General features: G+C 52.0%; 16 protein-coding genes across 17 annotated transcripts; 5 read left to right on the forward strand and 11 right to left on the reverse strand.

Annotated features, from left to right (window-relative positions):
• Window positions 1-7,558: 7,558 nt before the first annotated feature.
• On the reverse strand, window positions 7,559-20,661 carry RND2 (Rho family GTPase 2; the record flags this gene model as incomplete). The annotated part of the gene is made up of 5 exons (XM_079547078.1): window positions 7,559-7,807; window positions 8,224-8,358; window positions 10,358-10,467; window positions 20,391-20,478; window positions 20,560-20,661. The coding sequence occupies 5 exons, from the start codon at window positions 20,659-20,661 to the stop codon at window positions 7,559-7,561; spliced, it is 684 nt and encodes a 227-aa protein (XP_079403204.1).
• Window positions 20,662-26,501: 5,840 nt separating this feature from the next.
• Window positions 26,502-30,831, forward strand: VAT1 (vesicle amine transport 1; the record flags this gene model as incomplete). Its single annotated transcript, XM_079547068.1, has 6 exons — window positions 26,502-26,828; window positions 27,716-27,923; window positions 28,150-28,320; window positions 28,404-28,493; window positions 29,296-29,537; window positions 30,730-30,831. 6 exons carry the CDS (start codon window positions 26,502-26,504, stop codon window positions 30,829-30,831), a joined length of 1,140 nt encoding a protein of 379 aa, XP_079403194.1.
• A 10,888-nt stretch (window positions 30,832-41,719) lies between these two features.
• On the reverse strand, window positions 41,720-44,759 carry IFI35 (interferon induced protein 35; the record flags this gene model as incomplete). Its single annotated transcript, XM_079547062.1, has 9 exons — window positions 41,720-41,911; window positions 42,095-42,201; window positions 42,417-42,606; window positions 42,757-42,890; window positions 43,103-43,247; window positions 43,553-43,666; window positions 43,962-44,114; window positions 44,557-44,652; window positions 44,745-44,759. The coding sequence occupies 9 exons, from the start codon at window positions 44,757-44,759 to the stop codon at window positions 41,720-41,722; spliced, it is 1,146 nt and encodes a 381-aa protein (XP_079403188.1).
• A 652-nt stretch (window positions 44,760-45,411) lies between these two features.
• RPL27 (ribosomal protein L27) lies at window positions 45,412-47,603 on the reverse strand. Its single transcript, XM_079547253.1, has 4 exons — window positions 47,437-47,603; window positions 47,032-47,201; window positions 46,336-46,446; window positions 45,412-45,500 (listed from the first exon to the last, which is right to left on the reverse strand). Exons 1-4 carry the CDS (start codon window positions 47,515-47,517, stop codon window positions 45,452-45,454), a joined length of 411 nt encoding a protein of 136 aa, XP_079403379.1. The 5' UTR covers window positions 47,518-47,603; the 3' UTR covers window positions 45,412-45,451.
• A 1,177-nt stretch (window positions 47,604-48,780) lies between these two features.
• Window positions 48,781-51,793, reverse strand: RUNDC1 (RUN domain containing 1; the record flags this gene model as incomplete). The annotated part of the gene is made up of 5 exons (XM_079547246.1): window positions 51,417-51,793; window positions 50,614-50,772; window positions 50,206-50,404; window positions 49,891-49,998; window positions 48,781-49,646 (listed from the first exon to the last, which is right to left on the reverse strand). Exons 1-5 carry the CDS (start codon window positions 51,762-51,764, stop codon window positions 48,781-48,783), a joined length of 1,680 nt encoding a protein of 559 aa, XP_079403372.1. The 5' UTR covers window positions 51,765-51,793.
• A 176-nt stretch (window positions 51,794-51,969) lies between these two features.
• Window positions 51,970-53,866, forward strand: PTGES3L (prostaglandin E synthase 3 like; the record flags this gene model as incomplete). Its single annotated transcript, XM_079547164.1, has 7 exons — window positions 51,970-51,977; window positions 52,297-52,446; window positions 52,557-52,623; window positions 52,945-53,043; window positions 53,386-53,475; window positions 53,564-53,617; window positions 53,795-53,866. 7 exons carry the CDS (start codon window positions 51,970-51,972, stop codon window positions 53,804-53,806), a joined length of 480 nt encoding a protein of 159 aa, XP_079403290.1. The 3' UTR covers window positions 53,807-53,866.
• Window positions 53,867-54,175: 309 nt separating this feature from the next.
• Window positions 54,176-58,057, forward strand: LOC306955795 (alanyl-tRNA editing protein Aarsd1-like; the record flags this gene model as incomplete). The annotated part of the gene is made up of 12 exons (XM_079547163.1): window positions 54,176-54,220; window positions 54,297-54,419; window positions 54,490-54,649; window positions 54,998-55,055; window positions 55,392-55,548; window positions 55,645-55,761; window positions 55,953-56,083; window positions 56,222-56,288; window positions 56,448-56,539; window positions 57,161-57,215; window positions 57,666-57,760; window positions 57,922-58,057. The coding sequence occupies exons 1-12, from the start codon at window positions 54,182-54,184 to the stop codon at window positions 58,055-58,057; spliced, it is 1,230 nt and encodes a 409-aa protein (XP_079403289.1). The 5' UTR covers window positions 54,176-54,181.
• Window positions 58,058-59,916: 1,859 nt separating this feature from the next.
• G6PC1 (glucose-6-phosphatase catalytic subunit 1) lies at window positions 59,917-62,558 on the reverse strand (the record flags this gene model as incomplete). Its single annotated transcript, XM_079547226.1, has 5 exons — window positions 59,917-60,428; window positions 60,711-60,826; window positions 60,976-61,084; window positions 61,836-61,945; window positions 62,329-62,558. The coding sequence occupies 5 exons, from the start codon at window positions 62,556-62,558 to the stop codon at window positions 59,917-59,919; spliced, it is 1,077 nt and encodes a 358-aa protein (XP_079403352.1).
• Window positions 62,559-65,720: 3,162 nt separating this feature from the next.
• LOC306955797 (uncharacterized protein) lies at window positions 65,721-74,861 on the reverse strand (the record flags this gene model as incomplete). The annotated part of the gene is made up of 8 exons (XM_079547165.1): window positions 65,721-66,020; window positions 66,150-66,279; window positions 66,860-67,145; window positions 67,324-69,048; window positions 69,608-69,881; window positions 70,110-70,239; window positions 70,458-70,743; window positions 73,295-74,861. 8 exons carry the CDS (start codon window positions 74,859-74,861, stop codon window positions 65,721-65,723), a joined length of 4,698 nt encoding a protein of 1,565 aa, XP_079403291.1.
• A 6,156-nt stretch (window positions 74,862-81,017) lies between these two features.
• On the reverse strand, window positions 81,018-85,898 carry PSME3 (proteasome activator subunit 3; the record flags this gene model as incomplete). 2 transcript variants are annotated; one of them, XM_079547315.1, is made up of 11 exons in its annotated part: window positions 81,018-81,098; window positions 81,576-81,662; window positions 81,917-81,971; window positions 82,113-82,180; window positions 82,635-82,703; window positions 83,228-83,340; window positions 83,959-84,007; window positions 84,309-84,413; window positions 84,915-84,977; window positions 85,279-85,311; window positions 85,857-85,898. In XM_079547315.1, the coding sequence occupies 11 exons, from the start codon at window positions 85,896-85,898 to the stop codon at window positions 81,018-81,020; spliced, it is 765 nt and encodes a 254-aa protein (XP_079403441.1). The 2 variants fall into 2 exon arrangements, with proteins under 2 accessions (XP_079403441.1, XP_079403440.1); XM_079547314.1 differs by having other exon boundaries at window positions 82,635-82,720; window positions 83,224-83,340.
• Window positions 85,899-86,204: 306 nt separating this feature from the next.
• BECN1 (beclin 1) lies at window positions 86,205-90,396 on the forward strand (the record flags this gene model as incomplete). The annotated part of the gene is made up of 11 exons (XM_079547000.1): window positions 86,205-86,331; window positions 86,404-86,468; window positions 86,538-86,596; window positions 86,983-87,073; window positions 87,401-87,537; window positions 87,967-88,161; window positions 88,369-88,515; window positions 88,981-89,130; window positions 89,223-89,283; window positions 89,746-89,888; window positions 90,228-90,396. 11 exons carry the CDS (start codon window positions 86,205-86,207, stop codon window positions 90,394-90,396), a joined length of 1,344 nt encoding a protein of 447 aa, XP_079403126.1.
• A 1,257-nt stretch (window positions 90,397-91,653) lies between these two features.
• CNTD1 (cyclin N-terminal domain containing 1) lies at window positions 91,654-94,874 on the reverse strand (the record flags this gene model as incomplete). Its single annotated transcript, XM_079547166.1, has 7 exons — window positions 91,654-91,826; window positions 92,331-92,511; window positions 92,891-93,035; window positions 93,508-93,670; window positions 94,138-94,306; window positions 94,504-94,579; window positions 94,703-94,874. 7 exons carry the CDS (start codon window positions 94,872-94,874, stop codon window positions 91,707-91,709), a joined length of 1,026 nt encoding a protein of 341 aa, XP_079403292.1. The 3' UTR covers window positions 91,654-91,706.
• A 400-nt stretch (window positions 94,875-95,274) lies between these two features.
• On the forward strand, window positions 95,275-95,809 carry COA3 (cytochrome c oxidase assembly factor 3; the record flags this gene model as incomplete). The annotated part of the gene is made up of 2 exons (XM_079547046.1): window positions 95,275-95,476; window positions 95,547-95,809. 2 exons carry the CDS (start codon window positions 95,275-95,277, stop codon window positions 95,657-95,659), a joined length of 315 nt encoding a protein of 104 aa, XP_079403172.1. The 3' UTR covers window positions 95,660-95,809.
• A 305-nt stretch (window positions 95,810-96,114) lies between these two features.
• Window positions 96,115-107,285, reverse strand: WNK4 (WNK lysine deficient protein kinase 4; the record flags this gene model as incomplete). Its single annotated transcript, XM_079547167.1, has 20 exons — window positions 96,115-96,189; window positions 96,739-96,839; window positions 96,946-97,148; window positions 97,287-97,692; window positions 97,779-97,875; window positions 98,088-98,626; window positions 98,766-98,885; window positions 98,984-99,038; window positions 99,293-99,448; window positions 99,522-99,638; window positions 99,708-99,849; window positions 99,936-100,003; window positions 100,077-100,207; window positions 100,366-100,690; window positions 100,764-100,983; window positions 101,137-101,225; window positions 101,636-101,793; window positions 101,870-102,090; window positions 102,434-102,606; window positions 106,863-107,285. 20 exons carry the CDS (start codon window positions 107,283-107,285, stop codon window positions 96,115-96,117), a joined length of 3,819 nt encoding a protein of 1,272 aa, XP_079403293.1.
• Window positions 107,286-112,096: 4,811 nt separating this feature from the next.
• On the reverse strand, window positions 112,097-114,383 carry VPS25 (vacuolar protein sorting 25 homolog; the record flags this gene model as incomplete). Its single annotated transcript, XM_079547147.1, has 6 exons — window positions 112,097-112,546; window positions 113,094-113,169; window positions 113,661-113,749; window positions 113,900-113,953; window positions 114,040-114,185; window positions 114,337-114,383. 6 exons carry the CDS (start codon window positions 114,381-114,383, stop codon window positions 112,434-112,436), a joined length of 525 nt encoding a protein of 174 aa, XP_079403273.1. The 3' UTR covers window positions 112,097-112,433.
• Window positions 114,384-114,841: 458 nt separating this feature from the next.
• RAMP2 (receptor activity modifying protein 2) lies at window positions 114,842-116,234 on the reverse strand (the record flags this gene model as incomplete). The annotated part of the gene is made up of 4 exons (XM_079547120.1): window positions 114,842-115,097; window positions 115,164-115,266; window positions 115,349-115,459; window positions 116,174-116,234. The coding sequence occupies 4 exons, from the start codon at window positions 116,232-116,234 to the stop codon at window positions 114,842-114,844; spliced, it is 531 nt and encodes a 176-aa protein (XP_079403246.1).
• Window positions 116,235-119,195: the final 2,961 nt, after the last annotated feature.

The raw sequence follows: 119,195 nt of genomic DNA on the forward strand, positions 1-119,195 counted from the left end.
GGCTCCCCGTGGAGACTCCTTAGTGGGACGTAAGTGCTAGCTAGAGGGTGGGAACAGGTTGCACATCACCTTGCCCTTCAGGCAAAAGGAGCCTCATTAGCCTCAGCTCCACTGTCAAAGCCCCGTGCTGGGCTAGCCTGTGTGCTGTCCTCCTGTTCTACATATTAACACACTCAGAAGGAGGAAATTCTTGTCTGCATCTCTCACGTTATCTTTCTTGTCTGACTGCCTCTGTGCCTCTCCCTCCCCCCTTTCTGCAGAAATAAATCAAAGGCCAAGATGTCTTCATGCAGCACAGGCATCACAGCAAGGCTTGGTTTGTGCAGCCTCCCAGGGCCAGTGCCTGGCATGCTGCTGCTTGCCAGAATAAACGAATGTAATTACCTGTGTTAATATTCAGCCCATGAAGTCATCGGCATTTGTATTTATTCATTTATATCAATGAAACAAGCTTCCCAGGGCACTGCTGCCATTGTGTTCCTTCCTCAGGTACCCATTTGCCTTTGCCCATTTAGCATGCATACACTTCACTTAATTATGATAGGCTAATTGATTAAAGGAAATAACATGGTTAATTGACAGTTGTAGATATCACTTGGATTCAGAGTATGCACGTAAAAATGACAAGTGATTCACTTGTAATTCAATTTTTACATCGGAAAAAGGGTTCATTTACTAAATGTGGGGGTTTTGAGCACTTTATTGGAACAGTTCAATGGAAAAACAAAACAACAAAAAAGAAACGGGGAAAGAGCTTCATAAATCAATGAGAGGCACTGAAAATCAAAGCAACAGCACTGACTGAACTACAGTATCTTCTGTGTGCACTTCTCTTGGCCTCTGATGCACACCCTGAACTAGGCAGTTCCTTCTCAACTGATCCGTTAGCTTTGACTGCGAAAGATTTATAGTTCTGGTCAGAGAGAGTTGAGAATACTGTCAGATTCTTGCATCAGCTCTTCCCATCCATATACACACCCACATTGCAACCCTGTGCTGCAACGCTCAGGTTGCAGTAGCGCTCAGCAACCTGGAAAAAGGTGTAGGGCAAGAAAGCAGAGCACCAGGACTCCTGCAAGGTTCTAACAAACACCAGGTGATCCTTGAGCCACACAAGCTGTGAGTGAGGCAGGTAAAGTCCTTCCAGGGTGGACTCAACATTTAATGGGACCTGAGAGTTCAGACAGGGCTCTGAGTACTGTTAGGATGCAAGAAACATGAAGCTGTTCTTTCCCCTTCAGTCCCTGAAGTTATGCACTAGATTTGAAGGTCCTTCATGAGGAAATAATGACTCTTGGAAGACATTCATAGAAGATCTCAGAGGACTGGGTCACTGTGTTGAAACTCAAAAGCAGAATTTGGTTACCCTAGTGCCAGATGTTGTTGATCAGCCCTGCTGCAATGTCCAGTACTAAAAATATACAGTGCTTGATGCCCAGAGTTGACCTGAGTATGACAGTGTAGCTGAGTCTGCACAGCCAAAGCCAGGACTAGAAAACATGTTCAAGGAGCTACTTCGGTGGAAGGAGCAGCTAGAGCCACTACATTTCATGTTTTCCATCTCCCAGAGGATCCAGATCTTACTGGGTAAGTGGAACAAAACCCAAGCAAGTTAGAAGTCTTTGTATATAGAATTATATACATTTATTTTTCCATGTTCCATTGGGAGCTTCCAGAGCAGCTAGCCATCTCACCTTCCACTCATGCAACCATGGTGACACCAATGCTTCCACTGATTGCATTTGAATCATTTACTGGCTGGATTCTTGTCCCCAGCTCTTCAGTAGCTCGAGGATAATAAACTCTTCTGTGGCTCCAGCTTCTGAATGAATGCTTCTTCAATATGGGGAACAAAACAGCAAATGCACAAACATCTTGGCAGGGGGTGGGATTCAAGCCTATTCTGCACAACCTGTCCTTCTCACCCTAACAGATAACTGGCTGATCCCTGAGCCCTGCTGTTCCCCTGGAGAGCAGCTGGCTTTTTATTTCCCTACTTGGCATCTTCTGGCAGTGGAAAACATTGGCTGTCACAGGTACTGGTTGTGGAAGCCCCTAGCATCAAAAGTGAGTGCGAAGAGTGGGAGCTCCTGCAGTTCCCATCTCCTGAGAACTCCAAGAACTGTGGTGATGTGGTACAGAGGAACATGGTTTAGTGGGCATGATAGGGATGAGCTGGAGTTGAACTTTGTGATCTTAGAGGTCTTTTCAAGCCTTAATGATTCTAAGACTCTTCCTGGAGAACCTTCCTACTGCCAGATGGAATAGAAACATTTTATTTCCAAAAGTGATTTTGACATTTCTAACATGAGTATTAAATTGCTACTGGTCAGTTAGAGACTTAAACCCAGCTGGGCTATGGTGGGAAGGTTAAGGTCCAGCTCTAACAGCTGCATGGTAAGCATTCATCTGGCACAAAACTGGAGGAAGCAGAGAGCATCATGAGAGTATCTGATAATCTCACAGATAAATACATGAATAGACACATATGTAGTGTGTAGTCAAATGCTGCTCTGCTCAGTGTACTTAGTAATTATCTCAATGATCAATAATCTATGTCAGAATTCTCTTTGATTTAGCACAGTTTCCAGCTACTGTGTAACAACAAGCAGCACCCTATTCCTGGCAGATACCAGCTCCATTCTCATTTGTAAGGCATGAAAAGCAACATTTCCTGAACTTGCAAGCGCTTTGTAAGGATAAATTCATAGTTTTGTGATAGACCACAGGAAACCTGTGACAATACCTGTGATTTGGATGAATACAGGAGGAAGCTGCCTACTTAGCAGGGGAGTTTTGGGTCTCTCCATGTTCCCCTTGCTCCAGGAGCTTCTCTCTTCAGAATAAGAAAAAAGACTTTTCTTCCTGTTTTCATTTTATCTAGGAAGTAGAAAGGGGGCATGCAGATGTGCTTTTCTGGTGATCTTGCCAATAAGAAGCCTGTGCAGGTAATAGGCAGCTTTATCAAAGCTTTGGGATCTCTTTATCCCTAAATAAGCAGAATGCAGCTAGGGTAAAAGAGAAAGATGTTTGGGCAGGCTCCAGCAGCCTGAATAACTTGGTTGTCAGCTGTACTGTGTGATGGGGAAAAGAAGGGCTAGAGGCTCCCTGATGGCTTTGCTTGCTGTGGGCCGAGGACTTAGCACAGCTCTGCCACGTCCCAGGTGCTGCAGCAACTCTCCCTGACGCGCTTGCTGTCAGCATGCAGGAGTTCCTGTGTTCTGCTGTGGATGTAAATCCACAAAGCCCTGCACAAAAGCAGAGAGAAGAGTCCTCCCTCTGGCACAGAGGCGCAGCTCTGGGAAGCTGCTTGGCAGGCTGTCCTTTTTCCCTGGTGACACCAGGGGTGCAGCAAGAATGCTGATTTCTTCATGCTAATTAGCTGGGGCAGCCTGGGCTTAGTGGCTGCAGACAATGGTGTTGTTGTGAATGAGGCCAGTGCACACAAATGCACTTTTCTCAGCACATGAGATAACTCAGCAGCCTTTGTAAAGCAAGAGTCAAGTGCTCCTCCTGGGCTGGAAGCCTGTTACCAGAACCAAGGGGCTAAGGGGGGACCAGCAGCTTCCTTTCTAGGCTTGGCGTCATTTGGAAGAATTGGAAGGGTTTTTGTTTTTCTTGGTGGTGTTAAGAACCTTTGACTTACCTGTCCATCAGTACCTCTAGGAGCAAGGTAACAGATCTGTCTGTGCTGATTCAGAATGATGTTAATTGGAAGAGACCATTCACCCTGTCCCACCAGGCAGGAGCAGACCATCAGGGTTCAGCTAAAGCAGCCTAAAAGTTCCAATCCTATGTACAGATGTAAAAGAGGATTATTTATGGGGAAAGTACCTATTGACGGATGCCCAAAGGAAAAAAACAGAAAACACATTCATCCTCTTTTTTTCCATCTACTCCCATACATATATATATAAGAAGTCTCCCTAATTGCTCACAGGCAGGCTGCTGGTTGAGTGAGGAGCAGGGACCCAGTAGCAGCTTTGTTTGGGCTCTTCTGTGTCTGTGGGTCTTCTTTCCTCCTATCTATCTATCTATCTATCTATCTATCTATCTATCTATCTATCTCCTCTCTACTTCTTTTGATTTTGCTTCCTGTTTCAGCATGCTTATTCCTCTTTAGAGATGGAGAGGGAGGGAGAGAGGCTCCTTTGAGAAGTCTGTTTAAATGAACCACTGTGGGAGGCCAACTATTCTTTATAGTCCATCAAGCCTGAGGAGAAGCAACTGCCAGAATATTAAGCTGCGTGCTGAACGGTGACTGCAAAAAGCAGCCCTCTCAGGAGGGGATGAGGACACTCTTGTCCAGAATTTGATCCCACTCTGAAGTCAGAAGCCTAAACTTTCAAAGATGACTTCAAACAGTTGATGTGGGCCGTATAAAGGCATAACAGATGCATGCTTCATGTTTGCTTAGGCTGTGGTGCAGCATCGACGTTTGAATTTGCATTAGATTTTAGCAAGCTGCAAGTGCATTTCCATGTTTAGCTCAGCTCTGGCAAGAGTTGCAGCTGAACTCTGGTCCTGTTCACTCTGGCAGAATGCATACATCATGGCTGCTTCATGCTTTTTCATTGTAGTCTTTTTTGTGGGTTTGTGGTTGTTTTTTTGTTTTTTTGTTTTTTGGTTTGGTTTTTTTTTTTTTTTTGGTCTGTTCTAGAAGCAGCTGGTCACCAATTACTTTCATTCCAATATTATTTTCGTACCACTTGTTTCCAGCTAGTTGGATCTATGCTGAACAGCATAGCAAAAATGGTATTTCCCTTCAGTATGGAAATTAAATGAATCCACAAAACAAAAGTTTTCAACAAAAGGTTCTACCATGTTTCTGGAACTCCTTCTATACATAGAATCACAGCATGGTTGGATTAGAAGGGACCTCACAGCCCACCTCAGCCTCAACCCCTACTGTAGGTTGCCTGTTGCCCACCAGATCAGGCTGCAAAAGCAAGCATCAGTATAAATATATTCACAGTCGCTTGCCTGGTGACTTTTGCAGTGCTCCAGAAAGAAGGTGTCTACAGACAGCAGCAGTACTGCAGGAGTTAAGCAGTTCAGGCTCCTGGAAAATGCTCCGTAAACCCCATAAATGCTCTCTTTTCTGATTGCTGCTCTGCTACCACTTGCATTTTCTCTTCCTTGCTGACTCATGGTGTCAGGCCCTTTGTTGCTGCCTGCTTTTCACCTCTTTAGCCCTGCCTGCTGGCAGGCAGCTCAGCACATCTCCAGTTCACCTGGGGATCCCCTCCTAAATGCCAGTTTGTGTTCAGTCCTGTCCCTGTGAGCCCTGACATCAGCCCTGGGGTGAGATGTGGCTGCTGCCATCAGAGCCTCCAGAGCACCAGGCTGTTTCACAGGAGTGAGGACAGCCCTTGTACCCCACCACGATGCTTCTGGCACCAAGTGGCAGATGCCCCAAGCATGTGGAGATACCTTGGTTATTGTGCCAAGGAAGGTAGATTCAGTGAATGCTGACAACAGTTCCATTCTCCTGGAAACCACTTCCTTAAAGGTCAGCCATCCAAAATACCTTTGGCTGTCTTGATTTCTGCATCTGAGCCACTCGCAGCAGCAGCATTGGTCACATGCCTGTAAGAAAGGAGCCTGATGATGGAAAATGAGGCTGTAAGGTTTTATCCCCACAGGCTTTAATGTCTCTGCTTTGCCTCACCCGTGGATCCAGCTCAGCTACTTTATGATAAATGTTCTTGGAGGCTATTTCAGTTGCCTCAGTCTCCTGAGAGGCATTCGCTGGCATTAATTCTGATGGATTCTTGCAAACTAATGCTGGGACATGTTTTTACACTGCCACAATCCATCCCCAAAGGCCTTCTTTAGCAGCCATAGCCTGGGAAGTACAGTGCACAGGAAGAAAATCACCTGCAGCAGCAAGTGAAACAGCTGTGGCTGCAGCAAAGTAAACAAAGCCACTGGGCCAAGCTGAGTTCCACACAGCAGCCCAGAAACACTGAGAGCTCCACAGTTTCGTAGGGAGCCACCAGGCAGCTTAGCTGTTCCAGTTTCCTAAGAAGTCTTTGTGATGCAGATGAAGCCTGAGCTCTGTACAGGACAGGAGATAAAAAATATTAGGTGAAAGCCATCTTCACTTGAAGCTAGCAATACAGTGAGCGTGAGGACATCTCATATCAGCTCAGATTGGTGGATCAGGCACAGACAATCTGCAAGTGCTGCCTGTTATTGAATGAGTCAGGATGGAATGAGAGGTTATTCAAGGAAGATGTTTCGACTCCAAAATGAATACATGCAGCTAAGGCCTCTCTGTTTTCTGCTCAAGTGTGCATGAATGTATGTCAGGAGTTAGAGTGAGCCATGAGGACACAAATAGAAACTAGGTGGTAAGGTATTTTGAAAGGATGACTATTAAAAATGAACAGAGTCAAGCACTGTGCTTTTTCCAACAATGTTTATTTCTTTTCTGTAGCTCATCGACACAGCTGGATCTGGCAATGGAACAGACTTTTTTTTCCATAAAGTGTCTACGTGTCATTAGATCAAGGCTAACACCGTTGTTAAAGGCATTTAGAGAGGGTAGCAGCAGAAGCAATGAGAGGTGTCAGCAGCAGGCTGTACCGCCATACAAAATGGGCAGGGAGCACCTTTCTTCCCACTGCTGCAGTGGAGTCAGGGTGCAGAGACACATTTAATCCTTTTTGTGTCTTGTACCAGACAAACACAGCATCATGGAACACAATCTGCAGTTCAACATGGGTGGAGGAGAGGACATGGAGAGTGATTGCAGTCTGCTTTTCAGGACACTGCGTGCCTGGAGGTGCAGCTGCCTGTGGCAGTGAGCAGCCTGATGAGGATCCAGGCTAGCAGAAGCGAGGCACAAGCTCTTGAGTGACATTTGCTTGCTGAAGGGAACCACAATTTTCAAGATGCATCTATGGGGACAGACCTTGCAGCCAGATCTGCTCTGTTGGTTTTGGAATAGAATTCAAGTATCTGAAGTACTGTGAGAAAAGCTACCTATCTATAGTCTCCCAGGAGGTGATCAGCATGGTGCTTGTCAGGTTATACTTCCTCCCCAGGGTGCTTTCTTGGTGGCTTGCCATCCAGTCCAACCACAGATAGCAAACAGTTCAAATAATGCTTTTCTTCTAAAGGCAGATTGGAAGAGGACTTTCTCCCAGTCATTCTGCTGCTTGCAGTTCCCCCCTCTCCCAGCCTCCAGCCCAGGTCCCACCACCATACGTCACCCAGAGGCTGGGCCATGGGGACAGGAGAATGGCATGCATGCAGCATCACTCTCTCGTGCTTTGTTTCATCCAACTGTAGACCTTCCAGCGACTGAATGCTTCTCTGTCAAGTGGTTCCTTTCTCCCAAGCAATCAGCACCGCAGCAGCTGACCCAGAGATCTTGGCAGTACAGGGTGCCTCCTGCACCCCAGTTTGCAGCTGGGACCTTTGCTCAGCCCTACGGACTAAGAAAGGCTTCAGAAAGGCAAGCTGGCTCCTACAGCCAGCACCATGCCCTGGTCTTGGCCAGTTACTGTACAAAATGGACAACACACATATGTTATTTACAGACTGTTTTTCACATGATGGAACAGCTCTTGGCTCGGTCTTTCCTGATCTCCGTGTCATTCAGTAAGTTCGTCCTGCTGGGCATCTGTGATGCCCGCTTCAGTCCCCGTTTGGAGTTGGAGCGCTTCAGGTTCTTGTGTATCCTGTTGACCGAGGCAAGGGTGGTAACATGGAAGACATCCCGCACGCTGTCCTCCGACACCTTGGAGGAGCACTCAGCGTAGGCCACTGCCCCAATCTGCCGTGCCAGAGCACTGCCCTGAGACCCAGAGATTGGGGAAGGAAGGAGGAATGAGGTTAGGACAGAGCAACTGCAGCTGCATCAGAGTCTGCGACCCTGTGCTGGTGACTGCAGCAGCTCCCAGCAGTTCCCAGCCTGTGTCTTTGTCCCCACCCCAGCTATGCCCAACAAGGAGGTGCAGAAACACACTCATTCTACTTTAGTCAGTCCAAGTTATTAAGCTGGGCATCTCCAGTAGCTTTAGCGAAAGGCTTCCTGGCTGCAAACCAGGAGGTGGTTCAGCAGAGCACTGCCAATGTGCCCAGGGCAGGGGAGAAGAGTGCTGCAAGCTCAGAGTACCTGAGCCAAGATCTGGTCAGCTTCAGACCAAGACCAGTGCTGCTGAGCTAACTTATCTGAGGAGGTGCAGGAGGAAAGCAGCTACCAAAACCCACCTGCTCATGTGTCACTGGGATGAGGCGCTGCTTGGAAAGCTCCCGCAGCGTGTTCAGGTCTGTCCGCATGTCCAGCTTGCAGCCCACCAACACGATCTTCGCATTGGGGCAGAACTCCTGAGTCTCCCCTTGCCACTGCAGCGAAGACAAGAGAGAGAAGGTGCACAGCCGTGCCAGAAGCTGTGTGACAATGGACAGCCTACAAAAGGGTCAAGGTTGGAGCTACAAAGCTCAGCTGGGGTTCACCAGAGCTGCTCCCTGGAACCATAACAATACGTTGCCTTTGCCTTGGAAGCCTTCCATGGGAGGATTTTCCAAACTGGAGTCACAGCTGTTTGGAAGCCAATTAGCTCTTCCTTAACAACTGCCACAGGCAATGATAAAAATGGTTGGAGTGCCTCTCAGATTAACTTTTTGCTCACTTGGTCCAGATATGCCCTGCAAACGTGCTGCATTCAAGTTGCTGTCGCCTGCAAGACTGAAGGAAGGAAAGAAGGCCAGGTCAAGCATGCACTTTCTTCACTAATTGTACCTTTCAGAGCTTCAAAAAAGCTTCAATATGCAGTGAGGTGTCTGCAATGGTAAGTAAACCCATTGACCGGGGCTGGAGAGACCTGCACAGCCCTAGCAGTGTGCCAGCACCCTGAGCACCCATTTAGTGCTTCTGGAGCAGCAAGCAGATGACAAATAGAGATTCCCACTGGCTGAAGATGTCTCTTGGTACAAGCAGTTCCTGCTATACTGGCTGACAGTTAGGCATACACCCCAGGCAATTAGAAGGGGAAGAAAACCCAACCCACAGCCCAGTTTCCAGAACCTAGTGGGGAAAGGAAGCGCCAGCAATGACACAAGTTTCATTGAATATCAGAACAAAAACAACTGCAAATTATGAGGAAAAAATGGTGTTTTCCAGCTGGAGACATACTCCACTCTGTGTCCTACAGATCCCTTTCCTGCTGCGGAATTTATCTACCAGGACCCCCTCTGCCACCAGAAACAGCCATAAAAGGAGGATGCTGCAGTTCATTTGGAGCAGAAATCCAAACACCCAAATTTATCCAAAGGATGGAAATCCCTGCCAAGATGGTGCTACTGGGCCAGTTTTCTGCACTATGACCCACTTCTCCCATGCCTGACAATATGTGGGGAGCTCAAGGTTTGCAGAACCATCAAGCTTTGTCAGAACAGAGGTGCCATCTTGTGAAAACCCACTTTGTGGAAAATTAAAAGCTGCATCCATCCTTTTGAGTGGCTCCTTCCTCTCAATTGTACATGCTGTGAAGACAAGCCAGGTAGCAGAAGGGCAGCAATAATAAAGATTTCCTCTGCTGAATTAGCATCTTTGCCTACAGCTTGAATAGAGAATGTTATTCTCCTTACTTGCCTGGTATCAGAAGAAGCTAAATCCTATTTCAACTCCATGGTATCTTAGGAATGTGACTTACCTCCGTAGGCTGTAAGCCTGCACCAGAGGAAACAAGGCATCTGCTCAGAGGCACTTAAGAAATGCCATGTGACGCAGGGATTAAAAGTTGCTTTATCAAACAGACACCGCTAACAGCATTGGAAGTATCAGTGTAGCCAGGCAGGAAAGATCTTGCAGTGAGCAAAGCAGGCTCACACGAGGAGCAGACAGACACTGATAAAGCCCAACCCCAGCTAATTATTGATGGGCTTGCATCTCATTAAGGTACAAGAGATTTGCTTGTGTTATTACCCTGTTATCATGAGCAGCAGATGCTTCCAATCCCCATGAAAGACTTCTGGCCCCTGAGCTGGGTGCTGGGAGCTGTCTTGGAGTTCAACTAAGCCCTGGACTGAGCTACCTGGAGGGCTTTTGTCCCCTTGCCAAAACACTGGAGCCCCCTGCTGACATGAGAAACATAACAGATGCCTTACATCTCTCCGTTCCCATGTTTGCACGTGTGCAAAAAGGCAGACCAACAGAAGCACTGCATACTGCAGTGAGCTGCATCACTCATGGTACTCCTTGCAGTCAAAGAAATATCTTGCTTTCTGCTAAAGATCAAGGCCAACTGCAGCAGGCAAACTCTAGCCAAGGGAGCTTTTGGCCCTGATGGCAGCAGTAGGGGATGCAGGGCTCCATCCCAGCCCAAACACCCTGGGCACTCACCTTCTTGAGCACACTGTCCAAGGTTTCTGGGCGGCTGATATCAAAGCAGATGAGCACGGCATCTGAGTCCGGGTATGCCAATGGACGAACATTATCATAATAGGCTGAGCCTGCAGAGAGAAAATCAGTCAGCAGAAATTCTCATCCATGGGCTGCTTGACGCCTGTTGGGGCAGGTGAGGAGCGTCAGCTGTCTCTATAAGTCCATAGTTCCAGCAAGAATTGGGACATGGCCACATGTGAGCATCTAGCAAGCAAGAGGTGGTAAACTGTGCTGTTGGGCATGCTGGATATCTACAGGATGGGGAGCTTGGAAGGGTTGCCATGCTTGCACATGAATCCATCACTTGTCATACAGTTGCTGTGCTCCTAACAGTTGGAAGGTGTAGTTGAGAGAAGGCAGGCCATGAGCAGGGCTACTGCTGTGTTTGAATTTTCTCGGTATCTTTTTACAGAGGAGCTTGCTCAAAACAATTGTGAGAATTTAAGATAGGTAAAAAAAAGAACTTTCTGCTCTGTATTTATGCTGGGAAAAGTCAGATTCTTTTTGTTTGCTTGTGCATAAAAGATGTGCAAGGATTTGGTGAACAAGTTCTGAATTGGAGGAAATGATGCTGCATTCTGCAGGATTTCCCAGGGAGTAGAATATAGCCCGGGTGAAATCCTGCACAGCTCTGCCATGTACACATATCCATGTCTGTATGTACAACCCCTCAGTGTGAATTTCAGATGTTAAAGCCATCATCCCATAATGTTTTTGTTTGAAGTGTATTCTGTATGAAACGCCCCACTAAGCAGTAATGGAACAATCAGTTTGTTGCTGCTTAAAAAACATTTGTTTCAGTTTTGTATTTGGCTTCACAATGGCTTAAACTTCCTGGAGGGGTGAGAAGCAGCTGTTTATGTATGAAAAAGGGAAGCAGAGATGCCATCCATTGTTCAGACTGCCTCCTTGGAAGCAGGATGCGGGCACAGGGGATGCTCCACACCACTCACAGAGCAGGCATGCCAGCACCCCATGTGCCTTTGGGTTCGCAGCAAAGCCAGCTCCAGGGACATTCTGCTGCTGCAGTCCCCACAGACACGAGTGAGAAAAAATACAGCACAGTTTTTTGTCCCTGTAAAGTCAGTGGAATGAGAAATAGCTGGCATCCAGCATGGCTGAAACAGACTGTGACCTCTGCAGAGTCCAGCCCTCTTTGTAGAGGGAAAGTCATGCTTTGTGCGTGGAGTCAGTGCCTGGGGTGCCTGGACCAGCGTGGGGACAGGGGATGCAGGCTGGGGCACAGCAAACCCTGGAGATCTCTGACCCTGCTTCAAGCTAAGAATGCTTCATCTTCTGCTGGACAGAGCTGGCCCCATGAGCAGTCCCATCTTACGAGTGACTCAGTGCTTTTGTTGGCAGCACCCAGCTCTGCAGCACCAAGCTGCCCTTCAGACCAAGCTTACATTCTCGTTCCAGATGCAGGTTTGCCTGAAGGGATTCAAGACTCAGCACTGATCTGCATGCTCAGATGTGTCAGACCCTTTATCAGAACTGTGCCCTTCCCATGCACAGCTGCCCCAGGCAGGTGGGAGGGAAGCACTTCCATGCACATCCTCTCCCAGTTGCTCCTCCACTTCACATAAACACCGCAGATAAATCTGACCTCCTCCCAGCCCGGGAATGCTCCTTTTGTAGAGATTGGTTTTGGCTCCTTTCAGCTCAGACATTGCTACAGCAAGCTGTATCGTAGCAACCTGCTGCTTTCTCCAGCACGTCACAGACTGCACTGGCAGAGCACACAGTGCAGCAGAGTGCAGCCAGCACGGTTGGTCACCACCCATCCCACAAACCCCTAGCCTGGTGTCAGGACAGAGTTGGGCAGCTGCTGAGATGGTGAAAGGAAGGGAAGGATTATCTGCCCCAGGTCAAGAGCATCATTTTGTTAATGAGATCGAAATTGCCTCTGTATGCTCTCACTTTCTGCTCCTAGCTCCAAGGGACAGGAATGGTCCCGACCCCATCGGTAGCTCTGCTCACTGACAGCTGATCAACACCAATGTCTTCCTGAAGTTCCTTCCCCAGTCTAAGAGACCAACAGTCAGAGCGCCCAGCAGTGCTGTGCGCCAGACTTGCATCATCCCCAGCTTTCTCTCTGATGAATCAGGATATTCTCTTTGGTTGATCATTCTAATTTTTGAATCTGTTATTTTTTGATGAGGACAAAACACAAACATCCCAATTCCCTCAGCTCCAGATCTCTGGATTTGTGGGTTCTGAGTGCTCAGTACCTTTCAGCCATTCCTGCAAGGCACCCTAGAGCCCCACACACTGGCACCTCCAAGCACACATGCACTTAAGACTTGCACTACTGTAGATCCAGCCTTCCTGTTCTGCGTGAATTGTTCTCCAACTTGGCACTCAGGTCTGCAAGAAACAGGACCTAGTACATTTGTTTGTGATTGAAGAGAGAAAACTGGAGCAAGCCAAATACCAAAAACAAATAAAAATAAAATCCACATTGTTGTTATCTGAAATTCAGAGGTTGGTACAGCAGCCTGGCACTGGGACAGTGATGCTGCTCTCAGGCAGAGGATCAAGCTCTGGCCCAAACTCCTGACCCATCACCACATGCTTTCCCCACGGCAGTGCTCCAGGCGTGTTAGTACTTCATAGAGTGACAGTGAATGTGATGGCTTTTGTGATTAGTAGCTCCTCTGCTAGGACAGGCGATCATGAAAGTGTTAATAATATATTTTATTTATATCAGGCCTTTAAGACTGAAAAAAAGGTGCAGGAAGCCGTCACCATCGATGGGGACAGCAATGGACAGAGGGCATGGTAGGCTCCCCTACCCTGGTGCAAGCAACACATCTGCATGAGAAAGGGCCTGTCCCATTGAACAGTTCAGCTACTGTCTCCTCACTGGAGCAAAGCAGAAAAACGCTGGATTGAAAACCTGATGGTGAATGGGAGAGACAGAAGTGACAGCTGTCCTGGACACCCTGGGCAAGGAAAGAGCCCAGTCCCCATGATGAGCCCACAAAAATCTCAGCTGCTTCTCCAAGACAGCAAGGATGCTTCAGAGCTAGCATTTCCTCTGCAGATGTAATGTGGGGGCATAGAGTCACCCAAACCACTAGTGAAGGGGAAATAAGCCCAAAGGAATAGTGACAGTTTGCAGTAGAGGGCAAAAAAGGAATTCAGCTTCAGGGAACATTTGAGAGCAGCAGTTAAATAGCCCCAAGGGTCAAGACGCATCCCTTTGTCCTCCTGCTGGCAGACTATGAAATGAATTGATATTCTGTGGTCCCCATACTCAGCTTGAGCATAGGGAACTTGTGGAAGCAGGCAGGACATGGGCTTGTCACAGTAGCTCCCTGGTGGAAGATAGAACAGGATGCAGCTTCATGAAGTGACCAAGCACAGAACATGGACCCTGTGTGGGGCAGCCAAATCCCCACCGCCGTCTCCTCACACGCGACAAACCCTCCAGGACACCTGCAGCAAGTGGACTGCCCCAGTAAGGTGTTTTTCGGGGCCCATCACTTGCTTACGAGGACCCACCAGTACAGTTTCTTTCCTTGGGACATCTGGAGTGCCTTTGCAAAAGCAGCATTTGAAGAGCAATGGCTCTGTGTGCCTGATGTACAACAGACAAGGATATACAAACACTCTTCTTGTTCCCTGTATCGTTAATGCTGTTGGGCTTTATAAACAGGAGGCCTGGAAATTAAATGGACTTGGCTTCCCAGGCTAAAACTGTGCACACTGAGGAGACAACATGAATTCAGTGACTAACTTCATCCTCCCAGTGTGAAATTGGGCAAATTGGACCCTTTCTCCTGAAAGCAAGACAGTGGCTGGTTCTGTTTGGGAAGGACGAAGTACAGCATGGTTCCTGAGCTGCCCACAGGTCCCCAAGAAGCGGGGCTCAATGGCCAAGGGTCCCTGAGGATAATGCAGATCCCACTGATATTAAAAAAAGAACACATTTCTGACACTAACACTGTGCTTGTTAGAGTCCAGTGCAGTGCAATGACAAGTGAGACAGGAATTTAAGCACTGGAGACAAAAGCCAAGATATAATGACAGCACTGACAGCACCATGATCTGAAGCCAGGCTTCGACCACCTGGAGGTCAAGGATCTGAATGCAGCAGCAATTAGTGACAATAGAGACTGAAGAGAGAGCAAAGCAGACCGAGAGACAAACAGCTACGATCAGCTAAAGGTGGCATGGCAGGCTGATAAAGTGCCCTGCTGTCCCTGATCAGAACCGAGGTCTCCCAAGTTGCAGCAGTAATACAGCAAGGCGAGGCCAATGGTGGTTTCCTTCCTGAAGCATCCATTTCCATTACAGCCAGAGTTTTCACTGCTGCATCCCCTTCAGATTTCAGAAACCCCTTTAAAGGCAGAAACAGAGATTATGACCTCCTCACAATCTGGAGTATGGCCAAGCCTCACAATGGGGGTTCCACAAGCAGCAGGATTGGGGTCAACAGGTGAGCTTGCCCTGGAACAAAGCCCTTCCTGCCAGAGGAAGGTGGCCCAAAGAGGAGATGAGGCATCCAACCCAAGCTGGAATCCTAGAACGGTTTGGGTTGGAAAGGAGCTTTAAGATCATCTAGTTCCAACCCCCTGCTACAGGCAGGGATACCTCCCTCTAGACCAGGTTGCTCCAACCCCCATCCAGCCTGGCCTTGAATGCTTCCAGGGAGAGGGCATCCACAACCTCACTGGGCAACCTTTTCCAGTGTCTCACCACCCTCACAGTGAAGAATTTCTTATAAAATGTTCCTCCACAGCTTTCCTGTAGGCCCCTTCCAGGCAATGGAAGGCCACTGTAAGGTCTCCTTGGAGCCTTCTCTTCTCCAGGCTGAAGAGCCCCAGCTTTCTCAGCCTGTCCCTCCGAGCTCTCCAATCATTTTTGTGTCCCTCCTCTGGACCTGCTCCAACAACTCCATGTCTGTCTTGTGCTGGGGGCTCCAGAACTGGATACAAAACTCCAGGAAGAGGGAGATAAAAAGCAGCAGAGGGAATTCCATAGTGTAGTCCTCTGAGCCCCAGCACTCTGACACAGCATTTCTGATACTGAATTGTGACCTGTCTATTACATGTGCAACATGACTGCAAAGCCCAGCAGTTCAGGAAAGGAGCAAACTATTTCATGACACAGAGCAAGCAATCATCTGGAAAGTGCATGACTGAAACAACAGCTAATCAGCTTGGACAATTAACCTCTGCTCCTAGTTCTTGTGATGTGCATTAAAAAACACCACTAAACTGCTAAGCAGCCTAGCTGCCATGTCTCTGAATGGACATGATCAAGATGAAGGGAATGGTGTTTGCAGGGGCTGAGGTGGCATCCTGGGCTCCTCTCGCCAGTGACAGGGAGGCAGCTCTCTGAAGAAGCCCCTAATAGCAACCCTAGGGTAGCATCACTGAGCCCTTGAGGCGGGAGCACAGCCTTAGTGCCTGGTGGGGCTCTACTCAAGGGTGCTAACAATCACACCCATGGCAGCTGACAAAGGAGGCAAACAGGAACCAGAAGTCCCTTCCAGGCACTTTTGCCACATCACAAGGGCAGTTGGCATTGCCTCAACCTGTTTGTCATCATTTTATTGGGTGTAAAAAGGACTAGGAGTGGCAACCAATTCCCACAGACCTCTGACTTTGAGGAACATATCTGTGGGTTGAGTGAGCACAAATTATCTTTATGCAATGCTACACATTTCCAGTTTGCTGTGCACAAGCAGCAGCTTTCTCCTTGGCTGCTTGCCCACCAGACAAGGTTTCTCCCCACAGGGAAAGCTGGATCTGCACGCCCATGAAGTTTAATTGCATACTGGTCTAATACATAGGATCTAGGGCAAGAGGAAAGCTGTACCCGGGTCTCTTCTGTAGGGCTGGTGGCATGGCACCAACCAGCTCCTCTGGACATCTTCCTGCCACAAAGTACTGCAGGACAACCCTGAGGCACAGTGAGGGGCACCTAGGTGCCAGGTGGGCAGAAAGGCAAAGCCATCATGCTCAGAGGATGGGGTGAGAGTCCCCTCCTACAGGGATTTTCAGCAGTTGCATTACATGATTGCCTGGCTAAGGAGCTGCTGCTTGATGGGTGTCTGGGGCACAAGGGACACCCCCAAGACATACAGGGAGAGCAGCAGCTTCTGTACCATGCAGCGCCTACATCATGTCCAGTCTGACATACCCCAGGGACTCTGGTGTCCCATCCACTCCTCTCACATCATGTCAGGTCTCTCCAGACCCAATCTCCACCCAGTCCAGGATATGCATTTCTGCAGCAGATCTTTCAACTTCTGTCTGACTGGTTCCTGACCTGCCTAAGAATGTGACCCAGCTACACATATTTTCAGGCTTAACTATGTCTTTGTGCCGAGGCAGAAGACAAGTATGCCAGTTCGAGGCTCCCAGCCTCAACAGGGAGCATGGGAGGCGCTATTTTGGTATGGAAAGGGTAGCTCCACATTCTTCTCTGCTTCAAAGCACATGGGAAGAGGCAGCCATTGCAATCCCAGAGCTGCGTGCTGGGAATCCCCAGCCCCAGCATCAATGGAGATGCCATTGCTAAACTCAGCCCCTTTCAGCTCCCTAATCTCATCAACATTCCTGGGTAGTTCCCCTAATGAAGAGACAGTTATCAGAGCCTGTTGGTTCCCACACAGCCATACTGTTTGCTGAGCACGGTCAAAGAGGGAGGCAGGGAGGGATTTGCACTTTACAATGTTATTCTTGTTTTGAAAGCGAATCTGCTTATCAGACACAAGTCCCTGCAAAAGGCTGGCAGCCACACAACTCCCCTGCTGCGAGCTGCAGTGCAGAGCAGACAGCAGTGCAGAGCCAAGGACCAGCTTGGGTTCTGTGTGGGCAGAAAAGTCCTCTCCAGCAACTTTGGAAGATGGCAATGAGCACACACACAGTGCAGTGCCATTCCTGGGCATTCCCGTAAGCCACAAGTACAGACATCCCATAGCCGGCAGCTCTGCTCTACACCAGGGAAACAAAAGGTTAGACCAGCTCACAAGGGGAATTAACCTGCTGCATTACTGAGAAGCCAGATTGCCCATTATGACTACATACCCTTCCCACCATTGAAGCACGGGAATCCAACTCGGTCTGCACTGTGCAAAGCATGATGAATGGTCACAACATCAGCCAGCAGGCTGTACAGAATGGAAACTCTTTCATGTGGGTGCCATGCAGCAGCACTGGTTGTCCAGGAGGCATCCAGCCCTTTGGGAGCAGCCCTGACCAGCCAGCAGGCATTCCATCAGGCTGGTGTTTCCCCACACCGCTGCCCTGCAGAGAAGTTGTTTCTGTGCCAAGGACATTTGACCAAAGGGGGAACTGGCCAAAATGAGAATAGAAAGAGCAGCAAACAGGACATCCTCCACTAAGGAGCAGAGCACAGCAGCTGCCCCATCTCCTCTGCACCTTGCTCTCATACACAAAGATATCAAATGTTCTTTAATGGAGGCTTTAGGAAATAGCGCATAGTGGAAATGGAAGGATGGGACATTCCTATTGCACTGTAAAATGGCACCTGGAGCAATTTCAGCTTTGCTCTGTGCATGGAGGTGGGACTGAGTTAAATAGAGACAAATCCAAAATGCAGGCAGTACTGAGGGACCAGGCTCATACATGGCTCCCTTTTTTCCTTAACAGGCATCTGGATCAAAGGCATTTCAGTGAGCACAGAGGGCCTGTATTTGCCCTGTCTGAAGGACACAGTACTGCTAAGCCTCCAGCTGTCTTTCAGCCTAGGAAAAACTAATCAAGGGTTACAAGATACTTAAAGGAAATCCAAGGTCCCATTACAGTGTGGGAGCAATTCAGCTCCCCATCATCCCTGCCCACAGTATGGCAGTGTTTCTCTAACTACATTTACTGCCTGCCCACCATCTGCTAATACCAGAGGAGGGGCCAATTCACACCTAAAGGCTGTATTTCCCAAGTTCCCCACAGCAGCTAGTGCTACATATCCAGGGAGCAGACAACACCCCAACATGGGCAGGGATTACTGAGAAGAGCTAGCAGCAGCCAGGCAGGCTGGGATCCCTGCAGCAGGTTTTCCAGGGCAGCTGCCCTTCACTGGTGCCCATAGAAGGATGATGCTATGAGCATCTGTGGAGGCACTCACCACTCTCACAGCTGACTTGAGTCCCTGTCCAGGTTTGTCTGCTGATTTTTGGAGACCTTCAGCTTCAATCACTTAACTAAGAGATGGAAAGCATTTAAGACATAAAAGAGGGAAGCAGATTTCCAGCATCTCCCTTCCTGCTCCTGCTAGGATAAGTTCAACACTAACAACAAGTCCCTGCCCACAAAGCTGCTTAAAAGAGGTGGCAGGTAATGCAGAGACAAGGGGAAGTGCACGCAGCACCTGTCATATGCAATAGGAGGGCAATCAGGCACTCAACCCCTTCAGCTCAGTTAGTTCTATTTGCTATTGCACAAAACTTTCTACCAAAAGCTGTTCACAAGTGTCTCTGAAGTGGAAATACAGCAGCAGCTTGCAGTCTGTAGCTCAAAATGTCAGTCTGATTACTAGAAAAAATTGCTACATATTGCTTTGCAGGACTGTTTACTGACATACAGCTTTTGGGTATTTCAAGTGAAAGCTGCAAAAGGAGGCAATTTATCTGGAAAACTATCCACTGAACTCTACAACGAAGTTCTTAAAAAGGGAGAAAAAAAATCAAAGTCCATTTCCTCTTGGCTGTAAAGATAAGCACTAGACAGACTCATATCTTTTGTTGAAAATGATAAAAATGAATGTATGACAACATCAGATGCAGGTACCAGGTGCATATACACAGATTTAAAGCCATTTTATCATGTTATTTTCTTTTAACATTTGTAAGATCAAAGCCAAATATTCCAGAGAGTTCCTAAAAAAAGCCCCACACAGTGCACTAAGCGTGCTTCCACACACTCCAAAGGTGAAGTTTTTCTCATCAAATGCAGACACTCAGAGCAAAGCTGCTGAGCATCAAACAAAAACAACACAACCGGTCCTTTCCAATCAGCTGCAGAAGTTCTCAGTTTGGAAACCCCCGAGGCTCACAACTCAGCAGGTAAAAGACCCCTGTTTGTTTCAGGACATAAAAATTTCCAAAAGCAAAGTCTGCCAGGTTGGGAAGCCTCCAGTAGAAGCTCAGTAAACATTTTACAACTTAAAGGTCGTCCAAAAATCAGTAAAGTCACTGCTCAAAATAGAGCTCTGCTGATCCTACAGCTGTAATCTGATGGATGTAAAATTATAGTGAGGAATTTGAGTGCACAAGACCTAAAACTGTCTAATCATGTTTTAATTTACTTTTACTCTTGAGCACTAAGAGTCAAAAAATTATGGGGAAAGACCATCAGCAAGTCCATTACATATGTACACCACCAGAGCCCAGCATTCAGCTCTGCTATGAATACGCAGCAGTCCAAAAAGGTTGTCAGAGGTAAATTAAAGGATGCACATAACCTTTGCTAGATGCCAATATTTTTATTAGCTCTGCATCAAGCAGTTCACTTACAGCTCATGTCTTCTCAGAGAGGCAGCATGAAGTTTGAAAAGGGTTTCGGAGGGCTGAGATGTGCCCAGGGTTCCCTGCAGCATCACAACTGAGAATGCAGATGAAAAGGCAAAACCAAACCAAAACATAAAAAAAAAAAAAACAACTGAAGCAGCCCAGAAACTCTCCTGGAGTGAGTGATGAAAGGACAGCATATTCCCACAGCACATTCCTCTCCAAGGTGAGGTCTCCCATCTCGGCTTGCTTCCCCATTCCTTCCCAGCCTCATCTCAAGCCCCAGAACTGGTTTTGTTGGTGCTCTGCTGCATCTCATACGTGGTCAAGGCTGAGATGCACCGACATGCAGTCAGCACCAAAACGATGTGCAGAGCCCCAAGGCCGGGGGAGAGAAAGCCGCAAAATCCAGCGCAAAGATACCGAGAAGGGATTTCAGCGTTTGATGCCCGCTGCGGATCCCATAGAGGCCGCATCGAGACCCACCGCGTCCCTCCCCGAGCCCACCTGAGGTGTCCCACATGTTGAGCTCAGTGCGCTGCTTGTCGATCTCGAAGCTGGCCGTGTAGTTCTCGAAAACGGTGGGCACGTAGCTCTGGGTAGGGAGAAGGGAGGTGAGCCGAGCCGAGCCGAGCCGCGCCGCGCCTCCGGCCGCCCCCCGCCGCCCCCCGCACACCTCCGGGTAGCAGTCCTTGGCGAAGACGTGGAGCAGTGCCGTCTTGCCGCACTGCGTGTCCCCCACCACCACGATCTTGCAACGAGCCAGGTGTCCCTCCATGGTGCGGGGCCGCGCCAGCAGCGCCGCCGCTTTACCGGGACCAGCGCTCGCAATGGCCGCGCCCCCGGCCCTGACGGCACCAACCGGAGCTGGAGCTGGGCAGGGCCACCCGGCCACCTCCGCCCCCGGCCGCCTCCCGGCTTCGGGAACGGCTGCCCGCCCCTCGCCAGGCTGCCTTCGTCCGTTGATCTCCGCGATGCAGCGCAGGAAGAGGCTCTGGCGTTACCGAGAAGCCCACTTCAGGCTCCGTCACCTCTTTCTTCTGATCCAGACTCCTGCTGCTGCACATCCTGTCCGTCTGTCCCCCCACCACTCCCTCTAGCTTTCAGCAACAATAAAAATGTGTGGTTTTTTTCCTACCCATAAAATCTGGCAGGCAAAGGGGGACCAATCCATGCCCCAGCTGGTGCTGAACATCGCAGATGTCAAAGATCACACTGCCAAGGAGGTGAAGATAGGGCATCACTTCAGGCCAGGTGGGTGAGGAGCAAGAACGGCCAGCGGTTTATCATGCCTCTTGCAGCAACAGTGTCCAGCTTCCCACCTGGGCCTTCTAGCTCTGGCACCAGTAAAGAACTGTGACTTTTTCCTGTGCAGAATATCAGCAAAAATGGGAGCACACAGCATTTTAGCTGGCTCTGCACAAGTCTTAAAAATCACGTCTGTCTGATGCACACAGCCATGTTACGTGGGCAGAGACAGGAAGCTTGTCATCTGCCCAAGAGCACTGGCTGCACAGCAGCAACCAGTTCTGTGTTCCATTTCTCCCTGGTTATGAACAATGCAAATTGCAGGCAGTGTTTTTAATTAGCAAAATCATGAAAAAGGAAAGGTTCCTTTCCTGCTGATACATGCCATCCTGCAGAAAGATTTACCATAAGTGCAAATCTTCATTTGTCAGAGACAAACCATCTGTCACAAAATATGGTAAAAATAGAGACAACGAAGACAAAGCAAGTCTGGGGAAGTGGAAATTAAAATATTTTGGCAGGAAAAGCAGATTTATTAATGGACTGATGCAGCAGTTTGTTTTTGAGGAAATTGCAGCCATTTCTCATATAAATATCAGCGCTGTGCGTGGGAATGAGCACAGCCCAGAGGCACAGAGTGAGGTACACTGCCACACCAGCACCCAGCGCTCATGAGCACTACTCTGCACTCTGCTGTTCCTCAGTAGGAATATATCTCAGTAGGAATTCATCTTTTTGCTTCCAAGAGTTTATTGGGATCCTGCATTGGATGAAGAAAATCTTCCTCTGCATTGAATACTTGAGACTTTGCAACTCAGCACAACTGCATTTGCCTTCCTCTGCGGAGGGCGTGCAGCTGAGGGCACCTTTTGCTCTGAGCCACATGGGGCAGTGTCACTGCTGTCCTATTTGGTGCAACTGCACCTTTTGGCAAGCAACACTTGCAAAATATATAATAGGCACTTTTCAGAGTGGGCTACAGGGAGAGATGCGCTGTGACTGTCACCACTGCTGGGGAGGCAGCAGATGGCTCCAGCACATTTGTTCCTGAAAATGCTCTTCCAGTGGCTGCGTTCTGTCTTGCCTATCCATGCTCTCCTTGTTTCACACCATGACTTTCTGTAATACTGTAATACAAAATACTTTCTGTATTTTGATGGTATGTGTTGTTACTTCATACACATCTTTCCTGTGCCATTTGTCTCAGCCTGCAACATCTTATTTCCGCTGTGGAATTTTCCCTAGTGAGACTCTAAACGGGAGCAGAAAGAAGGGACTTAAATTTTTCATCAGCTCTATTTTTGAGTAGTTTTCTTGGTTTGGTTTGGTTTGGTTTGGTTTGGTTTTTTTTGCCTTGACAAACATGTCATGTTTTTTTGACTTGACACAAAACTTGCCAGGCAAAACTGCCGAATATCTCTCGCTGTTGACAGTCAGCATCTAAACCAGTCAGTCCAGAATGGTGGTGTGTCATACGACAGTTTCTCCTGGAAGTTGAAGAGGTGGAGAAGCACAGAGTTTGAACACACAGAGCAAAAGACACAAATCAACAGCAATTAGAAAGGTTAAGAGAAAGGGGGAAAAAATGCCAACCAAAGCTCTTTCATGTGTCCAGTCTGTTTATATTCCTAACTAGAATAATGCTAATCTGAGTCACTGTTGGCATTAATGAAGTTTGCACCTCTGGGTGAGCGATTTAATTTATCTCAGCAAGCCAGAACTCATTATAGCAGTTCATAAATGCTATCAGATGAAAGCATCCTTCAGCAACCTCAGGGATTAAAGCAAGAAGGCATTCAACCAACAACTTTCTGTTGGAAAGACTGCAGTTGGAGCATGTGTGCTATAGTTGGAGGAGACGTAATGCCTCGATGATTGCTGCAAATTTCCCTGTACTGAGGAGTTGACCGGGGCTCCCTTCACACTCTTGTGGAAGTGAGCAGCCTGGTTCCCAGCACATTGGCCAAATAATGGTACACTGGTGGGAACACAGCATGTGGATGCACTATGCCTTGTAATTTTAACGCTGTAAATGTTGGTATTGGTACAGCTGCAAGGTTGAAGTATGGAAGGATCCCCATGCTGCTGGCTGTCTGCAGGGCCCACAGCAGAGGACACAGCGGGGTGTTTCTCTGTGCACTCATGGGAAGGCACCTTGCATGGAGTTGGTGCTTCTCCAGCCTCTGCAATGTGTGGAGCAGACACAGCTCGGTGCAGGAAGCGATACCGCTGTGCTGTGAACATTCTCTCAGCCTGCTGTCACTCTGCAGATTGAAGTGATATTCACCCAGCCTTGGTTAGTGCTTGACAATTGCCTCCATTGACTCTGTGATCAAAACAGCAGGATGGGGGTGGTGGCTGTGAGTGGCAGGTTTGTCTGGGGGGGTGGACAGAAATAGTGGAATAGATCTATTCCACCTGCTGTGCCGCTGTCACATCTCCATGTCCCTGGGATGAAGGTGTGAATGCAATCCAGCAGGCACAGCACTGCCAACAAGAACAATGAGGCTAAGAGATCTCATCTGTGGCTGCTGTTTTGTGCATCCCAATGCACAGCAGGCACCAGTGGAAGGAAGGCAGAACAGAGGCAGGAGGAGCCTCTGGTTGTCCCTACACACTCAGATAAATGCATAGTGTCAGCAGTTCCAGGATGGCAAAACATACAGTTCAGAAGATGTCACCTTGGGTTCCAGAATCCTATTGGGTCTGCTTGCAGCCTCCAGCTCCCTTCCAGACCAGGGGATGTGGAGAAACATGGGGAGATGATATGCACTGGTCAGGATCCTGGCAGAAACAGAAAACCTCTGCTCTAAGCTCTTCGCCTATGGCTGGGCTTGGAGATTATTTCCATGGGGTCTGCTTGCATTATCTCCTGTGTGGATCCTGCATCTGTGAGAGCAAAGGAGATGGATTTTTAGAGCCCTGTGTGAAAAAAAAGGGAGGTAGAACAAAGAGGCATTCCTGCCCTTCTCACCTGCGGCCAGGGGCGAGGGGAGGCAGGGGGAGGCTGTTGGAAAGTTCAGGCTGATGTGCAGGACTACTGAAACACTCATAATTTGGCAGGAATGTGAAGGGGAACAGCTTCCTACATGCCCAGTGCCTGTCTCCAGCTGTAAACTGCAAATCAGTGCCATACAGAAGCACCTGTATTTGAAGAGCTTGCTGAAAAAAAAAAAAAAAAAAAAAAAAAAAAAAAAAAAAAAGAATGGAGGAGGGAACACCAATTCCACCAGGAAAAATTGCTAATTCCAGCTAATGCATCCCTTCAGCAAACCATACAAGTATCCTATCCCATGGCAGCCAGTGCCACGCCATGCTTGGACCACAACTCTGCAAGTGCAGAGCTTTACAGACAGCTCCTGCAAACAGAACAGTGAATGCCCAGAGCCCCCCGACTGCATTTGCAGCTTACATTACACACAGTGTTTAGGCTACTGCAGCTGAACACAAAAATAGCTAAGATTTGCAGAGAAAACATGATTGAACCAATCTGATAAAAGAAAGATTGACTCAGAAGCACTGAAGAGACAAAGACAGCAAAGCCCACACCAAGCAGATGTGCCCTTATGCAAAAATGTCTTTATCTGCTTTACAACTGCACACAACTTAGCAGAAGAGGATCCTATCTCCCAAACCCCACTGACTTCATCCAGCACTGAGTTTCTTGGAAGCTTCCCCTTATCTCATGCACCTCTGTAGGTCCATAAGAGCTTTCTCCTGGACAGTGTTTTTCATCCACTATGGGTGTCCTGACAACAGCAAAAATAAATTACTGGGAGGACATGGTATGAAAGCTTCTGAGAAGAACACAGCAAGAACAGTAAGAAGCAGGATTGTGCTTTGATCCCTTCTTCCTCACTTTGAGCACAAGAGATGCTCAGCCATTACAAAGTCACATCTGTATTCCTCAGAGCCAAGAAATAGCAAACAAGAATGTAAATGTCCAAGCTGCTCTGAGGTCCTGGTGTGCAAACAGGCCACAAGCTTCTTCCTTGCTGTCACTGCAGCCATCCAAACACCTGTAAATATGCCATACAGCAGAACCAGATGATTTGCAGCCTGCTCCAGACCTGATCGTTTTCCTGCCTTTGTGCTCTGCTTCCTGAGGAGCCCCATCCTGCTGCCCCCCAGCCATATGCATGCAGAACTGCTGCTGGCTTTTGTCAGCAGCTGCCTGAGGAGCTGGATGGCTGTTACAAACAAAGCGCCTGGAACTGCTGGGGTTTGTTCATCTGCCATCACACCAAAACCTTACATCAAATGCTGTCAGCAAGGTCGGGAGTGCCCTGCTCCAAGCAGGCCTTGTGCTTGACTTTGCTTGGCTAGCAAATTCCAGATGGTGCTGGAGCAACACAGAAACTTCTAACGTGCATGTTTCTGTCATCCTTGAGATGGATTTTGTTTTCCTCTTTTTGGGGTAGATGTTTCTCTTTGTCAGCAGCTGCTTGACTTGCAGGTCTGAACCTTTACCCTTGAGCTGCAGTGTTGGGAGCATGAGGATGTTCTTCCCTGACTATTGTGGAGAGGCTCTGACTGTGCACAGCGCAATCCTGCACTGCAGCAGCAAGCTGGGGAGCTGGGCAAGGATCTGAACAGCATTTCACAGAATTGGTTGCTGCCTGCTGACAGATGCTCCACGAGCAGGAGGAGGGGTCAGATAGATGGATCCATCCATGCATGCAGTCGCATTTATTTGTCTGCAGTTAGGGACTGGAGGAGGACTCCTCCCTCTTGTCTGGGAGGCAGCCCGTTCCTCCTGCACAACGCTCGAAGCCATTTCAGGGCTATGAGTAGAGAGCTGTTTACAGAACCATCCTGGAAGTGACCTCGGTTATTTATGTTAAATTGTAGCAGTACTCATCGAGGCCACTACCCACCAAAGCAGCCATTCCATACGCGGCTCCAGAAAGTCGCACTTAGTTTGCTTGAAAGGAAACGTTTAGCAGAAAGGAAGGGAAAAATAAGGTCGAGGCAGAGGAGGCAGGCAGGGAGCTGAGCTGCGGCTGCCGCAGCTCGAGGACGCAATTAGGATTTAATCTCCGCAACGCAGCGGCTATACGGGCGTGGCTGGGACTTTGCAGTCGACCCCGCGCGCCACACCGAGAGCGGCCGGGGTTGCGGCAGCAGCAGCGGCGGCAGCAGCAGCAAAGGGCGGGGGGAGTGAATCGGGACTGCAATAGCGGGCTGCGAGAGAGCGGCTGGCACCGGAACCGGCAACGGGACTGCGGGGACCACCTCACCATCCCAGCCGCAGCTCCGCCCCCGCTCCCGGCCCACCCCCCCCGGCCTCGCCCCGTTCTCTGCCTTTTCCCCGCCCGCCGCCGCCGCTGCCCCTTCCTCGCAGTCGTCGTCGTTTCGTTTCGCTTAGCCATGTCCTCCGAACCGGCCCCGGTTGCCGCAGCAATCCCCCCCGAGCAATCCCCAGTTAAGGCGGCGAGCAGCGGGGAGGCCCCGGAGCATCGGGCGCTGGTGCTGACGGGTTTCGGTGGCTACGAGAAGGTGAAGGTGCAGACGCGGCGGGGAGGCAACCCCGGGCCCGGGGAGCTCTCAGTGCGCGTCCGTGCGTGCGGCCTCAACTTCGCCGACGTGATGATGCGGCAGGGGCTGTACGACCGCTTGCCGTCTCTGCCTTTCTGCCCAGGGATGGAGTGCGCCGGTACCGTAAGCGCCGTGGGCGAGGAGGTCCGCGACCGCCAGGTGAGCGGTGCCCCGGTTCGGTTCGCATCCGGTGCCCGCTGCGCTGTCGCCGCCCCTCCCCAGTTCCGGCGAGGGGCGCTCCGGGCCCACGGGAATGGGGTGGGAACTCCCGTTTCATGGTCCCGTCCCGTTCCGGGCCGCGAGCTCGAGCTGGGGCTGTGCTTGGCTCCATTCTGACTGCTTTCGAACCCAACCCTCTCCCTATCAAAATCCTGTTCGGGGCGGCGATAGCGTCCCTGCTGGTCTGTCCTCTTGGGGAAAAAGCTGGAGGAGATTCTTTGCATCTATAAAATGTTCTTACCACTTGGTAGGACAAAGGGCCGAAGCATGACCATGTTGTTTCTGCTTGCTTGTGATTCCATCTGGGCTATGGGAACTATGGGAATGGTCAGAGAAACGGCTCCAGCTTTCATGAGGGTGCTGAGCTGTGGGTAGCAGCAGGGTGGGTGCTGGGGGTGCTGGGGGACCTGGGAGCCTCTGGCTGCTGCATTTCTAGCAAGCCCCAGCACAGAACAGCTGTGAGTGTCCCATAGCTTTGGCTCCCATGGCTGTCAAGGTAGACAACTAGTGAAACAGTGTCTCCTAAAACCTTCTTTGTTAGGGATTATTCCCTCCCTTCCAGGAAAACGACTTGGTTTATTCAATTGTAAATGTCCAGCCTGTAAAATGAGGAGCATTTCTTCCTGCTACCTCTCATCTGTCATCTGCTCTCTGATAGGTCTGTTTGGTGGTTTTCTTGCTATTGCACATGGAGCAGCTGCTTCTTGATGCCCCATGCACTGGGCGTAGCCCCCACTATGGGTTGCATAGTCCTGTTGTGCCAAAAGCAAAGAATTCTGCGCATCTTAAGCTCATTTCACACCTCCTTGTTGTCCATTGGGTTTTAGGTTGGTGATAAGGTGATGATCCTGGCCAGAACTGGGCTCTGGCAAGAAGTTGTGAATGTGCCTGCTGTGCAGACGTTCCTGATGCCTGAGGGAATGAGCTTTGAGGAAGCAGCCGCTCTTCCTGTCAACTACATCACTGCCTACATGATCCTGTTTGACTTTGGCAACCTGAGACCCAACCAGAGTGTCCTCATCCATATGGCTGCAGGTAAGGTAATTCTTGCTGAGGTTTCTTATTTCAATGTGCAGCTTCTTTGCCGGGGCATGGGTAAGGCAGCATGGAGAGGTGCTGAACCAGCAAAATGTCACCTGCAAACCCATTTCCCAGTAGCCCCGGTCAATCTCCCCTAGCATGTACTCAGCCTACCCCAGACAAAACCTGTGTCCCAAACTCCCATGTTTGCTTTTAACTCATTCTTCCTTCTGGGTTCCAGGTGGTGTGGGAACTGCTGCCATCCAACTGTGCAAGACTGTAGAAAATGTCACCATTTTTGGCACTGCATCTGCCTCCAAGCATGATTCACTCAGGGAGAGTGGAGTCGCTCACCCCATTGACTACAGAACTATGGATTATGCAGAGGAGGTCCGGAAAATCTCTCCCAAAGGTATGGTGTTGTTGAAGACTTGTATAGTGACCCTGTTCTTCTTTCACGTGCAAGGACTTGTAGCTGCTCTCCATTCCCTCTAGGTGTTGACATTGTCATGGACCCGCTGGGCGGATCTGACACATCCAAAGCATTTCACCTGCTGAAGCCAATGGGTAAAGTCATCACTTATGGTGAGTGTGGGCACCAAATCCCACCCCCAGCTTAGGTGTGGATTGATGCAAGTGTATATTGTTCTGCGCCTGGGTATGTGGCCAGGAGGAAGCACTGTGGTTGTTAGCTGCTGCTTGTGTTATAGTTCTGCAACTTTTGTGAAGATTTTAGGATGCTTTGCCTGGATAAGGCACTGAGGGGAGTGAGATGTGTACCTTGCCCCCAGAGCTGTGGTCACAGGTTCCAGTGCTCTTCCTTCCCACGGTGACATTTCTCCTCAGGCCCTAGAGCCTGCATGGGAAACTGTAATGTCCCCATGGCGGAACCCTGGCATGGCTACTTTGTCCAGTCTGCCTTAATGCGTAGCGCTAATAGAGCCTTGCTTTTTTTCTAGAGGATGTGTGGGTGATGAGCGTTGAGGTTGCTGAATACTTCTCTTTCCATTCTCCAGCTCTAAAACACTGCGATTTTGTCCCTGGAGACAAAGCCCTCACACAGCCTCCAGTGGGATTCCAGACACTTGCAGCAGAGTACTGCTTCTGTCCCAGCCATTGCAAGCAGCGTTTGGCTTCCCTGGCAAAGGTTGTCTGTAGGAGAGGGGGAGTGCTGCTGTCCCAGCAGCCCTGCTGGCTGTGACTTGCAACTCCCTTCTTGCCTCTGCTAGGGCTTCAGCTCAGCTGCAACCACTACTGTCTTCCTAAGAAGGAGGAGTTCTATGTTTTTGCAATATATTCATGCTGATGCTCCAGATCCTGTTGCATGGGGTGCTCACTACCTCTCTGTGCTGATCCCAGCTCATCCAAGGCTTTGTCTTCTTCTTAGGGGTATCAAACCTGATCACTGGGCAGAAGAAGAACCTTGTGGCCATGGCTAAAACTTGGTGGAACCAGTTCAGCATCAATGCCATACAGCTTCTGCACCATAATAAGGCTGTGTGTGGGTACGATCTTGGAAATATGGATGAAGAATACAAACTTATCACAGATGTTCTACTCAAGCTGATTAACCTGTACAATCAAGGAAAGATCAAGCCCAAAATAGACTCTGTATGGTCTTTCGATCAGGTGAGTCTGAGCTAGCATGAAGGCAGACAGAAAGCCCTAAGAGATTTCTGCACAGGGAGCTCTGTTTCAGAGTGAGCACTTTGTTCACAGTGTCTGGACAATTCTAAGAGCCATCTGTTCTCAAAGAGTTAGTGCACTTTTTTCTTTTAAGACATTGAAGTGGATGGGCTCTCATGCTCCAGTGCACAGCGCTGCACAATGCCAAACTACGTCCCTTTGGGATGGGGCAAGTGCTCAGCTGCATAGTGTGTACCTGTGGAGGGACTGGGCTGTGCATCAGGCTGGAAGTGGCAAAAAAAAAAAAAAAACGAACAAAGTAGAACTTGTGGGTTGAGATAGAAACAATATAATACAGAAGAGGAGAACAGCAATAGTGATGATCATGTAGTAATGTACTTACGAAACAAGTGATGCACAAAACAGCTGCTTCCCACCTGCCAACAGATGCCCACCAGTCCTTGAGTGGGTCTCCTCCCCTTGACCAAGTCCTCTCAGTTTTATGTTTTGTTTTGTTGTTGTTGTTGGTTTTGGTTGTTTTTGCATGATGGCATATGGTTTGGAATATCCCTTTGGCCAGCTGGGGTAAGCTGTCCTGGTTCTGTACCCTCCTGGCTCCTTATGCTTCCCACAGCCCCTTGCTGCCAGGACAGTACAAGAAGCTGAAATGTCCTTGGCTCTGTACGGCACTGCTCTGCAACAACTAAACCATTGCTGTGTTATCAACATTGTTTTTCTCCCAAAGCCAAAACACAGTATCATGCCATGCACTATGAGGAAAAAAACAGCTGTCCCAGCTGAAACCAGGACAGTGGCCTCCAGGACAGAAGGGGGCTGAGACATCGAAGCAGAATGTTGGAAGAGAAGCTGCAGCTCTCCCAGCAGCTCTGCCATGCTCCATGTTGTCCAAGCAGAGTCAGTTTATTATATTATTACTTGCTGGGGTAGGAGTTATTGCAGAAGAGGAAAGAGCTTGAGAATCAGTTGGTATTAGTACCTGAGAACTGTTCAGATATAAATGCGTAAGGGTTCTGCAAATGCTAGCTCTGTCCAAAATGCATCTGTGCAGAGTTGCTACAGGGAGAGCTGCCTTCTGCATGTCCCCGTCTTTGGGTGGACCAAGGAGGTCTGGGGGGGTCCTGGCTGCACTGTGGGGTGGCTGTAGGTAGTTTCACGAGATTCCCACTGTTTCCAGGTGGCAGATGCCATGAAACACATGCAAGAGAAGAAGAATGTTGGAAAGGTCATCCTGGTTCCTGAGGCACCCAAGGAAGAATCCAAAAAGGCAGAGAACTAAGGAGGAGAGAGATGCGTGCAGATTGTGAATTCATGGTTTAACTTGCTGCTCTCTTTGGGGCCTGGAAATGGACAGATCGGTAGCTTGCATTATTACCAGTATAAGAACATTGTGGTTAAAGCTCAGATGAAGTTTGCATGCTCTTGCTGTGACTGACCCTTTGCAGATACGCCTTCTGCCCTCGCTCTCTGTTTTGAAACCTGGTTATTTTGTACATTTTTCTAATCCCTTGTTTCCATACCGGAGTTCTCAACTAATGTTATTTTTTTTTTCTGGCAGCATAGCTGCAGCTTTGAAGCAGTTGATGCTTAACAGCTGCATAGATTGTCACCATGAGGATGTAAAATGCTGTACTGCCAAGCATCTCCACAGACACCCAGCCCATGCTGGAATGCTTGCACTGTCACCTTTGAGAAGCATGTTCAGCAGGAGAAGAGGCCAGGCTGAGAATGCTTCTTAATAGCCAGAGGAACAGCATGGCTGCCTCAGTTTAGTTGCTGCCCTGGCTGATCCTCTGTTCATACTAACCGTGCTTTCTTCCCTCAGCTTTCACAGGCCCCTAACACCAGTGAGATAATAGCAGATCATGTTGTCTTTGCCTTATAAATAACCATCCTGGCATTTTGGAGTCCGTAGGGTATTGCATTTAGTGTGTAGTCACTTCTCTGTGCGGTGTATAAGGAACCTGGCAGGCTGTGCTGCTCTGTGAGTACAGAAGAAAAGTTTCAGTTGAGTAATTTGATGTTGTTCAGTTATTGATTTCAAACTTTAAAAGGAGATCTAAACTGTGTCTGATTGTTAGAGAACATAAGGATTGAACTTTGTCTCAGATGACTGGAAAGTTTGATGCTTTATTAATGTTGGTCTTCAAGGTGATATTGTTAAGACTAAACTTCACCCTTGTCTTCGTATTTCCAAGAGCTGCAGTGTTGAATCAGACTTCAGCAAGATGGGACCAAATAAGCCTGTGTTTTTGCTTGCTTTGTGCTGTGTCCTTGTGCTGAGGAGACATTGCAAAGCAGCCTGCAAGAACAATCCTGCCAGCCTGCTTCGTGGGGCTCTGGGTTCCATGTGTAACAAATCACCTGGTGTTACCTGTCACTGAATTATCAGTTTAGGTGGCAAAATGTCCAGCTCTGCTGAGCCTTTTGGCATGGGTACCTGGAACAGTTCCAGTCAGGCTTTCTGTTCCTTTCTAGTGAGCTCTCAGGCTAGGCTCTCTCACCTCATGGTCAGTAGGGCTTCACACCTCTTCTCCTGGAGCTGCAAGCATTGGGTCTCTGCCAGCTCCCTTCCAGCACTGAGGCTTTAAGAAATGCCTAGGATGCTCTTCCTGGGCTAGAAGTTAGTTTCTCTTCCTCTTTTCGGTCTTCACTGTGTTTGGAAACAGAACTGTGCAGACACCCAAACCTAGTTCTGTGAGGACTTCCTCTTCTTGCTCCACCTGGCTTCCAGGCCTGGGTGACCACAGTGTGATGTGTGCTTGCTTTAGCAGTTTGAGGCTTTGTCATGGATTGTAGATGCTGCAGTGCTTTAGGCTCCATTTGGGTTTTTAAAAGGTAGACTGATGGCATCAAGGAGCACTGCATGTTGTGGGTGAGGTCAGGCTGCAGAAACAAATATTGACCGCTTGGAGTCTTGACTGTCCTGACTCCAAAGAGGGAAGGGGATGCATGGGCAAGTGGACCCAACGGTGAAGCCCTTCATCTGCTGGAGAACAAACACTGTCGGAGGGGGGGGCAGTCCTAGGCAGATTAAGTGTGTGAGTTCTTCCTCTCTGTTCCCAGACCAGTGCTGCAAGCATCAGTTCAGCTTGAATTTCAGGTGCTTAGCTCTGGTGCCTATTAAAATACATGGGCAGATACTCCAGAGGACTTATTCTGCCTAGCTTTAACACAGCCCATTACCTGTGGCCCTAAAGAAGGGCTGGAGTCCAGGCACAGACACCCATTGTTCCATCTGTTGCACATGGAACACCACCACCACCAGTATGGCCACATGAAATTCAGAAGCACAACTTCTGACGTATCTGAATCCAAAATCTTGCTGTTTCTCCTTTCAACCTGCCCCCATCATGCTAATTTGGATTAAATCCAACAGTGTCTAATGCAACTTTACCAAATCTGACAACAGAATGACCGTCTAAGTTGCTGCAATGGAAAGTCTCCTTTGTGGAACCTGACTTCACCTTGATGAAAGAGCAGCATGCTAAAAATGACATACCACGCCACTCATCTTCAGTTCTGCAGTTGTAAAAGGGAAATCTATGCAACTGTTTTACCATAACATCCTTTCCTTGCTTTACTGTCAGCCAAGAGCATGCTCAGTGCCTTACTCGGATGGCTTTGGATTACTTGGATTAGGCAGCACAGCAAGGTTTTCACTGCCTAGGCCCTCCTCATGGAATGTAGAAGAGGAGTGGGAGTTCTGCAGTGTGCTGCAGGGCCCCTCTGCCTTGCTGCCTTATGATATACACCATAGCGTAGCATCTTGGTGCTTTCTTTTGCATGTCTGTAAGGACTAGGAAGTCACCCTCCTCCATTCTGGCCTTTCAAAGTACTGCCAAAAAAAGGTTATCGTTCTTGCTCTAGTTTGTGAACACCGTTGTAGTTTGACTTAGCGTGAATATGAGTTTCTCTTTGCAGGTGTCATGGGCTGTGTGTGGCTCTCCTGGACATCTGCACTCCTGCAGCCTAAAGAGCTGCCTTATAGCTGCCACTATTGCGGCTCTTCTTCCCAAGGTGAAAGTTTAGCTCAGAGCTGGTCCTCAAGTGAGGCTTTATCAGCTGTTCTACCTTGGCTCCTTGGAAATAATCAGGCTCTCTGTGCTCTAAGGGGGGCTGCTCATGTGTTTGCTACCTGCATGTGCGTGAAGGCCTTATCAGGGTGTGAGTACTAATCAATTGCTATAGCTTTCTGTTAGAGCTGAGCACTGTTTTTATGTCCCTCAGTATCAATCGTGTTTTCTACAGACAGGCCAGGGTTAATGCTCTGTTCTAGATTTGTTTTAGTAGTCCTTATTTTTACTTTTTTAATGGATAAACATTTTGTGGATCAATAACATGTGTAAAACAATTTCAAGTGTCTTAATGAATTAAAGTTAACCAGCACGTTTGTACACCTAAGGACCAAAGCAAAACAAACAAAAGAATCATTCCATTCAGTGTTGCTTAACTTTTTAGGGCAAAGTCATACTATCAAGGAAATGGGAAACGCCTGCTCTTAAATTGTGTGTGCCATTACTGCCATCAGAAGTGCAATTCAGTGTTGATTTACATTGTCTGATCCAAAGGTTATGCTACGAGGAGAAATAGCCAGGTGAAAAGCATGAGTAATTCAAAGAATCCCCCTGGCAGGAATGCCTGTCCTAGTGCTACTCCAATGTCATTGCTATAGTTGCATTCCCAGACTGATACTTTTAGACCTGGGCAAAATGCAACCCTTTGCTATCATCGAGCAACTTCCGTCACCTCTGACTCTTCAGTTTCTCTCTTGTTCATTTGTGTTGCATGCCAAGTGCAGGCGTAGGAAGGAAAGCAGCCTCACTTTGCTCAAAGGAACATGACCCCCTAAGTGCTTTGGGCTGGCGAGGAGTTTAGCTGTGTATTTTTTTTCCCACCTGTATTAAACTAAAATTGAGTGATCAGTGACAAGAAAAAGGCAGTGTGAGCCGCAGGCTTTAATCAGCACAGAATGCTGGCCGCTTGCAGCTGCTATCAGGCAAAGTGTGAAAGCACTACTGTTGCCTAATGAAGTCTCTTCTGTATGAAACCCTGTTGATGGCAAAGTGACTGGCAAGTAGTACATGAGCATGATGTGAAATGCATTAGACTGAGCCTCTTACAGCATATGGTCTGATCTGCACTGTCTGAGCTATGTTGATGTGCAAATGTGTGATATGAATGATGCTCACCCTACAGGCACTTGGAAAATCTTTGTTTAAAAAATGTATTCTGCTTTGTATAACCAAGTGAGACAGAAAGCAAATGTGCCAATGCTGTTTACATGATTATAATGTGTAATGCTCCTCCATCTAATGTTTCCATATGCCTTATGTGTTTAAAATGTTAATTAAAGCATAACAAAACCCTCAGTGGTGTGCTGGTCAATATTCTGCCAGTCTCTGGGGCCCCTGTATTGCTTCAAAAGGCAGTCAGAGGTTGGATGTACTCAGTTTACAAATCCCAACAACTCTCCAAAGCTGAAAAGCTGCCTCTGCTCTCAAGTATAACTGTTAATCTCTGTCTCAAGCATTGCATCATTCTTACAGTAGTCTATTTTGGAGGGCAGTTATAGTGATTATTTTTGTTTGCAAAGCACTTAGCTGGTCTCTGCACTCTAGTTTGTGTTGGGGTGTCCCTGTAGACAGCTGAGAATGAAATGGGGTTCCAGAGTGGCAGACAGAATGTGAGCAACCACTACAAAGAATGTGGAGATAAATCTTGTTTATTTGTGTTTCTGCACCTGCACCCTATCTGTGCCTGATATTCTCAGGAGGCAGCTGTTCAGAGCTGAAACTCATTGCTGCTGCCTCCAACCAAGCATAAACTTTCCTGCTGTCCCCAGAGCAGGTGTTGGGGAGGGGCTGTAGTTCATGGCTGTCAGCTCGAGGACTGAAATGGCTACTTAAGCATCTGAAATTAATGATAGCTTAGCTCTCGCACAGGCTCTGGAGGTGGCTGAGCTGGAGCCTGCCTGTAGTGGCCAAAGGGAACAGACTTCCAGAAGTCTGGGGTTGAACTACAAGCAAGCTCCTGCTTGCTTGGCTTGGTTAAATGGCACTCTGTTGAAAATCGTGCCAGGGCTCAGCCTGAATCTGATGGTGAAACAAGCTGTTACTTAACTGGCTGGTGAGAAGATGAGCAACTAGTAAGAGCTAGAGGCTTGGGGACGCTCAGCTCCAAGCTGGGAGATAGAGGGGCTGCTGTTGCTAATGTGTAGACTTCTGGCTGTCTCAGGGCACAATTCACTCCTTGGGCAGGCACCTGCTTTTTTCCTGAGCTGTGCTGGGTTGTAGTTTTGTCAGCAGGGAAGGAAGGTGAAGTGAAGTCACTGGATATGAATGCTCAGGCGCAGTCTCAGTCAATGCCCAATTTCTTCAGGACAGTACAAACCTCATGGAGATACTGGGCATCTGGATAGCCATTCCTGTAGGGCAGAGAGTGAAGCAATGTAAATCCTGTTGACAGTGCTAAAAGCCATTGAGGGGCAGCAGCTTATTTTTGTCCTAACCCTTCAGCAGAGGGTGAAGACCTGTTCCCTGGGAGCTGCAGGGAGCTGTCAGCTGCTGCTGCCTAACGTAATGCAGAGTTGACTGCAGAGCTGGCATGGGAAAAGCCAGGAAAGTTCTAAGTGAAGAGGGATCAGAATACGTGGCCACAGAGAGAGCTTGAAGATGGGGGTGAGTAAGGCTTTATCCCACTTGAAATGCATCATGGCTGGTTGTGGCTGCCATGTGAAAGGAAGCAAAGGGCACCAACTATGTTGCTGTGGCAGTCTGCAGTAGCACCCAAGGTCTGTTGTGCTAAGATCAGTGTTTCTCTCTCTACAATTGCTATGAAAAACCTGAAGGTGTGGTACTAACTGAATCATACCTGGCTTTGCCTCCATGCCAGGAGGTTTTGTGTGGGATAGGGCCCCATGTCACTCTTTCTTCTCCATTGTAGGACTTGACTTGAAATGTCAGCCCTTCCTCAAATGCTTTCTTCAGCAGAATTGCTGTCTTCTGCCCTTCCCTGTTGTCAGGCAGGAACGCTAAGAAATATCCCCCTTTGTAAGGCTCTCCTGGATGAGGATGACCGACCTTAGAAAAGAAGAAAGCATATTAAACAATCACCTGAGTGCATAATCTCAGTTCTGGCTTCTGAGATGCTGTCCAGCTTGAAAACAGACCGCTGTGGTGCCCATGAGCTGCTAGATGCTTTGAACTAACAGTGGAGCTCACACACTCTTCAAAAGCAGCAAGTAGCTCCTAAGCCTGGTGTGGAGTGCTATTGCACGGGGCAAAACCTCTGCTGCTTTGTGTATGGGGCATGGAGCTGTATCTGCCCTCTTTCACCTGTCCCACCATAGCCCCAGTAACACCCACAGAATCCACTGCCCAGCTTCCAGCAGGATAGGCAGTTCCTTTTGGTGGGATACCTACCCCTTGAATGCCATTGGGGATGGTGTAGGTAATTTGGAGCGTCAGGTCTCGGAAGTAGCCAGGCAAGCTCTGTGACAAAGAGGATATCTTGAAAGTCCCTGAGATCTTGCAGCTGGGGGCAACCAAGGAGGAACTGCAGCAAGCTGGCTGGTTTGCAAAACATGACCTGCACAAGGCATGACCAGAGGGGGTCTGGCATGTGACGCATAAGTCCTGGCAAGCATCACACTGGCTCAGAGGAGTCTTGCAGCTTTCCTGTTCAAGGCTGGTGTCTTTTGTTTGCAGTGCTGGGAGGTTGGGCTCCTTCTGAATGCTGTCCCTGCCTGAACTGTTACTTTCCTGGGACCTGGGCTCAGCTGCAGGTGACTGTTCAGCTGCAGCCTGGAATGAATCAGGAGCCGTACTCTTGTACAGCCAGGGGGGCACGGAGTGAGGAGCATCATCAGCTGTAAGGACTGGTGACTGCAGTTGTCCCATGGCATCATCGTGGCCTACTCTGCTCTTGTCTTTCACAAACTGGAACCTGTCTGGCAAAACCTGCTTTAGCCGTGCAATATCAGGTTCCCCCAGCATCACTTTGGTCTTCAGCTGTTCCTTGGACTCCCTAGGAGCTGCAGGACTGAAATTTTCCATTATGCTAGGGCTGAGAAGGCTGCTTCTTCCCTGCACAGCCCCAGGATCTATGTGGTCACTGGCCTCACGTCCCAGTGCTTGTGGGAACCTCCAAAGACTGGGGGATCTGTTTTCATCAGCCTCCAGCTGCTGGAAAGCATTTAGAACCTCTGGGTGCACTGTTTTATTGCTAATGTCCAGGGGCTGCAGGTCCATCTGCAGGGACTCCAGGCTGTTGGGAAGGGCTGCATCCAGCATGGTGTCCTGGCTTGGCTGGACAGCACTTGGGTGCCCTGCACTTAAAGCTCTCCCTGGTTCTGGAGACAAGGATGAAGACTTCAGGGCATGGAGCCTCCTGGAAGAGAACAGATGGAAGGCCTCAGTCACTCCTGGCAGCATGTCTTCGGGACAGGCAAGATAGAGCTTGTACTTGTCTTTGCTGAGCCCAACCTGGAGGGAACCCCCTTGCAAGCGGCTGCATAGTTCGCAGAGAGCATCATCATCTGGCCCATCTACAGCAAGCTCTGAGTAGCTCATACTCTGACACACAAGGTCAGGACACTTCTGCACAAGATCTTCTACCTTCCATTTAGCTTGGAGAAGCTTGCTCCTGTCTGCTGCCTGCAATGTGAGCACAGTGCAGTCCCCAGTGGAATGCTCTGAGATGTCCACAACTCTGCCCCTGCACAGTTCATCAATAGCAGAGCGACAGGCATACTTCAGATAAGACCACTGCAGAGAGTTCAGGCTCATTTCTTCACTCACTCTATTGTCTCCACTGGCTGCCCTGCCAGTGCCTTGGGGCTTGTTGCCTTCCTTTGACTTTGGCAAGGAAAAGCTGCTGGAGCGTCGCAGCATAGACCTGGATTCAGAGGGTTTGGAGTCCAAAGAGGTTCTTGTTGTGTCAAAGAGACTCAGAGACTGAAAGATACTAGATGTGCCAGCAAGGGAATGGTGTTTGCTGGGATCTGAGTCTGTCAAGTCCTCAGCATGCTTCAAAGTGCCCTTTTCTTTGTTTCCAAAAGGAGACAGACTCTTCTCTCTTGTAAGCCTAGCCCCTCCTTTCACATGGCCCCATTCTTTGGGGTCCTGCTGAGACTCTGCTGCTGACTTTGAAATGACATCCACTGTAGAGATATGAGGCTGGCATGGCTGTGCCAGTGTTGTTGGGTCACTGGGATCCAGAGCACGTGTCTCTGAGAAATGCTTTCCAGAAAGCTGTGCCTGCCCCATCAGAGGGGAGTCCTGATTTTCCAGAAGGCATTGAGACCTGCTAATTTTTGGAGCACTGAAGTTGGCAGCCAACTTGTGTTCAGCTTTCAGCTCTGGCTTGCCTGTGCTCAGCTTTAGAGGCAAGGTGTCCACAGGAACTTTGGGCTTTTCCAGTGTAGTCTCTGTAGTGTAGGAAGTTGCTGGCTGTGAGGGTGGGGAGCTACTGAACATGCCAGCCATCTGTGAGGCACCACTTCTGGTGCCGAAATGTTGAACATACTGCTTGGCCTGGGAGACATCAACAAGATTTCCAATAAGGTCAAGCTGTTTCCCATCTTCATGGCAGAGCAACTGCGGATACAGCTCCTGCAGTTCCTGTGTCAGAGCCCTGAGTTCCTGGTTGTTCAGTCCTCCCTTGGAGAGCTTCTCTTTGCGCAAGCTCACTTCCAGCTGCTGGTAGAGGTGCTGTAGTGCCAGGCGGGACTGTTGCAAAGTGTCCATGTCCCCAGATGTACCTGGAGATGGTTGGAGGTACAGTATGGTTACGTCATTGCTGCTAACGTCCACCACATCTACATGATGCTGGCGAAGTATACCTTGGTACTCAGAAGCACAAAACCTTTGTATGTACAAGTAAATGTCTGAGTCCATGACCAGGGAAAAGTCCTCCAGCTGTTCCACAGCTTCCCGATCCACGTGGCTTCGAGGTGATGGGCCATCAGCTGCCTTATCACACACCTGGTCCCAGTGTGGCAGCTTTACTGTCTTTGATGCTGATACAGCAGAGTCAGGCTCTTGCTGGTAATCATACATTCCAGTGTTTTTGGCCAAATGGCTGGATCCTGAAGGCAGGCTCTCTCCAGTGGGCTGGCTTTTGAGGTTCAGGCTGGCCAGCAGGTCTCTGCTGAAGGCCTGCAGCTCAGTAAATGTTCCTTTGACTCTGCAAAGTGTGCTCCTGTAGTCAAAGTCAAACTGCACACTGCTGTAGCCCTTCTGCAAGTTCTTCAAGAGCGTTTCACCAATAGGAAGCTTACCATAGTCAACCACCATGAAAACACGTACAAAGATCTGCAGGTAGAGACCAAAGGAGTGAGAAAGTACCACCAAAAATACCAAAACACCAAAAGACCAAAAATAAGGCCCCTCCAAGGCACAGGGTGGAAGTGAATACACATGACTCTTACCACAGCCCCCTGTGATACTGTGACAGAAAAGTAACCTGCTTTCACAATGCTCAATGGGAGAACAACACAGGCATGACTGAAAGATCCAGTCAGCCTAAGTGACCTTTTGACCTTATATCCATAGTCAGAGGCTTTGTGCAAACAAGGATTGCAAAGGGCAAACCGCACAGATGCAGACCCACTTCTACAAGCAGGGAGTTCTGCAAATAGCCCAGAGCTACTCTCCTTTCTGCAGCTGAAATGCAGTTACCCTCTTGTTCTCTCAGTGCTCCTTCTGGCAACAAAGATTTCTGGCAAGGTCTCTAGTACCCGGTCAACTGCTATGCCCTCATTTTCAGTGCTCAGATGTGAAGATAAGACAAATGGAAGAAGATACATGAAATCTCCTGTGCCTCCTAGACAATAGCACGTCTATCTCTTAAGCTCTCCTGGAAGAAAGAAAGCAAAAATACACTGCATGTCCAGCTAATGACATAGCGTCCAGCTAATGGCAGGGCCAAGGCATTAGAAGAATCGCCTCTGTACCACCAGATGGAAAGGGGACAAGCACCCCTCCCTTGAGTCTGATTATTCTTCCTTGCTTTGACAGGTATAAATACCAAATGACTGACTGCAAAGTCTGCTTCGCTGTTGCTGTATTATTAGTGTGAAAAAAATATACGTATCCTCATTTGAATACGAATAAAAATGAAATCTAATTAAAATTAAAAGGAGGAGCAAGCTCTCCTTCCTGAATGCATCAGCCAAGAACAAAGTCTGTCTGGGAGCCAGCTGAGGCTGTCACGGTGATGTGCGTCACCTGGGTGGGCAGTTCTGCCCTGCTCTACCTCATCAGGGCTCAGCTTCACTATATGCGCCTTCACCTCCAGGGGGTATTTCTTCCCACCGATGCACAGCACATGGTTCTTCGCCTTCAGGATACGCTGGGCCACTGTGTGGGGAAAAACAACAGGCACCAGCACGGCCCCGGCAGGCCGAGAAACGGCACTCCCATGTGACCGGGGCTGAGGATAACGGGGTGACACTCGGGCAGCGCCCCAGGGTCCAGTCATTACCTGCCAGTGCCTCAAAGGTGATGAGGGCGTAGGCCGGGGATCCGGGCAGCACCTGCACATCGCTGATCTCCCCGCCACCGTTGCGGGAACGCAGGAAGTGGATAGTCAGCTTGTCGGCCACCCTGTCGGGGGGCAGGTCGCTGGGGATGCCCCACACCTGTACCGTGCAGCCGGCCATGCCTGCGGGGACGGGGCGGCAAACGGGCCGAGGTGACAGGGCCTTACAGCGGCCTACCCGCGGCCCGCGCCTGCTCAGACCTCCCCGGTCTCAGCGGGCTGGGCCGCCCCACACCGGGCCCGTTTCCCCGCTGCTTCTACGACCCGGTTCTGCCCGCCCCCGGCCCCAGCACCGCGCAGTGCCGCGGCCTCGCCTCGCTACCTGCGGCCCCGAGGCCCCGCCGCTACGTCGGGAAACGAAAGCGAAAGCAGGCGGCCCTCCCCGCCCGGCCGGCACCGCCCCCTGGGCCCGCTCGGTGCGGCGGAACGGCCCGGGCCGGCCTTGTGATTCTTCTGTCCCCTTGCCCGGGCTGGGACGCGGCTTTCCCCGTGGCTCTCCCTCCATTCGTCGTTCCGGCCCTCTCCCAGGCAGTCCCGAGCACGACAGACACAGAGCTCCGTGCAGGCCTCTTTAATTCACACACTGAATTCCCGATGAGCCAGGCTTACAGTGCTGGTCAGGGCTAGCCCACATCCTCCCTGAACACAGCCACTGCCCGGCGCCCAGCTGGGACATAGCCGAGGACGTCCACCTCTCCACCACCACGGCTGTCCTTCTGGAAATGGATCTCCAGCGCATCCCTCATGGGCTCCTCAGCCAGCACATCTGGGATCCCCGAGAGCAGAACGGTCCTGGTGCAGCGGGAGGGCTGCAGCTGGGCATAGAGGAGAGAGCTGCAGACCCCATACTGCATGGCCAGCATGGACTCATGGTCCCCCAGCAGCAGAGGGGACCAGGGGACCAGAAACACACCCCTCAGGCTTTCAGGAGCCCCCAGCCCATGCTGGCTCTCTTGGGGCTGGTGGGTGCTACTCTGCACCAGAGTGCGTACCCTTACCTGCAAGTTGGTGACATTTCCTCTCATATAGGGTGATATTTTGAGTTTGTATTTTGTTTTCCCAATAGGCACCTGGACCTGCCGTCTAGTGATTAGCTGCTCAGCCACTGGAGATGAAGAAGAAAGCCGTGAGCTCCACAGACCCCTGCTGAACTCATGGTTATGTTTCTGGCATGATCACCAACACTGCTCAGCTCCAGCACAGTCTCCCATCCCCATTCCTCACAACTCCACCTGCTCTTGGGAGACAACCAGTGCTTCCCAGAGCTGGCTGGGCTGCTTTCCTCCTCCAACAGCCCTGTGCTCAGTGTGTCCCACACACCTCCATCCTGCGTGAAGGTCAGCACCACCTGGCCACAGTCATCCAGGAACTCCCTGCTCTCCACCTCACTGCCTCCATTCTTTGTCTTGCTGAAGAAGAGCTCCAGCTTGTCCAGTAGAATGTCCTCAGGGATGCCCAGGCTGGGCAGTCCGGACACCAGGATACTCCTGCTGCCTCGAGCGAGCCCAATCTGGGGATGGTAGAGGCTAGTTAGTGCTGCAGCAGGGCAAAGCCTGAGGAGATCAGATCTGCAGTACTGGTGTGCTGGGCTGAGCTGCTACCAGTGACACAGTCCAGGCAGCAGTGGAGAAGAACACGGCCCTGAGCCCTTGGAACATACCTCCAGAGCAGATGGCAGCAGTATGTCCACTGGACCTGCCTGCACTCGCACTTGGCACCGGTCAAGGTCTTCTGGGTCCTCCCCATGGCTCAGCTCCACCACATGCTCTTTCATCTCTATCACCCGCTGGGCCACTGCAAAAGGAAAAGCCCTCAGCCCAGGCAATCAGTAGGACAGGGCATGGGAGAGCGAAAGCTTTGGGAAAGGGGAACAGCCTTGCACAATGATGGCTTGGCCAGGACAAGCAGTGCTTGTGAGTGCTGTGGCTGTAGCACTGCTGCCAGTGATGCTTGGCAAGCCCAAATGACTCGGACACTTTCCCATAGCAGTGCTCTTTCACTCTTACCCTCTGCCTTCTCAAAGGTGATGAGAGCTGAGCCCCCTGTCAGAGGATAGTGGATCAGAGGGGTGAGCACCAGCTTGTTCATGTCCTCCTTATCTGTTGCAAGTCCCTTAAACACTACCTTCCTCTCTGGTAAGGCATGCAGCATCTAGGTTAGAGAACACAGCAGCTGGAAGAGACTGCACCCTGCACAAGACCTGTCCTTGCCAACCCAGATGAGAAATAAGCTCATGGCTCAAACCAAACAGCTGGCTAGACTTAGCAGAGTTTCTCCTATGGTCCAGCAGTGCCCAGAGTCCCAAAGCCACCGTTTCTGGCCCTGGCAAAGGAGCCCAAGGCTGAGAAGAGCCAGGCCTAATAACACACAGTGCCCAGCTGCATTCACCAGCAGCCTCTCCACCCTGGCTCACACCCTTTACCTGTGGCCATCAGTGCCTACACATGCTCTGTTACCATCATTGGGTCCTCCCTGAGGATCCTCTTTCTCATTTCTTCCAATTTGTTTTCCAACATCTGCTTCTCCTGTGTCAATCTGCTCTTCTCATCCTGTGCTATAGAGATATCCACCTGGAAGAAAAGAAATAGCAAGCAGTAGGGGAATCAAGACAAAGTTTGGGATTACAGCTGCTCTCTGATCTAAGCAACTCCACCCTGCACCATTTTTCTGCTCGCCATCCTGCACCCTGGCTTTCCACTGCAGCCTTCCTCCACAGCACAAGCTCACTTCCCAACAGAGGCCCCTTGTACAGTTCCATGTAACCACTGCTGCATCCCATCAAAGTTTTCTCAAAGCATTGAGCTGAGCAGCACAGCCAGACTTTCCACTGCTGCCTTGCCTAAGACAACTCCTTCAAGCACGCACTTGGAGGGATACCTTGTCATAATTTGGAGGCTTTTGCTTGAGATTTTTCTGAAGAAGTTCTCTCTCTTTCTTTACACGTTGTAACATTTGCTCTACAGCTTCCTTGTCCTTTTGCAGCATCGCGTTGTCTTGATCCAGAGCACTACAAAGATCCTGTGAGAGGAACAGTTAGTGCCTCTGTTAACAATGCAGCGCCCCCACAGCGTGTCCAACCCCAGTACACACTTGTGAGGGCGGGCAGCAGGCTGCTCCCTATGCACAGCCCAGGAACCCAGTCCTGGTACTTCATGACTGCGAGTATCCCCTCTTTACTGTTTCTGGCTTGCACTCAGCAGTTTGGTGCCACACATATGAGAGAAAAATACAAAACTCAAGAAATCTGCTGGCATCCCAGTGCAGAGAGCTTGCAAGGAGACAGGTTAGCACGTGAAAAACTGCTACCAAAAAGCTGCAAGCACGATGGCTGCAGACTCAGAAGAGCGGCAGCTGCAGCCCTGGAAGCTGTGGGGCTTCTGTGCCAGCTACGATAAAGGCCTCAGAGGACCGGGATCCGACTCGACTCATCTCTCGGGGACGCGGCCGGAGCAGGACACACCTTGCACTGCTCGATCTCCTGCCGGGCTCGCTCGGGGCTCATCTTCAGGCTGCAGTCCTCCCGGTGCTGGGGGCTGGCTTGCCGCACCAAGTAGTCCTACAGAGCGCGGGGTCAGAGCCGAAGCCTCCGAGCTTCGGCCCTTCCTCTCCTCTCCCCTCCCACCCCGGAGCCCCGCGTGAAGCCGTCACCTCCTCCGAGTCCATGGCAGCAGCTCCGACAGCGAAGAGCGACGGTGCGGCCGGACCCCGCGGCAGCCCGAGCACCAACCAGCCGCAGCTCCTCGAGGCCTGACGCTTTCGCTTTTCCTTCCGCAGCGCGGCCCGGCCCCGCCTCCGTCCCCGCTTGGAGGACGGAGCTCCGTCTCCGCGCAGGCCCAACCTGGGCCTCCCCCAGGTGGGGCAGAGCTGAATAACCGAGCTTTTAGCCCAGCTCCCAGAGAAGACATGGTTACAATTGCTGCTTAGCCAGTAAGTAATGTAAAACGATAATCAAAAACATAGCATCCTGGCAGGGGCTCAGTCACTGCAATTCTCAGCCAGCTTATCTGGAATTACCTCTCCCATCTGCATTCACCGGTGGGGATTTACCCCAAGACATCTCCAACATACGGGCTGAAATAAAACAAATGACTTCAGCAGCAGTCAGTTGAAAGTGCACCGTGAGGCAATGACGCGCCCAGCAGCGATGCAGACACAGCTCCGTTCACCCACACCTCAGGCTTGCACATCATTCCAGATTTTTCAAAAGCTTATCGGTTTACTTTTTCCCTTTTCCAACTCTTTTATGAACATCCAAAGAAAATCTATACCCCAGTGAAAGGGCTACCAACACAATTTTACATAACATAGCAAGATGGTTTTTAATAAACATTTATTGAAACAGTCCTATTTTAAATTTAGAATCGCAGCTTCTGGAAGAACCACTTATTCTTGCCAGTCTTGTATCTGAAAGAAGAGGAACACAAATTTTAGAGTTTACTTTGTATGAACAGGAAACAGCATAAAACATTCACCCAATCCCTCCATATCCACCTATACAGGCAAAAAGCAGCACTGTTTACCTACAGGTAATGCACCTGGTTTCTTCCCCCCCAGTCTGCCAACTAAACTTTCTAAAAGTTCGAAGTCCCCATGGAAGTGATTACCAGCTTGCAGATTTTCCTCATAAAGTCATATCATAAGGGAGACCCACACTGCAGCAGTTTACACACATGGCAGCTTCAGATGATGTAGAATGCACACATTAGCTGCACATAAAGAACTGCCAACATTTAAGTGCAGAGGATATGCATTATATACATGCTTGTACCAGTTGTTTGAGCTGTCAGCAGGACATCCCTGCTTCTTTGCTGCCGCTGCACAGCTCCTTCCATGGAAGGTACTTCTGAAGTAAGCACTGAAATAAAGTGTTGTCAACAAGGAAACCTTCTGGGCAAGGTGAGCACTGCCCTGTCATGCTAAGCTCAGTGACACAAATCCAGTGGACACAAGATGGTAAGATGCCAAGTTATCATCATGTCACCTGAACACCTCGCTTGTTTCTGTATGAGGCAGCAGCAAAGTAACTGTTAACGTGAATCTACTGGAATTTGTAAACAGGAACATGGACAAACTCAACCTACCACACTACTTGGTTGTGGGAAAAAGCACAGCAAGAGAGAAATAATCATTCCAAAAACGTACTTAAAGCAATTTAAGGCAATCAACTAGGGCAACACCATTATCGCACTGAATCCTCCAGAAAGTGAGATACCATCAAGATTACGAGCTTCCAACTCACCTCTCCTCAAACTTCACCTTAGCTTCACGTCTTGCTTTGCGTTTCAGAGCAGGGTCCCTGAACACATCCTTATTGACAACAGTTTTGTCCAGGGGAATATCAACAGAATACCTGAGCAGAAAGGTGTGAGACAGTCACTGTATCTGGCATAATGTCATATGTACGTATTGGTACCAGGCTAAAGAACTAAAGTACTTAAATCATTTAATTCCAGAAATCACCAGATCAAAGTAATTTAATTCAGCAAATTAAGGAAAAAGGTTCACTTGTGAGAACAGACAAGCAACTCCGTACTGCATTTTGTATCTGGCAGCCTGTAAAAGCAGCACTTACAACTGGAAAAGAAAAACATTCCTGGGTGGCAACAGCCGCCAGGAGCACCAAATTATCATAATACTTTCAGAAGTTCAGCCACTGATATTCCACAATTAACTGAAATTGAACATGACTGAAATTAAAATCCAGCTGCATCATCTAAGCAGTACGTTGATATTTCACATCAGCTTTACAAACCCTAAGTCACTATTTTCACACAGTGAACACTGCATACACTCAGCCACACAATGGAGAACCTCTACGATTTACAGCACTTACCAAAGAGAACGTTCAAGAATTACAAACACTGAACGCACACAACGTGTTTCCTTTGGCCTTCCTACCATCACACTTTAGTCCTGCTGAAATAACTACACTCACCGGGTGGGCATCAGGTGGTTGTAGTTGTAAACTTTCACAAAAGACTTGATCTTAGACCTCTTTGCTATCTTCTTCTTGCCCATCGCCGCTGTCACCTTCCGCGGGTAGCGATCGATGCCTGCCACCAAGGCATGGCTGTAGGGCCGGTCGGATGTGCCATCGTCGATGTTCTGAAACGCATCCCACACCCCTGCTGAGCCAACCCGTCACAACCGCCCCGAGCTGCGCTGCGTCCAGCCGGGCAACCGAGCACAAACACGGCCCGCGCAGACATCTCTAAACACACCGCCGCCGGCTGCGCTGAGGGCTCCCGGCCTTTCTCCAGGAGCGGCCAGGGCAGCGGCGGGGCCGCCCAGGGCCAACAGCGAGGGCAGCACTGCAGGAACCCCCCAGCCCCGCACTCACCTTCACGATGACAGCCTTACGCCCCGAGTAGCGGCCGGCGAGCACCAGCACCACCTTCCCCGGCTTCATAAACTTGCCCATCTCTGCAGACACGGCAGACGGCGGTCAACAGCGGGCTCCGGCCGTTCTCAGCCCCGCCGTTCCCGCGGATGGAAGCAGATCCCGCAGCCGCCCCAACTCACCAGCACAGCCACCCCAATGGCGCCGCGGCGGAAAAGGAAGCCCCTCCCCCTCCGCCGACCCTTCACCCCGCGCCCTGACGTCACTTCCGCCCCATCCGCACGCGCGCGGCCATCCCGCAGTCGCCGAGCAGCTGCCCGCCGTCCCGCGGCCGCTCCCCCCGCATCGTCCCCGGCAGCGGCCCGGCGCAGCGCCTTCGATGTCTCCACACGGCAGACGGTTGTGCCCGGGTCGTCAGTGCAGTGTCGACTAACGCTGCATTGTAAGGCAGCGCTCTTGTCCCAATTTCGTTTCAGGATCCCTTGCAGCAGCGCAGTCCACGCCCAGCAGGGGAGGTGCTGTTACAGCAGACACAAAAATCCTAACGCCATCAGCAACTGCAGATACGTTACAATGATATTATAAATATTACAAAGCCAAGTGAGCCACTACACCTGCATCACAAGGGCTAATAACCAACGCAAATTAAAACACAGTCACTGGAAATGGATTTTCCCCACACAGACACTAATTAGAGCAGTTTAATACATCCACTGTGGAATACCACAGCCCTGGTGCTCTGATCTCTGCACAGAAGTTTCAGAAAAACAGATGCTTGCAAAGTAATTTGAATGTCAGCTCCCTCATCCAGCAGCCTGAATATTGCTGGTTCAGTGCATACCCAGTTCCTCAGCAGGATTTGCCCCCAGTTCTCTTACATTCACACTGGGAAAAACAAATCCCTCACCCCTGCGCAGCCACATCAAACATAAGCAACCAAACTCCCACTCCCAAGCAGATAACAGACTGTGTCACTTCTCCTGAGAGGTATCTCATACTGGCACCATTTAGACCACAGATTTTGAAATAAGCGTGCAGATGCAGCACAACAGCTCAGATGCACTGTGCTCCCGTGGACAGGCTCCATGGTCAGGACCCTCCTGCACCCATCCAGCACGGCATTAATCTGCTCACCAATTTTGCCATTCAGAACTGCATAAGAAGGGCAGGATAAAGTGCCATACCGCACCCAGCCACCAGCATCAAGATTTTCCTAAAAGCAAGTATTGATTTCAAAGAGCAGAATTCAGTCTTAAGGAAAAAAAAAAAAAAAAAAAAAGCTAGGCTTCTGGAGATCAACAGCTGCTCACTTGTGAAAAGTGGATGATCTACAATAAAAATACATCAGAAAGCATCTTTGATGTTCTTCAGCTGCCGGACAGCCAGGTCAACCGGGAGGTTGAACTTCAAGTTGCTCAGACGACTGAGGATATTAAGTGCACTCTCAAAGCCTGTGTTTACCATGTAGCTCCACGGGTGGTAGTGAGATTGCACCAAAGCTCCAGATTTGCAGATCAGGTTTACCCAGGAGACCAAGCGCTGCTCGTTTAGCGCCATACACACTAGAGCTTTCAGTTCAGAGTCTGCACTGCGCTTGAAGGGGTTATGCTCAGTGAGAACTGTATGAACTGCTGTCAGCAGGCTCTGTTTGGGTGTGATGGTGACTCCTCCTGTCACAGGCAAGGCAAAGGACTGGGAGAGCTTGCGAGCTGGAGACTCCACAAAGGCCTGTCCATTTTTAGTTTTATAATACTCCACAAAGAGTTCCCAGGGGTGCATGGTCTGTGGTGAGGAGGTGAATGCAGGAATTAAGCATGCAATGGGTGCCAACACCAGGCTCATCCCTTGAGAAGAAGCACAGAGCCCATGAGCCATCAGATCTCGCAAAGCAATGGTCAGCTCCTTCCGCACAGCCAGAGTCAGTTCATCTCTCCCTCCTAATGAAACATCCTGCAGATCGGAAGAACTGATAACGTGGTCACCCTGCTGGTGTTTCAAAGCTAGCTGCCTCACCCGATCTACCGACAGCTCCAGTTTCTTAATTAAGGGAGAATAGTCCTTGTTGGCTTGGTCCTTCTGCCAGAGGCTGCGAGGAATTTGACCAGTGGCACAACCAAACTGACTAACAGCAAATATCTGTAGCACAGCAAGCATGCGACGCATGAGGTGCAGGCCTGTTTCTCGCAACTTTTTGGCATCTTCTGGGTTCACTGCTCAGGTTAGAAAAGAAAGTAAAAAAACCACATGTTTTCTCATTAAGGAATCAACATGCTTTTAAGAAGGGCAAAAGAATTGTACACAGACCTTCTGTCAATACAATTTATAAATAATAGAAATAAAAAAAACACTTTAAAAACATGCTAATATACCTGGATGCTAGTTCATGCTCCATGAACATCAAATGAGTGACAGCAATAAAGAGACAAACAAACCTTCATGCCAAGCAGTGCCTACCTCTGTTTCCAGAAGACCAGATATTTGGTTTGTAGGAACCACCACCATCTTTTCTGCCTGCACACTCACAGTGTCCATCTTCCGCCTTACCAGAACCTCCAACTTCATCTAGAACAAGAATTTCACACTTGTGAATTTAGACTGTATATCCCACATATAAAGGTCAGTACTCCCTTAAACCACTCTGCTCCTTGCTTGGCAGTTTGTATCCACCACCAGCTCTGAACATCCTTTGACATCTGCAGACTCCCTCTTCATAACTATGTCAGAATTATATATCAATTCAATCTACTTGTTTAAAAACTGAGCACTGACCTTGAATGAAGTTGATAAACATTTCAAGGTCCCTTATTTGTGTCTTTAGTTGTTCCACCAACTGTTCCTTCACCCGAGCTGGATTAACAATCTGTGCTATGGCAGTATCCACACGCTGCCGCAATTCTTCTGGAGAGAGTGTTGCAATATCTTCACTCAAGTTCATGTCCAGCTTCTTGATCAATTCATCTATAATCATCTGCAAAACATCAGTCAGTTGTATCACTTCAGTATGTGGCACCAGTGTCCACAACCTCCAAGATACTCCACTCACTACCTTGGAAATAGGCTTCTTTGTCACACGACGACAATCACAATAGACAACAAGACTGCACACATGCATGCAGACTAACTATTGATACTGTATTACTAATGACTGTGAGCAATACAGAACCTCTGGAGCCTTACCCGTTGCCTTTCCATAACCACAGACTGTGGAAGAGAGTCATAGCTGCCCTCCTGGTATGCAAATGTTTCTAGGTCATCCAGCTGTGTCTTAAGCTGCAAGATCAGCTCTCTTTGCTTTTTCTTCTGGACCTCAATTCGCTCCTGCTTCTCTTGCTCACTCTGAAGAAAAAGTTGTCAGTAAATAAAATTAAACATTCACCATTGCAGGCCAGCCCCACAGTACAGGTCTGTGATATGAGAAATGTTTCCAGTTCAAGCAATCATTACAAGTCATTTGAAAAAAAAAAAAGCGTGCCTGCACATCAAGGAAAGGTACTGGTCACATCAACTCACATAACAAACAAGAACCTCTGCAGACAAGCTCCATCACACACACATCTGGTGTGGTACAACACCGCTGGTCAGAGCAGTGCTGGGCAGCTGTAACAACACTCCTTACCTCAGATGCCCGTCGCAGCAGGAGGAAGGCGAACAGCTGTTGCTAACTGGATTTTAAACAAGTCAGAGAATCACAGCGCTGTCAAGGCTGGAAGACCATCCAGCTCCACCCTCTGCCACAGGAGGGACATCTGACACTGCAGGTTGCCCAAAGCCCAATTCAACCTGGCCTCAAACAATCCCGAGGACGGGGCACCCCTAGATCCCCTGAGCAGCCTCTGCTAGGCCACTATCCTACAGCCACTACCCTCTGTCCTGGCACCGTCACGCCACAGCTTTCCTACAGGCCTCTTAGGAGAGCCCGGCACACGAGACGCCATCCGCCCCATCAGGGCGCCCGGCCCCACCGCACCCCGCGCACTCACTGGGCCATCCCCAAGCCCGTGGGCCAGCGGCGCGGGGCAGCCACGGAAGGCGAAGTCCTCAAGGTCGCGGAGCAGGCGCTGCTGCTCAGCCGGGCCGGCCCTGGCCACCTGCCGCAGCCGGAACTGCACCTGCGCGAAGTGCGAGGCCAGCGCCAGCAGCGCCCCGTGCAGGCGGCGCCGCTCAGCCCGCAACCGCGGCACCGACCGCGGCGACCCAACCGCCGTCTCTTCTTCTTCTTCTTCTTCTTCTTCTTCTTCTTCTTCTTCTTCTTCCTGCTGCTCCACCGTCACAGCGCCCACCGGCGCCCAACGCTCCCCTGGGCCCAGCAGGCTGCTTTCCGGTTCCATTATGGCCGCCACCTGCGCCGCACAGCCGCCGCCATCTTCTCGCCGCGGCGCGGGTGGGGCGGGGCAGCGCGGAACCAGGACGCGGCACGAGGGCGCGGCCCCTGCCGCGAGCTGCCAGAGCGCCCCCTTGAGGCTCGGAGGGACCGGGAGGAAAACGACCGGCCCCGTTCCCGGAGGTCGGAAATAGTGCGGGGAGAGCACCGACATGGCGAGGTGAGCGGGCCCGTTCTGCGGGACTGCGCGTGGCGGGGTCCCGGGACAGCGCCCGGTCGAGTCCCAAACACACTGGGGCAACACCCAAAAAAAAGCCTGAGGCAACTCCCAAACCAGGCCCCGGGCAGGGCCCCAGGACAGCCGCTGCTGGTAACAGACACGGCAGGGGTGGCCGATTGCGGCCTGCTGCAGCCCGCGGGTGCTGTGCACTTGGGTGTGCTTGCTGCCACCCGCTGAGTAACCGGCGAGGGGTCCAACTAGGCTTTGGCCCAAATCTCTGCTCGTGCCTGATGCTCAGTCTGTCTTTGCTGCACTGAAGGTTCTATGGAAGTACCCACAGCCCGTGTTTTCCCAGGCAACACGCAAAGACATTGTGGTATGACCGCCCGCGGTATGTTTTTCTGGAGTTCTGCGTGGAGGACAGCACAGATGTTCAGGTCATCATCGAGGATCACCGATTGGTGTTCAGGTGGGCTATAGGTCTGGAGCTATGGGGATCTTGGGGGCAGGAGGACCCTGTGTGAGCCAGTGAAGCGTATGGTCAGCTCTGTCCTAAACCAGGTATCTGTATTTTGGCAGTTGCAGAAACGCAGATGGAGTAGAATTCTACAATGAGATCAATTTGTATGCCAGAGTGAACTCCAAGGTGAGACTTCTCCCCAGCAGGCCATTCCCTGACAGCCTGCATCATGCTCAGAATCGAACAGAGCCTGTGCTGTCCTGAGCAGTGCAGCTTAGAGTTGGATTCTGTTCATTTTCTGAGAACCTGAGTGGGTTGAGCACAAGCCTGGAAAACCTGATCCTGAGTCTGTCACATGCAGCACAGTGCTGGGCTGCAAACAACTCTTCTCCATGGTTCTGTGTACCACAGCCCAAGTGTGGCTGAGCTTTGATCCTCTGTGTATCTGCTGTGGATTAGAGAGGAACACAGCAGACAATGAGGGGAAACATCCTCATCTCTTGGCAGGACTCACGAGAGAAACGCTCTGACCGCTCCATCACGTGCTTTATGAGGAAGTGGAAGGAGAAAGTGGCCTGGCCCCGCATCACCAAGGAAAACATCAAGGTGCATATGGTGCTGGACAGTAAGGAGAGCCTTTGCGGCTGACTGTACCCAGTACAGTGGCTTTCTGGGTTCCACGTGCCCCCAGGGCAGACACCCTGATCCTGATACAGCCACCCCAAAATAGAGCTCTCAGTAAGCAGACACAGGAATGCCTCCTGCTCCCTATCAGCTCACTTAAGTGCTTTGAGGAAGATGTGGCATTCCCATCCTCGACGTGGGTAGGGTCAGGACTGGCCCCTGCAGCCACAGGGACATTCTCCTATGCAGGAGTAGCCCATGCTTGCTCTGTGTGAGGTCAGGGCCACACTGCTTCCTTCCTCAGGGGATACTCTCTGCCCACAGCCAGCCTGGCTCTCCGTTGACTTTGACAACTGGCGAGACTGGGAAGGGGACGAGGAGGTGGAGAGGGCCATGGTGGAGGAGTATGCAGAGGTGAGCCTGGTTTTGTGTGCACAGGTTGCTTGGCACGTTGGGGGACAGCCAGCCGTGTCGTTCCCACAGACCTTTGTTCCTTATCCAGCTCCTGCAGAAGGTGACAGACAAAGCCCCTCCTCCGACCATGGATGACCTGGATGTGAGTAGAGCCTCGGAGTTCTATTCCCCAGGCACTCCAGAAGTCCCTGGCACTCTTCTTGCTCCAGCTGCTGCCCCCTGGGTTGCAGTGTGCTGTGGGGATGCACCCAGGGGCTCCCGGATAGCACCAGGTGGTTGCCGCTGGCCTCCTCCCATCACACTCCTCATCCCTCCGCAGGACGACCTCTGAAGCACGGCTCCACAAAGCAGCGCACAGCAACGAGCCGGGACACGGGCGAAGAAAGCGGAGCACCGAGTGATGACGCCGGTTTGCGGATGGGAGCGGCGGAGCCCAGTGCACGGCGGCGAGAGCTGCAGGCTCTCCGGGGCCGAGTACGCGCGAGTCAATAAACGCGAAGTGCTGCCGCGATGCGCCACGGCGTGCCGTGAGCTCGGGGATCCGCGGGACGGGAGGGCAGCGCCTTGAGAGGCGGAGCTCCGCCCATCGGCAGCGCGCTCCGAGCCGGATCCGCCGCTCTGCCAGCCCCGCCCGCCAGCCGCAAGTTCCTCCCTCGGCCATCCGGCCGCCGTCGCTCGCCCTCTCTACGCAGCCCGGGCCGCCGCTATGGTGTTCCATTGCCAGCGGGACAGCTGGGCCCGGCAGGTAGCAGCGGGGCTGGCGGCGCCGCGCGGCCCGGTCCAGCCCGGCCCCTCACGGTGCCGCCGTCTCTGCGTTGCAGTTCGCCACGAGGGTGGTGTCGTGCCGGGAGGCCGAGCTGCGGCCCGAGGGCGGCGGGGAGCCGACGCGCGGCTTCCAGGTGGTGCTGGAGGACACGATCCTCTTCCCCGAGGGCGGCGGGCAGGTACGGCCGGGGCCGGGCGAGGAGCGGGGCGGCGCGGCCGGGCCCGGACGACGGCTCTCTGTCTCCGCAGCCCGATGACCGCGGCCTCATCGGCGCCGTCCCGGTGCTGCGCGTCACCCGGCGCGGCGCCCAGGCCGTACACTTCGTGGAGACGGCGCTGGAGCCGGGCAGCGCCGTGCTGCTGTCGTTGGACTGGGAGCGCCGCTTCGATCACATGCAGCAGCACTCGGGTGCGGGGCCGGGCGGGTGAGGAGGGCGGCGCGCGCTTCGTCCCTTCCCGGTTCGCCCGCCAGTTCCCTCCCGCCCCCCCCGTTGTCCCCACCGTGTTCGTAAGGCGGCTTCGCGGGGCTGGAGGCGACGCCCGGTGCGCCGGAGACGCTCGAAGTGCACCGTGGTGCCCCGGGGTTTCCGCAGGGCCACCCGGTGACAGCTGCCCCCCCACCTGCCGCCGGCAGCCTCCCAGCGCCTGGGCCGCGCCCAAACACCGCGGGGAACGTCGGCAGAATAACTGTGCGGTTTGGTGGAGGACCCTTTCCTGCATCCCGAGCTCAAAGCCACTGCTTGCACATCTCTTCCAGGACAGCACCTCATCACTGCCATGGCAGAGCGGATGTTTGGATTCAAAACAACTTCATGGTGAGCTGGAAAAGCAGCCATTAACCTTAGCCTCACCTGGTGTGTGTGCCACCAGGCCAGGAGGGGGTGCACGTTGGTAATGGAAAGCAGCATATGCTGCGATATTTCGCCTAAGCTCAGATGGCCTGGGCTGAAATAAGACAAGCTGTGTAAACTGCTTGCTTTCTCTTGTCCTGTTGCATGGGCCTGATTGCATCTGATGCCCTTTAAATAGCAGGGAGAGAAGCATTTGGTTTCAGTCACATTCCCAGCAGCTCCTCTGAGGTGGCACTCGGTGCTGCCTGGAGGGATCTTCCATCTGCTCTTCACAGCAGCAGATGTTCTTCATCTGTGCAGGGAGCTGGGCCGGCAGCAGAGTGTCATTGAGCTGGACACCCCCTCCATGACCACAGAGCAAATGGCAGCGCTGGAGCAGAGCGTGAATGAGAAGATCCGAGAGAGGATACCTGTGACAGTGCGGGAGTTGGCTGCAGATGACTCTGAGGTTGAAACAGTAAGTGATGGGAGTGAAGGAAGCTGGCAGTACCCATGGGACCAAAGCACTTGCAGCATGGATATTGGTTTGTCTGCCATTCTCCTGCTCTGCTAGGTGAGAAGCCGTGGCTTACCAGGTGACCACACGGGGCCAGTTCGAGTTGTAGACATTGAAGGCATAGACTCCAACATGTGCTGTGGGACTCATGTCTCCAACCTGAGTGACTTGCAGGTAGGGGGCTGCAGCCACATTACCTCCAGGAGCCTTCAGCACACACATACAGCTCAAGGACAGCAGAAATCCTGGAGGTACAGGGTCTGCTTGAAATTGTCCTGGAGGGAAAATGGGCAGAGGTGACCACCTATGAGGATAAAAGCAAAATACCATTCTCCTTTTCTAACCAGGGTATTTTTCTGTTTAAGGTTATTAAACTTCTTTGCACAGAGAAAGGGAAAAAGAACAAAACCAACTTGGTTTTCCTGGCAGGAAATAGAGTGCTGAAGTCAGTTGAACAAAGTCACCGTACTGAGAAGGCCCTGACCTCACTGCTGAAGTAATACCCTTTTCACTTTGGTTCTTTCATCTTTATTTTTCCTTCTGACAAATGTAGCATAAGTCTCAGGTGCTTCTACATGATGTTTTTTATTATATATTACCCATTTGAGAGCACTGATCCAAATTTTTCTTTCAGAAATGGACCAGGTGAGCATGTAGAGGCCGTGAAGAGATTGCAGAGTTCTGTGAAACTGCTTCAGAAGGTATGAGGTTGGCTGAGGAAAGCAGACTGTCTGCTTCCTGTAGAGCTGGCCTGAAATTGAGGCGTCTGTTTTTATCAAAACTGCTTCCAATTCTGCGAGCACAAATCAGTTCACGCTGGCTTAACCATCTGTGGTGCTGCTTTTTCACTTTTCTTTCAGAATAATTTGAACCTGCTAAGAGACATTGCTGTTTTGATAGCCCGGGATTTCAAAAGCAAACCTGTTCAGAGTCCACTGTTTGTGTTACACAGGTATGGAGGAGTTCAGGAAAAAAGGATAAGAACCCATGGTATATGATTTGTGAGAGCTGCATTTCCTTGACACCTATTCAGGCCTGTTTATGACAATTATATTTTTAAAAGTCAAAAATTTCTCAAGGACAGCTACAAACAAGGTGGAAAGAACTGTCTGGGCCTGCTGAAAGGTTGTATAGTTAAAGAAATGTGTTAGTAATTCAGTTACTGAATTCCTCTGATGCTATAGCTAAGAAGTGATTGTCTGTCTCATGTCTTTTTGCTCACAGTATTTTCAAATAAAACTGAGGAGCCTGATTTCTCAAACACTTAAATAATTCCTAATATACCCACAAGAAATTATAAAAAGGATTTATATGTATAGAAAGAAAATAATCTGCAGCCTGATTGCAAGAGACCAAAACCTCAGGCACAGTCATAGGTTGTGCTTGCAGATCTTACCTTTCAACTTCTCTGATGTTAGTGGAAATTTTATTCTTAAGCAAACAAAATGGAAAACTGAGAAAAGCTAAGCTTGGAGAATCATTGCCTACAGTTTGTTATTAGTGTTTTGGACTCTGGTGTGGATATGTATACTTTTTTTTTTTCTCTGAAGTGGCTTTTTACCTGTCTATGCAGGAAAGAGGGTGACTCTGAGTTTATGAACATCATTGCTAATGAGATTGGGAAAGAGGTGAGTCGTTGATGCAGACTAACCTGCCACCAGTGGTGTTGTCATTCAACTTTGTAGCAAGGCTGGATAGGCTTCCATTTGCACCACAGTCGCAAGCTACAAGTCTCTTTCCTTGCAGAAGAGGTTGTGGTTCCCAGCAGCCTCAGGGTGCTGGGAATCCTCAATAGTCAAAAAATGCAGTAGTGAAAATTCAGAGCAGTGTGGAAGAGCTTATCTCCCAAAAAGCCATGCAGATCCTCTTTGGACATGCTAACTTTGGACATCCTAACTCCGGTACCTGCTCGGTCTCCCACAATGTACAATTCAGTCTGAAAGCTTCAAAAGCTCCCTCTCCTTTTACTCCAAATTGAGTTTCAGTAATGAGCACAAACTTACTTCTTGTTTTAATGTCTTAATGGGAAAAGGAGGGCACTGGCCCTTTGGGAGCATCATCCCTCTCTCCGTCTACAGGAAATCCTGCTGTTCCTGACTGTGGGAGATGAAAAAGAAGCAGGACTCTTTCTTCTAGCTGGCCCTGTTGAAGCAGTTGAGAATTTAGGTCCCAGGTACTGTGTTCTATGTTTTCTTTAAAATTAGTGAGACTTCTGCCCAAGCAGCTGAGCAGTGTAATTAGGGCATGGAGCCTTCTATGCTCACTGAGCATGTAAGGGCAAGCTACTTTCCTCTGCAAGTGAGTGGCCTTCAGCATGTCCTGACGTTTCTGCAGGGTGGCAGAGCTGCTGGAAGGCAAAGGAGCTGGGAAGCGAGGCCGCTACCAGGGCAAGGCAACCAAGATGAGTCGTCGAGGAGAAGTGCAAGCTCTGCTCCAGGAATTCATCAGTCAACAGAGAGATGAAGCATAAAGAAAGAATTTTAAAAGTAGGGCTGTCATCCCTGCTTTGTATGATCTCCACTAAGTTCTCTCCCAGAAAATAAAGACAAAAAAAATCTCACGTAAAATCCCATGTAGTTAGGAAGGACTACTACTCCATGTCTCTCCAGCTTGCCATTTCTGCCAGCAGTCCCCAAGGCTGCTATAACTTCAGCTGCAGAAGCAAAAGGGGCACTGAAGAGCCATGGTCAAAAAACACCTGATATGGGTCTAGGTATTGTTGTTTTTTTTCCCTCTTAGAACCAGCACGGCAGGTTTAGTCCAGATGTTCATAATAAACAGAAAAACAGAGACAGACAAATCTCCATCTTAAAGATGTTTATCATGAGTGTATAGGATAGCAGCAGCCTCACATGGTTTCCTCGCTTGCGTATGTTGCGCTGTCACTCAACGAACAGCAGAGCCCTCTGCCAGCTATTGAGCTGTTTGTGAGTAGCAGGATCAGGCTAAGGGACAAGGCTGTGCAGGCCATCAGCTCCTGTTGTGACACTTTACTGCAGGAGGAGGGGAAGCAGCAGTCCTTTTTCCTGACACGCAGGGTGCCCAGAGGTGCTGGCTGCATCCTTGCCCAGCTAGACTGACAACTTGGTCAACACTGTCCTTTCCCAGTCAGTGGAAACCTGGGAGTTACTAATCCAGGTAAGCTTCCTATTGAAGCTTTTCCTGTAAAAAAACAAGCTTCACAGCTGAACTCTATCTTTAGATGTTTACAGCCCATTTTGCTTTGGATGGGATTTTAACATGGGACTCGAATGATTTGCTGTTTGGTCTTTATCACCCTGTGCATGCAGCATTAGACACCATATCTGGGCTGCATGCACCTTGTACGTGCACTGTCTCTGACAGTTGCCAGCATGCGCTGATTGCTGTCATGAGCTTTAACCGTGCTTTGTGGGTTTACATACTGGAGTCACTCCTATCACAGTCAGCTGTTCTGCTAATGGGGCAGGGTACAGGGGGTGTGGGATTGCCAAGCAGCACTGCACCGGCCCCACACAGACCTGCTGGGTCTTGAAGCTCTACTTGCTGCCCTCAGTAGTGAGGTGGTTTTCATTGCTGGCATGTGGTGCATACAGGGTCCCTGAACAAAGAGCACAAAAGCAGCTTTGCCTCCCTGCCCTCTGTGCAGTCACTGCTGAACTTCAGTCAGGACACCTCCATGCACCTTCCCAAGGAGAACTCCTGAGTTCTCCTTTACATGCCTGTATGTTCTAGGCAGCAGGAAGACTTGGAGAAGCCTGGTTCTACCTCTCCTTGTGCTTCCAGCCATGTCTTGCAGCAGGCAGGAGCAGGACCTGAGAAGGAATATCCTTCTCAGCACCAACAGCTTCCCTGTCCCTGGGGATGGCACTTGGGCACCATCCCCACACCCACAAGACAGCTGAACTCGCCAATAAAATACATCTTCATCTTTAATAAAATACGCCTTGTTTAAAGACACAGCACTACATATACGTGCATGTATACACACACGTACCAAGAGCTGCTCCACGCAGCAGTGAACAGTGGGCAGTGGTTCTCACTGACCAGTGAGCACTGGGCAGGGGCTGAGGAGCCTTGGGGCTGGGGGCTTCCATGAGCTGGTGTTTGTTTCCATCTCCCGCCTGTCCCCCTGCAGAGCTGCCTTGCCACAGCCTTTGAGCACCCACAACTGACAGTGCCTTGCTCCTGCTGTCTCTGTCCCTTGTGCCACAGGCACCTGTGGCGCATCTGGCACCGTGGGTGCACGCCATGTTGGAGTCAGCCCTTGAAGCTGTAATGGAGAGAAACCAGCACAACCCCCACAATCCCGTGGTTCCTGAGCCAGGGTGGCCACACTGTTACCTGCCCCTAGACACCCTTTTTGTCCTGTGTGGCCAGAAACTGAGAGATGCAGTAGGGGATGAGGCCGACGGTGGCCAGCGGCACAGCTGCACTCTTGCAGAAGGAAAGGACATAGAAGAGCAGCTGCATGTGTGAGGGCGGCTTGAAGGCATCAAAGAGGTGCAGGACCAGCAGCGAGGCGGCAGCACAGCCTAGGCGGAAGGACAGCTGGTGGCCTTGCTTCCCGCGGCAGCTCTCCAGGTACATGTGGGAACTCAGGGCCAGCCCCAGCCCAAAGAGGATGCCCAGGTTGCGAAGAAGACTGGCGAAGGGCGTGGTGTCAATGTGGACCCACTCAGGACGGGCACACCACCTCTGTGCTTTCTCCAGAGTCCAGAGCAATTCAACACCAAGCACACGCAGTAGCAGGTAGAAGCCCAAGGCGAAGCTGAAGAGGAAGAAGGTGACGCCCAGATACCTGCGGAGGCTGGCATGGTAGATGGAATGGATGTGCTGGAAGGTCTCAGCCACGGCCATACCTGCCAGGAGAAGAGGTACTAGCAGTCAGAGCGAGATTAAGAGCGGCTCCAGAGTGCGGTGCAGACCTGACAGTCACTGCTGCACCCTTACGCTCTCAAATTCCTCTTCCCATGTCCCCCAGCCCACATCCAATGGCACGTGGACAAAGGCTCCTTCTCAACAGCAACAAGTGCAGAGCAACTGTCTGCAGTTCTTGCTTGCTCCTGCTCCTTTCTCGTGCACACAATGGGAGCACAGGGGTGTGCTAAGTTGTCGAAGGGACAGAACCAAAGTGAGCTCACCAGATATGACCCCTGCGATGACCTGATGTGGAAAGTGGGCAGCGATGAAAACACGGGACAGACAGACACAGACCTGAACGGCCCAGAACCCCGTCCACAGCATGATCCACAGAATCCTGCAAGGGGTAAAGAGTTCCATCAGTGCCAAAACTGGCACATGCTGCCACCATGGACTTTGAGTGGTGCTAGAGCATTGTAGTGCTGCTGCCTAAACAGGTCTACCTGCATCCCTTTCATCTCGGGGTCAGGGCTTGCATACACTCACCAGTACTTCAGTGTTTTTGATTGCTTCTTGCCCATGGCGATGGAAAGCAGGGCAGTCACCATGACGTAGTACACTCCTGCTGCACCCATGGCATGGCCGGAGGGGCTCCCTGGGTAAGAAGCAGGGCTTAGGTCAGCCCCCTCAGAGCAGGCTGTCCCTGCTACCCTCGTGCCCCAGCGGCTCCCACACTGAGCACCCATTCCTAGCCTGCAGGCAGGTGATACCGTGGCACAGGGAGCACAGAATCACAGAACTGTAGGAGGCAGAAGGGACCTCTGGAGCTCTCCCAGTTCAACCCCCCCGACCTCTCCCGGCCCCTCCTAGCAGTTTCCCCAGAGCAGGTTGCACAGGAATAAGTCCCGATGGGTTTGGGTATCTCCAAAGAAGGAGACTCCAGCACCAATCTGGGCAACTGTGCCAAAGCTCCACCACTCTCACATCACAGAAGTTCTTCCTCGCAGTCAGATAGAACTCCCTGTGCCAATGTTCCCTGTTCTGGTGCTGGTCACCACCTAATGGATCCTGGTCTCCTTGCGTTAGATACTGATCAGATCCCCTCAATACCTTCTCTTTGCCAAGTGAGCCGCACCAGGGCTCACAGCATTTCCCCATCACAAGATGATCCAGGTCCCCACCATCTCTGCAGCCCCCCACAGGCCGAGTTTGTGCTAAATTGCCACATCTGCACACACCAAGGGTAAGAGTCTGCTCTGCACCAGAACATGGCAGTGGCCCCACAGCTCAGTGATAATGACTGAGATAACAGCCCTGGCTGTGCCAGCACCACCCCAGCCTAGGATCAGGACTCCTGGTTCCCTGGGCAAAGTGCCAACTGCTTTTGTCAGAGCAGGGGACCCTACCGGGGCCGGTCTCGCAGGTGAGTGGGAACTGCTGGATGGCCGGCGCAGAGGTGTTGCTGTAATAATCAGTTTCATGCACCCACCAGTATGGCCTCTCACCAAACAGGATCCTGAAATGAAAGTAGAAAGGGATCTTTGGTCGTCCTGGGCACCAGAATGGGCTGTGGTTCCAGCTCTGGCTGTGAGCTGGAAGGCGTCAAAATATCACCCAGACAGCACCTGTCCCTGTCCCCATCCCCAAACCCTTAAGACAAGGAGCAGGAATTAATGCCCTGGGAGCAAGCTGATGTTGGGAGAAGAGGGTATGTCTGCTCTTTCCATGCCTTTTCAGGCTATGGGGAGCCATCCTATTGTGCCAGCATAGGCAGAGGCCACCTGTCCTCATCACATGCTTAGAGTATAAGGCGGTACATCAGGACTGGGCACACATCTGGCTATATTAATCCAGCCATGTTGGTGAACCTGCAGCGAGCTGCAGCACAGCACTACTCACCACTTGAAGACGAGGTTGAGCCAGTCCCCGATCACGGCCACCCAGATAAGCCGGATGCCCACTGGCTCACACAAGTGGAACCAGATAGGGAAAAGAACAAAGAAAGTGTTCCTGAGGTCTGCAGCAAAGGAGATAAAGAGGAACCAATCCTGAGAGCCCTGGAAATGCTCCTGCAGCCAGTGCGTCGCCTGGATGCCTGCATCATGCAGGAGGTTCATGGGGGTTTCCATCCTCCTACGCAGCCTCCTGCCTGGTTCAGGCTGTCCCGTGCTCCACCGCAGTTTTATACCCCACGGGTTCGTGTTTGCTGCCGATAGGTCACTTGCCCCAGCACTGATCTTTGGACCCAAACCACTTTTGCTGAAGGGTGCATCACTGGCGGGTTGTTACAAACGTGCTTGGAACAACTTGCAAAAAGGGGAAAAACAGGCGCAGGGCGGCATAGGGTATGCCCTGTAGGAGCCTTAACCCTTCACTGCCCCATTACTCAGGGGGGATTCTGCAGCCCCTGCTCTGTCTGGCTCCCCCACAAAAAAAAAAAAAAAAAGAAACCTGATCTGCTAGTGAACCCCAATGTTCACTAGCAGGGGAGAGATTTGAATACCTGCAGAGGGATGGAATAGCATTTATCCTATCCCTCTGTGGATCAGGTTCTGTATAGAGCAGGGGCTGCCCAATACCCTGACCCACTCTGAAACCTGCATCTGATGACAAAGCACTGTTATCACAGTCTGCCAGGCTGACACAACCAGTGCTCTCTTCAGCAGGAAACTTCCCAAGCTGTTTCAGGAGATCCCCAGAGCAAGGCCTGGTGAGGTCTTGGCTGCCAGCAGTGTTTTCCCAAGATCTGTAGGATTTCAGGACCTGTGCAAAACAGGCAGGGAGAGGATCCTAACTAGCACATCCCCAGGTTAATCCTTCCAGCCCTGCCAGCCCTCAGAAATGCAGATGGAGCTGAAGACATCCCTTGTCACACAGGGTCCCTGCCTGTCATCTTTCCACCCCAGCCATGCAGCTCTGACAGATCTATTTTCCTGTTCCTCTCTGGGAGTTAAGGGTGAATGGGTAACACAGATCTATCCACAGGATCCTGGAACACTGGGGTCAGTCCAGCAGGACAAATCCAGCTGTCCATCCCTGGCTGCTGCAGGGACACACAGCAGAGCAGCACGAGGCACCTGGCCAGAGCCCCAGGCACACAGCTGTACACACAGCAGGAGCAGACAGCAGAGTGTTAATGATTAGCAGCCAGTGAAAACGTACCACTTATCTCTCACTTCTCTAGAAAGTTCAGGTCAGGAGCCTTGAACTGCTCCATGGTGCAGTTTGACGCAATGCAGAGGCTGTGTCCAGCAGCAGCGGGAGGCACAGGGCAGCGTCCTCCCTCTTCCTGCCCCCTGCCTCAAGCGACCACCATGATGTCTTGCAGCTGCCAGGCCCAGGAAGGACTGTTTTTATTGGCAAACACCAGTTTATTTAGGGCAGTGAAAATATGTAGAGATCTACCTTGAGGTGCAGAGCAGCAAGAGGCTGGAGATAACACGGCAGAGCAGCAGCATCACCAGCACTCTGCAATCAGCTGAGTCTTGGTGTCCTGATGAGCTGGGGCTGCTCTGATGCTCCCAGGAAAGGGAAGTGTGAGCACAGGTAAACCTTGGTGCAGGCTGGCAGGGTCCAGCCCCAGAACATCTGCTCTGTGCTGGGAGGGAAAGCCACGCTTGAGGGAGAGCACAGCATCCTAACCCCCAGCACGCAAAATGGAGCAGAAGTTTGCACAGAAATAGAATTACTCTTGCAAAACTAAATTCCTCAGCAGCTCATTTTGGTGTCCTCAGCTGAGAACTTTTGGCCAGCACAAAGGAATTCAATGGGCTTGGCTCCCACATCCAATATCTTTTGAAACAGTTAGCAATTAATCCCTCAAAAGTTTTGCTGTAGGAAATGGGAGCAAAAGGAACTGGGGGATGGGGACAAGCAGGACAAGCATACTCCAGCCCCTTTGGAAAGAGTCACAGCAACAAAATTGGGATTGCACTTAGGAGAGGCCAGGAACTGGAATGGGAACAATGGCTCCCCTACAGTCACAGCCAGATGAGCTGGCAACCCAGGAGCTGCATGCCCTGCAGTGACAGCAGCTGGCTCCAGGACACGGCGTCCCCACGGTTCCCAAGCCACCACACATGGCCAAGGCACGCGCAGCGCACACTGTCACGCTTGGCTGTCCCTTAGCACCAAGGTTTCATCCAGAAGGTTCTCAGTCCATCGCAGTGCTGGGGCTGGAAACAAGGTCACCACTGCCTGCGTCAGCATGTGGTCAGAGTCCAGGCAGTACCTGTAAACACACAGGAGTACGTCCCTGCACAGGGAGCGCTGTATCTGTTCCCCCAGGCTCCCAGGACTGATACCCCCAGGCATCATCTGAGCATGCAGTGCAACTAATCCCACCCCAAATCACTTCCCCATGTTGCAGTGCCTCCATTCTGCTGCAATCCGAGGTGCAGGCCATCATGTCACAGCCCCTGGGGAGGGCAAATCCCTTTGCAGCTCCTGGCGACACAGCAGCCAACTGCCTGCTACGTGCCAGGGCTGGAGACAAACCTCACAGAATCCTGGCATACCGCAGCCCCGACCCAGCCCAGTGCAGTGGGGATGGGTTCCATGCTCCTGCAAGCTGGGGCTGTGCAGGCACTGGAGCAAGGGACCCCATGCTGGGGGGTGAGAACAAGGCTCCAGCCAGCAGCCAAGGCAGAACCAATTAATCCAGCTTGATACAGCTATTACACATTAACTCCTTTGTTTATCCTATATTTTGCTGCAGAAGGGTCCTGCCAGCACACAGGGTCCAAGAGTACAGCCAGTGTACACTCACACGGCCATGCTGGGCATTGTGCCCACCACTGAAACTTTGCCCTCTCTGGCGAATGCCTGCAAACCAATACAGCCTCATAACACCACCAGCGTCCAGGATCTGATCATCAGAAGCCATGCTGACGAGCTATGCAAGAGATGGGTCAGAAAATGCACTAACGTGCTTCTTTATTGGAGTTAGCTGGGCACCAGGCTGCCATCGTGCAGCATGTTCATCCTGTGCAGCATCCTTATCCCCAGTACTGTTCCCAGCGCTCAGTGCTGCCACAGCAGCTGGCACCCAGCATCACCTGGAGGAGCAGTCACCAAACAGCAAAGCTCCAAGGGCAGCTCCCTCACCACAGAGGCACCTGACTACCTCGGTAGGATAGAGCCTCACATCCGTGACCTGAAGGAGGAAGTGAGCAGGGCAGGTCCCAGCCAGCTGGCTGCACTCCCTCCACCACTGGAGGCCCTCCAGGAATGCAGCCCAATGGCTGGACACTGGCTGTCTGTGCCAGCACCTGTCCTCCTCTTTGACCCCATCAGTGCCCACCAAATGGGGAGCCCAGACTGATGTTGACAAAGCCGCCGTATTGGAAGGGTGACAGGCGTGGGGCACAGGTGGCCGCAGGCAGGCAGGCGAGGGGGTTGGCTCCACACGCCCCTATCCCCTGCTCGCTGCTGAAATAGATGCTGTCAGGCGAGTACAGCGAGGGGTCCTCGTCAAAGTAGTTGTAGGGCCTCAGGAAAAAGCCGACACTGTTCCCCACAGTCACTGTGTTGGGGATGTCCTCAGCATGAGGAACATGAAGGAACCCCACAGAAATCCACGCGACCAGGTCCTAGGACAGAGAGGGGAGACCAGAGTATCTCATCAGCTGCACCGACCGTTCCAGCCCTGTTCCCCCACCCGCTGTGACCATGAAGTCCCAGCCACAAGCAATCCTATGGAGCTCAGTACTCCCACTCACCTCGTTAGCGATGGTTTCATCATTGATGAAGTCAGCAAAAGTGACGGTGGGTGTCCAAGGGTCATTCTGGTTGTAGACACTGGTGCTGGTGGGTTCCTCCTCCTTCCTCCTGGTGACAGCCAGCTTGTACCTGTTAGAGCAGGAGGCACTGTGACACCAGGCAGGGCATAGAGTGGGTGCAGCACAAGTGGCAGCTCCAGAACTATGGGACTTGCCAGCCCAATGCTTTGACTTTAGGTCTAAATTATGCAACCTCCCCCAGAACACAGGCCGTTAAATTTCACCCTGGCTGCAAGCCAGCACTGCAGTTTTCCAAAACATTTTTCCAAGAGGCATCCTGTCCTTCTGCAGAGGAGTCAAGACCTACAGATACCAATGCAGCCCTTGGGAAAACATGTGATCATTCTAAATTAAACTTATCTGGGGTCAGATTCCTGCCTGGGAACTACTATGAACAGATGCCATTGAGCAATTTTTGTAGGGACTGTCAGAGACAAGAAGTAGACGAGCTTGTTATTTAACCCTTCCCTGCAGACAGGCTTGTCAGCAGGAGGGGATCAGGCTGGGGATGGGTGGCTGGGAAGCTTCTCAGCACCCGCAGGACGGGTATTAGTGGGTCCCCTTGGTGCAGAACACAGGGCTGCCCACGCACTGCATGCCTAGGCTGCTTGCAGCACAGTTGCAGCTTGCGGCCTCAGCCCCCCACCTACCTGCCCCAACTGATGGCTTTCTCCATGGGGCTGCTGGTGGGCAGGTGCTCCCCAGGGAAGCTGACCACCTGCACTCGATAGCTGCGAAGGTGTCCCCAGCGGTTGGGCTTCGGGCCGGTGAAGGAGAGGTAGCGGGGGAGAGAGGCATTGAGGGGGAACGCCGCCTCATTCTCTCTCTCCAGCCTCTCCCGGCGGAGGAACGGCTGCTGCAGGGTGTTCTCTGGGCTCCAGGGGATGCTCACCGTCTGGTACCCCATGTCATGGGACTCCAGTGAGTTCAGCTGCCCTGTGAAGTAAAAGGGAGAATCCCCTTGAATTCCACACTCTGGGTAGGGCTGCATCTCACCAAGAAATGCAGCTAAAGAGCGGCATTTTGAGATACAGAGCATGTCTGTAGGCAAAGCGCTCACCCACAGGGCCAATGGCCTTCTCAAGCCCTGCTGACCGCACAAGATGAGACCTACCATCAATATCCAGGTCTACCTTGTAGTGAATGTGGTGCAGGTGCATCGTCCCCAGTGTGTGTGGCCCAACTCTGTTGCCATAGTCAGTGCCCTGGTCATGGAGGAAGGAGGAACTGATGTAGCCGGTGGCATGGACCCGGACCTCCACAGCCCCATTGCTGTAGAACATGAAGTCCCAGACGTAGTCATAGTTAATGAGTGTGGAGACAGCACGAATAACCAGGGTGTTCTTCCGCAGCCCTCCATAGTACAAGGAGTGTGCATCAGAGAAGTGCCGCCGCAGAGGAAGGGAAGTGTCGTGCTCAAAAATGCAGAGTGAATTCTGGTTGGTTCTGGGGACATCTGACTCGGACAGGTAGTGCCGATCCACATAGGTGGCCATGTAGGGACAGTCAACACCCCTGACCAGCTCGTAGGCAAATCTGCCGATGCCAAAACTGCCATCGAGGTAGCGGGTGGACATACCCCCAGGGCAGTTAGAGCCATACAGAGCTAAGGCTTCCTGCAGGCTCAGCTCATAGATTATTCTTTCCCCGTGGAAACGGATGTCGAAGAGCCGTGGGCCAGTGTTGGGGTTCATGCCAAAAGCAATGCTCCAGCCATGGTAGGTGACACGGTTGTCCCTGACGCTGTACCGCGGCCCCTGGGGCTCAAACTGAAGTGGCCCTGGAGCACCAGGTGAGCGGAGGAGTCTCATGGAGCCCAGCACCGTGTCTTCCTGGGGCTTCTGAACCACAATCACCTTCAGCGACTTGGTCACAAATGCATTCTCCAGCTCAGCGGTGCTGGGGAAGTAGCGTCCATTGTAGAAGATCTGGCGCAGGTACCACTGGGAGACATCGAGCGGCCCATGCTCCACCAGCACCTCCAGCCCCACAGGCAGGACGAAGTAACCACTGCCAGCAACGCCATGGAAGAGGACAAACCACGTGGTGCGGTCTCCGGACTTGAGGCCACGAGGTGCAGTGGTGATAGTGGCCAGGTCGGTTCCATCAGATGCACAGCATGCAGCGAGGAAGCGTGGTGCCTTCCTCAGCTCCTTCTGGATGAGCTCGTTGATGGCTGCATACTCCACACCAGTGACAGCTCTGCGGTGGTACGGCACCTTCCCCCCGTACTTCTGCACCGTGACGTCCCGGTGGTACGTCGGTGCCGGCAGTGGGCCCACCACGTACTCGGTGACGTTGGGCTCTGCCTGGGCCCCAAAGTACAGCACAGCCAGCGCCTCGCGGGGCGGGGGAGCCCCTCCAGCATCCAGGAACCGCAGCACTTCTGCCTTGGCCGGAAGCTGCACGTCCACGGAGGCAATGCAGTTGTCAGAAGGTTTGGCACGCGCTGCATCAGCCAGCGGCACCCCGAGGCTGACCCGCAGGTACTGCACCACCTGGGCCAGCTCCTCAGCTGTCAGGTCGGCAAAGACCCGGCTGTGGCCGTCGTCCGCTTCCTCCTGTGCCAAGGGCTGCTGCTGGCAGGAGCTGGGGGCCCGTGCCCGGGTCAGCAGCACACAGACGAGGGCAAAGATTGTGGCCAGGGCCAGGAGGAGCAGCACAACCACGGTTTTCATGTTCATGGCTGCTGCTGGTTTCGAGGCCTTTTGAGTCGCTGCTTCTCCCAGCTTGGATTTGGTGGGCTGGGCGTTTTTTCTCCCTTGTCTTCTGAAGAGGATGGCCTGGATGAGCTCATAGGGAGGGCACACCGCAGTGCTCTCAGACATGCCTGGATTTGCTGGAAGCCATAAAAGGCAACTCTGCTCTGCTTCCTCCAGCAGACCACAGTTTTAAACGAACTCTCTGCTCCCGTCCTTCCCTGTTTGTCCCACAGGCTTCGCTGCGGCACAAGGAGGACGCAGGCGGACAGCGGGGAGAAAGGAGTGTGCCCCCGGCACTGCCTTCTCCTCGCACTCCATGCGCTGAACACTGTGCCCCAGGACCCCCCAGCAGCCATTGCTGGAAGCGTAAAACAAGACAGGCAGAATAGCACTGGATTTTTTTCTTTTTTCTTTTTTTTTTTTAACCTGACATTGGCACTACACAGCATTTGTTGCTACAACAGAGGAAGAGCATGTTCTCCTCACTTTTACCCCTGGCATGCAGCAGTTAGCAGAGACTCTGCAGATCTCTTCTGGGCAGTGTGCTTCACTCATACAGATCACTACATTATAAAAGCCACAATTAAAAAAAAGTTGTTACAGAACTGCAAACAAAGAAAATGCCACTAAAAGAAATGAATATCCATGGGAGATCAGTCAGCCTCTAATCCTGCTTCCTGGACCTTTAAAGCCTGCTGATATTTTGGAATCCGTCATAGGTGAATGGGGGGAAGCTTGGCAAGCAGGAGGCAGTTTGGGACAGGCAGGTGATGGGGTTAACCTCACATGCCATGAAGTTCTGCTCGCTGGTGAAAAACACGCCATCGGGTGAGTAAATGGAGGGGTCCAAGTCGTAGTAGTTGTAGGGTCTCAGGAGAAAACCAACTGAATTTCCCACCGTCAAGGTGTTGGGAATATCTTCTGAGTGAGGGATATGGAGGAAACCAGCAGTTATCCAGGCCACAAGATCCTAGGCAGGAGGAGGTACATGAGTGCGGTTATTTTTGACTGAAATCAGTGCCTGGGGCACAGGAGAACAGAGGGTACCTCAGTGGGCACCCACAGCCCATGTTCCTACAGCCCAGCAACGCTCCAACCCACTCTCCTCATGCTTTGCTGCTGTCCCAGTGGATCCCATGAGCAATGTGTGAGGTGGTGTGGCCGGCACCAGCAGCCCATGCCTCCAGCCCCTCCTCACCTCATTGGTGATAGTTTCATTATTGATGTAGTCAGCAAAAGCGACAGTGGGGGTCCAAGGGTCGTTCTGGTTGTAGACACTGGTGCTGGTGGGTTCTTCCTCCTTCCGCCTGGTGACAGCCAGCTTGTACCTGGGGACAAGGACAGAGACAGGACCCTGGGGGCAGGGCAGAGCTAAAGGCTGCTCCCTGGAGCCTGCAGATTACCAGGCTGGTCCTATGGAGTAACCAAAGTACCGGGCTGCATCAACCCCCTCCCTCCCCACAGGAAGCATCCCTGCAGCACCGCTTCAGCCAGTGAGGCTGGAGGCATTGCAGAGTACTCAGTGACCCCATCAGAGCAGTCTGACCTTGCCCAGCTGATGGCCCTCTCCATGGAGCTGGCTTCGGGAATGTGATCCCCTGCAAAGCTGATGATTTGAATCCTGTAGCCACGTTGGTGGCCCCACTTGTTTTTTTTGTTGGTTGCAAAGTAGATGTATCTGGGCATCGTGGAGTGGAGCCGGAAGGCAGCCTGGTCCTCTGTGTCCAGGGCCTTCTCAGTGAGCCGTGGACGCTCAATCTGCTGCTCTGGGTTCCAGGGAGCCTGTGCCACCTCAAATGCCATGTCATGGGCCACCAAAGAGTTCTTCACCTCTAGGAGGACAAAGCAAAGCAGCTGAGAACTTTCCTGCAGTCAGATCCCACTCTCTCCATTGACCCTTCCTGCACCCCAGGCTCCAATCACCACTACCTGCAGACAAGAGTTACTATTTCTCCCTGGTTCTACTGCGCAATGGCATGCCATGCTCTGTAATGCAAGTTTATTTAGCCGGTGAAACACAGCACTGTGTCATATGGTGCCATTCCTGTGCACTCTCGTCCTTGATGAGAGAGCAGAAAAGGAACCTCTCCAAGGACAGAAGAACCGGTATGAGCCCTGTCTGATTAACCCGAGCACCTGACAGCCCAAGCACCATGTTTCTGCTCACCAGAATGCATCCTGCAAGGCTGCACCAGATAGAGCATGGGCTCTGAGCACATCTGCACATTACAAAAATGGAGCAGCTCCGGTCTTTCCACAAAGATGATACAACAGCCAAGGGCTCACAGCAACAGGAGCAGCACAAGAACAAAGAAATCTAGTGATAGGATGGCCAAGAGATGATGAAGGACCCCAGCAGCAAACTTCTGCCAGCCTCCAGCACCTGCAAGGTTTGACCAGAGCTTTGGGACCAAGCCCCAGCATTGCAGGTGAAGTCAGCATGAGAGGCTGAGACCTATAGAAATGGACCCATGCAGCCACTGTTGTGCTTCTTCTCATCTTTTTTGTGACGTGGACAAAAACTTCCAATTCCATACCTCCCCTTCCAGTGACAGTTTGAGATTCCACCTGTCTTTTCCCTATTTCTTTCATTTTGCAATCCCTCCTTTTTTTTTTTTTTTTTTTTTTTTCCCCTCCTCCACTCCAGAAGGACTCTAAAATCATCCTAAAAGGAGTAGTTATTAAGTTTCTAGGCATTTCTCAATGAGAAACAAACAAATTTAAAATACATGGTGGTAGTTTACAGCATATAAAATGTCAACAGGAGCACAAGGACGGATTGAAACAGAAGTTGTAGAGGAAAAAAACAACCTTAACGCTCTCTATGAGAACACATCACCTACCCCACATGTGGGAAGAAAAACTAGTGGGGGAGTCTGAAAGAACGCATAGAGAGCCCGAAAGAGACAAAACCCAGACCTACCCGCCATGTCCAAATGTATTTTAAAGTTGACAGGAGAAGTGCATATTGTAGCCAGAATCCTAAATCCTACTGCTGTACCATCTCCATGGAAAAAGGAGGAGCTCATATACCCCGTGACCTGGAATTTGGCTTTGACAGTTCTGTTCTGGTAGAAGATGAAGTCTCACAGCTCCATATTGGTTTTCTGCCACCACATTAATTCAGATCCTTCTGTTTCCTGTCTCACTTCCAGCCCCTCTTCTCTGAAGGCCTTGCAGAAGGCCTTGTGTAGGGGATGCTATGCTCGTGCAGCAGGACAGGGGGTAGGAGAACCCCTCAGGCACCCTGCATTGCCTCTAGTCCTGGTACTCAGCTCAGCATAAACACTTTCTTTCCCCTGCTTGGGCCTTGACATAACTCTTCTCCACTGCTCTTGCTCCAAGGTGTGCTCCAGGTGTGCAAACAAAGCAGGGAATGCAGAGATACAGCAGCCACGTAAATGGACCTTTAGCTGCTTTAGCATGCTCTCAAGCCTTGTTCACAGGAAGAGGATCAGATTCAGCTCTGTTTTTGACCGTGATGCCGAAAAGCAGCATTACTCAAGGCTACATGAAGCAGGAGTCATGGAGCTGCACTGCTGCTGGGCTTGGGCACAGGCAGCCCACAACCTCCCGATGGATCCTGCTGGTTCTCTGAATATGTAAAACATTTCCCACCCCTTTTACAGGAGTAGGTTTCAATAGAAAATATCCCACACCACCGGCTGGTGCCCTCTGCTCCACTGCAGCCCCAATGCCTTCCTGACTTGCAGAATCTGGATCAGCCTGGGAGGGAAAATAAACACAATGTGCTCAGCCTGTATGCACTGCAGGGCAGCACTCAGCCCTTCACTGCAGCAGAGAGCTGCTCCCACAGGAACCCATGCCCCCACATGCAGGAGCAAGGAATACTCTGGTTCCTCGCAATAGCTGATGAGACACAGGCTCAGGATCTAGCTACACAGATTTCCTTGAAAGGGATGGAAGGACAGATGTGCAGATGGTCAGTGCTGCACACCACACAGGAGAGCACGGATTTCCCCAAGGCATGAGAGGATGCCACGAATAGCACCAGGCATTGCGGGAGCCAGCTCACACCTCTTGTTCTGCAGACAGGGCTGTGCCTGCCCCGTCTGCCTGGCCACGCTTTTGGCAACATGCACCGTGCCAGACATGGGGCCTCAAGGAAACACAGATGTTTTGCAGCTGCTACTTTTCATACTTTCCCTAGGATGAATACAGAGCTCCCAGACAATTTCCTCTGCCTGTAACTCCATTACCTGGACAGACAACTACACACACAGAAAAAGAATTTCGCAATTAAAAGTTGGGAGACAGAAAAAGCAGAGATCTGACAGCAACTGCAAGGGACTCCAGAGACCAGAATCCCCCCCAAGACATTCCCCATTATAATGGCATAAATGAAAGGGATGTAAGACCTACCTCCCACATCCAAGTCCACTTTATAGTTGACAAAATGGGTGTGAATTGTACCCAAGGTATGCTCCCAAACTCTATTGCCATACTGCAGACCATTCCCATGGAAAAAGGATGAGCTCGTGTACCCTGTGGCCTGGACTTTGCCTTCGATGGCCCCGTTCTGGTAGAAGATGAAGTCCCAGACATAGTCGTAGTTACCCACAGTGGTGATGGATCTAAGGACCAGCGCGGAGTTGACCATCCCACCATAGTACGACGACTGTAGGTTGGAGTAGTGGCGCCGCAGAGGGGAGCCCAGGTTCTGCTCGAAAATGCAGAGGGCTGCCGTCCTCCTGCTGTAGCTCAAGCCCTCATGTAGGGTGTGTGTGTCCACATAGGTGGCCGTGTACGGGCAGTCGACCCCACGCACCAGGGGTGAGGAGTAGCGCCCAATGCCAAAGCTGCTGTCCATGTAGCGGGTGGACATCCCGCCAGGGCAGTTGGAGCCATACACTGACAGCGCCTCCTGCACACTCATCTCGTACACAACCCTCTCCCCATTGTACCGGATGTCAAACAGGCGCATGCCCGTCATCACACTCATTCCAAAGGCAAAGCTCCAGGCCTGGAAGATGATGAGGTTGTTCCTGATGCTGTACCGCGGCCCCTGGGGCTCATACTGCAAGGGGAACGTCGCGGCCACCGGTGCTCGGGGCCTCATAGACGAGAAGTCCCCATCCCACGGTGCTCTTTTCACCTTCTCCACATGGACACCACCCTGCACATAGATTCTCTCCAGCTCAGACATGTCCCTGTAGTATTGGCCGTTGTAGAAGACTCTGTGGACTGCCCACTGTGTGAGATCCAGGCTGCTGTGGTCCACCAGCACCTCCAGCCCCATCGGGTGCAGGAAGAACCCACTCACATTCTGAAACATGACAAACCAGGTGAGCCGATCTCCAGACCGGGATCCACGGGGAGCAGCTGTCACAGCAGCCAGGTTGGCCCCATCATACTCCATCACTTGGTCCATGAAGGATGGAGCTGCAGGGAACACCTGTTTTTTAAAAAAATCAGCAACCTGTTTGTATTCAGCAGGCAATGCTGGTCTGCGGTGGTACGGCACCTTCCCCCCGTACTTCTGCACCGTGACGTCCCGGTGGTACGTCGGTGCCGGCAGTGGGCCCACCACGTACTCGGTGACGTTGGGCTCTGCCTGGGCCCCAAAGTACAGCACAGCCAGCGCCTCGCGGGGCGGGGGAGCCCCTCCAGCATCCAGGAACCGCAGCACTTCTGCCTTGGCCGGAAGCTGCACGTCCACGGAGGCAATGCAGTTGTCAGAAGGTTTGGCACGCGCTGCATCAGCCAGCGGCACCCCGAGGCTGACCCGCAGGTACTGCACCACCTGGGCCAGCTCCTCAGCTGTCAGGTCGGCAAAGACCCGGCTGTGGCCGTCGTCCGCTTCCTCCTGTGCCAAGGGCTGCTGCTGGCAGGAGCTGGGGGCCCGTGCCCGGGTCAGCAGCACGCAGACGAGGGCAAAGATTGTGGCCAGGGCCAGGAGGAGCAGCACAACCACGGTTTTCATGTTCATGGCTGCTGCTGGTTTCGAGGCTTTTTGAGTCGCTTTTGGAGCAGGGCTTCTGCTGCTGCTTCTGCCAGTTTATGCTGCAGTGGATGGAGTAGCAAGGAAAGTACAAAAGACTGGGAGAGGCTAGGGGAGGAGATCTGAAGTTAGTGGTGAGCAGAAAGAGCAGCTCTCACTCACTGCATTCTACTCTGCCTTCTTCCAAGAGCTGCTGCCCTGAGAGAACCACGGGGGATGCAGTCAGTGACTCAGACAAACTTCACATCACTGTTACTTTTTCAGTCCTGCCCAGTTTCCTGAGGCTGTAATAACGACAGTCCTGTAGTCATACCAAGGTGGTTGGGACCACAGTGAGGCTCTCACAGACTGGGAATTGTTGCCACACTGTAGAATTTCACCTCTTTGCAACTTGTCAAATTTCCTTGTTTATCAGGCTGCTTCCTTGCAAACACTCTCCCTGGCAGTATGATTTCAAACTTGGAGTTACTTTTTATTTTAGTTTTTAAAATCTTCTACGTGGAAGCCTTTGTGAAAACACATCCACCTGTGTAGTAGTAAAAAAAAAAAACTTTGGCAGGCATAGAGAGCTGGAGTTTAGGACGATATACTGGCCCCGGTACAGCATGAACAACTAGCTCTTAGTTTGCATCTCTGAGTATTCATTAACTAATTAATCCCCATCATTCCACTGGAACAAGTTCAAGTAAGCTTTGCCTCTGCCTCAAATTCTAAGGTAAACTGCGGTGCAGCTTCAGAGAAGTTCCCTCAAGGACAGCCTTTGATCTGTGGCATCCACACAGGCAGCGCCAGCAGCCCCCTGCTGTCCCACTGCACAGGCTGACCAGCCACCTCCAGTGTGTCTCCCAAAGGCTGTGACAGCTCCCTCAGCCATTGCCACCCAAAGTCTCTGCTGTTCTCACAGCATCACAGAGCAGGACGGGGGGTTCTTTGCTGCCACACAGCAAACACCAGAGACAGACAAGACACACCGCTTCAGTTGCAGTCCCTGCCTGTCCCTGAGCTGGTGCTGAGAAATACAAGCAATCCAAGAGAACCACAGCTGGAGGTTGAACCCAACATTTCCATTCCTGCTGCCAGCCTCACCTCACCTCACCCTGGCCTTCCCTTTTTCCTCCAGAGTTTCCCAGTGGCAGGCTATCCCAGCCTGCAGCACCATTTAATCTTCTTCCTCTGCTCCGGGTCTTGCCCTAGACTCAGCCTTTCCTGAGCCACACTTACCAGACATCGCACTGGCAGGCAGGCAGCTAGATGATTTTAGGACACCCTACATTATCTTCACCACAGTGGACAGCTGTCAACCTTCTTTAACCTCAGCTGCAGCCATGCAGGCAGAGTCGCTTCATGCAAGCAGGAGTCCCTTCTGCTCACTGCCTGTTGCACCAGTAAAGTCACAGTAGTCATCTCATGTAGCTGCTGACCAGAAGAGGAGAACCCTGTGACAAAGATGCAAGTAGTGGGAAGAGACAGGACCTATGATAAAAGAGCTTTGGCAATACAGGCTGTAATATCTACAGGTTTTAGAGGTACCCTGCCCCATCAGCTTTCCACTGATCTCTAACAGCAGAATCAGATGCCTGAATAGCCCTAGATTAAGTAAAAGTAGTGCTGAATTCCAAGATAGCATTCCAGCTATGAAGTCAACAAGGCTTTAAGGGTTACTTTGCGTTGGGTCCCAAGGAGAAAGTCCCTTTTGGTGTAAAGCCTAGAACACAGTACTCCATTTCACTTAGAGTGCAGAGAGGAAGTGCTTTTGTACTGTTGAAGGTTGGGAACAGAGTCAAGACACACCTCCTGCCTCCAGGAATTTAACTGGCCTCTGCTGCAACACACCTCTGCACAGCTGGGCTGAGCCTGCTGCACAAACCACATCTACCTTTACATTTCCCTGTAGCAAAAATAGCAGATAATTTAGTTTCAACTTTGCCTATTGGTGCTGCATCTCATGTCCCTAAAAGCCAAAGCACAAGCTGCAATTAGATTGTCATTTTTTAAGCAGCAGTAATTTAAGAACTGGATAAACTTCACAGGCCTTACACTGCCCCACAAATGACAACTCAACCCTGCAGCTTGTCGGTCAGATGTCTGAAAATAAAGTGTGGGAACACTTCTGTGCACGTTGGGGATTTGGAATGCAACAAAAGAACAGAACCCCAGTCAAACGATGTCCACATGATGAACAAATCCACAGCACACACCCTGGGTCTGCTCAATTAGTTGGCACTAACTGATCTCTGTGCTGCCTCTGTCCTGCTGCAGGGTACGTGCCAAGGCTGTCATATCTAATATTATGCGTCATTTAATGATGCCCATTTCTGCTGTACCTTTCAAGCTGAAGACTTTTACAGTTTGTAACAAGAATTAGCCTGTATTTTCTGGGAGTTCTGTTCCAGAACAAATACAAGAACTAAATCCATTGCTATCCTTCAGCAGACATTTCAGGAAGCAGGGCAATTATTTGAGTCTGAAGAGATGAGAAACCTTATCAACATGCAAGTGATAAAAAATGTTGAGGGACTCTTAAGTATAACACATACCACAGGAACAGCATCTTCTCCAAAAGGACCCTGAAGCAACTTAAAGCTAGCCTAGAATTTCAAAGATGACACATCTCACTAATAGCAGCATGACTTGTTTATGAGCTGCGTGGTACAAAAAAAAAAAACCAACTGTTCACAGCTCATTTCCCCAGTCTAATTAGCCCATGACTCTTCCCTACCTAACATGGAGAATTCACATCATACCAGTTTATTTTGACTATGTGGTTGCTTTTAGGCACTGCTTGTCAGTGCAACACGTCAAGTAAAGTGCCAGTATCTTCCAAACAAAGCACAGTAGCTGGGAGTTTGCTGTGCTTTGCTCACATAGAAAGGTAGAGCTGGCAAAAATAGTCCCTCAAATTTATAGGAACCAAAGCACAGACAGGCAGTCTTTTGAGTCAGTGACTGCCAAGCAGCTGGGTAAAGAGTATACTGAGCACACACAAATTCTTGCCAGTTTTCCTGACACGGGTACATCCCAAGCAGATCCCAAGTCAAACTTCAGACTCAACCTCCCACTCTCTCACCTTTCACAGTCAGCTTGTGTAAAACAGACTGCTGGAAATTGCTTGACACTTACTCATGCTGGCTAGCGTTTTTGTCTGAACACAACTGCTGTGCACTTATTCTTATTTCAAAGTTCTAATCTCCACTGCAAATGCAAGCTGGGATGTCTCAAGAAGCTGTGAGTTAGAGTCCTGACAGCACACTGCCGCTTCTCTGGGAAAGAAGAGCAGAAACCACCGCACCAAGGGGTGAGGATCCCAGACAATAAACCTTCCCCTGCTCCTCTGCACGAAACATGCTTCTCACCAACACCTGTCAGCACAGCAGTGATGGACGTTTCATCCTTCCACAGGACTGCTGGCACAGGGCTGCTGTGGGCTCCTTTTCTCCTGGCCGTATCAAGGTGGACCTCTTCTGCCATACGGCATTGAGCAATGCCAACAGTAATCTTTTCAGCAATAGCTCCTGCCTCCTCAGCCCCAGGGACCTGTGCTGTCAGTTCCTTACCCATCTTCACCAAGAAGTGTGGGCACCAGGACTTTTCCACTCCACAGGAAGCACAGTGGCCCAGCAGGAGGCAGAATACAGCTGTCTACAAGCTGCTGCTTATGCTTCGTCTTGGAGGCTGAAGACTTTGCAGACAGGTCGGCCAGGAGGCCAGGTCTCGCCCAGCCTCCCAGCGCTCCTCAGGCTGGATCACAGCCCCCACCTAGTGGCAACCAAGCTGTGAGGGACACAGCCTCCCTATCACAAAGCAGAACAGGCTGGACTTCAGCAGCTCACAGACAGGAAGCTGGGGAATGAATGCCACTTGGCTGAACACTGCAGAGCAGGTCCCTGCAGCCCAGGCTGTATGCCACACGTGCTGAGGAACAGGAACGAGAACAAAAGCATGCCTCTGAGAAACGCTGAGGATGCTTTGGCCCATGTCTCCTTTGTACTGCACGCACAGTAAAATCAAGAGAATAACAGACCATCCTTTGAATACACTTGTCAGGTATGATACTCAGATGCCTGTCCTACAACACTGCAGACATCTGCTCTGCACAGATGCAGGGGCAGCTGTGAAGTGAGTTGCAGCTCTTAGAACACCATCATGCAAATGACTTGTACCTGTCTAGTTACACCTGGACCCAAGACAGCCTGAGTCCAACACAAAGGACAAGAACAGGGCAGATCTCATCAAACTCAAGCCCCTGGGCCTAATATAAGGCATGCTGAAGGAACAGAAACAATCTTCAAAGTAGCACACGCATAGCAGTATCAACAGTCAAAAAGAAGAATGAGCAGAACATATGGAAGGAACCACTGGATGTGTGAAAGGCACGGCCAAGAACAGACACCAACACTGCAGAGCGATTCTAAGAGCTCAGTATCACAGACAAGGGGCTAGCTTAAAAGAATTCAAAGTACCTTATTTTAATTTCCTGATATGGTAAAAGTTTACATAGTTTCATCTGGCAAAGAGAGCTCAACAAATTAAAATAAATCAATACAAAGAAACACAAGGGGGAGTGCTGCTCCCAGATAGCAGCTACAACGCAGTTGGTTTGTTACAGAATATTTATTAGTGGGAAGACTAAGGTTGACTCACTACAAACAACAACAGAAGAGTCTATAGAAAGGGCTGGCGGCCCTCCACACTCCGGGGAAATCCCTAGGAAACCAGCAAGAGACAACATGGCTCTTAGAGGTGGAAGCAGAAAAAGAAAACAAAAACAAAATTTAAAAAAAAAAAAAAAAAAAAAAAAAAAAAAAAAAAAGAGAGAGAGAGAAAGTTCATTTCTTTTGTCACTGTTGTTACAACGAAGTTAACACAACTATTAAGGCTACTGCACAATAAGAATATATGGGTGTAACGAGACCTGGGAAACAGTGAGGTTCCAGAAATAAATGATTTAACATTCCCTGAATATGGGACTTAAGTAGAAATACTATAAATAAAAAATTTGGAGCCTGCAGCATTATGGGTTCACTTCCCACACACAAAAACTGACGCAACACAACCAATCATTTCCAAAGGGGGTTGTAATGGACCATGAAATGTTCCAGCAGCTTAGAGGAGTCAGTAGGCACACAAGGGTGCTCTTTTGCAGGGGAAAGAATACAAGGTTTGCAACGGTACCAGGTGGGAATTGGCCATCCTCACCCCAAGCACTACTGTCACAGCTGGCCTGCTGTGCCTGACAGCTGGAAGCACTGCCAGAAGAAAGCAGGTTGCATTCTGATCACACATGGAATCTACCAGGAGTTTAGCATCAGACCTCTGGCTCCTCCCTTCTCTCAGCCTGGGCAAAAGCAACTTATACTGAGGAGGCATGAAGACTCCCGTAAAGTTGGTTTTAACCAAGAAAGTGACTCTAGTCAATTTGCAAATTGGAGCAGAAGCCACATGCGCTCACAACCAGCCAGTACAGCAATCAGCCCCAGTGACAAGCACCACCTTCAGCTCTGCACTGACCTGCTCAGAACCAAGGCAGAGACAGATGGGCCACACTCTACTGAGTCAAAAAAGCCACAGAACAATTACAGACCTCTCAGTGGCACTGGAACGTGGCTCTGGCCACCAACCCAGACGGGGCAGGATCCTGTCTTTGCAAATAAGTCAGTGCAGAGCATTGGCAAAGGGGCTCAACTACAGCCAGCACTGAAGAGAGCTGGCTTTCAGTGACTGCACCACCACCCAGGCCTTATCTTGTGCTGAAGACTGTCTGCCTTGTTCACAGAGACCACAGAGAAGTCTCCAGCCAAGAGATGGAACACGACAAGGGCCTGGTCTCTACTGTAGCTCCTACTCAGGTAGGAAGAAAGGCATGAAGGAATGTTCCTGCCTGGCTGGCGCTCTGCTCTCACTCTGCAGTAGCCTCTAGGGCATCCCAAAGCAGCAAGGCCTTTTTCTTTACCAGATACTAGAGGGAGGGAGAGCTCCTGAGACCTGAATAAAACCAATCACAAAACTAGGTGAGAATTTCTTTAGATTTTAACTAAGAATGCAATACTATTTCCAGCCAGTTTCCCATCTCGATAGTCATGTAACAAACCAAGGCAATGACGGTCTTTAGTTGACTGAACAGTTCTCAAGTTCAAACGTTGACACTTAATAAAGGGTCTCAGCATTGCTGCTCCGAGGCCTCTTGATCTTCTCAATGTTTTTAAGGATCATGTCATGCAAAGTGACCTGCAAAAAGGGAGAACACAACTCAGAAATGAAGGAGGGGAGTGTCACTTAGCATTCAGGATTCACAACAACCACTGACTTGAGCAATATCACAGCTCATTCTGGTACTACTTTCAACCCCTGCTTGCAATCACATTTCTGCTTAAAATAAGCACAAAAAGAAGACATCAATACAGAGTACAGAAATGGTTTCTACTGCCTGAAGAATTTAGGATTGCAGGTTCCCACAGCAGTGCACAGAATATTTTGTGCTCAGCTTTCATGAATACTCAAGTTGGAAACACCCACATCTCTGGGAGATGGTGGGGAGGCAATAAACACTTAGTTCTTCTTGCTAGTGCCAAAGCAGACCAGGAAAGACATAGGCTTCTCGCCAGGACTAGCTGTAATCATAGGGAAAGGGGAGAGCAGCAGAAGGATCGAAAGGGCTCTTTCTGTTACGTGGAGAGCCAGCGAGAGCTCTGTTTTTTCACTTACATACTGATTCCTCAGCTCTGAAATGATCAGGCGCAGACTGATGTACTCCTTCTCGTCAATCTCTGTCACTGTGCGGCGGTAGTCCTCCTGCAGGAAACAGATGCATGGCTAAGTGGCCTGAGCTCAGGTGTGCTTCCATGTACCAACTGAAGGTCCTACCTTTTACAAAGGAATCCCCCTTTCAGTTTCTTCTCTTCTGATGAAGATATTCTGTACTCTAATATAGCCCACCCTTTTCCCACAGCGCCCTTAGCTCAAAAAGGACAGTGATGGAGTAGCCTGAAGAGTCCCAAAAAGCAGCAGCACGTAAACAGTAAAGCACCACTTCCCCATTTACTTACCACATGAGGGTACTTAGCTATTTTGGACACCAACTTGGCTCTTGTGATATAATACCTGTTAGGAAAACCGAGACAAATCAGACAAACAGTACCAAGATTTTTCCAGACACAACCTGCCCCAGCAAAGCTGAAGGACCTTCCCCAAAAGGTTACTTTTCCCAGCAGCACTCCCAGAGAGAGCTCTGTTTCTTCATACCTAGAAATCTGGTCCAGATAGGATGCTGCCTCACTCTCCACAGTTCGAAGCTCAGCGACTGTTTCCTCCTGCAAAGGAAGCCTTCTCATGAAATACTCATACTGAAATTGGCCATCGTGGCTCTAGAAGTACCCTGTCTCAGCAGTTCCATGTCAAGCTCAGATTTGGATTTTAAAACCTAAACCAACTCCACCACTGCAGACACTGGATACAATCAAATGATTTGGAAGAAACCTAGAGGTCCACGCTCTTGGGGCATAGCTCTCTGCCACAGAAGGGCATACAGCCTGCCAACGGCTTACGGGCTGGTTTGGCCCGGTTCCATGACTAGCAGGGCAGAGGTATCCACAGACCCATGTCCTGAGAAAGGGAAAAGGGAAAAAAGGAGAAAAAGGTAGAGAGATGGGCCTTAAAACAGCGGCAACAATCTGAGGAGAAACAAACTAATTTACTAAATCAGATATCGAAACGTAAGACAACACACTATAATACAAAACCACGACACAGCCAATGATATCTTACCTGAATAGAAACACCAAAGTTGTTTCCATCTTCTATCCTGGGAATTAGAAGTTGCACCCACATTTTGACCTGCAGAAGAAAGATCACTATAAACAGATCACTGCCAAGATTTTTACAGAGAAATCTTGTAATTTTTTCCAAAAGCCCCCTATGACCGTGTCTTTGCCATGCAGCTCATGATAAACTCCTACAGGTTCTCCATGCTCCCACACCACTTCTGAGTAGATTAAATTTCTCATATGGCTGAGAAGCCACACAAGCATAGCAGCTTCTCAAGGGAAGCTCCCCTGATTGTGCCCAAGTGGCTCTCAGCAGGTGTTGGTTACTATGCAAGAGGGTGAAGAAAAGCCTCAAGTAAGGAGCCTGCAAAACAGACATCCTCCTTCACAAGGTGTACTACAGAACTCCCTGAGAGCTCAGAAAAGGAACATTTCCCTGCACCTACCTGTCAGACTTCACAAGTGCAGGATTCATACCACTATCATTTATAAGATACAGAGGAATCTGCTCCTTCAGCGAACCTTCACACAAGGAGCAAAAGTATTCTAGTGCCCCCATCTGCTCCAGAACTCAGGGATGCAGCCCATACCCACCGTATTACACTTCTCAATAAGCAGCCTGATCTCTGGTTTCACTTTCTCAATGATGTCCACCAGCTGCTGGTTGCTCTTCAGCATCCCATTGGGCATCACAAACACTTTGGTACCTACAGTGGCAGAGAAGGCAAACGCATCACCTCTATGTGGGAACAGATGCACCAGAAGATCAGACCAAAGGTCCACCTGAGCATCATGTCTCCTACAAAGGCTAGCAGTGGACACTGAGCCAGGACACAGCTAACCAGCGAGGAGGGGGGAAACTGGGCATGGGCTAGCCGTGATTGCCACAAAGGAAAGAAGAGAGGAAATACGGACTTAGACGAGAACTGGAGAGCTCTAGCCTGCTGAGCCTAGGTACAAGGATTTTCCTGACACACGTGTAAGAAATTATTCTGCCTCAGCTTAATCCAAAACCAGGGGTCTTCCTCCAGATGTAAAAAGCTTTTAGAATAGATCCATGGGGAGGCCAGCTGCTCATCAACACACTATGCCTAAGCAACTGCTACTTATGTCCATCAGAGAAATCCAAATCCTGCTGCTTCTAAGAGCTAGAACCTGACTCCACCACAAGAGAATACCTGTAGGTCAGGCTCTGAGGCTGCAGAGACAGGTCTGCATAAGCAGCAGATGCTGTCAGGTCAGGGCAAGTAGGACTGAAGTCATTTCATTCTCTTAAGGCACGGCTCAAGGGGCAGGCAGCAACAAAGAGACTCGGGGATTCTTACCCTGAAAGGTCTCTTCACGGTCTTCCAGCTTCCTCTTTTTCATATTTGGCTAAAATATACAAAATGTTTTACTCACAAACTAGTCGTAAGCTATAAAACTGTTGCAGAGGAAGTAAGGATAACATTAGGGCCTCTGCTACACTCCTGGTTTCTAACCATCCGTCTTTAAAAACAAAGGAACACTGTGAAGGACAGCATCACCCTTCAGCAGACTTCCCAAGATCGGGAGACCAATTCCTGAAAGCCTTTGGGAGGCTGTTTGTTAACTAAGAATATTCTAATCCAACACAGACCAGGCCATGCAGTTTTAATTATCAGAAGCAGGAGCTCAGCCAAGAGAGTAACCTTACCCCGTCCAGTCCATCATGGCTGTTTGTGAGAAGAATTGGGTCAGGCACTGGGAGATTCATGTCTGAATGGATCTGAGTGAGATCGTGAATATTCAGGATAGGCTCCTGGAAAATAATGCATACTTGTTATTTAATTATGAAATAACGACTTCTATCACAGTAAGCACAATAAGATGACAAAAGTTTTACATCTCCAAACACAAAATAAGGACGAATACAAAAAAAACTCCAACAATAGGACCGTTAGCAAGACCTCCCTCTGTCCAAGAGCAGAGTGCCAGCTCTAGATTACGATCAAAGCTATTGTCTGTCTGCAGCGCTGGGCATGCTGGAGTCCTATAGCATCATGAAGGACAGCCCAAAGCTACTGAATGCGTAAGAACAGTAAATGTGTCGATCACATGAAGAAAACTGAAACAGGAATCACTCCCTCTAGAGCTAGCAGCGTTTCAGTACATGCACGCAACAAAGCCATTGCTTCGCTTCTCTGCATTATGGTGATACACACAAGATAAATGCACAGGAAGGATCTGTTCCAGTCACATCACCTTCCAGCACACAGTTTGAAAATAAAATAGAATACAGAAGATAGCATGTATATCTTACTTTCAGGAACCCATCGAGTTCTAACAGCTTCTTTGGGAAAAAGTTTGCCACTAGATCTTCAGCCTGATAGAGAAAAAAGAGATTATGAAGTGAAACAATGCCATGAATTAATCATGAGCTAACAAAAACACCAGGAAAATTGACTCTCCAAAGCCAGGAAACAGCAGGGCACATAAGTTCTGCCTTCCAACAAACTCCACACAAAGCCAAAGGGAAAAAAAAGACGTGGAGTGGGCCACAAGGCTGTATAATCTCATCTCAGCCAATGACTAAAGTGAGCTGTGCACACTTCTAAGATTACAGAAGACACTCAAACGTCAAAAAGACGTGCCAAGCTAGCTCTTTCCTCTCAGAGGATACTCACCTCACTCGTGATCCGCTCTCTGAAGGAGTCAACCTACAGAAGAAACAAAGCAACAGTTCAGGACCGTCCTAAAAAATTCCCCAACTCAACAGTAGCTGGGCGCTGCGCCATGCACGGATGGAGCCTGCCTCAGGTCCGAACCCCGGGCACCAACTTGTTCCTGTGAGCGCACGGCGGAGGGCCGGGAGACCCCAGGATGGACGAGAAGCAGCCGAACGCAGCCCGCGCCTCCCTCACTTGCACGGGCCGAGTTCCAAAGGCCAACGCACGGCGCGAGGAGCCCAGAACAAAAGCCGCGAGGCCACAGACCGCCAGCTTCAGCGCAGGCTGAACGCAGCACACACCGAGCGGAAACAGCGCGGGCGCGGCCCGGCCGGGGCCCAGCAGGAGACTCCGATCGGACAGCGGCGGAAGAGGAGCGGCGGGGCGGAGTGGGCCGGGCCGCGCTAGGGAGGCGCGGAGAAACGGCTGAACGGCCCCCGCGGAGGTGCCGGGCCCGCCCCGAGGCCCGGGCAGACTCCACGGGGAGGGCCGGCAGCAGCGGCGGGCCGTTAAGCGGCCGAGAGCAGCGGGCGCACCTTGAGCTTCACCTCCGGGTCCACCTTGAGCAGCGAGGCCATACCGGCAGGTGCGAATCCGGGTCTCGCCGTGCCACGGGCTGCGCCTGCCGCCACCCCACCGCCGGCTCCGCTGCCGCCGGAAGTGAGGTCACGCCGCGTGCTGCCAATAGCAGCTCGCTCGCTCCCCGCCTGACCGCGCCGCCGGGTCCTGGCAGCTGGCAGGAAGGAAATAGAGGGGAACGTGGAAAAGAAAATGGCCGCCATCGGGGCTTCCACACGCCTGCTAGGACCTTGCCGGGCCGTGCGTCACGTCCGGCGGAGACGATGGCGGTGGTGCGGACCAGGGGCTGAGCGGAGCGGAACGGCATGGAGGGCGGGCGGGCGCCCGCCTGCACCACGCAGGTCAGCTTCGTGTGCCAGCGCTGCAGCCAGCCGCTGAAGCTCGATACCTCCTTCAAGATCCTCGACCGGCTCACCATCCAGGAGCTCACCGGTACCGGCACAGCGCGGGGGGTGGGACGGGCCGACTGGGCAGCGCCGGGCGCTGACAGCTTTTCTCCCGTAGCGCCGCTGCTGACCGCTGCGCCTGCCCGGCCCGGGGATGCGCAGGAGGAGAGCGCCCTGAGCGAGGTACGAGGAGGGAACGGGCGGGACGCGGCCGCACCGCGGACCCGGTAACGGCGGTGCCTTTCCCTGCAGGAGGCCTTCGCGGAGGGTCGGCAGGACGGCGTCTCCAGGAGGTTCATCCCGCCAGCCAGGTACGCAGCCAGGGCAGAGCTGATGGACGCGCCGCGCCGTGCCTGCCTTGGGCCGGGGGGCGGGCAGCGCTGTGGGAGGGGTGCTGTGTGCCTCGGATCGCGCGGAGACTTTTGAAGCCTGCTTCTGGAAGTGTTTTCCGTGGGCTCTGAAACGCACTCAGGAACAGCCCTTTAAAGCCCCCTAAATATACAGAGGACACTTAATTAGTTGTGGGTTAACACAAAACAGGCTTGGTAGAGCTCCTTTGACTTCTGTCCCCTCAGCCGTTTTTCTGGTGTGTTGTCTGTGTTCTTCCTTCCTGAGAACTGCCCTAGATCTAAGTCTCGTGCACAGCCTGGTTCCCTTAAGCCGTCCGCATTCAATTCTCGGTAAAATTCTTTCCAAGAATGATGTCAACAGAAAGTGCCAACAGCTTCACGCTGATTGGAGAGGCATCAGATGGAGGCACGATGGAAAACCTCAGCAGAAGACTGAAGGCAAGTTGTACTCGAGCTGGTAAACTTGGGTACTTTAGACTTGATGACCTCAAAGGTCTTTTTCTCCCTAAATATTCTATGACTCCATGACTATAGCATTAGTTTTTCTAGACACTGTGAAGGGGTTGAAGTGCAAAGTTTGTCATGGCATTGACCTTCAAATATTTTTGAGAATGAATAGTTAAGTAAGCATAACTGGCTTATTTTTAATCAAGACTTAATCTCTTAAAATACTCTGTCAGATGAAGAGCCACAAGCCCATCTGCTGGGAAGCAACTGGCAGCTGTCTGCAGCTTTGCTTGAACTAATGGTGAATTTCTCCTCCAGGTTACCGGTGATCTCTTTGATATCATGTCTGGGCAGACGGATGTGGATCACCCCCTGTGTGAGGAGTGCACAGATACTCTGCTAGACCAGCTAGACACACAGCTTAATATCACAGAGAATGAATGCCAGAACTACAAGTGAGTAATATGGAATTGGTCAGGAAATCAGTTGGCTTAGTTGGAAGCTAGGGAAAAATAGGCTTATCTCGCTTTCCATAGCCAGCAATGGAAGCTCTGGACTTTAGCACTTTGTTTGACTGAGATTAAGCGCTTACTTCTGAGGATCTCAAACTGAAGTCTGTGCACTCACTGGAGTGACAGACCCCACCTGCCCAAGGTGCCAGGTGGGAGCACTCACTGTGAGATCCACATACTTTGCAGTTATTCACAGGCAGCAGCAGGTCCTCCATCACCACCTTGTTCCACTGATACAGCCGATGCACTTGTAAGATTGGAGTTTGTGATTGTACTTCTACTCGTGTGCAGGGCCTGTCATAGAACTACAAAGTATTGGCAGAGGGCCTTTTCAGGGTCTCCATTCTGATAACCATGTAACTGTCCTACCAGGAGATGTCTGGAGATACTGGAAAAAATGAACGAGGATGATAAGGAGAAACTGCAGACAGAACTGAAAGAACTTGCACTGGAAGAAGAGCAACTGATTCAGGAGCTAGAAGATGTTGAGAAGAACCGCAAGGTTGTGGCTGAAGACTTTGAAAGAGTCAGGGCAGAGGCGGAGCGACTGGAGCAGGAAGAAGCTCAGTGAGTGAACTGCAACTGCAGTTGCTGGCAGATAAATGAAATTATAAAGTATGGAAACCTATGACTAATGCTCAAATGCACAAAGCTTGTTCTTGGCAAAACTGAAGCTGGAAACGCCAAAATAATTCTAGCATATCATGTGAGCGCTTACATTCTTTCCTGTAAGAGTCTTGTACCTAGCATTTCTTGTCTTGATTTTATTTGAAGGTATCAGAAAGAATACTGTGAATTTAAGAGACAACAACTGGAGCTAGATGATGAGCTGAAAAGTGTGGAGAACCAAATGCGTTATGCTCAGATGCAACTGGATAAATTAAAGAAAACTAATGTGTTCAATGCAACTTTCCACATCTGGTAACGTAGACACTGGAATATTGCTTCAGTTTGCTAAGATTCTGCAATATAGAACCATTTAAATAAAACTGCTTTTGACAGAGAGGTGCTAGTCAAGTTGTGCTGCAGAAAATGGACCCATCTCCCACTAGTGGCATCTCAGAGATTTGCTGCAGTTTGCAGATGTGTGTGAGGAGCCTGCAAAATGGCTCTGCTAACCATGTTAACCAGCAGGCAGCTGTTGTGCTGGCCAAATTTCTGTCAGGCTTCAGAGAGCATGCAGCTTGTTTTTGTTTTCCCAAAGGAACTTCATAGAAAGCAAAACATTGTTGATATTATATATACTTTCAAATCAGGGTCCTCAAACCTTCATTCTGCGTGATTGGTAGCGTGTTCTGTAGCTGTTTGTAGGTTGCCCTTGTTTGGTTAGCATGCTAAAAGCTGTTCCTGCCCCAGTGCACTTATTTATAACTCCTCTTATCACAGGCACAGTGGTCAGTTTGGCACAATAAATAACTTCAGACTTGGCCGTCTCCCCAGTGTTCCTGTAGAATGGAATGAGATCAATGCAGCCTGGGGGCAGACTGTGCTGTTACTGCATGCCCTTGCTAACAAAATGGGCCTGAAGTTTCAAAGGTATATGCAATATAATTTGCATTTCACGTTTCACTTACAACCTGGATAAAGACTTTTAGACTCACCTGCCCGTGAACTGCATGTCCTTTCAGATACCGCCTTGTACCGTATGGCAACCACTCGTATTTAGAGTCCCTCACAGACAAATCGAAGGTAAGTAATTCTGCACGAGTCGCAGAAAATAGACCTGGAACATCTCAGATCCCTGCTCATACTGAAGGACACAGAAGACTAAGTCTGCTCGTGAGAGTACACCTTTATGAATTTATGGCATAGGAGAGCTGGCTACCCTGCTTTCAACACATAGTGTTTCACTCCATGTCATATCAAGCCACTGACTCTGCCATCCAGGAGCATTAAAAAAGGCCGGACTCTTGCATTCACAGAGCAGCTGGTCAGAGGAAGTTAATTTGATTTGGGAAGATTGTTGGTGATAAGGAACTCAAGTCTTCTCTCGATAACCACTAACATTCACATAGCACGCTTAGCATGAGACAAACTACTGTAGTAAGCATCCTAAATTTAAGCCTCACACAGACTAAAGATTTGTAATGACAGCATCTAAAGTGAAAGCTTAAGGTGCCTGAATTTTTTTTTAATTTTTTTTTCCCCCAGGAGCTACCCTTGTATTGTTCTGGAGGCCTAAGGTTCTTCTGGGACAATAAATTTGACCATGCGATGGTGGCTTTCTTGGACTGTGTGCAGCAGTTTAAAGAGGAAGTGGAAAAAGGTGAAACTCGGTTTTGTTTGCCTTATAGGTAAGTGTTGCCAAATAACATCAAATTACCACATTGTATGGTGTCCCACTCAGCACTGTTAGCTGACCTCTGGACCTGTCCACAGCACTGCTTGCTTTGCAGTCCTGTCTTTTGGAGATCATTTCATGTTCTTTGTAGTGTGCAGGATTATCACCCTTGCTATAAGTCTGAGATTTAAGGCTAGTTCCTCAAGTGAGGAAGTCTGAGGCTTGCTGCATTTCTTTTAAAAACAAAATATTATACTAAGAATGTGAGTATCAGACTTAAAGATCAGAACTTAACACTACATTGAAATTAAATGCTTGCTCTAGTAACTTCTTAATAATCTTTGTGATACAGGATGGACGTGGAGAAAGGAAAGATTGAAGATACAGGTGGCAGCGGTGGTTCTTACTCTATTAAAACACAATTTAACTCTGAGGAGCAATGGACAAAAGCACTAAAATTCATGCTAACTAACCTGAAGTGGGGTCTTGCCTGGGTCTCATCCCAATTCTATAACAAATAACCATGTCAAGGCAACTGTAAAGCATCTGCATTTTATTGGAGAAACTCAAATTAAGAAGTCTCTGAATACTAACCAGTACAAAATGTTTACAATACCAAAAATTCACAAGACACTTTATTTAAAAAATAAAAAAAAACGTTATTGCAAGTAGTATGTAGAAAAGCAATAGGTAAAATTATATAATTGAGCTGAACTGAATTTGAAAAAAAATCAGCTACTGAATAGACATTAAACTGGCATTTTGGATGTTTATAGATATGTATATAAGTTACTGTCAAACTTCCAAATGCCAGCGAGTTTGATACTACTGTTACAGCTTAACAAAACAGGGGTTAGAAAAATGAAATGTTTCTAACAGGGACTACTGTGGAAAAACGCATGGAAGGTCTGTTTGGTCACTGAAGCAGTACAGCTTAAAATAAATATTTTCTAAGTCTTATCTACATTTCTTTTTGCCACTGAACTTTACAGGGGTTTGAAACTGCAAAATACCGTTACTACAGTGATATCACCTATTTGTAATACTTGCTGTAGCGTGTTACTGCACAGAGCTGCACTGAGTAACACCAAAGATAAAACAGCCCGTTCTACCCTGAGATTGCTTTCATCTAACACTAGTCACAGCCTAAGCATCCCTCAGCACTTATGCAGCTATGCTGAACAGGCACCTGCTGCCTTGACAACTGCACTCAGCTTTCAAAACAGGTGAGAGTTTTTCTTTCCACAACACTGCTCAGCTAGCTGGCTTGCTGAAGGCAAGAGCAAACAAGCCTCTGACCACTGGCAAAGGGAAAACTGACAAGCAGCCTGGCTGCAGCAAGCTGTCTGAAACAACAGTTAGTTTTTGAACCAGCAGCACAGTACAGCCCGGTTTGTAATAACTGAGCTTGTGAACTTGTAGCAATACTGATGACCAAGCTGAATAACATTCACATTAATGCTTTTTCAAATTAAGACCCCTTACAGTTTTCACACAAAACGTATTCAGTAAGTTAAATGTAGCTCTTAAAATAAAGCTTTTGGAACTGAAAAAGGTGTTCTAAACACTGCTTTGTTCCTGTGTACCTGTCTTCACGGCACGAGTGCGTAGCCTGGAAGAACAAGCTTTTCTAACTTAAACATAGCAAATGAAGTATTACAGAACAGACATGGTATTCAAAATCAAAAGAAAATCAATTTGGGTGCCCTGTGTAGTATCACAGGAGGTGAAATGCCATCAAAAGAGTAACTTTGCTACTAACAAACTAACTAATAGATACAGAGGATAGCTGTATATAAAAGGCATAATTCTAGTCTTTGGCATTTTTCTTCTACCTCCTGTGGGGCTGTTTTGGAGTGATGCTGCCAATAACGTGTTTCAGTACTGCATATGAAAACTCCGAGATACTTTGTGAAGTAATGCCAGTAATACAGTTTAAATGTTCCACAACCTTAGGAAAAAAAAAAAAACAAAAAAAAAAAAACAAAAAAAACCCCACTTATTTACAATGACTAAAATACATTAATTTACAGAGCTACTTCTTAGCCCTACCCATATCTAAGAAGAATAATAATGCTCCACAAACCCAAGTCATGTTTTTGACTTAAGTCAAAACCTTTCTGTATGTCAGAGCAAGGGGTGGGTTTTTTTGTTCTTGTTTGTTTGTTTTTTAAATGAATTGCCTCTACTAAAGAAATAAAATGAAAAAGCTGCTTTCTGCAATGCACTGCTTATTATTCAGTAGCAGCTTGGGCAGAAAATTGTCCGGTTGTCAATGAAACTGACTCACTGAGTTCGAGCTGTACAAAAGCTGAGGCAGGAGGATAAGCTGATGGTAACACCAGCACAAGCCTTGCTGCTGAACTGCCTTTGTGCCCTCTGACCAATCTTATAAAACCATGCACACTTCCTGCGAATAAACCAAAGGATGTCACTTTCACTCCCAGTAGTCTACCAACCTCTGTCTGTTCTTAAACATATAAATAACCTTCACTTTTTTCCCCACACATAGAGATAATTTGTTTGGAAATGACTGTACCTTCTTCCAGTGCTCAGGGTTTAGCACGAAAGCACTTGTGCTGATGATTCCAACTGCCAAGAGCATTAAATCTTCCTTCACTATCAAGAACTTTGCTCTGCAAAAGTAAAAGCATGTAACGGTGTAAAACGATGCTAGTTCAAGAACACTGGAAATCTTTGTACAGCCTGCAGACATTTTAGCTTGTATAGTCAGTCCAAATAAAGCTTGATACTATTAACGTTAATTAACAGTACCAAAGCTGGATTTTTAACATGAAGTTAAACACTTCCCTAGCTTGCCCTTAAAGCAAAGGGCAAAGTGGTGAAGCATGTTGTTTTGAACTGGTATATTATGCTTCATCAACAATATTGAAAGCTTCCCAAATTAAGATACTTAAAAACAGATGTCAGAAAAGAAGACAAGAAAAAAACCCAGCATAATGAGAATTATAGTAGTATGCTTTTGTAAGGTTTTAATTAATGTAAGCCACTTACATCTGCAGTTCACTTGGTGTCAAATTCTCAATGGCAATACTCAGTAAAGTGTCATAGATGGTATCTCTTTTAAGATAGAAGAAGTCTAGTAGTTGTATGCACATCTGATGCAGCGGTTTTGCAGGAAGTAAGCAGCCATTATGTCCTGATGTAGAGATCATACACAATTACCCAAACATTTAGGATCAACAAATTGAGTTAGAAAGAAGCATTAGTTACTGCAAGTGAAGAATACAGATGTTTTGTGACAACTGCCCCTTGTTTCTGAATGCCACAGGGCCCTCTCAATCTCAGTGCCGTTACACTCCTGAAATTCAGGTTGTCGGACCTGGGCAAAGTAAATGGTAAGTCATTTTAGAAAATGTGTTCTTGTACTAAGTTTAGTGAATTTAAAGCAACCTTTTATTGAATGGGACAGGACTGGCTGTCAGACAACACCCTGCAGATTCTACTATAGACAAATTCGCATCTGAAAGGTCAAGTCTGAGAAGTTTCACGTGCCTTCATAGTAAGAAAAGATATGTAACATGGGACATTTCATTTCAGATAGCTATACTGCAGTAATAGCTCTGTTGCTCTTAAAATTCCTTACCATTCTCTCTTAATAATGCTCTTACCTAAAACCTCTAGAAGCAGTTCAATGTAAGCCAGTGGAGTCGACACATTGATCTGGAACTGCAGAGTTTCCAAAACAGCAAGCTCTGACTCAAGCAACTCTTGTTTAGTGTATGAGTATTTTAAGGATTGCAGAAATTTTACAGCTGTGTCACTGTTAACTGCCTAAGAGGAAAAAAAAAAACACACTATTGTGTCCTCATTGCTTTACTCCTCCCGTTGAGTTTAAGCACAAACCATTGTGGTGTTGATACTGCATGCTCCCACAGCTGCCCAACATGCCTTTTAAACTGGCATGAGAAATACAGCTCAGAATTTTCCCTTAGGTTCTCTATACCCACACACGGTCGCCAGACAAGCTCTTTGTAACTCTCTGTGTTCTGACAGCCACAGGCTGGGATTTCCAGCTGCCTGTACTTTCTTCCTGACCTGTACTGGGAACATTTCCTGACACATTTTTACAAGATGAGTTACAATTAATCTGCCTGAAATGCAAGAGACTGGGGCCTCATTTTGCTATCTTTTGTGTTGCTATCACTGCTCATTTTCAGAGAGAAAATGTATTACTTAGAGAGGTTATATACTTTTCTACAATACTGAAAATGCAGCTGGAAAAGGCTCATATAGGTTACATTATAGTGTAAGGAAAGTTTGCTCGCAAGCTGAATGCACGACACCAGCCGTAGGACAAATGTGTCATAGATCTGTTCTTGCAGAGAGCTCTGGCTTCTGCCTTCTTCACCGCCTGTGACGTTCTGTCGGGGGGACGTACAGATTTGTTCTACTTGCTTGATCATAAACCTACAAGAAACATTTCTAGTAAGGAAAAATGAAGACAAGCAGTTCTGTATGTACACAGTACATGTATAGCTATAGATCTAAATTATCGTTCAAGAGACGAAGCTCCAGATACAAAAAACATATAGTTTGAGTGACCAGCAAAGGGTATGCATGGTGTCAGTTGCATTAGAGATGAGAAGTGCTCAGCATTTTCTTACCTTTCAAGTAGCTCTACTGCTTGATACATTGCTGGTTGGTCCAGGTGCCATTTTTCAGACAGAAGGAATATAAATTCTGGAAGAAACAAACAAAAAAAAAAACAAAAAACCACCTAATTGCAGCAAACTTCAGCCAGCAGACACAGCTGTACAGCAGTCCAGTGATGTAGGAGCCAGTAGTGGCTGTGCAGGACCTCACCCACAGCGCGTGCCTCCCTGAAGCAGCCCACAGGGCCGGGCAGCACGCTGAGGTGCTGCTCATTCTCCATGGCCAGGTGGATCAGTGTGTCCTCGATTATCTCAGGAGCAACTTCACCAAAGAGCGGATCTGGGCTGGAGAATCTGGATGATACTGGCACCCGGGACAGCATTTAGCAATTTGCATCTGAAACTTTGAGGGCTGTAGTAATGGCAGTAACCCTTCACAATTACCAATGCCAAAAGCCACACAAAACCAGGCAGAGGCAGCCCTTACGGCCTGGGAAGACCGGCCGGAAAGTGGAAGAGCCTCCGGAAGGAGCCCCGGGGCGCGCGGCGCAGACGCAGCCCTACCGGCAGAGCGCGTCCCGCCTTGGCACGTGCATACGGTTCCTGCCAGAGGGAGCGTCCCCACCAATCAGAACGCGCCCTCTACGGACCTCCACGTTCCGGCGCCAGCCAATCACTCGACGCTCCGCCTCAGGCCTCTGGTGTTCCCGCGCTCCTTCCCGATTGGCCCGCTTCCCGGACGGATGTGGCGTCACTGCGCTACCGGAAGTCGCGGTAGGGAAGATGGCGGCGCCGAGGGAGCCTGTCGGGGAGGCGGCGTTTGCGCGGCGCATTGACCCGGAGCGGGAGCCGGGGCTGAGCCCTGAGCAGCGCCGCTTCATGGCGCAGGTGGAGCGCGCCCAGCGCCAGCGCGCCTTGCAGCGCCAGCTCCGCAGCCGCAACTTGTTGCTGGCCCTCGGCATCGGCGTGGTCACCGCGGGCATCTGTATCCTGCAGGCGGAGGGCGGGCTGTATGGGCTGCGGAGGGCTGTTGTGTTCCTTAACCCCTTCCGCAGACGGGTATACCTTCTACTCCGTGTCGCAGGAGCAGTTTCTGGACGAGCTAGAGCAGGAGGCGGAGGCGGCGCGGGCACGGGCCTGGGAGCGGCAGAAGAGTGCTGCGAGCTGAGCCCGGCCTGGCCCGGCGACGGCCTCGAGGAGACCGGAATCGCGTGGGGCCTGCGTGGCCGTGCTACTCGTTACAGTGTCAGGACATCCTGCAGGCAGGGCCTTTTGTCCCAGAGCACAGTGGGGTCCTGGCTAGGGACATGTTCTCAGAATGGGATCAGGCTCCTGCTGCCTTTGCACAATAAACATGTCTAGAGCCTGGGTTGATGCTTGCTGCTGCGTCACCTGGTGACCAGAATTCCACTTGGGGTCTCACAGCCCCTGGACACTTGCAGATGTAGGGGGGATTCTCCATTTTTTGTTTTTATCATCTGACTCAAATTTGCATGAACCCCAACTGCATAGACACAGACAGACATGCTTGGTATTTAATCTGTATTTATGAAAACACTTTCTAGACTTCAGTTTGTAACAAAATGCACTGGGCTGTCATTTTTTAGGGGGCTGAGGGCGGCATCATCTTGCTCTGGAGCCAGCTTTGGTCCTGGCAGCTTGCAAGAGGAAAGTGGCACTTTGAGCCATGGACAGCAGCTGGGGAGCCGGAGGTGAAGCTGTGAGGTGGCCCTGGGTTGTGCGCGTGGACTGAAGGATGGTTGGAGGACAGCGCGGTGGCAGGGGTGAATTGGATGCAAGGGGTGTTCAGTTCTGCTCTGGGAGCCAGGAGCAAAGTGCAGCACAGTGATGCTATGAGCAGTGTCAGCACTCATCCCTCCTGCTTCTGGGGCCAAGCTCAAGCAAATGGCTGTGTGCCACTGGGATGAGACAGGGCTGGGGCACATAGGAAAGAGCATATCGGACAAGTGTGGGGACAGCCCTCTGTCTGGTGCAGAAGCAGCAGGTGCCAACAGTGAAGTCTTGATAGGGTGCAGAAAGGCAAAGGGCCAGGCTTCCCGAGGTGAGTGCCCACCATCCTTCCAGATGGTGCAGAGGCTCTCTCACCCCCTACGGGGGCAGCAGGCACACTGTTGAGGTAGCTCATGAAGTAACTCCTGGCCAGCTGGCTACTGTGGGAGAGAGGTTCTGATGAGCTGGGGCAGGCTGGGAGTGCCGCAGGGCTGTTACCAACCCCTTACCCCTTACCATCCAGCTGAAATCATCTGCAAATGTCACGCCCTTGCTCAGCCGCTGCTCCTGGGAGCCAGTGCTGCTGCCACTCAGTGAATTCCGGCGCATGATTCCTGCTGGGACAGTTCAGTCCTGAGTGGGTGCACTGAGCTGTGCCTCACACAGGCTCAGCCTTGGGAGCCCCATCCTAGCTGGGAGTTGCAGGTATCACTGGGGCTGTACCTGGGGGCTGCGCCAACTCCAGGCGCTGCAAGCTGTTGCGGCGGGAGGGGTTGAAACTGCCCTTGGAGAGGCGGCGCTGGCGGCTGGAGAGCATGGCAGCAGGGGAGACGATGCCCAGCGGGGGCTGCTTCCCCATCCGCAGGTACAGTTCCTCAATCTCCTTCTTCTGGGTGCTTTGCAGCAGCTGTACTTCAGCCAAGTGCCTTGGGAAAGAGAATGGGAGCTGAGCCTCGTGTACATATGGTGACCTGCAAAAGGACATCGTCCTTCTGCCTTAATGAGCACAGCTCCCCACCCCTGGTGTGCACAGGAAGCCACGAGCTCACTATGGGGCTGCTCACTTTTGGCGCAGGGTCTGCAGCTCCTCCCAGATCTCCTCGTCCTCGCTCTCACTGTCATCGCTGCTCACATAGGACAAGCTGCGGGACTGGCTCAGCCATACCTGGCTCAGCACCGTCTGCGGAGCACTCTCCTCCCCAGGGCCCTCCCGGTCACTCTCTGCCGGCACTGCTGTCCCCTCCTCAGCTACTGCCTCCTCCTCAGGGTTCTGCACTGCCATCTCCAGCTCTGAGTCAGAGTTGCTGCTCGTGCTGCTCCCTGTGCCAGAGGTGGTGGGCAGCAGAGAGCTGCTCACCGCCAACTCTGTGCCATGCTGCTTGCTTTCACTGCTGCCCAGCATTGGAGATGTGACAGCTGGCTCCTTGGATGGTGTCACCTGGAAGCGGCCCAGGATCTGGGGCTTGGCTTCTGGGGGGAATCCATGGGGCCTGGGGTGAGTGGGACGCCAGGGATGCTGCAGTGCCCCTGTGGGCACAGTCCTTTCCCCACCTCACCTTCATTGATGGGTGACAGCCGGGCCTTGGGCACACTGGATGCTGGCGACTCTGAGACAATGAGTGGGTGATCGGGCTTGAGGGAGACAAACGGCACCTGCAGGCACCCATATGCTGTAACTATACCACTACAGTACCTCTGCTTTTGCTCCCACAGCTGTGACCTTTGGCCTGCTCAGCCCTCCCAGCTCCTCAGGGCTGTCTCTGCGCTGGAGCATCTCCATGCTGCAGGGCTCTGTGTCCCATCACCAACCCAGCACACAAGCATTAAGGCCCACGTCAAACGGCTCCGCAGAGCCCCACACTCACTGTGCTGCCCTCGGGGCTCCCTGGCATGACTGTGCTTGGCATCGTCAAGGGACCTCCGGTGGGGCACAGAGGAACTGCTGTCGGAGGAGAGAATGGCACGGGCCCCTCCATAGCAGGGACGTCAGCCCCCAGAGGCCCGCTGCAAGACAGGGAGGATTTTGCCATACTGGCAGGGTCAGGGTAAACAAAGCGTGGGGGCCCAAGGACGAGATTCTGTGGCCGAGGCAGCAGCGGGGGGTAGAGGTGCCCACCTGAGCTGGCAATGGAGGAGACAGCAGGCAGTAGCGTGTGGGCCACGCTCATCACTGCCAGGGAAAAGACATTGGCCAAGGACAGGAGGGGGGTGGTTGGGGACCAGGGTGTGCTGGTCACGGGGGGGCTCATGGGACTCCTGGGTCCACTGGGGATGGGGGATGAGGGGACTGGCAGAGCAGGGGGAACAGACATTCCTGAAGAGCCTGGGGGTGTCTGTAGGAGCACCGATGATGCTGTCATCCAGGATGGAGATGATGAGATGAGAGGCCAGGGCTGCGCCGAGCCTGCAGGAAAGAGAAGCATCAGGAGCAGGGAGCAGCCCCGAGCACTGTGCCACTGCAAGTCTGGCAAAGGTGCTGCAGCTGGCAGGGCTATGGCTGGGAGTCCTGGGTAGAGAAAGTGCTGCCCTGCCAGGCCTGGTACCTGCAGGGGAGCCCGGCAGTGGCTCTGCAGGGCTGGAGAGGTCATTCTCCAATGGGGAGCTGCTCGGCGCTGGCAGGGTGGGTGACTGGAGCAAGGTGCTGGGGCTGGTGCAGCCCAGGTCTGTGGCACAAGGGCACACTTAGCCCATCTAGGCCTCCCAGAACCCTCCTGGCTCAGCCGGGGGTGCAGGAAGAGCTCACACAGAGGTGAGGACGTACCACTGAGTGAGGAGGAGGAGATGGAGTGTGAGAGCTCCTGCAGCTGCAGCTCTGCCTGCTGGGGAAAGAGAAGCTGAGCTCAGTGCTGGAACAAGCTGAACCAAAGCATGACCGATCCCCAACCCATCTCCACTGCAAGCAGGGACAAGAGCCTCAGTTCTGTCATGCAGACAGCACCATGACCCGGAGCTGCAGGGCTGCTCTTGCTGGGGCTGGAAAGATTCAGCACCCGCAGCGTCTGCTCCAGCACCAGCCAACCCCCAGCCACACTCGGGGTCCCAGCGTGGGGGGCTGGGACCAGGCACTCACAGGATGGCCGGTGACACACTCAGCCTCGGGGCTCTCGGGCGGCTCAGATGCGCTTTGCCCATCCTTGCGCAGCAGAGTCTCCACACGGTGGATGATGTCCTGAATGCGGTGGATGAAGCTGTCCTGCTCCGACTTGAGGATGAACTCATTGTGGACCTGGTGGGGCAGTGTGGTGATGCTCAGAACCACGGCTGCCCTTTCCCCACCCTTATCCAAGTCCTGCACTCACCATGACAGCTGCGATTTCCTCTGGGTTGTCCCCATCCAGGTCGAACTTGAACGTCACCATCTTGTTGTTGTAGGTCTGCAGCTGGCACTCTACCACCCGATCGTTCTTGTCGGAGATCTGCATGCAGCATGGAGGGCTCAGCAGAGGCAGCAGGGATGCATTTCACCCTGACACAACGGCACTTACATTGGTGATGCGCAGCCGGGACCGGGCTCTGCGTCGCTGCAGCCTCCCCACTGCCCGCTTGGCTGGCAGCTTGCTGCTCTGCTCACCAGCAGAGAGCCCCTCGCAGCCGTCGCTCATGCCCGATGCCACATCCGAGGCATAGCTGCATGACACCCCGTACATGAGTGTGGCTGTCCCCACCTGCAGCCCCCTTCCTAGACAGCTCCAGCCCAGGATCCCAGTGCTTACCTGTCCACTGGAGAAGAGAAGCCGCTGGCTGTGGGCAGGCGCTCAGAGGGTAGCTGCACTGCGATGCTCTGTGGGGAGGGGATACTGTGAACCAGTGCCACCACCGCTGCTACCCCAACCCTCCCAGCCTCATGGGCTCACCGTGGGGAAGCAACGTGTGGAGCGGGTGGGTGGGGGGCTAGTGGGAGTCCCCATTGAAGCACTGCGATGAGACACATCTGGGGAGTCAAGAAAGCCAGAGGAGCTCAAGTAGCCATCTGTTTCACAGTCAGCTGCAAACAAGTGCACATGTGAGCATGGCCAGCTGTGCTTACTAAAGGGGAACCCCAGCTCTCAGTTCCCCTTTAGTAAACACAGCCTTGGGGTGCGATGCACAGGTGTGGCTGGAGGAGCAGGAGAGCCCCATGTCTGCTTCCCTGTGCCTACATACAGGTGGCTGAGGAGTAGCTCGTGTGCCGGTACACGAAGTGCTGGTCAGCCTCAGGTTCCTCAGGCTCTGGTGGGAAGGTGCTGCTGAAAACAGAGTCCCTGGAGCCGGTGGTGGCTGGGGCAGGTGCAGGGATGCCTGGTGCCAGTGGGGACTTGAGGTCCTCCAACAGCTGCAGGACGCCCGGCGCCTGCCCCAGCTCAGCCTGTGGCACCACATCCTGCGCACGCTTCAGTTTCTCCCGCTTGCGCTTGATGGCGACCACGCGGTCCCGCACCGCCTTCGCCACCAGCTTGTAGTCAGCCTCACAGACAAAGCCCAGGACAACCTGCACAGGAGTGGAGCTGTATCGGTCTGCAGGGATCCCCAGTGTCCCATCCCCTCCACCCTGCAGCACCCACCATTTCCTGAGCCACCTCCTCTGCCACATCCTTGTAGAGCTCGAAGAGAAACTCGATGGCATTGTTGTCCTTGTACTTGCCATGCAGCTTCTTTGTGTCATCCATCCGCAGCCACAGCTTGAGCCCTGACTTAATGCCATCATCCTCCTCAGCCAGCTCCACATGCACCCCTGTGTCCTCCTGGAAGAAGGAGTGCTCCAGCAGGTCCTGGATGGTGTATCTGGAGGAAAGCGCTGCTCAGTGTGGGCTCACAGCGCATTGCTCTGGGTGGCAGCAAGGGATAGGGCAGAGGGACTGTGTGTGGGTGCACTCAGGGGTGCAGACACTCAGGGCAGGGTTCTGCAGCACCGTGTCCTCTCCCAGTCTCTCACACCTTTCGTCCTTATCCATGCGAATGCAGCCCTCGATGATCTCCTTCAACTCAGGCACCTTCACCTTGTAGAAGCTGCTGGGCTTCAGGCCCTGGGCAGGAGGAGACAGCACCCATCAGGAAACCTCCGGGCTGCAGCTGCAGGGTGCCGTGGTGACCCTAAGACAGTGCCCTGTGGGGCCAGACCCTGCTTGACAGCTGGATCCAGCACTGGGCCTCCAGCCCAGAAGGCAGGAGCTGGCTGGGTCTGGCTGGGGCAGCCACGATGCCCTGGGGACAGAGCAGCCAAGCAGCTCCGTTCCACCCTATGAGTGCACGGGGTGAGGCACATGGGCGTCTCTACCCTCTGCTGGCTCTGGCAAAGTTTGCAGAGCTGAGCACCCTCTCACCTCCCAGCCTAATTTTAGCTTCTTGCATAACCTGCCAAGTGGAGTACCTCAGGAGCAGCAAGGTCCAGCAGCTCCCACCACACTGCCCCTTCCTCCAGCCCTGAGGCACTCACTGAGGTGACCTTGCGGTAGATCTGGGCAGCATTCTGGCACTCCGAGTAGGGGTACTCCGAGGTGGCCATCTCCAGCATGCACATCCCGAAGGCGTACACATCCACCGCTTCATCGTACTTCTCCTCATACATCTCCGGGGCCATGAATTCAGGGGTTCCTGGGGGCACATAGCATGGCTCAGCAATGCACCTGTTCCCACATGTGCCTCCACGTCCCCCAGGCCCCCAGCCCACCTATCACGCTCTTGGCGAAGGAGGCACGCTTGAGCGTGGCCAGCCCCAGGTCCCCGATCTTGACGGAGCCGGTGGGGCCGGTGATGAAGATGTTGTCGCACTTGAGGTCACGGTGGATGATGGGGGGTGAGCGAGTGTGCAGGAAGTGCAGCCCTTTGAGAATCTGACGGCTCCAGCGCTGCAGTACTTTCAGCTTCATCTCCTTGAACCGCTTCAGATACCTGCGAGGGGACAGGGCTGGCACCAGAGCACTCCACAGGCACTGATGCAGCGCCATGCCCCATGCCTGACCACAATCCCACCACCACCACTGAGCTGTAAAGGGCACACAGCAGCCGGGAGCTCCCTGTGCCCCCTCCCCAGGCAAGTTCTGCAAAGGCAACACAGAAAACGCTGCCAAATCCGAGCCAAGCTGCCGGTGCCAGGAGTGCAGTGGGAGCCAGGGGTGAGCACTGCCATGTGACTCCCTGGGGCCCCCCAGCCCATGTGCTGGCCATCACTCCAAGCAGAGCCCTCCCCCACCTCTCTTTCCCTGCATGCTCCAATCCAGCAGCCCCCACTCACGTCTTAAGGGTGCCAGATGTCATTAGCTCAGTGACCAGCACAATGCAGATCTGCCCTTTGACAGATGACTTCCAGGAGTCGTAGAAGCGAACAATGTTGGGATGCTGCAGCCCCTTCAGCATCTCCACCTCCTCACTGAAGCGCTGCCGCTCTGTCTTGGACAGCTTCCGTGTCTGCAGGGGCAGTGGGTAGTGAGATGGGGCACGGGGCTGTGGGGCTGCCACATCCCACCCCCCTCCCTGCGCTCAGCCTAACGCATGGCTCGATGGAGCCACTTGCCTCGCCCGTTAGGCTGGGGAGGGATGGCTAAAGATCCCCCTGTGCCGAGTTGCCCATGTGAAACCCACCCTGCCCAGCCCCGCAGCCATTGCGCTCGGCTCCCCTATGGTGCCCACTGCCAGAATGGGCATTGCAAGCCCCACACTGCCAAGTGCTCAACCCGTTGGTCTGCCTCGTGCAGACCCATCTGCCCCTATCCTGGGCAGCTCCTGCCTCCACTGCACACAGCAGCTTCAGGCACTGAAGGCACCTCCATGGCAGGGAGCCGGCCCTCTTCAATGAGGCCTTTGTTGGGGAAAGCAGGCGTGGGAGGCTCCAGCCCAGGTTTTTCCATGTTCCTCCAGCTAGAGTTAATTAAAGTGGAAGCCAAAGAGCACTGACACAGGCACTGAGCAGGGCTGCAGGGAGGACGCAGCCCTCTACAGCAGAATGGGGGATGAAGGAGGAGCAAGATCTTGCCTCTCACCCTGCACCCCACAGCACCGCCCTGGTGCAACGACTCAGCATAGAGCCAAAGGGACCGAGGAGCACAGATCCCAGGAGCTGGCACAGAGTCCCAAGAGCCCAGGTGGCTGCAGTGCCAACAGTGTTTATGAGGTGCCCCCATTGCCGGGTGCTGCCCGCCCCATGCACGGTTCCTTGGCTGGCAGCCACCATCCAACAGCCCAGGCAGCTTTTGTAATATTTTCATTGCATCATAACTGGCCCCACGGCTGGGCTGGAGCTGCTTCATAATCCCCTCTCTTCTTTAATACATGCTCAGGGACCCAGCTCAGCCCAGAGGAGAACTTCAGCCTTGCTACAGTGGATGAATGGGATCTTTCATAGCCAGAGAGGAAAACAGCGCCCAAGGCCCCCGAGCCGACCAGCACACACTCTGCCCCCCCAGCCCACCACCATCCAACTGGAGAGCTGCAAGGAGCTCAGGGGCTCAGCTGCACCCCATGGAGTTGCAGGGCAAGGGGCAGCCGTGCAGGCTGTGGCCAGGACTCAAGGACTGTCACTGTGGCTCCCTGAGTCCAATGAGGGGGGACCAAGATGGCATGCAGACATGTCCCACAGAGAGCCTGAAGCAAGGCTCAAGGGAGCCCCACTCTTCCCTCAAGCCTGTGATGGATTCGTTCCCAGCACCATTCCAAAGAGGGAACCAGGCACCCCAAGGGCTCTGCCCTGCCCTGCCATGCACGGGGAGCAGTGCCCAGCACGGTCCCTGCCACACAGGAGCCACTCAGACTGGGATTGCAGTGCAGGGCAGCACACAGTGTACAGCTGGGGCTGCCAGCAGAGCTGTCGGCCCGGGACATAGTGTTCTTTCCTAGCAGACACCTCCTGATGAGGAAGAGGAGGACGCTGGGGGTGGCAGTGGAGTGCTGGGGAAACGGTCCTGCCCTGTCCCAGGGCCAGGAGATGGCTGTTAGCATGCCCAACAGGGCTAACTGCAGAGCTGGGGTCAGATGGAGGTGAGGAGGAAGGTGCAGAGGTTCACCGAAGTGTGAGGCAGTGCCCAGCTGGAGCAGTGCCCATGGCACTCCTGTGCTGCTCACCTCAGCCAGAGGGTCCCAGCAGCATCAATCAGTGAAAGACTACATTGGGCAGAGCTGAGAGTCACATCCAGGAAGGGGGGCACCCAGGGATATCTGCAGAGGTGCTCAGTGGGAATGGTTCAGGTGCTGGGCACTCAAAGCCCTGAAGACGCAGCCCCTGCATCCACACAGGAATCCAAGAGCACCCCCTTCTTCTCCCAGTGATCCTGCACGAGCACAAGCACCTGCTCCATTCCTAAACCCCCAGATCCCCGTCAAGCAACCCCCACTCAGCTCTCAGCCTCCCACCAGCATAGGATCCAGGGCAGATTTCTGGTGGCATGGCAGCACCAACCACATGGGGCGGCTCCTGCAACCCTCCAGAAGGGTCCCCACTGAAAAACTATGCATTGGCAACATATTTACAGCTAATCCCACTCTGGGCCTCTGGTTTCCTCCCTGTTTCCTCCTTTTCCCCAACCCTCAGCATCTAACAGAAATAGTCTCAAATCTAAAGCTGGAAAGCATAAACAGGTCACGGCGGGTCTGTGGGATGCAGGGACAGACAGCACTGCACAGGCTGTGGGCAGCGGGGACAAAGAGGTCCCCAGGGGGTCTTACAGGAAGGCAGAGAAAAGGCACTGGGCAACCTGGCGGTGAGGCAGGGCTGGGACAAGAGCCGGGATTTGGGTCTGGGAGGCACCACGGCGGCTGGATGAGGCTCCTGGGACCGGAACTGCATTCAGGGCTGAGGTTAGGTGTTCATTTATATTTTAAAGGCAATAAAAGGAGAACTGTGAAAGACAAGGGACAAAGCTATTTTTAAAAGGGCAGAACCACAACCATTTTTATTTGCGGTTCCAAATCCTGTATTTGTGTCACAGTGTCTGATTCTTTGCACGATTGCTGAAAAAAAACAAGCTTTGACAGCTTATGTGCTGCCAGACTTTCACTGGATGTGCACTTGGGGACGAGATACACTGAATAAAGAGCAGAGGGGGCCGCTTTGGAGCTGTCTTTGCTCCAGTCAGAGGGTGTTGCTCTCATCCCCAGGGACCTGAATGTCACTGGCACACAGTGCCAGCCCAGCTGCAAGCAGAACTCAGAACACAGGCAGAGCCCCTGCTGCAGGGCAGGTGCTGGGGACTGCAGTCCAATCCCCACAGACACCCTGGTTAGGGACACTGGGCATGCAAGGGGACACAGCCCAGCACAGAGCACTCAAGTACCAAGCTGTGCTGTTAGCTCCGGGATCTGGCATGGCTGTGACTGGGGCGCAGTGGGGCACACAGGCTGGGCATGCAGGGTCATGAGGCAGCCAGGTGGGATGCGCTGGGCATGAGTGGCTCTTCTGGAGGAAGTCACTTCCACCAGAGATGCTGCCCTCACCAGCACAGAGCTGTGGCTTCTGGCACTGCAGGGCACACCCAGGAGCTCAGAGGTCCTACAAGGGAATGCGGGCATAGCAAAAGAGGAGTTCTGAGTGGCTCTGGGCTCTCTGAAGCAGTCGCCCCATCTCACAATACTGAGGAGAACCACATCCTCCTCTCACAGGCTGTAGTCACCCCTCCAAAGTCATGCACCATTATCTAAAGGATCTCTTCTTGCATTACTGGGCTGCAGCCATCCCATGCGGCTGCACCAAGGCTTTAGGAACAAGACAACAAACTTGCAAGACATGTTTTTCTCTGTAAACAAGGACTTGGACCTTCCGGCTGCAGCAGCCACCCCCGGGGCAAGAATCTGTTGGAGACTTTGAACTTCACCAAAGCCCCTCCCTGGGGGCTGCAAGGAGAAATCTGGAGCCCCACTACCGGGCTCTGCTCGCACAGCCTTACTGCCACAGGCAGGATTGCTCCCAGCATGTGCAGAAGGGGAGGAGGCATCACAGGAGCAGTACCTCTACCACTGTCCTCAGCTGCCTAGCATCACATCCTGCTGTTGGGGAGCAGTGGGGGAGGAGATTGGGAAGCTGAGAGACATGGGAAGCCATAGGTCCAGATGCTGTTAGCAGACAGCACCTGGAAGCATCACAGAAACCACATGTGGGTGGCCCACAGGCACCACTTCAACCAGCTGACAAGCAGTAAGGACATGCTGTACCCCGAACCTTTTCGCACCCAGCCCCCAGCTACCTGGAGCACGTGCCCCAGAGCATTCTGAGAGCTATCGAAGCACACCTCCTAGCCAGCTCCGGCACTGAGCTCCGGCTCCCCTACGGTCTGCCCTTCCAAAGGGCGATCTGTGAGCTAATGAACACCCAAAAAGTAGTGGGGTGCAGCACAGATTTTCCCCCAAGCAGGGCTGGCGCTGCGGGCAGGGGCTGCAGGCACTCCATGAGCGCTCTGACTGCTCTGTAGCTCAGGCAGTGACACAACGGGAAAACAGCGTGCGACGGTGGGAGGGCCGATGAGCACGGAGCCAAGCACGGAGCCGAGTCCCGGGGCAGCGATAGCGCACGAGGAGTCCAAACCTCCCCCACGTTTCTGGCCCCACTGCTGCAGCGGAGAGTGCTGAGTGCGTTGCGGAGGCACCGGGGGTCCCTGCCTCCCTGAGTCCCCCTACCCGGGCTGTGCCATTCCAAGCTGTGCCGTGCCGTGCCGCAGGTGTGCACCCTGCCCTCGTACCTGCAGCTCGCACCACGCCACCTCCACTGTTGTCTCCGTGTCCAGCCCCTTGTAGACGGTTTTGAAGGAGCCCCGGCCAATCTCGATGTCGAACTTGAGGAATCGGCCGTCGGGAGAAGTGGCCACGGCGCGCGTCTCCACCTCCTCGCTCTCCGTCTCCTCCGGCTCACGGTGAGCCGCGGTGCCCGGCGGCGGCGGTGACCCCACGCTCGGCCCCGGGTAGCCCAGCAGCTCCAGTTCCACCGAACTCCGCCGGTTGAAGCGGGAGGAAGCGCGGCGGGAGTCTCGTCCCGAGGGCCTCCGGCCGCGGTTACGGTGCGGTGCCCTACCGGGGAGCCCCGGCTCCACCGCGGAGCCGCCGCCTGCCCGCTCCGCCTCGGGCTGGGACATGGTTCCAGCGGCGGCGAGTTCGACGGTCAGCATCGACTCCCGCAGCTTCGCACCCCGCACCGCCGCCCTGCAAACAGGAGCGCCCCGAGCCCCGGCACGGGCCCCGGCACCGGCGTGGCCACGCCCAGCGGCACCGGACCCTCCCCGGCACGGCGCCGCCTCCGCGAGGCCACCGCCCCCCAGACCCCGCTGCTCAGGCGGCTCCGGCACCAGGAAGGGCACCGGGGTGGGCATTGGCAGCGTCAAGGGAACCGGAGCGAGCGCTGGCGTAGGCACGGGGCCAAGCATCAGAGAGAGCACCGGGACGCTCACCTGGATGTGCGCTGGGAGCCGAGAGGCATCAGGTCCTGGGGTGGGCACCGGGCACCAGAACGGACAGCGGAGCGAGCAGTGGGACGGGCACCGCGCACCGCCAGCCCCAGGAGCTCCCCCGGACAGTGCCCACTTCGACCCCAAACCCCGTGTCTGGGCAGGGCTGGGGTGATCCCACCCTCCCTCACTCCAGCAGCGATGGGTCCACGCAGGGTCACCATGAGCAAACCGGGCCAGATGATGCAGGGCCAAATCGGACTGTGGGGAAGTGTTTGCTTCAGCCGCTCTCAGAGCTGTAGCTGTGAAGTTTCAGAGCAGTGCCTGTGTCTGAAGCTTCTCCCGTCCTGGGCACTGCCGTGCTATTGAATCCCGCACTCCGAGACAGCCGTTGCTCTCAGGGTTTACTACTGGGTGCGCTCCTGAAATGAGGGTCACACAAATATAAAATATGCATGTGTCCTTCAGCTGCACGCTCACTAGGAGCCTGCACAAAAGCTTGTTGTCTCTACAGTGTAAATGATGAGGTTGTTCTACCCTGTAAAGTTGTTTACACAAAATACAAAGCAATCGATTCTTGCGTTAATTTCTTTTCCCTAAGGTCAGATTGTTTCTACTCAGCAATACAGGAAACATTAAGGGGAGAACTGAAATGTTAACACAGCCATGTCCTTTGCGCAGATTTTAAGTGCAAACGCGGTGCATCAAACACGGTGCATGCAGGATCCAGCTGCTCTCACCCACAGCCACGCAAATCCCCCGGTCCAGCTGGATGCATGGAGAAGCATCTATTGAAATGTTTCCACAGAAGTCCTGGGCAGGCTGCACAGCCCACTGCTCACAGGCAGACCTCTGTACCTGCACAGTGCCCCGTCCACTCAGCCCTGTTCACCTAGGAAGAGGACTGGATGAAATCTCCAGGAAGGGAAAATTGGTCTGCATCTCCACATGCTTGCAGAACACTCTTGCAGTACAGGCTGGCAGAAAGCAGTGATTGCACTCTGATCCAGCCTTGCACTCAAGAGTGTATCCAGGGCCCCTTTCTGGGAGAACACACCCTGGAGGCTGCAGGATGTGCTTGGTGCACATACCCCGTGCCAGGCAGCAGCATCTTTCCAGCAATGGCTGCCAAGGATGGCAGATGGGCTGCCACGAGCAGCACTGCACCGTACCTGGTATGGTAGGCTTTTGTGTTGTAAAATATGATTCAATTCCACCAAACAACACCTACAGTTCAGATGCACCATACCCAGTGACAGTCCTGAACTGTGCCCAGTGTTTCTCAGGCCCAGCAAGCGGTGCAGCCCTGAAGTGCTTCCAGCCCCAGTCCAGGCCCTGCCAGGTCACTGGGATGCGGCCAAGGCTGGCAGGCAGCATGTGCTCTTCAGCAAGGGTAAAACATGCAGAGCCAGGCAGGGCTCTTGGTCTCATTTCCAGTAGGGTCATGTCCCTTTATCGTGTTTTCATCATGAAATGAGATGCCTTGAAATGTCCCAGAGGAGCAGGGAATGAGCGTCCCAGGTGAGGCTCCTGCAGAGAGGAAATTGGGCACGAGGCTGCCTTTATATTTTCCTCCCACACCTCTGCAATGAGCATTGGAAGCATTTCCTCTTCCCTGCAGCTGCAGGAGCACCAAGGGCTGAGCAGTAGCAGGTGACCTTGCAAAGAGGTGCAAGTGCCCTCCAACACATCCCAGGACACCACGCTGCAGCTGGGCCAGTGCTGAAAGCAGGAGGTTCCCGTCCACAGTCAGCCCCTTCTCAGTGCTCAGCAAATATGCAGCTCCTGCACGTTATCAGGGTGACATTTCTCCTGGCTCCGGGTGTTGGTGCCAGGCCTGTGCTTTGGGTAGCTGCTGCAATCAGGCCATTCAGCATTTCCACGTGCATTTGGCTGCTGGGAAAAGAGCAGGGGACTGCAATCTCTCTGCTCAGGATTAGATCGCTCATCAAAGAACAATTCCAGCAAGATGTGCCAGAATTTCTCTGTTCCGAGCCCAAAACTCAGGATGGGATAACAGAGGGGCTGGGGCCAAATGTAGTGTGTGCCTGCAGGGCTGTAGCAGGAGCTGAGCAGCCCTCCAGGAGGGGCTGAGAGAAGGAGTGCTGGAGGGAATGTTCCCTGTTGGCTTCAGCACCCCACACCTGCAGGGACCTCCTTTTCAGCTCAGTGTGCCCCATACCCTATGGCACAGACCCGCAGGAAGAGACAGCACTGCAACCTCAGCAGCTGCAGCCCCAGGCAGATAACTGCTGAGGATTTCCTTAGTCCAGAGTCACAGATCTGACCTGCATGCACATTCATCCCAACTCATAAATTTATCAAACTGAAGCAACTCTTGCTTCTAACTAGCTGCATGAAATTAAATACCCTCTCAACTTGTTCCCTCCCACGAACACCAGAACCCAAATGTGCACAGCCCGATAGCACCTTATCTCAGCACCAGCCCCCCATGCTCCACCTTGCCCCAGCCCATGAGCCCTAATCAGCACATCCAGACGTTGGCTGTGACCTCAAAGCCCAGAGATGGGGACCCGCATGGCTCCACTGCCACGGCCCCACAATCTGCTGAAGTCACATGGATTGGCTGCTGCTACTTCCCGGCCCTGGGATGCAGAATTTGCTCTGCAAGGCTCTGGGCAGCATTGCTGATGGAACTCAGGGCACTCTCTGCAGCAGTGCAGACCACAACACCCTGTCTGCATCAGCAGCTCACAGGGGTGGCTGCAGCAGTGAGCACAGGGGAGGCTGCCTGAGACAGCATCTGTTGTGCATGGCAACGAACACATTTCCTGTTGTTTGCCTTGTTCTGGCATTATCTATAGCCCTGATATCATGCACACTGAACACAGGGAGGAACTGCCCTGGGTACAGGGAAAGTCATAGCTGGAGGCCATCTTTAGAGTTTAATTACATCTCCTTCAGATCTACCCAGCACCCCAGGGCTTCCAATCCAGTGCAGCTCTCACGTAAGCACCTCTGAGCAATGCAATGCTCTGGCGTCCTGATCTTGTGATGACATCACTAAGTGCTATAAAGCAGCGAATAAAGATAGGAACGACAGTTTCAGAGGATGGTATAAAGTCTTTGTTTTTACCATAAGCTACAGCTTGCCATTGTCACCGTTGTATAAACAGGGAACAGCAAACAAGCACTCAGCATAGCTGTACCGGTGAGCTGCTCATGCAGCCCCACAGCCCTCCTATACCCAGGGGCAGCCAGGTAACCCCAGCATAAAGCAGTGCTTCTGTGCACCTCATCTCTGCTGAATGCACAGCCCCAGCAAACCAGCAGAGAACACAAGCAGCTGCCTGTCCCAGGACGGGACAAGGGGGAAGCACACTCTTCCTCCTCACCTCACTAAGCAAGCGATTTAGGAAACCGATGAAAAGCCACGAATGACTGCCAGGAGAGCTTTGGAAAGAAAAGGGCTTGTTTTAGACTTATCTAATGTCACATCAGCCATTTCCTAAGAAGGGAGTAAATTTAATTAAGAACACAGACCCACTCAAGGACAGCGAGGTTACACTCAGCAAATGCAGCTCGGAACAGTGCTGAGAGGTCAGTACCGCGTGTACGCAGAGCCAGAAACGCAAACATCCTGGGCCTGCTGGAGAGTCGTCATCCAGGGCCAAATGCAGATGCCACTGAACACGGAGTGGAAGGCACAGAAACACGCTGCAGGGCTGCAAGAGCAGCGAGCAGAGAAGGCGCAGCAATGAGAGAGTGAAAATTAAGACAGGCAGCACAGAGAGAGAGAGAAAGAGGCAGATCCCAGACAGCAAAATAAGGCCCTAAGAGACGCTGTTAGCAGCCAATTCCTTCATGAAGATTTTCCTGGCCATTCTGAGCCACAAACATGCAGACAGTACCACAGTTCAAGCAGTGAACCCCAGTTCCCGTGCTCTGCTGGCACAGGAATTGCTCTGCAGCACTGGTGTCACTGGCACACAGAGATCTGTCACCAGCCTTCCAGCACAGGCCTCCAGCTCCCACAGGTTAGAGATTAAGGATTTACCAGGTCAAATATTGTACTGGATCACAGTTTCAACAAGCTGTGGACTTTATAATCAGTACTGAGAATGTAAAACTTAATTACGTTCTCCACCAGCCTGCTGTTTTATAGAGCTTACCCCATCACCACTGCAACAAACACATTAGTTTTCAGTGGATTGCACACAGAAAATGAAAGCTAATGTTGCCCTGAAGATAGGTAGTAAAAGCCCACAGTCTGCAGCTCTGGCACGTGGAAAAAAGCCTTTGTGGTTCCTGCTTCCAAATCAGGCAGGGTGCCTTTGGAGGTCCACCCTCTCCCCAGTACACTGTGTTTGTACAGCGCAGTAAGGAAACGAAGCTGAAGGGCAAGAATTCAGTACATTGTACTGTTTTGTTTCTGATGGAAAAACAAAGACAGATGAAAACACCCAGGCTGCTCTATAAATACATCTCATTTTAATTACTTCAGATTAGCACCCCACCACACAGATCAGCCTGCTTTCCAGCAAGAGTGTATCAGTCTTTCAGAGAGGTCTTTTACGCCACAGCAGCAGCAACGTGTTCTGTGTTTGCTTTCATCGCAGCCACGTGGTGAGGGCTGCAGAGCCCAGGCACACAGCTGGAAGGTGGGAGGAGAGCCCCTTGGCAGCTGTGCCGGACCAGCCACCAGAGCACCCACCCGCTGCATTCACAGGAACAGGGAAAGAGCAACAGGACAAGAAGTCATGTCTTTGGAAGGCTTTACAGAATTCTCTTCACCCCAGGAAGTCCCGAGTACACAGCTGCTTGCGCCACTGCTTGAAACCAGGCCAGGAGTTGGAATCTTCCAGCCAGAAACGTTTCAGAGGCCAAAGAAAGGCAGGGAGGGGGCTTCCATCAGAAGAACTTGACGCCTCGGCCATCGTCCAGCGTGATGATTTCAGCCTTGTGCTCCTGCTGCAAGGCTTGCAGGGCACGAAGTAGCATAGCCTCATCCAAACCATGGAACTCTAGGGAAGGAAAGACATACTCATCAGCAGGAACAGATTCACATAAAGAAATGAACAGGCTTATGATGTCTATGGAAGAATGACAGTGAAGACAAGAGGGCTCTGAAGGGCACCTTTTAGACTCCTGCACCACAAGAAATACACAAATCCACAATCACAGCTAAGCTGACAGTCATCAGCACACTGTGGAAACAAAGCCTGAAGGTTAGCAACAGGAGGCAGTGAGCAAGAGCTGCCTCTCAGGCAGCTAAGAAGCCGGGCAGGAAGTAAACCTGCATCCCACGTCTCCACATCTGGCAAAGACAAAGAGCTGGGCACTAGGAAGGCTCAGAGTGGGCAGCATAAGTTACAAACAGCGATAACATAAGCTGAAGTTAATGCAGAGCACTAAAAAGCCTGTGGATCTGCATTGCCCAGTGATGATCAATGTGAGCTGATATAAGAATTTTAAAATACTTAATTGACAGAACTATCATCTGGCATTCATCTCTACACATTCAAATCAAGTGTGCTCTGAAAAGCTGCAGGACATGACACATGACATTACCTTCATTTGCTGTATCATCTCCACTGATCAACTCATACAGAGTGAACACAGAGTTGGTCAAGCCATTCTTTGACACCTGGAAACATGAAAGCAATAGAGCAAGTCTTCCATGTGTTATTTAATAACCTTGGCAAGATCTCTTGCACATCACAAATGATATGCAATATAGACAGCATCTGATGAGCAAAAGCACCCTCCGAATGTTCTGGGACACTGAAAAGGTGAGAAATGACATCTAAGGATGCTGATGTCATTCGTTGTGCTGTTCCCCATACTCTATGCTCTTTCTGTGCGAGCCTTAAGATCATGCATTGCACTAAGGACAGAGGGCACACAGTGGCAATGCTGCATCTGCCTCTGCATCCACTGCTCGAATCTCACCTTATGGTAAGAGAGAAAAGTTATTAACACCTTCATACATGAAGGGATTGGATCAAAACAGAAATAGCGAGTAAGCAAGAGGGAAAGGAGGTGACAGCAGTCTTTTACGCAATCTCAGTCAGCATCACCTGTCCTCCCGGCTGGGAGCGCCCAGGTTGTGCACTAGGGCAGCTGCTGCGTTCTCACCCACTGATAGATGAGCTTCCCCCATTCCTCGGGTCTTCTCCACATTATCAAAAAACTGGTTTTGTTCTTGTCTAACCACTCCAGGTTCCCTGAAACCAATTGGGAAAGGGAACTTCAGCAGAGCTCGGCTGGCATCACCGCCCCACGTGTCACGGGAGCCGCAGGGCTCCTGCACGGAAGGTCCCAGGGGCGGTGTAGGCACGGACCGGGCGGGCCCGGCAGCGAACGGCGCCACCCACCGTTCTTGCGCAGCTCCTCCAGCACCACCTGGATGGCCTCGGGCGGCAGTTTTCCTGGGCGGGGGGGTTAAGGAGACATCCAACGAGCGGGAGGGAGGGTGGGGAGGCGCGGAGTGGGACCGGACCAGGCCCAAGGATACTCTGCAGTCGGCGGTTGGCGAACAGCGGGCTGTCCTGGGCCTCGCGCAGCGTCATGGCGGGCAGACGCTGGCGCCGGCTGTAGGCGAGCGCCAGGGCGCACCAGGCCGCCAGCTGCTTCTGCCTCGTCTCACCGTTGGGCTGCAGCCTGCGGGGCTTCGCTCAGCGCCCGGGAGGAGCCGAGGCTTCACCCCGGCCCCGGTTCTCCCCCGGCCCCGGTTCCCCCCCGCCGCCGCTACCCGATCCCGACAAACCCTCCGCCCAAACCCCACCGCCGCCGCAGCCCGGCCGGCACTCACGTGAAGAAGGGCGGAAAGCTGTACTGCCAGGGCCACGCGAAGCTCATCGCCACCGATACCGGAACCACCTCCGCCAGCTTCCGGTCTACACCGGCGCACTTCCGCCCCGCCTCATCGCCACGCCCATTTCCCCACTCCCCGCCCACTCCCTGTCGCCACGCCCCCCCGTCCGGCGGAACCACGCCCTCTCCTTCCCCCCCGCCCCACGGACGTCGAGCCCCCCCCCCTTCAGGTACGAGCTCCGCCTACTGGTGCCGTTCCGCCGCTGCCTGCCTCGAACCGTGACCGCAGCCGCCCGGGGGCCCCGAGGAGTCCGGGGTGGAGTCGGGCAGGGACGAGCGCAGAAGAGGCAGCCGAGGCGTGGGGAGAATAAACCTTTACTGCCCAGTGCCCAGGGAAGGTGAACCCTCGGGGGATTCCCCCACCCAGCGCAGCCCCGGCAGCGCGAGCAGCAAAGCCCCGCACCGGGGCGACGAGGGCCGGGGCTGTGCCTGCATGGCGGCACCTACGGCTGCGCCTTGCCGTCCTTGCTGCGCCAGATGACCAGGGTGACGAGGAAGGGGATGAGGCAGATGGGGGCAATGATCATGGCCAGCAGCACGTCCTCAGGGGGGTCGAAGTAGGCCTGGCTGCCGGCCGAGCAGTTCTGGAAGTAGCGGTGGTGGCTCTGGAAGATGTAGCTCTCAGCCAAGGCGTTGGGGTAACTGTATTTCAGGCTGTCAGCCCACTCCTCCAGGCACTGCTGCAGCGAGCTGTAGGGCCTGCAGAGAAAGCGTGGGGCATTGGGCTGCCCTCCACCCCCAGCTTGGTGCCCCGCCCGCCCCTACCTGCTGATGACCTTCCACTCGCACAGCTGTGCGCCAGTCACATTCTGCATCACCTGCACGAAGGACTCCCAGCAGCGGTGTGTCAAGTTGGTGTATATCTCCTCTGTGGGGGGATGGGCACTGAGCGCAGCCACAACTCAGCCTTGGATTTGGATTTGGGGATGAGGAATGGGGATGACACTCACCCACCAGCTCATCCGTAATGTTGTACGTGGGCACTGGTGGGCTTGTTCTTGCCTCCTGCGTGAAGCCCTCTGCCGTGGCACGCACTTGGCAAAACTCATGGCCCAGCAGTGCTGTGAGGGGGGGGACGTGGTCAGCACTGCAGGAGGGAGCACAGCCACGGCTCCACAGCAGTGATGGGTATGAGGAGGCCCAGGGGGCAGCGGGGTAATGGGATGAAGGGTGATGGGGGACTGAGAACCACCAACAGCAGTGGGGCCATGCCATGCCCAGCGCCTGGCACTGGTGGGGGAGTACCTATTTCCAGTCAGGAAGAGGAAGTGCTGACCGCAGTGCAGCATGGCCATGAAGCAGAGCCTCCTGTCACCCCCCCCCCCCCCCCCCCCCCGAACCCGTTGCTAGCATGGGGCATAGCTCCCCAGACCCCTCCACCCCTCTGCCAGGATCAGGATCACTCCTGTCTGTTTTCCACCTTTCCGTGGTCATGGCATGCGACCCTGGAAGCTACTTCGTTGTGGCCTCTGCTGGCTGGCAGTGTGCTGTGGGGATGACACAGCTGTGGCAGCAAGGGCAGCCCACGTGCCCCCAGTGCCCAGTCCTCTGGTGCTGACATGCTCCCTGCCCAAGGCACAGCTGTTCTCCCACTGCCATCAAGTCCAGGTCCCTGCGGATGCGCCATCGCTCCCCACCAAGGGGAAGGGGCCGCCCGCAGTGCCCAGTGGTGCTGGGGATGGCCGCCCTAGCACCCGTGTCCCGCTCACCGCTGCCCGGCGCAAGTCCTGCGGCGAGCCCGGGTGCAGCCGCATGGTGTGGGGCCGTGCACTTACCGCAGAGCAGCAGGAGCCCTCGGGAGAGGCGGCCAGAGCCCATCTGCGCACACGGTGCCATCCTGCCGGAGCCTGTGGGCTAGTAACCGGGACAAGGATTTCAATGGAAATAACAGGAAGCAACTCCTTTCCTCTGACAGGGGCAGTTTGAACTACAGGAGACGTGTGAAAAATGAGATTACTTAGTGCTGCTCTGAGGCAGCCCTCCCCACAGGACCCCACCACTATGCAGCAAATGTTGGACCCCTGGGTATCGCCCCACACCTCACCCTGGGCAGCAGAGGGGCTCCCGCAGCACAGCCGCTTCACAAGGCCGCTGTTTGTTTACTTGTGTATTTCTCTTTAATCCTGTCTGGGCTGGGTTGTGAAATCCCTCGTCTCCTGCGTGGAGGGCAGGCAGCCCGGCAGCGGGGGGAGTGGACAGTGGAGCAGGATGTCCCGGGAGGGGTACTGCTGGAGGCTCGGGGGCGTTACGGCCCCAACCCCGTGCTCATGGCGCTGTGGGGCACCTGCCCCAGGGGCACGGGTGGGGTTGGAAGGGACAGCAGTGGTACTGCAGTGGGTGCAAGCCTCAAGCAGACAGGAGGTGGGGATGGGGCAGGAGACTTCGGCTGCAGTGCTCCTCTTCACCCCATGCCACCTCAGCTCCCACTTGGGGCAGCGCGGTGCTGGCTCTGCAGAGTCCCCACCCGGGGATGGAGCTTAGGCCACACGAGCTCATCTCACTGCTTGCCAAAGGCTAAGCTCCAGCCCAGAGCTTTCCCTTTAAAATCCACTCATGGGACTCACAGAGCACAAATCACACAGCAGAGAATTGCAGTTCACAGGGACCCTCCCTGCTTTGGAAGGATTCAGTTGCTGCACATTCCTGCTGCAATATATTCCACACGCTATGTGCAGGCTGTGTGGCAGCCGACACACTCCTGGCACTTGAAAGTCCTTCAGCAGCAATGGGAGCCCATGAGGCCGTGGCACGGGGTCACAGCTGCATTCTGCTCTTTGTTGTCACACCCCTGGAGCAGCAGCCGGCAGCAGGAGCCTCTGCCAGAGTGACACCCAGTGATCTCAGCTGGCCACTCCTTGCACAGCTGGGGCAGTCTGCCAGCACCCACTGCTCCCCAGCCCCATTCTGCAGGCTCCCCCCAGCCCTTGGCTGCGGTGCTGTGAAGGGGACTCAGCCTGGCAGTGGGGGACACATTCCCATATTCTGGGCTGGGATACAGATGTCCCAAGCCCTGCTGCTGGCCTTGCCCGGGACAGGTCCCAGAGGCAGCCCGGGCCCCTGCCTGCTCTGCTTTGACTCACCCCTCAGCTTCCCCCATTGCGCCCTGGGGCTCGCCATCAACCCAGCGTGGGCAGCGAGGCTGCAGGGACCGCGCTGCCACCTGGGGGGGTGCAACCCAGTCTCCAGGCTCTGCCGGTAGTGAGAGCAGGAGCTGTCAGCAGAGGAGCTGTGGCCGTGCTCCAAGGAGCATCTTCCCACCGGCTGCGGTCAGGCTGGGGCTGCGCTGGGGGAGTATCACCGTACCCGAGCCCATCCCAGCACTTTCTACTCACTCTCCAACGATAGGGAAGGCTGAAGGGGCAGCGAGTTTCCCTGCATTTGACTGACTCAGCAGGAGAGGCTCAATGGCATCAGATATGGGGGCAGCCAGGATCAGGACTCAGCTGTGGGAGCACGCCTGGATGTGAGCGGCCAACAGCCCCACTCGCTTCCTGACGAGGGACCCGCAGGTTCCCCACGCTGCTTTCCGCAGTGCCGCCGGCTGGGCGGAGGGGAAGGAAGGGGCCAGGCTGGGAGAGCAGCCGGGGAAGGGAGCGCCATGCCGCAGCCCCGCTCCTGCCCCGGGCCAAGCAGAGCGGCGCTGCCGTCCGCCCCAAACAGCCGCTTCCCGTCTGGCGGCACCGCCCTTCCCCAGCAGCGGCCCACGGCCCCGCTCAGAGCCGCGGCCGTCCCTCGGCGGCACCGCGCCAACCCCGTTCCCACGCACAGAGGGCGGGCGGCGGCAGCTGCCGGACCGCCCGGTGGCCGCGTGGCTCCGCGCGGGCCGCACCGCATCTGGGGCCACGACCCGCGGAGGGCACGCAGCGCCCCCTGCAGGCGGGGCTGTGGGTCGGCCTGCTCTGCGCCCAGACCGCTCCGCGGCAGCGCCCACAGACTTCGCTTGCAGCTTTTCCACACCCCGGCAGTGCCGGCGCTTCCTTCCCGCTGCTATCGGTGCAGCAGTAAGGAAACCGCACGCCGGGCCCAGAGCCGTCACGGGGAGAGGGCGGCGGGAAAAGAGACGACGAACCCCGCGCGCCATCACAGACCAGCGCTCAACGGCGCCCACGCGGCGGGGCGGGGACTTGGCGGGAGCGCGCTCGAGGGGCGGGGCTAAGTCAGCGCGTGCGCAGTGCGCAGGGAGCGCGGCCTCCCCCGGCGCGATGGCCGAGGAGTGAGTGCGGGGCGGGGCGGGGCCTGGGGTCCTGCGGGGGGCGGGGGGCGGCCCGGCCCGGCGGGAGGGGCCCGGGAGGGAGCGCGGGGCCGGGAGCGGTGCTGGGGCGATAGCGGGGTCTCTGGGGGGAGCCGGCGGCTACTCGTGGGGGCAGATCCAGGCCTCCGGAGGGCTGCGTGGGGTCCCGCGGGACCACGGGCGGGGGGTCTGCGGGGCATCCGGGGCGCGTCGGGGCCTGTGGGAGCGGCCGTGCCCCAGGGGCGGGCCGAAGCCTGGGGGCACTGCCCTTGCGAGACAGACCCCGCCGTGTCCCCGTCCCGGCAGCCTCCGCTGCCGTCGGCCTTCCCGCAGCCGTGGGGTCCCCCGAGCCCCCTCCTGGCTCCCGGGGCCGCGGGCTGAGTGGCAATGGGGGGAATTCGGGCTGGAGGTCGGCCCGAGGAGCCCCCGCGGGTGGAGTGGAGCGGCCCGCTGGGTACGGCTACAGCCGGAGCCGGGGACTCAGTGGGAAAGACCCCCGGGACTGTGCTGGGGGCTGTGTGGGTCTCTTCACCCCGTGGGATGTGGACCTCTGCCAGGCGTAGCTG

This window comes from Tetrao urogallus (assembly GCF_951394365.1).
Source record: "Tetrao urogallus genome assembly, chromosome: 26".
NCBI lineage: Eukaryota > Metazoa > Chordata > Aves > Galliformes > Phasianidae > Tetrao > Tetrao urogallus.

What these genes read in the sequence shown, in the direction of transcription:
- RPL27 (XM_079547253.1), bottom strand. Translation starts at nt 47,517, where the DNA reads ATGGGCAAGTTTATGAAGCCGGGGAAGGTGGTGCTGGTGCTCGCCGGC. An exon ending in GTAAGGCTGTCATCGTGAAG is followed by an intron (nt 47,202 to 47,436) that starts GTGAGTGCGGGG and finishes GATGCGTTTCAG; the next exon opens with AACATCGACGATGGCACATC. An exon ending in AAGGTGAAGTTTGAGGAGAG is followed by an intron (nt 45,501 to 46,335) that starts GTGAGTTGGAAG and finishes CTCTTCTTTCAG; the next exon opens with ATACAAGACTGGCAAGAATA.